The sequence below is a fragment of the Canis lupus genome, chromosome 6, assembly GCF_003254725.2.
Source record: "Canis lupus dingo isolate Sandy chromosome 6, ASM325472v2, whole genome shotgun sequence".
NCBI lineage: Eukaryota > Metazoa > Chordata > Mammalia > Carnivora > Canidae > Canis > Canis lupus.
Genome location: NC_064248.1, coordinates 52,631,840 through 52,776,018, shown reverse-complemented (window position 1 = coordinate 52,776,018; position 144,179 = coordinate 52,631,840). Strand labels below are relative to the sequence as shown.

Here is a 144,179-nt window from a genome sequence, read left to right as displayed (position 1 = left end):
AGAGATATTGCAAAGTCTCCTTTTGTTCCTGTACAAGATGAATCAAACATGGCACCCCATACCTTGCCTCTCATGATTGTTTAACAGCTCTCCTATGGGCAAGGCTATATATATGCTACATGGGGACTACCTTGTGTTCCCTCTTGCTTCCTCCTCAGTTCCCTGGGCCTAACACATAGCCAGGCCTATTGTAGGCTCTCCATAAATACTTCTTGTTTAAGTCAATAAAGGCATAGACTGGCTAGACAAATATAGCAGCTTCTTTGCTCTATTTTTCTTTCATCTAAAAGCAACAATGCTGGCAATCTAAATCTGGGCAATGGTCATCGTGACCCTCACCCTAAGAGTGATTAGCTCAGGAATGGGAATGTGACCCAGATGTGGCCAAATCACAACAAGTTTTGGATTTTTGCTGGAACCTCTAGAATAAGAGACATCTTCTTCTGTCCAGGTCATTAAACTAAGGAATTGTAAGCCTAGAGCTTCCAGGGGCCTCCCTATGAATAAAGCCAACATAGAGGGGAGTAGAGTTGACAAAGAGAAAGGCTGAGACTTCCTGAATCCAACTCTGCCTGCCCTTTTCTATCCCTGTACTTTTCAGTTTCTTTCTTTCTTTCTTTCTTTCTTTCTTTCTTTCTTTCTTTCTTTCTTTCTTTCTTTCTTTCTTTTCTTTCTTTTCTTCTTTCTTTCTTTCTTTTTTTTTTTTGTACTTTTCAGTTTCGTGAGCCAATGCATCCCCTTTCACTGTTAAGAGTTTGAGTTTTCTGTCACATGCAAACAAGGATCTTGCCTGAAGTAGCAAGTTTAAGGTTGATGGCCCATTTGGAAAACCACAGTAGTTATGAGCAAAATTTCTCATTGTGGAGGTAATTTTAAATATCTCTCAAATTTGCCTGTTGTTGTTAATCCTACAGTAGACATTGTTAGTGTCCTCTCCCACTGGGAATTAGCCAAGCATTTGAGTACAATCAACTTTACCTCCTGCTGTGGTAATCTAAGCCCTTGAAATTCCTGGCTCACAGCGAATAGTTTAAGTATAGGCATGTGGCCTTAGCTGATTCAATCAGACTGAAAACCAGAACTTTAATTCAATGGTGGTAGAAAGAAAATTTCCCTTCTGAACAGATGTGTGCAACCATGACCTGGGTTTGCTGCAGCCATTTTGCCACTATGAGGAAAACCGGCCTAAGGAAAGAGTCAACACATAGAGGAAGACAAAGCTGTGAAAATTAGAAGTAATGTCTAATCTTTAATCAATTTAGTCTATCTCTGGTCTTTTTAATTCATGAACCAGTATGTTCTATTTATTGTTGAAGCCAGTTGAATTTAGTTCTCTGCTATTTCAGTTTGAAAGCATTCTGTTAAAATGTCTTAATTAAACCACCAGTCAACTAACAAGAAAATTCACTGCAAAGTGCCTTATTTTGCTAAAATACCTCTTTTGAGGAGCCAAAAGTAAAACATGTGAAAGCACCTAGCAAAGATCGTGGCACATAGGAGTACAAGAAATGTTGATTGAATTGGTAAGTATTATTTTTTAATAATAGCAATCAATTTAGTTATACCATGCAATGCTAAGGATTTGACATGCACTTCTTCGTTTAATCCTCACATCAAATTAGAATAATTGTAATGATAGGTTCAGGGATGGACATATGACCCAAGCCATCTAGAGTGACTCTCAAAACTTTCGTAGGAGCTATAGAAAAAGAGACTGACTTTTCCCCAGTGGATATGAAGTTGGAAGAGTACAGGCCAGAATCATCTTCAAACACCTGATAAAGATCCTCTTTAAAATATATATATATATATATATATATATATATATATATATATATATTGATTTATTTGAGAGAGAGTGTGTGTACAAGAGAGGGAAGGAGCAGAGAAAGAAGGAGAAGCAGACTCCCCTCTGAGCTGGGAGCCTGAGGAGGGAGCCTGAGGCAGGGCTCCATTCCAGGACCCTAGGACCATAACCTGACCCAAACGCAGACACTTAACTGACTCAGACACCCAGGTACCCTAATGAATGTCCTCTCTAAGAATGGGACCGACATAGAAGAAACAGACCTAAGAGTTAAAGAAAAAGCTGGTCTTACTGTAATTGTTTAAAATTCTATGCTCAAAGTTTTCACATGTTCTGTATCACTTATCTGCTGCTATGTAAAACAAAACAAACTCCAAAACTCAGAGACTTAAAACAATAAGTATGTATATTTGTTCATGAGTCTATGTGTCAGCTGAGTAGTTATGTTAATCTGGTCAGGCTGGTTCATTTTGATTAGGCTTACTTATATGTATGTGGTCATCTGGGAACTGACTGGTATATGATGGCTTCATTTACATACCTGATGGTGAGTTGTCTGTAGGCTGGGGCTAAATAGAACTACAACTGATCTTTCATCATCTGACAGGCTAGTCCATGTTGGCTCACATGGAAATGACAGTCTTTCAAGAGAGGGAGCAGAATGTACAAGGACTGTTTACTCTTGTGTAAGAACTATCATTTCTGCAAGATGTCACTGGCCAAAATAAGTCATAAAAGAAGCCCAGATTCAAGTGGGAGGGAATTGACATCTTGATAGAAGTCCCATTAGAATGTGGATACAAGGAGGCACGAAGAGTTAGAGACAGTTTTTAAATCAATCTACCACATGAGCCTAATTGAGTTCTCCTTTTAGACGTCTCAGTTATATGAAGCAATAAATTCATTTTTAAATCAAGCTTATTTAAGTGTAATTTCCTATCTCTCGTGTCTATCAGAGTTTTAACTGATAACAATGATTATTTTCCCTTTGTAGCCATATTTTGGGCTCCTATAGGGTGAGAGTCATATATGTTTATGTCCCTCAAAGTTACTCTTATTAGGTGCTCAAAAATTTTACTATTTTAGGCTACTGTAGTGGAGGATGTATTATACCAGGACTGTCCAATAGTAGCCACTAGTTATATTTGGTTATTGAGCACTGAAATGTGGCTAATTTGTACAACAAACTGACTTTTTAAAAATATTTTTTAATTTATATTTAAATAGCTGCATGTGGCTAATGATTAGCCTAACAGCACAGGTGTAGATTGATAATCTCACCTATGCCCCCAGGCCAGCTGAATGACTATGGATCAGTCGTATAAGCCTTCTAGTCTTAGGTCCCTTACCTATTTGATGAAGTGATCCGACAAAATGTTTTCAAAAAACTTTTAACTTTAATATTCTATGATCTTAAGTAATTCGTAATTTTTGCCAGAAGGATAAAAAATTCTGTAGGGGGATCCCTGGGTGGTGCAGCGTTTTGGCGCCTGCCTTTGGCCCAGGGCGCGATCCTGGAGACCCAGGATCGAATCCCACATCAGGCTCCCGGTGCATGGAGCCTGCTTCTCCCTCTGCCTGTGTCTCTGCCCCTCTCTCTCTCTCTCTGTGTGACTATCATAAATAAATAAAAATTAAAAAAAAATTCTGTAGGAAGTTTGATATTTTGTGAGGTAGTATGAAATGAAATGGTATGAAAGATTTTTCTTTTTTTTTTAAATAGTATTTATAGCACTTTTCCCTGCATGAAGAGTAATATGTAAGTGCTAGGCAAACTGTCCATAAAGGAAAGAGGAGGGCAGCTCGGGTGGCTCAGCGGTTTAGCACCACCTTCAGCCCAGGGTGTGATCCTGGAGACCCGGGATTGAGTCCCATGTCGGGTTCCAGCATGGAACTTGCTTCTCTGCCTCTCTCTCTCTCTCTCTCTCCCTCTGCCTCTCATGAATAAATAAATAAAATCTTTAAAAAGAGGAAAATAAAAGTCGACCATAACTGGATAATTTACTGTCCAAACAGAGACACTTTTGAGAGAGAAAAAGACACTAATGACAATTACAGTGGGACAAGTGGAACCCAGAACTGTCCCAGACAAACTAGGCTATATGGCCACTCTATGTATAATTCACAATGTTCCTTAATATAAACTAACATAACATGAGGCTAACAATGTGTCCAGGTATATATGTTTTCTGATGTCTGTCATACTACAGGAATAGATTTTATGTATATAAAGAAAGAAATGGATGACAGGGACGCCTGGGTGGCTCAGTGGTTGAGTGTCTGCCTTTGGCCCAGGGCATGATCCCGGGGTCCCAGGATCAAGTCCTGCGTCGGGCTCTTTGCATGGAGCCTGCTTCTCCCTCTGCCTGTGTCTCTGCCCCTCTCTCTCTCTCTCTCTCTCTCTCTCTCTCTCTCTGTGTGTGTGTGTCTGTCATGGATAAATAGATAAAAATTAAAGAAAAAAAAGAAAGAAATGGATGACATGGCTTTCAGTCAATTCTTCAAAAATAATTATTTCCTCTGGCTAGAGCTTCAAAAAATACTGAACAACAATGAATTAAAGATCAGGATATTAGGAGAGAACCTCTATAAAATCTTGCAGACTAAAACCAGATCCATGTCTTTTAACAGCCAGTCAAACCCAGGGTAGAATTTGCCTCATCAATTACTTATAATTAATAGTTTCTTGAAGAATATACTTACTATTGCTTTAATTCTAGGAAAATAGAAAACAAATAATTTCTCAACCTAACTGTATCTTTACATTTAAAATGTTTCTGGAGGGCAGTATATATTTTTATGTCACCATATAGTTGGTTCAGTATTTTTATGACACCATATAGTTGGTTCTGCTTTTTATCCAGAAACTGATAATATCTGCCTTTTAGTTGAACTGTTTCGGCCATTAATATTTAATGTTAGTATTGATAAAATTGAGTTTAAATTTATGACCTTAGTTTTTTTTTTTTTTTTTTTTTATGACCTTAGTTTTGCTTCCTCTTTATTCTATCTGCTTTATTATTTCCTTTTTCTTTTTCTTGCCTTCTTTTTGGTTTTTGTTTCAAGTTTTTATGTAAATTCCAGTTAGTTAACATATGGTATAATATTCGTTTCACATGTGCAATATAGTGATTCAATACTTCCATACAACACCCAATGCTCATCACAAGTGTACTCCTTAACCTGCATCCCTAGTTCACCAGTCTTCCCCCCAACACAGAACTCTCCTCTGGTAACCATCAGTTTGTCCTTATAGTTAAGAGTCTGTTTCTTGGTTTGCCTCCCTCTTTCTCTTTTATTTACCCTTGCTTATTCATTTTGTTTCCCAAATTCCACATTTGAGTGAAATTGTATGGTATTTGTCTTTTTCTGACTGGCTTATTTCACTTAGCATAATATTCTCTAGCTCCCTCCACATAGTTGCAAATGGCAAGATTTCATTCTTTTTTATATGTATGTATATAAAAAGATTTCATTCTTTTTTATATGTATGTATATATATGTATGTATATGCATGTATCTCATATCTTCTTTATCCATTTATTTATATTCTTTATCCATTTATTGGTCCATGGGCACTTGGGCTATCTCCATATAATTTGGCTATTGTGGATAATGCTTCTATCAATATCAGGATGCATGTATCCCTTTAAATGAGTATTTTGTATTCTTTGGATAAATACCTAGTAGAGCAATTGCTGGATCATAGGGTCGTTCCATTTTTCTTTTTTAAGATTTTATTTACTTACGAGAGAGAGAGAGAGAGAGAATGAATGAGGCTGAGTAGAGGAACAGACAGAGGGAGAAGCAAACTCCTTGCTGAGCAGGGAGCCCAACACAGGGCTCAATCCCAAGACCCATAAGATCATGACCTGAGCCAAAGGTAGCCACTTAACCAACTGATCCACCCATATGCCCTAGGGTAGTTCTATTTTTAACTTTTTGAGGAACCTCCATACTATTTTCTGAAGTAGCTGCACCATTTTGCATTCCCACCACACTGCAAAGGGGTTTCCTTTCCTCCACACCCTTGCCAACATCTGTTGTTTCTTGTATTGGTGAATTTAGCCATTCTGATAGATGTGAGGTGATATCTTATTGTAGTTTTGATTTGTATTTCCCTGATGATGAGTGATGTTGAGCATCTTTTCATGTCTGCTGGCCATCTTTATGTCTTCTTTGGAAAAATGTCTATTCATGTCTTCGGCCCATTTTAAAAAATTGGATTACTTATTTTGGGGGATGTTGAGCTTTACAAGGTCTTTGTTCAATTTGGATAGTATATCTTTATCAGATATGTCATTTACAAATGTCTTCTTCCTTTCCATACGTTGTCTTTTAGTTTTCTTGCCTTCTGGATTGAGTATTTTTATGACACCATTTCATCTTTTCTATTGACCTTTTGGTTAAAATTCTTTGTTATATCTGTATAGTAGTGGCTGTAGGTTTTAAAATATGCATCTTTGATCAACAATGTCCCTTTAAATATCATACCACTTCATGCATAATATAAAAAGCTCACATTATTCTTCCATTCCTCCCCTTCCATTCCATATGTTATTGTTGTGATACATTTACTTCTACATATGATATTTTTTCATTACAACATTGAAAACAATTTTACTTTGAAAATAAAATACACAAAAAGACCAAATTTAATCATTTTATACAATATTTCAACCAATATTAATAACTTTCTTTTCTTTTAACTCACAGTAAGTTGCTATTAATTTCTGCTTTAAGTGGTTAATTATCTTTAGAAGAAATTCTAAAAATAGAAAAATTTAAACATACCCATGTATTTATCTTTTCCAAAAATATCTTTTATTCCTTTATTGAGACTCAATTTCCATCTAGTATAATTTCCTTTTATTTGAGAAACATTTATTCTTGTTGTGCAGATTGGCTGATAAATTTTTTCAACCTTGCCTAAAAAAGAGTTTCTTTTTCTTTAATTTTTGAAAGATGTTTTCTCTGGATGTTGAATTCTAGTTTGACAGCAATTTTTTTTCAACCCTTTAAAGATGTCATCGCATTTCTGAATTGCAATTTTTTTTCCCAGTGAGAAGTCTGCAGTCATTATTTCCCTGGCTGCTTTTAAGATTTTGTCTTTATCATTAATTTTTAGCAACTTGTTTATGATGTATCTTTATGTGGGTTTTTGTGTGTTTATCTTGCTTGTGTTTGTTGAGTTCTTAGACTTGTGTAGACTTGTGGTTTTACAGTTTCTATAAAATTTGGAAAAACTTTTAGTCATTAAGATTGCCATCTTCCAAAAAAAAAAAAAAGATTGCCATCTTCCTCTCCAAGTTGAAACTTCAATTACACATGATTCAAATCATTTATTATTGTACCATGAGTCCCTGAAGCTCTTCATTTTTTCAGTCTTTTCTTCCTTTTTGTGTATCAGTTTGGATAGTTTCTATTGATTTCTATGTCTTCAAGTTCATTGATCTTTTCTTCTGCAATCTCTAAAAACTTCATTAAGCCGATCTACCAGATTTTTTCATTTTATTTTTATTTTATTTTATTTTATTTTTTCATTTTAAATATTACCTTTTTCTGGGCTAAAAGTTCCATGTGATTTTTTTATTTCTTGGTTATATATGTTATATAATGATAATAATCTTATACATAATAATTTTTATACTTTTATTTCTGTCATTACATTTATATTTTTTCTTTAAACACTTGAATTTATTTATAATAGTTATAAAATATGTGCTAAAACTCCTCGTTGCTACAGTTTCTGGGCATATTCCTATTGATTGATCTCTCTTGATAGAACTCCCATTTTTCTGCTTGTTTAGCATGTTTTGTAAGTTTGTATTGAGTTCTAGACAGCAAATTTTATGTTGCTGTGTGCCTGTGTTCTGTTGTCTTTAAAGAGTGTTGAATTCAGTTTGGTAGGCATTTAAGTTATTTTTGGATCAATGTGAGAGACTCTTTCATGATTTTCTTTTTGTAACTTGGTCAGGGATGGTCAGGAGCATTCTTAACACCAGTGCTAATTAGCCTTACTGTTAAGGTATTACCTTTCTGGGGTTTCTGTTGCATGTCCAAGGAGTTCAACAGGGGCCCTGTACTATGGCTTATTAGAACCCAAATGTCTCCCACTCCTGTGTATCTCCTGGCCCTGTGTGAATAAAGGACATTGCTCAGCTTATAGCATCTCAGTCTTCTTTTTTTAAGATTTTATTTATTCATGAGAGACACAGAGAGAAAGAGAGAGAGAGATACAGAGACACAGGCAGAGGGAGAAGCAGGATCCATGCAAGGATCCCGGAGTGGGACTCCATCCTGGGACTCCAGGATCACATCCTGGGCCGAAGGCAGGCTCTAAACCACTGAGCCATCCAGGGATCCCTCCTCAATCATTTTTGACCAGCCTTATGGAATTTCACCCCATGCATATGTATTTACCAGTAGACTCATAAATGACTCTTGCAGTTTTTTGGAGCTCTTTCTCTGTTTTTTTTTTTCTTTCCTTTCCAGTTCTCATCAGTTCAAATTTCAAGTGTTTAGTCTTTCTTAAGTCTCACATCTGTCACCTCAACTAATTGAGAGTGTCATATTCTACTTTGCTTACCTCTCTCCTTACCATATTCCAGGAAGGGTCTTCAGGCACAAAGCTGAAGAGATCATAAGGTTCACCTCATTTATTTTCTTTTTCCTCAGTTATGCACTGCCTGTTGTCCAATGTATGACAACAGTTGTTTCTTTATTTTTTTTCAAGTTTTGTTCTTTTTATTTTTTATTTTTTTTTCAAGTTTTGTTCTTTTTAATGTAGGAGGGTAAATCAGGTCCCAGTTACTCTTTAATGGCTAAGGATGCAAATAGGCCTAGTCCATATTCTTATCTGTGGTTGACATGTCTTGACATGTCTTGTTTGGGAAGTTTCTTTTTTCCCCTGTATGCTGCCATATTAACTGAGAACCTTGATTTTAACATATAGAAATATGTTTGATTTGATTTACTCCTGAGAGCTGGAGTTTTAGAAAAAAAGAAAACAGAGTGGCCTACTCCCTGTGGCCATTATTTCTGCTGTTGCTTAAGGATCTTGTCCCCAGTGCAGCTAAGTCAGATGCCCAGACTGGTGAACTTTGTTGCTACCAAGGACTCACTCAAGATTTTGGCCATTATTTTTTAGCCCAGATGGTATTAATTTCATTAACATTCTCTAAACTGTTTATGAACATTTGTATACGGTATGTATGAAATATTTCACAATACAAATTAAGTATTTTGCTTATAGTACAGATAAAATTTTGGAATTATGAAGTTTATGTTTTGTATTTGAACCATTATGAGAGAAACTCATTCTTGTGAGCACAGTGCTACCATAAAACAAAAAGCAAGCAAAGAAACAAACCAAGAAATAATAACTTACTTGTCAATGGACCATGAACTCTAAAGATATCCAGAGACAACTTTAATTATCATGATGAATTTGATTAAATATATTTCATACTGCACTATGGTAGAAAGAATTGGTGGGTCAAGGTGAAAAAATAGTTTCTACCCTTAAGAACCTACAAGGAATGGTGTGGTGGTGTGGTGGTAGAGCTGGGGAGCCCCAAGCATAAGGAAATAATTGGAAAATCATAGATAAGAATGGGTGATGGAAAACCACAGAATATTATTATAGCACAAAAGGAAAGAGTTCATGTTGAAGTGACAAATTAAATGATGCTGATAAAAGAAGCAGATATTAATTATGGAAAAGGCATATGTAAGGTGTATGTGGTGTGATGTGGTGTGGTGTGGTATGGTAAGTTGGAAAGTTGGAAAGGTCATAAAGAGACATAAATAAGGGCACTGAGGCAAGAATGGCATGGTAGGTGCAGGATATTGGTATTCTATGTGTCTAGAGCATAAAGTGGAAGATTGACAATACCTAGAAATGAGACTCAACACTATGAAGAGTTTGTATACCATGTTAACAAGATTGGACTTCACCTACAGTGAAAAGAAGCCATTAGAAGATTTTAAGAAAGTTGGTTCCATATACAGATTTATTTTTGCATAGATGTCATGGAGTATAGCATTCATATGATAAGAACAGAGGTTAGAAAAGTCAAATGATTTTTACAGTACTTGAGTTAAAAAACATCTGCCCCCCCTAAAAAAATTAATGATAAAGAGGGGGAGTAATTGACAGATCAAAGACCCAGATGATATATCATCAAGGAACTTCATCCTCAAAAGCAGAAGAAAGAAATACATGTGAGGGGATGCCTGGGTGGCTCAGCAGTTGAGCATCTGCCTTCGGCTCAGGTCATGATCCCAGATCCTGGGATCAAGTCCCACTTCGGGCTCCCTACATGGAGCCTGCTTCTCCCTCTGCCTGTGTCTCTGCCTCTCTCTCTGTGTCTCTTATGAATAAATAAATAAAATCTTAAAAAACATTTAAAAAAAAGAAATACATGTGAGTGGTTTATGTAAATTATTTCATAGGTGAGAGATCAACAAATTCAGAGAGATTATGCATTATGACCTCAGTTTTGTCAATGAAAGTGGCCTGAAAGTGAGTGGAGAATGGATGAGATTTGTGCAGATTTGGCTTAGTAATTGAGGGAGAGGAAGATAAATACAGCTCAAAGGATTAGTAGGAGAAGCTGAAGATCCAGCTGCAGTGTGAAATTATGATTTTATGGAGGCAGGATCTATAAGACTGGGAGATTTTTCACCTAGTGGCACTCAACTGCTCAGGTGTAGGAAAGAGAAGATGATAGATTAAAGCTCTGATTCAGTTTCTGTTGCATTGAGTTGAGGGGGTAGGGTTTCAAGTTTTTCCGAGTAGCAATTTTAAGCTTTCTTTAGACAATCAAAACCTATCTTTTAAAACTTCTCTCTCGGGGCAGCCCGATGGCTCAGTGGTTTAGCAGTGCCTTCAGCCCAGGGCCTGATCCTGGAGACTCAGAATCGAGTCCCACGTCGGGCTCCATGCATGGAGCCTGCTTCTTCCTCTGCCGGTGTCTCTGCCTCTCTCTCTGTAAGTTTCTCATTAATAAATAAATAAAATCTTTTAAAAAATAAATAAAACTTCTCTCTCATCTCCTATGAGAAGGGAAGAAACTATATTCATCAGGGGTTCTCTTGGGAAGAACAAAGTATAGTATTGTTTGGAAGAATTATTTCTCAGAGTTGTAAGTGAGACCCCCAATTGCATATTGAAGCAATAAATGATGCTCACTAAAATAATATGCATGAGGGGGCAGCCCGAGTGGCTCATCGGTTTAGTGCCGCCTTCAGCCAGGGCGTTATCCTGGAGTCCCGGGATCGAGTGCCACATCAGACTCCCTACATGGAGCCTGCTTCTGTCTCTGCCTCTCTCTCTCTCTCTCTCATAAATAAATAAAATCTTTAAAAAAAATAAAAATTGAAAAATAAAATAAAATGATATGCATGAGAGAGGGAGAAAATTTTGGTTTGCTTCAACAGAGAGGAGAGAGAGTACAAAAATAAGAAGAAAGAAGGAAGGAAGAGAGAGAGGGGCTGCAGATATCTAACCCAGCACAATATAACTCCTATTGTCACCTCTAAATATTCAGGGACAATCTCACAAATAATTAGGAGAAACTAATTTATCATGCCAATTAGACAAGGGACTGAATTTCATGTACAGGTTAATACAAAATGTACAAATGCAGGAAACACAAATACAGGAACTAGAGGCAGAGTGGATCATGAGAATTCAAGCTCCCAAGAGTAGACATTAATGATCCATGACAAGTTTACCTTCTGTGTCAGGAAAGCCTCCACTACAGCTTCCAAAGGACAGGATTCAAACTGATCCCTCTGTATCTCCTGACTGCCTAGCATTGCCTTACACATAGGAAACATTCAATAGATAAACTCTATTCTGAGTCATCCTTCTCAAGGATGAATGCTACCTTTTACAAGAGGAACAGAAGGAAAAAGAGTGACTGGATCTCTGACCTTTCACTGCCTTCAAATAAACAACTCAAAGCACAGCTCAGCACTGTCATTTTTAAATAACAAGGGCACGACATTTTCAAACATTGGAATACTGTGATAGCACATGTAAATCTTCTAAGAAAGACTGTATAACCAGAAACGTATGTGCATTCAGTAACTCTTATAAATTCCTGTGGTTAGGCTACAAGTAAAGCCACACTTGTAAAAACCCTGTACCAAAAAGGCTGTAGGCATCTGTTCTTGAAGGTAAGTGCTAACTCTCAGTTCTCTGGTCCAGGTCATTGTCTTGAAAAAATTTGTCAGGTTGGTCAGAACAGTGGCTAGTCCTGGATTAACCAATTATCAGGTTAAGTTTGTGCTTAGGCCAGTAAAGCTAGGGCACCATATATTTTTTTTTCAATGAAAGGCTTCCATGTATAGTATAGGAACATTTATTAGGCAAGATTTAGTTTTTCTTTGTTTGTTTTTGCTTTTTAGGTTATACTGGAAGCTAGTGAGATGTGTAGAGGAGGAAAAATTTTCCTCAACCTTCCTAGGAGACTGGCTGGGTCTGAAAATTAAACTGGTAAAGCCAGATTTACAGAAGAAAAGCATACACATTTAATTGACTTTTTACATGGACATGGTAGCCTTCACAAGAGAATGAAAAACTGAAGAAATGACCAGAGTAAGAAACCGTTATTCCTTTTAAAAAAAGAAACAATAAATTTGTGAAGAATTGACAAAACAGAGGGGTTTGAATAAGGGGTAGCAAGTGGTTAAGAAGTAACTGAGAAGATAATGATGAGTTTAACAAAGTTTGTACACATCTCTCAACCCCAAATGCCCCATCTCTGGTGATAGGAATGTCATCCTTCTTTCTTGTACAGGGAGATATCTTTTCCATGGGAGTGTCATGATCTGTTTCAGGGAAGAGGGGTGGGAAGATGGTGGGAGGCCAAAGTCATCTTCCTGCTTCTGCCCTTTACTCAAAATCCTCCAGCTTAAGATATCCAATATGCCAAGTTCCCAAATTTTGGGGTAGCACGTTTTGAAAGCCATAAGATGGAAACCATACTTTCGTTAGTTTTGTTAATAATTATGTCTTCAACAATTACACTGTAGGTGGATATTTTCAGCAGACATAATGGTGTTGCATCCTAAAAGAAGAGGTACCAAACAAGTTGGGATAGTCACCGAGGAAAAAGAAAATATCCAAGTTCATTTGACAAAGATAAAGGACAAATATGTGACAGAATTTTGCCTTACTCATTCAGCTATCAAGTCTTGAGCAACTCAAGCTTACAGCTAACAATATGTGGACTAATAAAAATCCTCGAGGGACTGATTTAATGAAGAGATAAGAATTATTCACATATTAATTATAATTAGCATTTCAACTGTATGTAAATTAAGTACTTCTGAAGTATTTGAGGGTATTAAAGGTACTTAGAAACAGTTGATAGTCTGTTATCTTAAACATTCTGTTTACACTTTTATAATTAAATTTTACTGTTTGTAAGCAAGGAATTATTTTGACAAAGATGAACTTTATTCAAATTTAACTCAAGTTCAGAAGTTTTAAATTACACAAAATCTGAATATTGTGGGGTATTTTGAAAGGTTTTATTATAGCTTTTAAATTTTCTTCCCCCCCCCCCTTTTTAGTGATACCTGGAAGGAGTTTCAGAAGATGAGTAAAAGAATTTCCAAAGCTATATTTTGTAAATTATTAAAACCTTATCTTAAAATATACCCTAATTGGTCACATTACATTCCACACCATGTATAACATCTGAGTGGCCAGATTGTTATCTTCTTTTTAACTATATCCTTGCCTGATGGGATACAGAGAAAGAAAAAAAAAAAAGATCTCTTCTCTGCCTACCTGCAGTTCTCCAATTAGAACTCTGTAAATTAGACTGACAAAAGACAGATTAATAAGAGAAAAATAAAAGTTTACTATTATGTATATTTTACATACACATGAGAGAAACTCAGGGATTAGTAACTCAAAGGGGTGGCTAGACCTTGGGCTTTTATAGCATTGTAACAAAGGAAGAATAATTTTTTCGAGAAGTAGCAGAACAAAGGAAAAGTACCTCAAGATTCTAGGGCTCAAATCATGGGAAGGCAATTATCTGGGAAACTAATGGTAGATAAAGGCTTAGTAAAGTTTGTTATATAGGGCCTAAAGTTGTCTCCAGTAATTCACTTTTGTTGTTTGGAGTGGAGGGGAGGAAGGACATCTTTACAAATTTATGTCTTACTTTTAGACAAATAGGAGGAGAGCTGACTACTTTTTATATATTTGCTTCTTCCCAATTGCCTTCAGCTCAAAATCATCCTTATGCCACAGTGGTATATCTTGAGTGGCAAATTCTTCTATGCTTCAGTGACAAGCTTTTGCTTATTCCTTTTTTTTTTTTAAGATTTTATTTATTTATTCATGAGAAACACAGAGAGAGAGAGGCAGAGAGATAGGCAGAGGAAGAAGCAGGCTCCCTCCAGAGAGCCAGATGCCGTACTCTATCCAAGGACCCCGGGATCATGACTTGAGCCAAAGGCAGACACTCAACCACTGAATCATCCAATGCCCTCAGATTAATATCAAAAGAAAGTCCATTAGTCCAGTGCATTCACCAAGGTGAAATCAAGGCAATATTACCATATTATTAGCAAAAATACCAGTGGGAAAATATCCTATTGGTGTATTATAGAAGCTTCAAATTAAAGATAGTTTCCAGGCTATATTCAGTGTTCTTGAAAAAGCAACTAACATAAATATCTTGTTTAATATCCTTTATGTATTTCGATGTTGAGAAACTATAAACTATAAATTCATTGTATTGGCTTTTTTCCTTTCTGAGATATCAAAAGTGTTAAATAGGTAACACTCTTTTTTTTTAGATTTATTTATTTATTTATTTATTTATTTATTTATTTATTTGACAGAGAAAGTAAGAGAAAGAGAGAGAGAGAGAGTGCACAAGCAGGTAGAGTGGCAGGCAGAGGGAGAGGGAGAAGCAGGGAGCCCCAATCAGAACTCAGTTCCAGGACCCTGGGATCATGACTTGAACATAAAGCAAATGCTTAGCCAACTGAGCCACCCAGGCACCCGAATAGGTAATAAGCTTATGAAATAGCCTTATGACTTTAAAAAAGTTAAAATTAAAAAAAAAAGTTAAAATTTTAATGTCTACCCTAAATCTCTACCCAAATATTTTATAAAGACCTCATGTCCTTTCCTGCTCAAAACCTTCCAACAACTTCCTATTCCATTGTTTTTAAGGTAAGATTCAAACTCATCAGCATGGTATACACAGACATTTCAGGATCGGGTTTCCTCTTCAATTCTCCATTCCTTACACCAAAATTTTCAACACCATTAATACTTCTCTGTGTACAGTTTCTGGGTATTTGATACTCTGTCCTGACTTCCTGATTTGCAAACATGGTTTTGTGTATCAGAGATGCCTTCCCTCCCTCATCTACTGGCAACCTGACAGTTAAAATTTCAACCATCCAAAACCCTAATCATGTGTCCTCAAACTTCTTCAGCTTACATTCAAAAAATAATTGAGCGGGAGACCTCCTTTGTGCTTTTCCTGGTTGTGCTGGTGTGCTATACTGAATTTTTTTTTTTGCACTGAATTTTAATAATTGATTTTCTCATCTCTTCTCTCTCTACCAGAAGTCAAATTACTTGAGATTGAGGACAGTTGGGTTTTTTGTTTGTTTGTTTGTTGTTTTAAGTACCTTGCACAGACACTGAAATATGATATTTTTCAATAAATAAATATTAGATAACTTAATTTTCAAAAATTTTGAACAGCCACAGTCAATATATTTCTATATCTTTACAGCCTAGATTATCATACCTGCAGTCTCATTCTCTTTTCTTTATCTTCTTTCACGTCTCTGCTTAAATGTCACGTTATCGGGATGGCCTTTCCTAATCTCCCTATTGAAAACTATCACTCATTTCTCATCTATTACCCTCTTTCTACCTTGCCTTGCTATTTTTTGATATAGCAGTTATCCTCTCCTGACATACACACATACATAAATTTTTTTTGTCTCTCCCACTGGAATGTAAGTTTCTTGAAAGCAGTCTTTGTTTGGATCACTATATCTTTAGTCCCTAAAATAGTGTCAGAAACATAGAAAGTATAAATTCCATTCATTTGACAAATATTTATTGAGTGCCAGGTACTATTTTAAGTGTTTGGGGTACATTGGTGAACAAAGTAAGTTCTTTCCCTCAAGAGTAGCCAGGGGAAGGAAGTGGTAAGGGAGGGAAAAAAAAATAAAAATTAACATAATAAATAAGGAAAATATTTACTATATTGGAAGATGTTATGGAAAATGAATGTAAGTGAAGAGGATCAGGTGTGCTAAGGGGACAATTTGCACTGTTAAATAGGGTGGTCAAATAAATATTTATAAATAAATGTTTATTGAATAATGGATATTTGTTCAATGAATGAATGAATGAATGAATACCTTCTATTCCATACAGATATTTTATATATACTTAAATTTGGATTAGTTAAATAATTTCAGCTCACCAAAACCACAACATGAATGGAAATCTTTTGAATAGAAAATTATTTTGTTTGAATGGGATATTTCACCTAATGTAAGAAAAAATGTTAAATGATTCATCCTACTCAGTTTCGGCATCTAGAGTTTTGGCAAACTCTCATAAATTGCGAGTCCATGGTTCTATTCATTATATCAGACTGGTTCAAATCCAAGCTTTTGTTTCTGAGTTGACCTACTAGCCTTATAGAAATACAGCACATTTTATGTATATAGGTAAAGTCAACTTATTTTTCTGTATTTCAGTCTTCCAAGCTATGAAACAAGATAAGGAAGAAAAGACTTGCCATCTGGTATGCAGGCATATCACTAGAAATATAATGTTCCTAAATGAACTTTCTTCTAACTTCCCACTCTAGCTCATTTGTCTTATATATCTATGTAATTACTTATTCATATATTCAAACATTTTTATTGAGTGCCAATTCTGATCCAGGGACTGTGCTAAGCACTTAGGATGTAGAGATGATTACCACTTTATTTAACAAAGTCTATTCATTAATTCATTCCATAATTATTTATTGACTATTTACTTTGTGTCAGGCATTGTTCTAGGTGTTCAGAGGACAGCAAAGAACAACAACAACAAAAAAAATGCAAATTCACTGTTCTCATGTAGGTTGCATTTTGGCAGGCTGGAGACAAATAATAATCAACTAAACATATAGATACATAATGCAATGTTAGGCTGTTAATTCCTAAGAAGAGAAATAAAGTAAGGAAGGAAATAGAGTGATAGGATAGAGCTGCTATTTTAAATAGAACTCTCCAAGGAGGCCTGAGAGGGTCACTTCAGAGCAAGACTTGAATGAAGTAAAGGAGAAAACCCTATAAAGTACTGCCTGAGGCTGACTTTCTTTGACAGCGGGTCCCAGACACAAGGTAGCTTCTATCAGTGGTGTGCTAGAGCTGGCCTCTACATGCCCTCAAGAGCCAACTATGCTCACCTCTTCCCAAATACATGCTTATTCATATTTGTAGCTCGAAATCAACCATGGTGGAAGTATTTATGTCATGGAAATGAACAAACATAACAAATCAGAGTTTTTTCTCCCAGAGAGCCAGTTGGTAAACATTTGCTAGTGTGTCACCAACACTGTTCCCATGTACTTAGGGAGGGGAGAGTGGTAGAGGTGAAATAATTTACTTAGGGGCTACATCTGACTTCTATGAAACTAGTGCTTTTGGTGAAGGCCTAGCCTAAAAGCTCTGGTTGTTTTTTCATATATCACTTCTTGGACCCTAACCTTTGAGGTGGGGGAGTAAACTTAGTAGTTGCTGCTCCTAGTAATTGGTAAGTGGCATCAATGAAAAAGTCCTTCCTCCCCACCCTTGCATTTATATGCCACTCCCATTTTTAAAAAATGTTTATTCCATAACACCTGTTTTATCATGTTCTCAGTCCCACCACCAACTAAACCTGAAGAATAAAAAAGCTAAGCGGAGGACTAGAGCAGAACATACTACCACCCCTTGCTCCCAACAAAAGTGAGCAGGATATAAAAACAGTGTTTTTATCCATTTTATATAAATGATAGATCTAGTTTATTAACCTAGGTCCTATACAGATAAACAATACTTAAAAGCAAAATAAAGTGTTATTGATTGTAACTCTTTGGTTGCAAGTAATAGAAACAATTTGGCAGACTTATAGAAAAGAAAGAGCCAGTAAGTCAAAGAGTTAGACTCTCAAGGGAGAATACCATTGGATCTTAGAAACTGGAAACTAAGAACTAGGAACTAGAAAGCCTGATAGGTAGTATAGTCTCTGTTACTTAGTGTTGCTTTCTCTTTGTATCATCAGCTTCAATCCTTTATTCCTTCTGCACACCCGTTATCTCCACTCCTTAGCTTACATGGTAGAATGTGGTCCATTCGGAGTTGAGATGTTACCTATATAATCACTTAAGAACACCGATTTAGAGTTTTACCTCCTGTAACTAAGTTTCTAGGTGGCACAGTTCCATTGACATACTTTGCTAAGCTGCCCATTCTTGGTCTAATCAGCTATGGCCAAAGGACCTGAGCTCTCACATTACAAATATGGCTGCTTAAAGCCCATCATGGAAAGAGAGTCAAGGAATTGAGAGAATTCAGAGAAAGAACATGCATTTACGGGCTAAGCAAATATAACTACAAGTGCCCACAGCAAAATACTTCATACCAAATTAAAGAGCAGAAAGGGACTCAAAAAATCACCTATTTCAATCCACTGCCCTGTGCAGTGATCATTTCCATCCTGTCTCTGATGGATGCATTCAGCCTCTGCTCCAACATATAATAACAGAGAGCTGACTAAAGCATGAGGCCACTCATTCCAACAGGAGGCACTTTTATTGTTAGAAGGTTCATTCTTGCCTGAGCTGCAATTTGCCTCTCTATAACTTTAATCCATTCTACTTTGTGGAACAATAAACAACATGCTTAATTCCTCTTTTTACATGACCACCCTTTATTTATTTAAGGATGACTAATATGTTCTTCACTGGTTTTCCCCAGGGTAAAAATCTCCAGCTCCTTCAAACACTCTTTCTCTGATATGAATCCCTCATTCCTCACTATTTTAATGGCTAATTTGCTTTCAGTTGTCTAGAAAAGATATTCCTACCCCAAATGTATAAAGTGGTAAAGCAATCTCCCTGGCTCACATCACCAACAAGTCTACTGGAGTCAGTCTTCAGAAAGTAGGTGATCCAGCAGCTCAGATACTCATTCATCCTTCGGCAAATGCTTGGGGAGCATTTACTCTGTGCTAGGCATTTGTACTAGGTACTTGAGATACATCAAGGCCAAAGCAAACTGTTGATTCTAGAGCTTATATTGCAACAGAGGGAAACAGATGGTAAGCAACAAATGTAAAAAAAAAATAAACTAATTATATAGTACATTAGAATGTAGTGAGTGCCTTTAATAAAAAGAGTAGAGCAAGGAAAGGGAGACTTAGATGATAGGAGCAGGGTGGCAGGTGGCTGTATATAGTAGTGTTATCAAGGTGCATCTCATTCAGATTTGAATAAAGACTTACAGATGAGAGAGGGTTGGTGGCGGGGGTGGGGTGTGTGCATGTGAAATAGGCAAAAGCATGTGCAGGAAGAGCAGAGCAGAAAAACAGCTTAAGTGAAGGCCCTAAACTGAGACACTGGCATGTTCTAGGAACAGCAAAAAAGGCCAGTAGATGGTAAAGAATGAGTGAAGGGGAGTCATCAGGATTGAAGACAGAAATAGGGACCAGATCAGGTAGGGTTATAAGCTTTTTACTCAACATGAAATCATGTTCCATTTCAGGGTTCTGAGTACAGGAGTGACATTTTAAAAGAATCTCCCTGGCACCTATTCAAAATAGATTGTTGGGAGGTAAGAGTTTCTTTCTGTCTTTCTGTGGTCTTTACATTTAGGCAAGCTTCTCTTGTGATTATAGTGTGTGGTTGCCTGCAATGATCAGAGAGACATGCTTCCCCATTTGTGTCCATCAAGATGGAAATGATGATTATTACCATCATCAAATTTCATACTGATTGACCCACCCCTGACCCAATCCCTGGGTTCAAAGGAATGCCATATTCTGATTGGCCTTACTTCTGAATTACCTGAAACTATCACTATGGAAAGGGAATGATTACTTTGATTGGCTTATCTGAGAAGCTAGGAATGAAGGTTAAACTACTCCACAGTGGAAGATAGAATGAACATTGAGCTGCCAATATAACGCCCTCTATAGTTATCTTGGTCTAACATTTTCTTTCTTTTTTTTTTTTTTTAAAGATTTTATTTATTTATTCATGAGAGACACAGAGAAAGAGAGAGAGAGAGAGGCAGAGACATAGGCAGAGGGAAAATCAGGCTCCCTCCAGGGACCCTGAAATGGGACTCCATCCCGGGACTCTAGGATCACACCCTGGGCCAAAGGCAGATGTTTTAACCACTGAGCCACCCAGGCCTCCCAGGTCTAACATTTTCCTAACACTTACTCTAATTAAACATAGTCTGTGGGCAAAATTTGAGTACAATACTTTCATTTTTAACAAATCCTAGGATTGTAATTGTTTTGGTTCAATACTTTATGATTTCTTTGTAGGGTCTGTCATCAAACCATGTATCCCCTAATGTGTGTTTTGCAGCTCTTTATTTTAACCTAAATAGGAGACCTTACATCTATATTCCTGTTGCATTCTTTTCAATATCATCTTGAATGCTGATTCTATCTTCCTAATATAGGTTCTCTGTGATTTGCAAATTTGGTAAACAGGCTTAATTGTAAAAATTAAATAAGGACAAAATCATATTCTTCTTTTCTTAAAAAGATAATTTGTTTCCCTGATAGAAAATGGATGTAGGGGGTCGGGGAATCATAGAAGGAAGTGACAATGCTCCAAAAGAGACATCTATTGCAAAATAATTATGAGACTTAACCAAATCTGAACTATCTTCAGCTGTCACTTCTCAGTTTTTCATTGCCAGTGTTAAGAAACAAATTATTCAAACTACTTCAAAACTTCCAAAATCTTGAAAGATTTTGAAAAGGCTGATGGTTTCCATTTGTTATTTGGTTCCTTTCTTTGTGAAGTTATCAAAGAAGAATTCAGCTGGGAAGAGTTACTCATTCCAGGAATGAGCTTAAAACCTGTATTTTTATTTGTAAATCGTTTGTGAGTTATCATTTATGTGGCTATCTACATAAAGCGACATAAATTATAATGTGGATTTTATAATATATTTATAACATTTCATAATTTATAATATTTTAAAGCAAAATGATGTTGTTTCCTCTCCATGCAGGATTTTCTTTCATCTCTCACTTTTCTGTGTATTTTTCTTTACTTTTCTCATTCTCTCCCCTAGTTTAGTTCTTTATGCATGATCATTCCAAAAACTGCTGATCCACTCAAACTATTGTGTTCTCTTCCAAGAATAATCTCTATTATATGCACAGTATAGGAAGGACAGCCAGCTATGCTGAGCTTTTTTCAGTGAGCATGTAGATAAGCAGTCACTTTTGCTGAATACAAAAGAGGCAATGTTTATGCTAAGACAGTCCTTTGCTCGCCGCCATCTAATCCTTTCGTTTTTTAATGTAAAATGTATTTTTATCAAAGTAACACATGCACAAAGCTTAACAAGTAAATAGTTCTGGAAGATTTATCATGAAATAAACAAAGCCAAAACTATACTCTTCTGTCTCACCCTTTTCTTATCCCCAAGTACCATGCCCCAGAAGCAACCAGTTTGAACTCTTTTCCCTGATTCTTCTGGTATTTACCTCTATGCTTCTGAATGATATGTTCACTTGCTATTTTCTCACCTATCAATTCTAGACATATTCTATTGACTTCCTACTTTGGAATATGAGAATTTATATTCCTGCCACACACACACATGCATACATCCATACTTTTCTTCTATCCTCTTATGAGATTGTTTGATAATCTTAATTTTATTAATATTCAGTGCTTACATTATTATGAAAATGTAACTATTTTTACAATTGATCCATACAGTGCATTGTGATTTATTTCTTTACAACTTTTTATTTATCTTAGAGTTAACTTTATTTTTTCCTAAGCTTGCCAACAGCACTACAAAACTCTGCTCAATATAGTCAGACATTTTTGGTCTAGATAAGTTCCATGCTTTCTCTTGGAGACATCTCCTGGGGCCCTCCGGTCATATATTGTATTGGAACCCAAGGACTGCTGTACTGTTGTATAGCTGTTGGCTGAGGTCTTCTTTGATCAATATCTAATTTACTTCTACTCTCTTATATGTTGGATCTCTGACTTCCTGGATACCATATGTTCTTTACTGATGCATACCTTCATTGGGAAATACATCTTCCAGAAGATTTCAAAGAAGAAGTGTATAGGGAACAAACTTTTTGACACACAAATGTAGTGTATTTATTTATTTATTCAAATGTAGTGTATTTAGAAGTATGTTTTTTTCTATTTTCATACAAATCAATAGTCTGGGAAGGAATCCTTGTTCTCAGTTCTTAGGAAGCTTTGTGTTATGTCTGCTGAGGAGGGAGACAGGTGAGCATTAATAGGTGAAAAAGTGAATTTTAGTAGAATTTTCTCTTGAATTGCTCATATTATAAGTGAGGTTGAGCATTTTTGTTTTACTTTTTCTGTACTATTTATCCATATTCAATTTTTATGCTTTACTTATTTTTCTATTTGGTTGTTGACTTTTTATTTGCAGGAACTCCTTATATATTACAGAAATCAGCCTCTCTCTTTACGATAGGAATGTTAATGTTTTCTCACAAGGGCTCAAGGACCCAGAAGACAATTTGACAGCATTTTTAAAAATTAAAAATGTCTTCTACTTAGGAATTTAATTTGTGGTATTTTCCAGCAGAAATATTCACACATGTGGAAAATGACTTAGAAACAAGAATATTGATTGCAGAATGGTTTGTAAATAGTAAGATTGGAGGCAACCTAAATGTTCATCAACTAGATCCAGTGAAATAAATTATGATTTACTCATCTGGTGGAATATTATGCAGCTACATATAAAGAATGAGGCAGTTCTAAATGTATTGATAAGGAAAGATCTCTATATTTTTTAAGTAAAACGTAAGTTGCAGAAAAGTGTGTACTGTAGTTATTATTTTAAAATAAAAACTGAAACTATATGTTATCAATTTATGCATTAAAACGTTATGCAATGAACTGGTAAGATGGGTTGCTTCTGGAATATAGTAGCTGGGGAGCAGGAGTGGAAGGTATACGCTTTTTCTTTTTGTGCCTCCTTTATTGATATATAATGTACATACTGTGAAATTCACCAATATTAACTGTATAATTCAATGAATTTTAGTATATTTAGTACATTGTACAACTATCACTACAACCTAGTTTTAGAACATTTCCATCAGTCTAAAAAGAAACCTGTGTCCTAGTTTTCAATCAACATGCTTTTGTTATAGTTAGTCCTCATTTTCACTCCCAGCCCTAAGCAACCACTGATCTATTTTCTGCCTCTCTATATTTGCCCTTTCTGGGCAATTTATATATGCTTTTGTATCTTTTGAATTTACTTTTCCCATTTGAATTTATATTACCTATTCAAAAATACATACCCAAAAACCTGATCTAATTGATTCCTTCTTTTCATAAGATGAAACTGCTTTATGAAAAAGTTAAAAGAAGTCTTTGGTACTACAAGCAGATGAGAGGTGGAGATAGGAATAAAATCAGGACATTATGAACAAGATCCTATTTCCTACTTTTATTGCAGCCATATTAGACCTCATTTTGGCTTAGCATACACTGAATTTTAGATTTAATCATTGTTCACATAAGTGTAAATCTCTGTAAAAGGTCAAAACATTTACCACTCAGAAGGGAAAGAACAAATCATTATGCTGAAAAAAGATATGGGTATGAAAATAATACTGTACAGGCACTTCACTTTTTATTGCCTTATTTTGTTAGGAATCCATAAACACTAATATAATCTTGTCATATATTACAAAGGTTGGCCATCTGCTAATGTTGAGATTAATAATCTGCCCCATGGTTAACTCATAAAATCATACAAATTTAGGTTTGGATGAGGTTTCAGAAATTTATCTATGACATTTTCCCAGATTTATTCCACTAGATAGCAGCCAATCTAATTACTTCAGTGGCATGTTTAACCTTTGTGAAAATCTCTATATAGATTTATTTATACCAATATTGTTGGCCGTTAACAATCCAAGAGCTAAATTTGTTGCCAGATTTTTGTCAAGTGAATAATAGTTAATAACAAAAATAATAAGTATGATGATAGCACCCTTTATTGAATATTTACTTGTAACCCACCACTGAACTAGAGAGGTGCTTTACATCCATCAAGCCATTTAGACCTCACAACCATCTAGGATGAAGTCTCTATGTTTCTTAAAGATTTTATTTACTCATGCATGAGAGACATAGAGAGAGAGGCAGAGACACAGGCAGAGGGAGAAGCAGGCTCCATGCAGGGAGCCCAACATGGGACTTGATCCCTGGTCTCCAGGATCCCACCCCGGGCTGAAGGTGGCGCTAAACCGCTGAGCCACCCGGGCTGCCCGAAGGCCCTATTTTTAATCCCGCTCTTTTCAGTAATGGAAACTTTTTTCCTGGAGAGGTTAATGAACATGCCTAATGTCACACAGCTGCTAAATGAAAGAGCTCAAATTTGAACCTAGTTTTTAATCAACATGCTTTTGTGATATACATTGTTGCATTGGCCTCATTCCTGACTCCATATTATATTTTTGTCTTTTGTCATACTTATTCTCTCTTGTTTTTGCTATTTTATCTAGTATTTTACGTGTCTTGTAAAGAATCTTAAATCTTTTCTAGATGGTGGTGGGTTTACATAAGCAAGCGTATTGACTATTGTTTGTTCAGTCTTTTTTTTTTTTTTCTTTAAAGATTTTATTTATTTATTCATGAGAGACAGAGAGATAGAGAGGCAGAGACACGGTCAGAGGGAGAAGCAGGCTCCAGCTGGGAGCCTGACGTGGGACTCAATTCCGGGACTCCAGGATCACGCCCTAGGCCAAAGGCAGGCACTAAACTGCTGAGCCACCCAGGGATCCCTCTTTTTTGTTTAATTTAAAGATTTTATTTATCTATTCATGAGAGACACACACAGAGAGAGGCAGAGACATAGGCAGAGGAAGCCTGCTGTGAGGCTCCATCCCAGGACCCTGGGATCATGCCCTGAGCTAATGGCAGACGCTCAACCACTGAGCCAATTAGGCGCCCCTGTTCATAGTCTTATAGTTTGTTGGGAGAAAAAGTAGAAAAAACTGTGTTTTTGCGAATATTGTAATTTCTTTTGGCACCTAAGGACAAGCTTCCCCTCATAAGACGGTTTGCCTTTGCCAATCAATCAATATTGATTGAGTCAATGTGGAGAATACAGAAAATTATGCTATGGTTCCTGCCCTTTGGGAACTTACATATTAATTATGGAGGGACAATACATGTACAAGACCACAAACAAGTGAAAAGTGATTATTAATGGCACTGACAATGGGTCCTTTCTGTATTGTAAGTCAATGGTGAAGACACAGGGAAGGCGTCGTGGGAAATAGCTATTTTTAAGGACTGCCAACCCCTAAGGTAGGCCAAAAATGTCTAATATTTGTGTGCTTTGAAGCGTTCTATGGCAAAATATTTGGACAAGATGCTCTTTAAGATCTGCTCACCTTAAAAATAATGTTATGAATCATACATAAAGTTACCATTGAGTACAGCGAAATTCCATTTCGTAAAAGACGCGAGAGGATTGCAGGAAGGGTGTAGAGGAAGACCCGCACTAGACACCTGGGAGTAACTGGAGGGAAAATAGGGAATATTTTTCGTTTCCCAGGACTGCGAGCACATTTGTGTCTGTGTCGTGGTTGGGGGGGACAGATGGAGGAGAGGGTAAATTGGTGGCAAAAGCAAACTCCACAGAATGGACGCTTGTCCAAATTTCGTTGAACCTCTGAAAAACGTACTAAAGGCCCAATAGGGTATTCGAATTAAAACGGAGAGCCCTGAGATACATAGGGAAGGGAGTCGGTTTGTGCGGCCCATCGTAGCGGTCTCTAACCAGAACCAGCGGTAAGGACAGGACCGAGGTGTCACTGCACTCCCCCGTCTCCCCCTCCAGGCACCGAAGGGTGGACGATCCCCATCTGGTCTTCGCCACCGGGCTGGTCTTGCCTTCCTCTCCCTCCGGGCCCTGTGACCCTTTTTCCTACAGGGCCCCCAGTCATCAGCCGGGGGGGGGGGGGGGGGGCGTCGCACCCTCCGCGGGCTGGGCCGCACGTGCCGGCGTCCGCTCCCGCACGGTCCCGCGTAGCGGGGCGTAGCGGGGCAAGGGGGTTCCGGTGCGGAGGGTGGAGAGGGGCTGCGAGGAAAAGATGGCGTAAGAGGAAAGCCATAAAATAGTTGTGGGTTGCGGGTGTGTGTGTGTGTGTGTGTGTTGTTTTTTTTCTCCTCCGCCCCCCCTTGGAGCAAATAGGTGCGGGGCGGCCGCAGGGGACGAGGTTCGCGGCCCAGAGCGGAGGCGGCCTGGGGGCAGCCCCGCGTCCAGGGCCTCCCCGGGGCTGCAGCGCGCCGGGCGCCGAGGCTGCGCGGAGGAGCCGCCCCGGGGGTTCCGCGGGCTCCGCGGGGGCTCCGCGGGGGCGCGCGCAGGGGACGGCGGGCCGCGGCGCTCCACGGCCGCAGCGCGGGCCCCGAGGGCGGAGGGCCCCGGGGGCGGAGGCCCGGCGCGCGGCGGCGCGGAGGAAGCGACGGCGGCGGCGCCCACTCCCCCTCGGCCCCGCGCCCCGCCGCTCGCCTCCCGCCGCCGGGCGCCGGCGCGCTCGGCTCTTTCCGCCGCCGCCGCTGCCGCGCGCTGCCCCGTGCGCTCCGGCACCTTCGGCAATTTCCGTCGGGCCCCGGCCGCCATTTTCTCGCCGCTTGTGTGTCTCGCTGGCTGCGTGGCTCGGTTCCTGTGAGCGAAGCTTTGTCCGGTTCGGCAATGGACGGGTACGTAGTGCGGCCGGCGAGGAGGTGTGTGAGCGGGGCGCCGGGCCGTCCTGCCGCCCGGGCCGGGGTCGGCGGGGACCCCGCGGGCGGCCCCTCCCAGGGCCGGGCTGCCGTTACCCAACCCCCGCCCCATCGCACACACCCCTCCCTCCGCTTCCCCCGGCGGCTCCGCTCGGGAACCGGGGAAGAAAGCGGGCTCGGAGGCCGGGGCGGCGGCGGGGCTGCGGGGGGCGACGGCGCGAGCGGCGGCCCCGGCGGGGGTGGGGTGGGGGCCCCGCGGCGGCGGCCCGGCCCTGCCCCCTCCGGGAGCCATTTCCATCCGAGAGCCGGACCCGGGCCCCGGGCGGCCGCGCCGGCGGGAGCGAGGCCTGTGGGGGGGCGGCCGGGGGAGACGAGAGGGGAGGCAACGGCGTGACCCCCGGCCGCCCCCCACCCCCCCCCCCCCCGGTCCCTCCGGCCTCCCCGGGCCTCCGGCCTCCGCGGCCCCCCGGCCTCCCTCCCCCTCCCGGCCCCCCCGGCCCGCCCCGGTTCCCCGGCCTCCCGGCTCCCCCCGGCTCCCCCCGGCTCCCCCCGGCCTCCGCGGCCTGCCTCCCCCCTCCGGCCGCCCCGGCCCGCCCTGGCTGGGGGAGATGCCGGTGGCGGGAGCGGGGGGTGGGGGGGCGGGGAGGCCGAGCGGCGGCGGGAGGAAGGGGGAAGGCAGATGTCATACTCCTTTGTTTTCACTGGAGTCTGGTGGTGGGGGCGGGAGACCGAAAGAAAAGAAAAAAAGCCTTTTTGTGGGGGCCTGAGGACGTTCCAGGCTTGGCAGAAGGGCCCAGAAACGAAATCGTCTGAAAACCCGAGTGTTTGCGGTCGACCTCAGTCACACGGGCAGAGGCCAGCAGCCATGGCAGGAACGAGAGCCCCCGGTCCACCCACCCAGGGCCGTTTTTTTTTAAGTCACTTTGACCAGTTTCTGGACAAACAAAAAACAACTGCAAAAGACAAAAACAAAAAAACAAAAAACCAAACACCACCCGAGCCGGAACCGTGCGGCGACTCTGAAAGGCCGAGGAGGCGCAGTGCCGCTGAGCGAGGCGAGGCCGCGGCGCGGGGAGGCGGCCCGGCCCGGGTCTCCGGGGTCTCCGGGGTCTCCGGGGTCTCCGGCGCTCGGCGTCTGAGGGGCCCGCGGGGGCGGTGCTGGGCGACCGCGCCGCCGTCCGCAGCCCTGCCCGGGGCTTGAAGCGGGTCGTTCAGAAAGCCCCTGGAGTAGAATCCGTGGCAACATACGGAGAGCCAAGTAAAATACGAGTTTATTTTAAATGTTCGTGGAGTTTAGTGTTTTTTAAGACACATCGAGGGAAGGACATACCAAAGTTAGAGTAACAGACTTCACCCCAGAGGTTGTTTAGACATTGTTTTCCAGTGAAACGTAGATCTAGAGAAGTTCACTATTCCTCCAGAGAAACCTGGAAACTGGTGACTAGACTTGGCAGTGGAGTTCATGTTCCCTGAGTCTATCAAGATAGCTGAAGAGTTGGTTTAAGTCTTCCATTACTAGTCTTAAGTGTAAAGCTTGGCAGAAATGGCACCACAGTGTTTGGAGTTTTTGTTCTTTTTGGTAGATAAGGGTCGTGGGAACAATACCAAAAGTTCAGCGACTTTCATCTCAGGTTTGAAAGCAATTTTCCACAAGACCGAAGTGTCGTTGACCATCTCTCTATTTGTTTTCCATATGCATGGTGACTGGAGGATTTATTAATGATGAACTACTCTGAAAAAGTTTTAGAGCCCAACAGTGATCCTTAGAACAACGAGGCTGAAACTTTTTTTTCTTTCTTTACAGAATTGTCACTGAGGTTGCAGTTGGCGTGAAGGTACGAAAAAATTGTTTGAAACTAATGAAAACTGAATTACTCAATCTACTGTTATCATTAGTGGAAATTTTCAGCTAACTTTTGTAAGTTACAATTAACAAAAGTGAAGTGTTTAATTTCAAGAGTTGGATTATGTAGTTGATAATCTAAATGGACAAAAACTAAGTTTTTTTTAGAAAGGCAGTCTGTGAGAATAACATCTTAAAGTAGGTATGAGTGCTGTTCAGGGAATGAAAAATGCTTTCGGATATAGAACTTTGAGAATATATAAATAATAGCTCAGTTTTTTGAGGAGAGATTACGATTTTAAATAGATAAGTGATTTGACCAAAATCGTGTGATTTTATTAATCTAATATTTTTTTGTACTTTTAATTGTGAAGACTAAACTATGTATTTCAATAATGAGCCACATTAACAATCCGTTATCTTGATCCTTAAAAGAAATTTGTTTAGGCAATTAGCTTCAAATTAGAGTCAGAAGTTAAGAGCTGGTTTGTCTTTTCCATTAAAGGAAAATAGGCCTTGTGGTACAGATCATTTGGAATCTTTCCTCACTTTTTGGCCAGGAAAACTACTTATTTAGATCTTCCTTCTAATGCTTTGGCCTTTTCCTTGAATCCTTGCACATTTTAACAGTGTACTATGTCAAAATTTTTGTTTGCAAACCTGTCTGCTGTGTTGGGGCATGGTTCTTTGGTTTTTTAAAAATTTTCAGACCTGGCACATCTTTTAGGCCTAATACACAAATAACTTGTTGATGCAATGACGTTTCCCCCTTTCAAGTATGAATAGTCTTGGGAGGCTATGTTCTTAGCATAGTGGTAGTGACTGTTGACAATATTTTTTGGAATTCTTAAAATTTCATCTACAACAATGTGATATTCCTTAGAATATCCTAAGGAGATATTTTGTATTTTCTTTTTTCTGCCTTACTAAATATTTGTTCATACTTGATATTTAGTCTTATTTGTTGAGTTCATATTACATAGATCAGGGGAGAGAGAGTGAGCTTTTTCTGGGGAAGGCAATCTTACTTGGCAGTGATATTTTCTAAGTTGAAGTAGTTGCAGGGTTTGAAATTGGGAATAGTTCATGAGTGCAGAATATAGAATGTAAAATTACCATTAAAATAGATATCCTCTGTAATTTTGTATAAATGAATGAATGATGTAAGTATGGAGAGAACGAACTGATAAGAGCCACCAGGAGTAGGCTGACAGAAATGAGACAGAGAATCAGATGTCCAGTTATGGTTTATTGGTTTAACAGTTTTCTATATATTAGTAGAGGAGAAAAAAATTGGAAAACAATGTAAAAATAATTGCCAGCCGTTTTTTTTTAATCCATTTTTTAATATAAAAGTTTGAATAACTGAAGTTTTGTTTTGCGGACTTTTCTAAGATGGTGGTTAATAATTTTTGCTTTGGAGTCATGCCTGTGTATAAGTAATTAAGTTTTCATATGTATATATATTCTTTTAATGTGCCTGGTTAAAATTCATAGTGGTAAGTATTTCTCACTGAGTCCCAGTCCTGTTTCTCAGGTGAGGTAATTACGTTAAATTTTTTCTGGTGCATTTTTTTCCTGAAGTGTTTTTTAGGTTTGTATATTATCAAATATTAGCATCCTTGCTTATTTACACAAATGGGTTTTCCACAAATACCATGTGTACTGGCTCACTACTTGCCTTTTTTTAAAAAGATAGCTTTATTGAGAGAAAATTTGACATAAAATAAACTGCACTTATTATTGGACATATGAATACACCTATGAGATCATTACCATAATGAAGATCATGTCTATCACCCCCAGAAGTATCATTTTGCCCCTTGGTAATCCCTTCCTCCTGTCTGTCTTTCCCCAAACAACAATTGATCCTCTCTCTGTCACTGTAGGGTCAGTTTGCATTTTTTAGAATTTTAAGGGAGTCAGGATGTACCTCTTTGGTTTTATTTCACTTACTTTAATTATTTTGAGATTTACTCATGTTATCTATCAATAGTCTATTTTTTCTTGCTTAGTAGTATTACATTTTATGGATATACAGCAATTTGTTTATCCATTCAACTCTTGGGTTGTTTCCAGTTTTTGACTATTGTAAATAAAGCTACTGTGAACATCCTTGTAAAAGTCTTTGTGTGAACTTTTCATTTCTCTTGGGGAAATACCTTTGATTGGAATGACTGGATCGTTTGGTATGCATATGCTATTAACTTTTTTAAAGTTTTGAGAAACTCCAGACCATATTCCAAAATGGTTGTATTATTTTACATTGCTACCAAAAGGGTATGAGATGTCCAGTCCTTCCACATCCTCTCCAATCCTTGAGATTGCCTTTGGCTGTAGGCATTCTCGTAGGTGTGAAGTGGTAATCTCCTGTGGTTTTAATTTGCATTTCTTATGTCTGTGATGTTAATTATCTTTTCATGTTCTTTTTGCCAGCTGTATATCATCTTTGATGAAGTGTGTCTATATCTCTTGCCCACTTTTTAAATTGGATTACTGTTGAGTCTTAAGTCTTCATTCTGGCTATAAGTCTTTTATCAGTTATATGGTTAATATTTTCTACCATTTGTATTTTCATTGTCTCGATAGTGTCTTTTGAAGAACAGCAGTTTTTAATTCTGAAGAACTGAAGTTTACCAATTTTATGTTGTATGGCTCATTTCTAAGCCAAATTTGCCTAACAAAGATTTTTTTCTCTTTTGGTTTTTCTAATAGAAGTTTTACAGTTTTTGGGTTTGCATTTAAGTTTTTTTTTTAGTTCATTTTTTTTTTAAGACAGTGCAAACTATAAGTCAACATTTTTTGTTTTCGTATATGGATTTAAACTTCCAGGACCATTTGTTGAAAAGGCTATCCTTTGTCATTGAATTGGCTTTGCACCTTTGTCAAAAATCAACTATGTATATATGATTCTATTTCTGTACTGTATCCTTTTCCACTGACCCATTTTTATCCATCTAGATGCCAAAAACAAACTGTGTTAATTATGATGACTTTAGTCTTGAAATCAAGCAGTCATGGTCCTCTTTGTTCTTTTTCAAAGTTGTTTTGAAAAACAACTTAGTACTGTGTTTTTTTTTTTTTTTTTTTTTTTTTAATAAGAGTCAGTTTCTACAAAAAAGCTTGCTAGGATTTTATTGGAATTAACTTGAATATATAAAACAATTTGAGGCAAATTGACGTCCTAACAATCTTGAGTTTTTCCACTCACAAACAATTATATCTCTCCGTTTACCTAGATCTTAAAAGATTTCTTTTAGCAGTGTTTAATTTTCATTGTACAGTTTTTGTACATTTTTGTTAGATTTATCCCTTTTTTGTGTTTTTTGGTGCTATTGTAAATGATGTTGTTTTAAAAATCTCAAGTTTCCAGGGGGCACCAGGAACTCCACTGAGTTCAGGGTGACTCAGTGGTTGAATGTTTGCCCTTGGCTCAGGTCGTGATCCTGGGGTCCTGGGATCGAGTTCTGCAGCAGGCTCCCTATGGGGGGAGCCTGCTTCTCCCCCTGCCTGTGTCTCTGCCTCTCTTTGTGTCTCTCATGAATAAATAAATAAAACCTTTAAAAAAAAATGAAGTAAAAAAAAATGTTTCCGGTTATTAGTGTAAGGAACTACTACAGTTTTTTGCATGTTTTCTTGTGTTCTTCACTCTTGCCAAACTCACTTGTTAGATCTAGTAGCTTTTTGTAGATACCATCAGATTTTCTACATAGACTGCTTATTTTATTTCTTCATTTTTTATCTTAATACCATTTTTTTCCCCTGCCTGTGGCATCTAGTATAGTGCTGAGTAGAAGTGATGAGAGCAGGTATCTTTGTCCCTTATATGAGGGTGAACCCCTAAATGATATTCTTTATTTCTTAAATGTTTGGGGCAATTCACCAGTGAAGTTGTGTGGGCCTGATGTTTATTTTCTTTGTGAAGTTTTAAATGACACGTTTAATTTATTTAATAGATACAGGACTATTCAGGTTATTTTTTCTGTTTATTTTTTATTATTTTTTAAAATTTATTCATGAGAGACACACACACAGAGAGAGGCAGAGACATAGGCAGAGGGAGAGGAGAAGCAGGCTCTGTGCAGGCGGCCCGATGGGGGACTGGATCCAGGGATTCCAGGGTCTTGCCCTGAGCCAAAGGCAGATGCCCAACCACTGAACCACCTGGGCATCCCAGGTTATCTAGTTCTTAAGTGAACTTTGATAATTTGTACCTCCCATAGAGTTAGTCCATTTCTTCCATTTGCATAGAGTTGTTTGTGAGACTACCTTTTTATACTATTGATGTCTGTAGAATCTGTAGTGATGTCACTCCTCTCATTGCTGATACCTACGATTTGTCTTTTCTCTTTTTTCCTTGTCACTTTAGCTAGAGATTATTTTATTAATGTTCTCTAAATATCAGCTTTTGGTTTCTCTGAATGTTCTGTTTCTATCTGTTTTATTTTCTGCTTGCATTTAGTTCTTTTTTCAATTTATGTTGAAGCTTGAGGTCATTGACATACCTTTTCTAACATAGAGGCTTAATGCTAGGTGTTTCCCTTTTAAGTACAGCTTTCATAGCATTTCTTAAATTTTGACACGCACAAGTATGTTTTTTGTGTATAGCATCAAGTTGGAATTTGATTTTTACATCCAACTTACACCCCCTTCTTTTGACTAATAGCATTTTAAAACGATTTTGCTGTTTTTCTATTTATGCCTTGTGTTCTTCCCTTTTTCTGCTTTTTTTGCATAGGTACTTTTTTAATTCCATTATATGTCTTGTTAGTTGATTAGCTTGTGATTCTTTGTTATATTAATGGCTGTTTTTAGGAGTTGTAGCATAGATCTTTAACTTAACCGTAGTCTTCCCTCAAGGAGTATTTATGCCACTTCACATAAATTATGTGAGTATTAGAATACTTTATTTCTCCTCTCTTGGCATCTGTGCTATTGTTATACATCTTCCGTAGATGTTATAAATTCTATTGTTTGTTTATTGAAACAGCCAATTACCTTTTTTTAAAAAATATCTTATTTATTCATTCATGAGAGACACAGAGAGGCAGAGACATAGGCAGAGGGAGATGCGGGCTCCTCACTGGGAGCCTGATGCAGTATACGATTCCCGGACTAGGATCCATCTTCTGTATTACCCATAGTATAGTTATCTGTATACATTGAATATTCAGGGGGGATTCTTTTTTTTTTTTTTTTTAAAGATTTATTTATTTATTAATGAGAGACAGAGAGAGAGAGAAAGAGAGGCAGAGACACAGGCAGAGTGCAGGGAGCCCAACATGGGACTTGATCCCGGGACTCCAGGATCAGGCCCCAGGCCAAAGGCAGGCGCTAAACCACTGAGCCACCCAGGGATCCCTCGGCGGGGGGGAGGATTCTTTACAGATTCCCAGAGTTGTCTCTGTGCAACTCTCTTTGGTATTTTGCTGTAGAAACTACTTATTTTGGTCTCGTTGGACTCCTGTCCTCTTACTTAGGGAGTTTTGAAGTTTGGCCGTTTTCTCCACCCAAGCTGTGCCATGGCCAGAGCTGTGCCATGGCCCGGTCTTTCTCTCTTGAGACTAAGCTGGAGGCAGTCATGGACTCATTCATTTGTTTTTTGAATTTCAGGGATCAATGTCCATCATTGTCTGATGTTCACTGGTTTTGAAAACCATTGTTATGTACATCAGGTGTGATTTTTTTTTTTTTTAAGTTCTTTTAATAGGGTAAACTGGTGTGTGTTACATCACCTTGCCTGGAGGTAGAAGTCCATCTATTTTTTTCCTTTTTTAGAAAATTACATAATGTGGTCTGCAGTTTTACATCTGCTTCATTCTTTGTCATATGGACACACTGCAATATAGTTCCTACTTTGGTGGCGTTATGGTTTGATTCCAGTTTACAGTTACAGACTGGGAATATTTACAATGGAAGTAAAAATGCGGTGTCAAGTGAAATCACAATTACAAAGTTTATGAAAACCACATTGGCAAAAGGATTCTTCACTAATTTGTTTTCCACAACTGGATATGGGAGTGCCTGTTTCTCTACATCTTTACCCATTTCTGGGTTTTATAAAAATTTAGAATGTTAGCTAATTATAGGCTAAAAAGGTGCTTTATAGTTTATATTTTGAAATGGTTGAGATTTTAAGAATTTGAGAGTTTTAAATTTCTTGCCCTATGAACTACCTCTCTATACCTGACCTATTTTAATGATCATCTCTGTTAGATTTCTGTGTAAAAAGTGGTAGATTCATTGTAGGTACATTTTCTTACATTCTTTGAATTTGAGGTTTTTCACGTAGTTTTAGGTATATAGATTTATTTATATTAAGTATAATTTATTTTTTTAGTTTGAAACATTTTTAGCTTCAGTTTTATCTTTTAAATGGGATTATAATAGTTTTGAAGATTAAACGTGATTATACAGAAAAAGTATAGTTTCACAACTAGGTCTTAAGTTAATGTTGATTTATACTACATACAGAATATCCAAATTTTAGAGCTTTAGGATATGTTGAAATTTCATTTTTTTGTTATCTTTATAAATTTGCTGTAGTTACTCCATTGATTTTAGACTCCTTTCTTTTTGGTTAGCTTAGTGAGAGCATAAAAGGAAATTCGTGAATTTTTAATAAGAGGTTTGTTGCATCTCTTTAAAATGTTTTTTTACATTCTTTGTGATTTGTAATTAATTTCAGGGTTTCTTTCTATACCCTTAACCATTTTCCACTGCGAAATCTTTGCAAAATAATTGGCCTTAGGAAAACAAATGCATGAAGTGATTGCATAGTAATTCTAGATGATAACTCAGTATGTTGAAATATTAACTCTTTGGATAGATGTTTTAAATAGTGAAAATTGTAGTAGTTTTCTTGTAAACTAACTAAATGAAGCCTTTAAAACTGGATAATTAATAAAGGACATAGTTGTTACAATAAGTTGTTAGCATTTTCCAACTTGGATTTCATTAGTGTTTTTGAAAGCACTGGTTGTAAATTGCTGAACTTTACTGTTTAAATTTTGCTATAGGTATTGAATTTACCAACATTGGCTTTTTAGATAGTTGTAATGAAATAATGCTCTTACTTTTTTTGTAACGATTGAACATAACTGGTTGTTTATAATAGGTGTGTTATTAAAAATGCTTTGCTCAGGTTTTTAGATTCTTCTATTTCTTAAAATGCTATATATATATATATATATATATACACACACACGTGTATAGCATGCACATGCATCCTTAGGTATTTGTATCAGAATTTCAAGTTGAAGGCATTTTTAGTGTGTCTGTTAAGTGACAACATTGTTAACTTGTAATTCAAAGACTGAGAATATATGCTCCTTGAGTGTAGAGGTAGGGACCTTATTTGTTTTAGTGCTCCTCCACCATGGATTATACCTTACTCAGTAAATAATTTAATGACTCCTCAAGAGTCTCTGGCTTCAGTATGCTTATAATCTCAGCCATTTATCAGTAAAAAGATAAACACCAATTTTATTTCACAGCATTCTTCCTTTTTACTGGAGATACAAAAGAGCTGTATCTTTTAGAACTTCATATGAAGAGATAAGAACACAAGATTTAAGCATGTGCCATTTGGCCTCAATAGGAGAGATTAGTTTGGTAAGGATCAGAGTAGACTTCACAAAAGTAGTGACTTGTGACATATGTATGGTAAACAGTTTGGGAGGAGTGAGTAGTATATGTTGAGGGAATGATATGGCCAAAGTTGTGTTGATGGGTGGCACAAAATCACAACCAATGAATAGCTTTTGTGTTGGTAGGTTTATATATGGGTTTGTATATGGATATGAGAGAAAGAGAAGATGGCAGATAGGTTGTAGAAGGCCTTAAGTGCAGGTTATCAAATTTGTATTTCATCGTGTAGGCACTATTCTATATAACTGTAAGTCCCCATATATAAAAGTAGCCTACTGTTATGCTGTTTTTGGAATTTGGAGAATAAGTTCCAAAAGGATTGGCTGTGGTATTATATGGAGTGCTGTGAATTAGAATAATGAGTATCTGTAAATGTTATATCTTAATCTCTTATTTGTTCTGTGTTGCTGAAGTATCATAGCTTTCTTAATTTAGTTTTAGACATATTGCATTAAGGGCTAATGTGGGTAAGTAATATTTTTACTTTAGAAGTAATAAAGTGTCACAAAAGCTTACGAAATAAATGTTTTTGAGGAATGATTCCTTTTATAACTTGTGAATTTTGAACGTAGAAGAAGACAATAGTTACCATGAATAAATATAAATACCATGAATAGTTATCATTGGGCACTTAATCCTAACAATCATCAGTATACCATTGCTAAAATTTGTGATATCCACTCTACTTTTCTCCTGTATTGTTTTGGGAAAAGTTGCAAATACTGTTTTTTTTTTTTTTAATTTTTAAGTTTTATTATAATTAGAATTTATATATATATATATATATTTTTTTTTTTTTTTTTTTTGAGAGTATACCATCAGGTAGGGAGAGGGAGAAGGAGAATCTTAAGCAGGCTCCACACTGAGTCGGGGAATCTCACAACCCTGAAGTCATAACCTGAGCTGAATCAAGAGCCATATGCTTAACTGACTGAGCCACCAGGCACCCCTGTATTATTATTTTATTTGTAAATGTTTTGGTGTGTCTCTAAAAGATAAGGGTTCTGTCTCTTTTTTTTTCCTAGAAAAATAAACACAATAATATTAGGATGTCCAAAAAAATGAACAATTCCTTAATGTTACCAAATACCAAATTTGTGTTAAAATTTTAATTGTCATAAAATCATAGAATTTTTGCAGGTTTTTTTTTTTTTTTTTTTTTTTTGTGGAAGGGGGAGATCAGGATCAAATAAGATGAACACATTCAATAGAATGATATGCCTGTTTTAGTTCTTTTAATATGTTAAGTTCTTTCACTCCTGTGGGTTTCATTTTGTTTTACATTGTATTTTGTTTTTGAAGAAAACTTGTTGGTCCTATAGAGTTGTGTCCCCCCCCCCCCCCCCCCCCCCCGTCTCTGTCTATTCATTGTGTTCTGATGTTGTCATTTAAAATGTTCATGTGTCATTGATGTTGGATCTAGAGACTATCATATTCTTTTTTTGTTTGTTTTTGGTAATATTTTATAAGTGGTAGTATGTTTTTCCACTAGAAGACATTGCTGTTTGATTTGTGTGTGTGTGTGTGTGTGTGTGATGTTATTCTCAATGTTTCTTGTAATAACTTCTTTCACCTTGTTTGTGCTCAGCATAGCCTGCTTGTAAACATCTGTTCTTCAGTGTTCTTAAAGGATATATAAAAGAAGTGTATCTTAAAGTTCACTTAAAATTTGCATAATGGAAACACAGTATTAAAATTTAATGTAACTTGAAATTTTTGATGGTGGACAAGAATGGTTTTCGATGAATGTCTTGTCAAATTAAGAACATGTGATTCAGAATTTGCTAGCAGGCTAGGGTTTGACCTCTATAACATTGAAGGTAATTTCTGAGCTTTAGTTTTAACTAATTTTTATATTTTTAAATATTTTATTTATTTATTTGACAGAACAAGCAGGGGAAGCAGCAGAGGAAGAGGGAGAAGCTGGCTCCCTGCCGAGCAGGGAGCCCCATGCAGGGGGCTGGATCCCAGGACCTTGGGATCATGCCCTGAGCTGAAGGCAGATGCTTAACCAACTAGCCACTCAGCACCCTTAATTGAACAAATTTTAAAATGGACTTAATAGGATCTACTTCAAAAGTCATTTTAAAGATTACGTAGAGTAACTAGTTATATTTTGTGTAGAATGATATATAAGTGCTCAAATGATGATCATGCATGGTGTTACTATAGCTCTTTATACACCTGATTTGGAAGGAACACCTCAGTGGATGCCAAATAATATAGTTTTTTATGTAGGTATTAGAGACCATTTTTTTATTGTTTAAAAGTTAAATTTTTTTATTGAAGTGCATTTAACATACAGTATTACTAGTTTCAAGTGTACATAATTAAAAAAAAAGTTTTTGTTTTTTTTTTAAGTGATCTCTGTGTTTAAGTGTGGGGCTTAAAGTCAGGACCCTGAAATCAAGAGTTGCATGTTTTTCTAGCTGAGCCAGCAGAGCCCCCTCAAGTGTATATTAGTTTTTAAGAGAGCCTGGAGTCCATGTTAAAAATAGCTAGTCAGATAACACTAAAGATAGAATTAGTGAACTGAAAGATAAAAATTACTCTGTTTAACAGAGCAACAAAGAGATGAAAATAGTAGAAGGGGTAAAAGATGGAGGAAAGGAAAAGAAATTATAAGAAGTACCTAATTAGGGTGTCAGAAAGAGAAACTAAATATTGCAGAGAAGTAGAATATGAAAGTTTAAGAGTCATATTTTTCCAAAATTGATGAACCTCATGAATTCTTAGATTTAGGATGCACAGGAAAACTTAGGTACATGTACATCACAGTGAAAGAGCAGACGACCAGACACAGAGAGGTTCTATAAAGCAGCCATAGAAAAATCGTATTTCCTAAGAAAGAATAAGAACTAGAGAGACAATATGCTTCTTCAGCATAGGAGTCCAGAAGATAGTGGAATAGTATCTTCAAAGTGTTGAATGAAAATAACTACCTATTATTATATAGTCAGCTAAATTGTCACTTAAAGAGAAAAATAAAATAGTGACATTTTCAGAAACCCTTCTTCCCTTTCCTCTCCCCAAAAAAAGACAGTTGGGGAAATTTATCAACAGACCCATCGAAGAATTTCTAGAGGTTGTACTTTAGAAAGAATACTGGTAACTCCAGGAAGGAGGTTTGAGGTAGGAAAAACAAGGTTAACCAAGAAATTGATAGGTTTATGGGTAAGGTTAATTATTGATGTTATTAACTAAGAAAGTAATGGCAATGATTGTTTGATTTGGGGTTTAAAAAATAGAAATAAAAATATTAAATCATAATAACATGTAAGAGAGTAGTTGAGTAATTGATGTTTAAGGTCTGATGATTCTAGTATTCTTAAGCTGTGTTGTCCCTTATAGTATTGAGCACTTGACCTGTGACTAGTCTAAACTAATCTCCAATTGTAAAGTGCACATAAGGGATCCCTGGGTGGCACAGCGGTTGGGCGCCTGCCTTTGGCCCAGGGCGTGATCCTGGAGACCCGGGATCGAATCCCACTTCGGGCTCCCGGTGCATGGAGCCTGCTTCTCCCTCTGCCTGTGTCTCTGCCTCTTTCTCGTTCTCTCTCTGTGACTATCATAAATAAAAAATAAAATAAAATAAAGTGCACATAAATTTCCAAGACTTACTAGTATGATAAAAAAAGAATATAATTTTTATACCTATTACATGTTGATAATATTTTGGATTAAATAAAATATTTTTGTATCCTTTTCTTTTTAATTTCTAAAATATGGTTACTACAACATTTATAAGATTGTGTTGTACATCTTACATTTCTTTTGGACAGTACCAATCCGGAGGATAGAAATTTCAGGTCCAAAATGAATCAGATTAAGTTTACGTCTTAAATTGTAAGGTAAATTTTAAAATTGTACAGTAAAAATAGGGGTAGAGTGTATACCTTCTAAAATAATTGGAGGATGAGGGTGACTAAAATGAAAGGCACATAATCCAAAAGAAGTCCAGGAGAAAAGGTAAAAGAATAGGACACAAAGTGAATTCATTTTAATAGTGTTAGGAAAGGTTCTGTGGAGGATTCCTTTGAGTCTTTAAATGTAGAATTTTGGAGGGTTGGACTTGATTTAACCCTAATTATCTCCCGAAGTCTCCATTTCCAAATACCATGACATTGGGAGTTACAACTTCAGCATGTGAATTTTGTTGGTCATTAACATTCAGTTCATTGCATCCTCTGTATACTTTTCCTCCAGGCCCTCCCCAGGTAACCACTCTTGAATTTGGTGTTTGCCATTCCTGTCTATACTTTCACTGTGTTATTTATGTTTTTGTATGTTAAGCAATATATGGTTTTGTTTTACATGTTTAAACTATGTATATGTGCCATATGCTGTGTGTATTCTGTAACTTGTCTTTCCTGTTAAATATTATTTTTGTTATTTTAACTTTATATATGCCTCTAACTCATTCACTTTCATTGCCATACGGTATGTGACTATATAAGTGTACCATAACCCTATTGACAAATATTGAGGTGGTTTCCAGTTTTTTCCTGTTATAAATTGTGAGTATTATTTTGCATATATCAATAAAAGTCACTTTTCAAATGTCTCTGGAATTGGAATCACTGGATTTTAGTGTCTGTTTTCAAGTTGATTGGATATTGATGTTATATTTCTAAGTGGTTGTGCTAATTTATACTCTACTAGTAGTGTGTGAGAATTCCTGTTTCTGCCCATCTTCTCTGATAATTGGCATAGTTGGACTTTTTGTCAGTTTAAGGAACACGTGAATGGTATCTTGTTTTAGTTTGAATTCCCGGAGTATGAATGATACATTTTCTTAGTTCACTCATGTTTCTTCTCTGTTAAGTACCTGTTCATATAGTCTGTTCATTTTCTTTTTAATGTAGCTTTTAATCTTACTATGTCCTAGAGGTTTTTATATATTGTGGATACTAAAGCCATTTTACTTATAAGTACTATAGTTAACTCCTGTCTGTGGCTGTTTTGTTTTTGCATTGATGAACAGAAGTTGGAAATTTAACATCATTTTTATGTTTTGGCTTAAGAAATTGGTCTTTAACTCAGGGTGTTAAATACAGTAGATTTTATTTTGAAAGTTTTGATACAGTAGATTTTATTTGGAAAGTTTTGAAAGTTTGTTTTTCACATTTAAGGCCTCCTGGAATTTAAGTTTTGTGTAGTATATGAAAAGGTTTAATGATATTTTTCTCTTACAGATAACAAACTTTGTACCAACTTAATTGAATAGTTCGTGTTTTATTTTCCCACTAATCTGCAGTGTCTGTTATCAGGTTGCCATATATGCATGGAACTATTTCTGGGTTATCTGTTTTATTGTTTGTCTTTTCCACAGTGTCTTAATTTACTGTAGCGTCTTGGAGTCTTGTGGAATGATTTTTACAACTATGTTCTTCAAAATTGTCTTGACATTTTCTTTATCATGTGTATTTTAAGATCAATTGGCTGAGTTCCATGAAGACACTTTGGGTTTTGATTAAATTGACTAAGTTTATAAGATAATTGGGGGGAGTATTTACATTATCAATAAAATAAGATGGCAGTACTTGAACTCAGAGGGAGAGAACTATAACGTTTTTTTTTTGAAAAATTTACCTCTGTTTTTCTGTGTAATATTTTCTCTAATTATAGAGGTTATGCTTAATGCTTTAGGCAAAAAGGAAAATAGATGACCGGAGACTTTACCCAAGTTAATCAGCACCATACGTACTTCGCATCATTTCTGCTACATATCATAAGAATTTTAAGCAGCACATATATGTAAAGGGTGAAAAAAGAGGGATACTTTGAATAGTTCAATTTCCTTCAAAGTTACTGGTTTATTTAGTGTTTTCCTGAAAATCATGTTTTTATTGGGCTTCAGATTTCTCAGAATTGTATAACATTTTTTAATTCTCCTCTTCATATTCTGTTTATTTCTCTTGTCAGAGAGCTTATTTTATTAGTCTGTACAAAGACCAGCTTTTCCATAATTCTTTAATCTCTGTTTTTATCATTTTTTTTCTCACACTAGATTAATTTTGTCTTTTAGTACACTTTAGATCCTGAACTCATTGACTTTCTTGTTTAAAAAATGTGTTCAAGATTAAGGAAGATTAGGTGATACTTTTGAGAATAAGTTTTTTTTTTTTTTTTTTTCTTTAATGATAGTCACAGAGAGAGAGAGAGAGGGGCAGAGACACAGGCAGAGGGAGAAGCAGGCTCTATGCACCGGAAGCCTGACGTGGGATTTGATCCCGGGTCTCCAGGATCATGCCCTGGGCCAAAGGCAGGCGCTAAACCGCTGCGCCACCCAGGAATCCCTGAGAATAAGTTTTTAAAGTTCTTCTTTTTCTGTTTTTTATGTTGAGCTATAATTTACCTATAACTCTTGTTTCACTTGTACACATAATGATTTGATATATGTGTATGTTATGAAACAATTACCAAGATAAGTTTATTTAATATCTATCACAATATAACATTAAAATTTTTTCGTTATGAGAATTTTAAAGATTTTTATTAGCACTTTGAAATGTACAATATAGTATTTTTATTTACAGTAACTGCTATATGTTGCATCCTCAGGATTCATTTATCTTATAACTGCAAGTTTGTATGTTTTGACCACCTTCACCCTTTTTGTCCATCCTCTACTTCTGGCAGCTTTCCATCTGTTTTTTGTATCTATAAATTTAGGTTTTGTTTAAAATTAGATTTTACATATAAGTGAGATCATATGTGTAGTATTTGTCTTTCTGTATCGGATTCAGTATAATAACCCTCAAGGCCCATCCATGTCATAAATGATAGGGTTTCCGTTTTTTGTTTTTTTTTTTCCCTAATGGCTGAATAATATTCCACACCACATTGTCTTTATCCATTCATTCATTGATGGACATTTAGGTTAGTTTCCATGTCTTGGTTGTAAATTCTGCATTGAACATGGGGATGCAGGTATCTTTGAGATAGTGATATCCTTCAGATAAATTCCCAGAAGTGGGATTGCTGGATTATATAATTATACTTTTAAAAATTTGGGGGAGAACCTTTACTGTTTTCCATAGGGGCTGCACCAGTTTACATTCCTACCAGTAGTGAATAAGGGATCTCTTTTCCCTACATTCTTATAAAATACTTTTTATTTATTGTTTTTTTTTTTTGTAATAACCATTATAACAGGTGTGAGGTGATAGATACCCCATTGTGATTTTAATTTGCATTACTCTGATGATTCGTGATGTTGACCACTTTTTTACATGATGACCACTTTCTTACATACCAAGTGGCCATCAGCCTTTTTTCTTTGGAAAGATGTCTATTCAGATCATCTGCCCATTTTTAATTAGATTTTTTCAACCCTGAGTCATATGAATTCATTGTATATTTTGGATATACCATAGTATCCTCTTAGTGTCCCCCATGGGTACATTCCAACATCTGTAGTGGATGCTTAAAACTGAATAATATCTAATTCTATGTATATGCTGTTTTTTACTTGTATGTATACCTGTGGTAAAGTTTAATTTACAAATTAGGCACAGTAAGAGATTAATAACAATAGAATAGTACTTTTTATATAGCTAGGTGAATGTGATCTCTTTCAGACTAATTGCACTGTACTCATCTTTCTTGTGATATGAGATAAAATGGCTATGCGATGACATAAAGTGAGGTGAATGATGTAGACATTGTGATGTAGGATTAGGATGCTTTCGACCTTCTGACAATACTTCAGAAGAAGGATCATGTGGTTGACCATGGGTAACTAAAATTATAGCTAAGAGGAGACAATTGTATATGACTTGCAAATATTTTCTCCCATTCTGTAGGTCCTCAGGTTGCCTTTGCTTTTGGTGTCAAATCCAAAAAAATCATTGCCTAGACTAATGTTGAGGAGTTTATCCCTGTATTTTCTTCTAGGAGTTTTATGGTTTTAGATTTTATATTCAATTATTTAACTTCTTTTGAGTTGATTTTTGTGTGTGGTGTGAAGTAGTAGTCTAGTTTCATTCTTTTACATGTGGCTATTTTCTTAGCATCATTTACTGAAGAGATTGTTTTGTTTTACTGAAGAGATTGTTGTGTCTCCATTGTATGTTTTTAGCTGCTTTGTCATAAATTAATTGACCCTGTATGTGTGGATATTTTTCTCTTCCATTGATCTGTGTATCAAGTTTTTATGCCCGTGCCATCCTGTTTTGAGTACTGGTTTGAAATCAGGAAGTGTGAGGCCTCTAGCTTTGTTCTTTTTCAAGATTTCTTTGGCTATTTGGGATCCTTCACAGTTCCATACAAATAGGATTGTGTTCTATTTTGTGAAAAATGCCGTTGGAATTTTGATAGGGATTGCATTGAATCTGTAGATTGCTTTGTGTAGTATAAACACTTTAACAGTATTGATTTTCCCAATCCCTGAGCACAAAATGTCTTTCTATATATTTGTGTCAATTTTTTCATTTTTATTTTTTAAACTTCATTATTAAACTTTCAAGATACACAAAAATAGTATGAATGGTACAGTGATACGCAAATCCTTTCTTTTGGGGAATATTAAAGTAAATCTCAGAGGTCATTTCATACCATCCCTAAATATCTTATTGTGGGTCTCATATAATCTCCTAAGGATTATATTGGTACCATTATTAAACCTAAATAAAATTTAAAATAATTTCTTAATATTATCTAATTCCCAGAGTAGTCAAAATTTCCCAGTTCCTTCAAAGATGTCTTTTTTCCCCTTTTCAAATCAGGAATTAAGGACAGTCAATATTTAACATCTAGTTAATGTTTAGTTAATTTAATGTTTAGTTAATGACTTTTAAGTCTCTTTATAAATCAATTTACCCTCTTCTTCCCCTTTATCATTTTTTCTTTTACTGCTTATTAGAGAAACTGTGTCATCTATTCTGTATGATTTTCCACTTTGTTGATTTTGATGATTATACCTCTATGTCATTTTACACATTCCTCATATCCTCTTTCCTTTGATGAGGCTTGACCAGATTCAGGTTTAAATTTTAGCAGGGATATTTTGTGGATATTCTCTATGTAATTCCTATTGTATCACAACAGGAGGAATATATTTATTTCTTTGTAGTGATAACATTTATCAGTGGATTTGGGTTTTGTCATTGTGATGTATCCAGTATAGAGTGCTCCAAAATCCTTTTACCTTCGTTTTTTTTTTTTTTTTAAGATTTTATTTATTCAGAAAGAGAGAGAGAAACAGAGACATAGGCAGAGGGAGAAGCAGGCTCCATGCAGGAAGCCCGATATGGGGCTCAGTCCCAGGACTCTGGGATCATGCCCTGATGCTCAACTGCAGAGTCACCCAGGCATCCTCTACCTTCTGGTTTTTATAATGGTTTAAAACGATTTATTAATCATTTAAAATGATTAATAATGACTGCAGTTTCATTGAGCATTGCAAAAATGGTGATATTCTTTTTTACCCCTGCATATTTTAGTTAGATTTTTCTTTTTTTACATCAAATATTTGTCATACTGGAATACCCTTTTTTGTAAAAAACAGGGTAGATTTTGACTTTAAAAACGTTTCCTGATGAGTTGGTACTGTAGCAGCCTCCATTTTAGCCAGTGTGAAGTTTTTGTTGTTAAGAATCATTGTGATGGCAAGGACTTTTACATTAATTTTCCAGTCTTAGGATGATCATTCTTTAAAAAGTCTTTGTTTCATCTAGAGCCAGTGAGAGCTCATAACACAGGTAGCTTTGATACTTACTTGCTTGAAGTAGGATTTCTTGTTCCAGACCTTTTGTTGGCCACTTCTTTAAGAAAATTCTGGTTCCTTTGGGTGGGTAGTCCTTAGAGACCACAATGTGGGTGCCAACGTGCTAATTGTTGTAAGGTTGTTACTACTTCAAAGCTCTTTTAGTAGATTAAGCTAGCAGTGTTTTGAGGGCAGATACTTTGGGCTCATTTGTTATTTCCAGTTCGTACTTTACATTTTTATTCTTCTGATTTTATATTTGTATCTCTTGTACGTTGCATAATTTCGCTTTTAATATTAACAATATTACATATGTATACTAGTTTTTTGAAAAGGAGCATCAATATTATACTGATATTGTAATTACTGACGATAGGTAAAGGTTTCTTTGTGGTTATTTTTGTTCTTACAGTATAATTACAGAATTCCAAAGTTTATTGAGAGATTTCTCTTGTGGTTGTACTACCAAGTTGATAGGTTTAATGGTTTCATTTTGGTTTGGATTTTTAGGGATTCCACCCAAGTGAAAAGTAAAACTCCATTTATAATGATCGTTAAATTCTTATCCACTCTAATTTGCTTTTTCTATCCCATTATAGCTATTTTCATTAATATTTGGTTTATCCTTCTTTATCGAATATAAACATGTGAATTGCTTCCTGCATTCTTTCACCTGGGCAGTGAAAGAGAAAGAGGCAGTGTATTCAGAGTATTAATGCTAAGTGTATCCTGGAAATCACACCATAGCTATACATGGACATTTTTTTTTTTTTTTTGTATTGCTGTATAGAAAGTATATGAGTACCTCTGTTCCCAATAACCTGTCCAATAGAATATATTGTTCAGTGATTGGAGTTTTGCTAGTCTGATATATGAGATGGCACCTTTATTGTATTAATTTGAATGTTTTTATTGTGAGCAAGATAAAAACAGTTTTCAGTTTAATCTTCTGCCTATATATTTTTTTTTAATGGAGTAACTGGTCTTTCTAAATTTTCACAGTAGTCTGTATTTGAAGTTCATAAGTACTTTTTGATCAAAGTTATTTAGAAACTATTTGAAAATTTCATCTGATTAAACTAAAACAATTTAATTTTTTCTATTTTTTTCCCCTCATCAAAATGTCTTACTGTGTTTGAGCAAATATGGTTTGTACAATTCTTCTTTATGGAGTTTATTGAGTTACTCATTACAGAGAGTATGATCTGCTTTTGTGACTTTCCTAGATATTTAAATACAAGGATGAGTTGCACATAACTGAAACATATCAGTTGAAGAATTTAAAAAATCATAGTATACCAATATATTAGAATGCTATGTGAAGCTGTTGGTAAAATGAAGTACATTAGTAGTGTTGAGTTTTTTTCAGAATCTCTTAGCTGTTTTATTAAATGAAAGGAAAGCAGTGTGAAGCAGCATGTATGGTATGATTATGTTTTGTATGAATATTAGAAACATAATTTTTGGAAAAGAATTGTAAATTTAATGATAAATTTTGGACTGAGGAGAATTTTACATTTTCTCTTTTTGGACTTGAATTTTCTAAATATTTGGAATTAATAATGTTATCAATTCTGTTGAATATGCTTATGTATTCTTTTTAATCTCCCTTCTACTCTGCCATGAGTAGTGACTGCCAAGAATTATTTTATCCTTTTCATATGTGATTTTGTCACATGTATATGGCAAAAATGTATTGTTTTGTGTTTTCTTGAGTCTTACAAAATGGTATGCCCATTTTATGTTTTCCATGACTTGTGTTTTAACAATGGTTTTAATTATTAGCCATGTTTTTGTGTATAGTTATATAATACTCATTGTAGTATAATATTAATCTATCTGTTAAAATACCCTGATGTGTCTCTTTTCCTGTTGGAATTCACCTTGGTCATTTACTATTTTTGACTTAAGAACAATGCTGCTCTGAACTTTTTTTTTTTTACTACTTGGTACATGTGTGCAAAAGTTATTGCGAGTATATAAGAATAAAAATTGCTAGGATGTAGAGTATGTTGAACTTTGCAGGGTAGTATAGATTTTTTTCAATGTATAACAGTAGTATATAAGAATTCTTCGTGTTTTAGATTCTCATCAAGAATTGGTCAAGTTTTAAATTCCTTAATATTTGCTATTTTGGTATGTAATATTTTCTTTGGTCTTTTTTTATATTTTCTTAATTACTAATTTATTTTCCCCTAACATGTTTATGACCATTAGTGTTTCTTTTGTGAAATTTTATGAAATACCTATTTGTTTCTTTGCCTAATAAAAATTTGAATTTAACCAGTTACATAGTTTTTTATGTATCATTGTTGCTGATTCTCTATTGGTTATTGCTAATATTCTCTCATAGTTTGTAGCTTTACTTGGCACTTCTTAATGGTGTGTTTTGATGAACAGAACCTGCTAATTTTAATGTATAGAGTTTAATATGGCCACAAATTCCCTGTGCCATCATAATTAAAATTATTTGTGTTCTTTTTCTACCTGTTTGGATCTTTCCCTTGTTCTTATGGCAGTCTTAGCTGTTGATTGTTGGAAATCTTTTTTTTTTTTAATTTTTTTATTTATTTATGATAGTCACACAGAGAGAGAGAGGCAGAGACACAGGCAGAGGGAGAAGCAGGCTCCATGCACTGGGAGCCCGACGTGGGATTCGATCCCGGGTCTCCAGGATCGCGCCCTAGGCCAAAGGCAGGCGCTAAACTGCTGCACCACCCAGGGATCCCGATTGTTGGAAATCTTTAAAGCAATCTCTAATAATGGTTTTTAAGTTTTCATCTATTGTTGGGATAGTTTTTTTAATAGAGATTTTGTGTCCACTCTGTAGGAGAATTTATCAGTATTTTTCATGATTCATTTTCTTGTGTTCTAAACTTAAGAAGTCCTTGCATACTCAAATCATGAAGATTATTTCATACATTACAAAAATTTTTAAAGTTATGCATTTTATATTTGTCTCTAATCCATCAGAAAATTATTTTTTGTTTATTGAAGTAGATAGGGATCCAATTTCCTTTTTTTTTTTTTCTCCCTGTGTAGAGATAGCTAGTTAAAATTGCAGTGCATTTCTTCACATTATAGGTAAATATGTGTTAGGGTGAAGGCTAAGTTACTGTATTAAATGCAGAACATTGTGGTATAAATAGACAAGTTTATTTTTCATAAGGCAAAGTCCTCTTGGTTTAAGAAAATGGTATCAGTCTGCTCCATCAGGTTATTCACTGGGCCAACTTTCTTTCATCTTGTTGCTTCATTATTTTTTAAGCTTTTGTTTTGTTGTCTGTGTGGTCTGATAATAGATAATTGTACTATCTTGTTTTTTTTTCCTTTGATTATTCTCAACCTGAGGTTTGTCTGTTCTGTTGTTTTGTTTAAAACTCAGCTTTTGGGGATCCCTGGGTGGCGCAGCGGTTTAACGCCTGCCTTTGGCCCAGGGCGCGATCCTGGAGACCCGGGATCGAATCCCACGTCAGGCTCCCGGTGCATGGAGCCTGCTTCTCCCTCTGCCTGTGTCTCTACCTCTCTCTCTCTCTCTCTCTCTGTGTGACTATCATAAATAAATAAAAATTTACAAAAAAAAAAAAAAAAACTCAGCTTTTGTTTTTTATTAATTCTCTTTAGTGTATCATTGCAACCCATATTCTGTATTTTTATTGGTTGTATGAGTTAGTGCTTCTATCTAGAATTGCAAATAACTTGATATTCTGCTGACTTAGTTATGAAGGCTGTTAAATGTACTCTTCTGGCAGCATGTGTGAAATTATTTGAGGACGATAAGGCCACAAATAAAGCATTTTTTAAAACAATAGACAAGACTTGGCCATTCATGAACATAAATTGTAGGAAGGAGAGTGTCCTGCACACTTCATGTCAGAGTAACAGGCTTCTTTTATACTTCAGTAGATCTAAGATATCTCACTCCTCATCTCCAGAATTACATGAATCCACTGGAGAAGGATTTTTGACTCACACAAACATCTAAAATTAAACTGATAAGATGTATTTCAAAAGAAGTCAAGTATACTTTTGAAAAGTGTGGGAGTCTGTTTTTTGAGAACGATGACAATTGTTAATAAAACATTCATTCACTTATTTTGTCAACAATTGTTTGTGAACCCTGTGTTTCGTTGACACTTGGGGATATCGTAGTGAACACTGCTGATGTGAGCCCGGCATGCTGTCTGATAATCACTGTTGGTTTATTATAACACTTAATCCCAAGGATTTTGATGTAAATGTTCTCTCCATATATGAATGAGGAATATTCTAAAGCTTAGAATAGTTAAGAAATTTACTAGGTACTTGGCTGGCAGGTGGAAGCTAAACTATCGGAGCCCCTTTTCTTAATGCCATATTGCATACTTGTCATACAACACAATGAAAATTAGGTTGTTAATCTAATTGTAGTCACATCAACAGACTAAAAAAAGAAGTCACATGATAATAATAGCAGTAGGTGAAGAAAAAGCATTTGGCAGAATCCAACATCAGTTTGTGATAAAAACTAGAAATAGTTTCCAGTTTTAGGAGAACCTCCTCAACCTGGTGAAGAACGTCTACAAAGAAACTAAAACATACTTAATGGTGACAAAATCAGCACTTTCTAAGATTAGGTACAAGGCAAGGATGTTGCCTCTTATCAGTTCCTTTCAACATTCTATTGCAAGTTTTTGCTAATGTGGTAGGGCAAAAAAAAGGAAATAAAGGGATACAGATCAAAGAGAGAACAAAATTATTGTTCACAGATAACTTGATAGCCTCTGAAAGAAGTGACAAAAAAATCTGGAATTGATAAGCCAGTATTGTACAGTTGCTTTTCTGTATACCAGGAGTGAAGAAATGCAGTTTGAAATTAAAATCGCAATATTGTTGACAAAAACCCAGAAAATGAAATACCTAGGTATAAATCTAACAAACAAATAGAGAAGATCTGGAGGAGGAAAACTACAAAATTCTGATGAATGAAACCAAAACAACCAACCCAAAACAAATGGAGAGATATTCCATGTTTGTGGATAGGAAGACTCAATATTGTCAAGATGTCAGTTCTAACTTGATCTATAGATTTAATGCAATCCCAGTCAAAATTAGAGCAAGTTGTTTTATGGTTATCAACAAACAGATTCGAAAGTTTCTGAGGAGGGGCAGAAGACCCAGAGTAGCCAAGACAGTATTATTATTTTTTTTTAATAGCCAAGACAGTATTAAAGAAAAAGCTACAGGGGATCCCTGGGTGGCGCAGTGGTTTGGCGCCTGCCTTTGGCCTAGGGCGTGATCCTGGAGACCTGGGATCGAATCCCACATCAGGCTCCCGGTGCATGGAGCCTGCTTCTCCCTCTGCCTGTGTCTCTGCCTCTCTCTCTCTCTCTGTGACTATCATAAATAAATATTAAAAAAAAATTAATTAAAAAAAAAGCTACAGTAATCAAGATAGTGTAGTTTTGGTGAAGAACAAATAGGTCAGTGGAACAGAATAGAGGGCCTAGTATAGAGCCCCCTGTAAATATCAACTTACCTTTGACAAAGGAGCAAATACAATACCGCGGATCAGGTACATTCTCATTAACAAATGCTGCTGGAACAGTTGGACATCACTTACTTGCAAAAGGATGAATCAAGACACTGCTAACATCTTACAAAAAATTAACTCAAGATGTATTAGAAACCTAAATATAAAATGCGAAACTGTAGACCTCTTAGAAGATAATGTAGGAGAAAACCTAGATGACCTTTTTAGTTATAGGTATATTATACCTTTTTAGTTATAACCAAAGACTCAATCCATGAAAAAACAATTGATGTGCTGGACTTAATTAAAATTAAAAGACTCTTGCTCTTATAAAGACATTATCAAGAGAAATAGAAGATGAGCCACAGACTGGAGAAAATATTTGCAGAAGATGTGTCTGATAAAGGACAAAACAGATCAACTCTTAGAACTCAACAGTGAGAAAACCCAATTAAAAAATGGGTCTAAGACTTTAGTAGACACTTCACCCAAGAAGATGTACAGGTGACAAATAAGCACATGGAAAGATGTACCACATCATATGTCATCAAGGAAACGCAAATTAAAACAAGATACTACCACACATGTATCAGAATAGCCAAAATGTAGAACGCTGAAAACCATAAATGCTGACAAGGATGTGAAGCAACAGGAATAGTCATATGTTGTTGATGGGAATGCAGAATGGTATAGTCCCTTTGGAAAATAGATTGGCAGTTTTATAGAACTAGCTATACTTTTACCAATAATTGTGCACCTTGGTATTTACCTAAAGAAGTTGAAAATTTACACACAAAATCCTGGGCATAATTACGGCAGCCATATTCATAGTTGTCAAAACTTGGGGAGCAAGCAAAACTCTCTCAGTAGATTGAATGAATAACTAAACTGTGGTAAGTCTAGACAGTGGGATATTTTTCAAAAGTTTTTACTTTTGAAATGGGCTTTCAAACCATGAAAAGATTGAGGCACCTTAAGTCTATGTTACTAAGGGAAAGGAGCCATTCTGAGAAGGCTACATACTGTATGTATGGAACTATATGCCATCCTGGAAAAGGCAAAACTATAGAGACAGTACAAAGATCAGGTTGGGAGAAGGATGAATAAAGCAGAGAATAGAGTTTTTCAGGACAGTGGAAATATTGTATACAACATTCTAATGCTAGAAATATGTCATTATACATTTGTTCAAACCCATTGAATGTACAACATCAAGAGTGAACCCTCAGGTAAACTGGATTTTCAGTGACTATGATGTGTCAACGCAAGTTGATCCTTGGTAATAACTGTACGACTGTGCCAGGAGGTTTTGATAATGAGGGATACAATGTATGAGTGAGGGCGGGGAGTACATAGAAATCTCTGTTGCCACCTTCTCATTTTTATTATAAACCTAAAACTGCTCTTAAAATATTTAAAAAAATATTTTATTGTTGCTGGTGAACCAATGGTTAGGCTCACCTAACCTATTTCAAGGAAAGAAGGAAAAACTGTTGGCTTTGTGGAAAAGGGGAGAGATTGACAAAATGGAGTTAATTTTCTTTTTTAGGGTTAAAAATTTTAAACTATTCCTAATAGTGTAACACCTGACATTTGTTTTTCAGTGAATATTTGAAAAACAGATAAGTGACCTATTTATATTTTTAAAATTAAAAATGTCTGATGGTAATATGTTTTGTTTTTTACAGAGAGGATCTGACGAACTACTCTCAGGCAGTGTTCTCAGTAGTCCAAACTCTAATATGAGCAGCATGGTGGTTACAGGTAAGTGTTTCTCTGTTAACAATGCTTAATTATTTGCCATTAAAATGTCAAAACTAAAATTTAGTCTTTTATAGAAATTTAGCCTTTTATAATTTATGTTAAGTGTTTTAAGTGTTTCTGTTTAAACACTACAGAAATTTTACTAGAGTATATATGGGTCAAGTAAAAAACCTGAACTTGGTGACTTCTTTGGGCAACTACCTGAGTCTGATTGCCATTTTTTTATCACAAAAATATAACTCTTTCTTTTATATTCTAAGTCCCCTCATTCTTGTTCCTTTTGTACTTTTGTTTTTAGTTTTTGTGTTTATGTCTTAGTATATATTTTAACATAGTACTGCCTCCGAGTCTTGGAACATATCCAAGACTCGGAGTGGATGCCTGAAACTGCAGGTGGTACAAAAACCTAAATCTACTACACTTTTTCCTATATATACATACCTGTGATAAAGCTTGGTTTGTATATTAGGCACATGAAGAGATTAACCAACGACTAAAAATGAACGGTAATAACAATATACTGTAATTAAAGCGTACTCATCCTTTGTCATCTTGTGATGTGGGATGATAAAATGTCTGTGATAAGATGAAATGAGGTGAATGATGTAGACATTGTGATACAGTGTTAAGCTACAGTATTTTCGAAGGAGGATCATCTGCTTCTGGACTATGGTTGACAACTGGTAACTGAAACTATGGAAAGCAAAATTGCATATAAAGGGAATTACTATGTTTTTGTATTCTATATCCCACAAACCCTAAAGTCCAATTAAATAAAAATCAAAAGATTCAGCTGCACAGTTGTCTTTTTGTGTACTTTCAACCTTTTTTCTTTGCTGTGACAATATTTTAATTATTTGAATTGAGTTCCATAATGTTATCTCCATATTATCTTCATACTTAGGGTATTTTTCTTAAATTGTGTATGTCTGAAATAAGACAATAAATTGTCGGTTGTTTGTAATGTCCATCTAAACAAATACAAAACAAATTTTTAGGCCCTAGTTTTATGGGCACAATTTTGAATCTGATGATGATGAGGAGGAGGAGAAGACAACTGAATTAGTTTGGCTTATAATCTTGCATTTTACATTTTTTACCTAAAACCTTTTTGCTTTTTTCTAAACCCTTTCCTGACTGACTTGCTTGAGGTAGTAAAAGGATTGTAAAAGACTAGAACCACTTTGATTTGCTTCAGATAGCTATTGCTTATGTACATATACACCTTGGTGCACACGTACACATGCCTAGCAGTTCAGTTAAATAAAAACTATAATGAAGTATTTACCAAATATAGTCATAGTGATGTGAAATTGAATTTGCCTGCAGATAATTATTATTGATTTTTCATGATTACAAAGCAAAATCACTAGATCATGATTTTGATAGCCAAAGTATGGTGTACAAATAATTAAAGTGGTCAGATGTCTGTAACGCTGCTTTGCTAGTTTCATTTTTAAAAACAATATATATAGTATGAATAGTTGAAACATTTAAAAAATTAATACATATTGCTATGACAGAATAACTGATAGCAGCCTTTCCTTCCCCTGATATGTCCTCCAATATAAAAAAAATATGAAGCTGTATCAAATATATTGGATAGCTGTTGCCTGGGATTGATGAATAGGCAGTACTAGATAATGATCCCTGAGAAAAGGGAAATACACGAAGTGAATCCCATTTTCATTTTGGCTCTCTGCCTTGGAGTGCCCTATTAAAACACTGGGCAGTTAAAAAAAGTAGAATCTTTTAAAAAATATTTTATTTATTCATGAGAGACAGAGAGAGAGAGAGGCAGAGACATAGGCAGAGGGAGAAGCAGGCTCCCAATGCGGTACTCGATCCCGGGACTCCAGGAACATGCCCTGGGCCAAAGGGCTCAGACGCTCAACTGCTGAGCCACCCAGGAGTCCCGAAAAGTAGATATTAAACTAACATCAAAACACTAAACTAGTATGTAAATGTAAATTGGTAAAGAAAAATCCTTTGTACTAATCACTAGCTATGTGAGGTCATGAGCATTTGAAATGTGCTGTTCCTAACTGAGGTATATGTATGTGTGGAACATGTGTGTTTCAAAGACAGTATCAAAAGTAGAAAGAATGCAAGATACTTCATTTTTTAAAATACTGATTGTTGATGCAGTAATATTTTAGATACAGCAAACTGAAATATATTATTAAAATTTTAATTCTTTTTACTTTTTGATGTAGTTAATAGAATATTAAAATTATGTGACTTGCAGAACATTTCTTTTGGATATTACTAATCTAAGAATTAAGAGGCAAAGGTTGTCAGACTGGATTAAAAAGCAAGGCCTAACTGCACTACCTCTTGCCAGAGTCCATCTGAGGGAGAAGGATATAGACTGAAAACAAAAAGGACAGAAAGTAATAATCTATGCAGACGACAAGCACAAAAAAGTTAATCTGATTATTGTAGCTTCAGACAGAATTCAAGACAAGGATTGTTACTAATATTAAAACATTTCATAGTGTTAAAGGGTTAATCTATTGGAAAACATTTATATAACAGTAATAACAGAGCCTCAGAGTTCATTAAATATGTAAAACTAAAGAGAGAAACAAATCTATAATCATTATTGGATATTTTAACAGTAATTGATTTAACAGTAATTGATAGGACATTAGATCTTTAAATACACAGAGGATTTGAACAATGGTATTCTTCAGCTGGGCTTTAACTCATATTCAGGAAACTATACCTTGCCTGCAGAATAACTTTTCAAGTGTACATAGCATCACGGTAGACTGACTTTATATCAGGACATAAAATAACTCCCTGGATTTCAAATGGCTGAAAGCCCATATATCTAATTATAGTGGAATTTAAGTAGAAATCAAAAACAGTAAGAAATCTAGGAAATGACCAAATATTTAGAAATTGAACTGCATAATTCTGAACAATGTGTAAATTAAGGAAGATATAAGGGAATATTTTTCTGATTGAATAAAAGTGAAAATATATCAAAATTTGATGGCTGTAATGCAAGAAAATACATTAGGGGAAAATGTGTCTTCCTATATCCGTGTATTAGAAGATGCTTATATTAGAAAAAAAGTTTACTCCTATCAAGAAAAGAAAACTACAATGCCAGTATCAGGAATGAAAGTAGAGGAACCACTACAGATCGGAAAACTGTAATGCCAGTATCAGGAAGCAGAGGTACCACTATAGATCCTACAGAATGTTAATGGGGAAAATGAGACAATGTTACAAACAGCAAGCAGTAATGCCAATAGTTTCACCAACTTAGGTGAAATAGACAAAATCCTTCATAAACCTAATTAACCAAAACTGACCTAAACTATTACTCCATAAAATACAGATTATGTCTGTGTCCATTATAAAAATCAGATTTATAATTTTTTCCACAAAGATTACTCTAGGTATAGGTGATTTCACTCACAGGTGATTTTACTCCGGTATATGAAGCTTCAGAGTATGAAATAATAGCCATATTCAATATACTTTTTTAGAAATTAGAGAAGCAAGGAATACTCCAAATTCACGTTATGATCCTGCTATAATTGATACCAAAACCTAACAAAGATGTAAGAAATCAAGATTTCAAACTAATATTTTTCATTAACATAAATGCAGATATTCTTAACAAAATGTTAGCAGATCATCTAACAATATATGAATGATAATTCATGATTATTAATTGAAGCTTACCCAAGGATTATAAGGTATATTTAGAAATTGAACTGCATAATTCTGAACAACACATAAAGAAGATAAAAGGGTAACTTTCTGACTGAATGAAAGTGAAAAGGGTAACTTTCTGACTGAATGAAAGTGAAAAGGGTAACTTTCTGACTGAATGAAAGTGAAAATATATCAGTCTAATTTATAATAATAGAATGAAGGAGAAAAAAATCATTTTAATAGAAGGAAAAAAAGCATTTGATAAAATACAACATTCATACATGATAAAAATCTTCCAGAAGCTAGCAAGAATAAAGGAACTTTCACAACGTGAATAAGGTGCACCTTATCAAAGAGACTAAAACAATTCCATTCTTTTATGGTAAAATATTGAATATTTTCTCTTGAAAAACAGGAATGAAGTAAGGATATCTGTTTTCACAATTTTTCCAGCTTCTTGCTTGTATTAGGGCAAGTAGAATAAAATACAAAACTTAAAATGGAAGAAATAAAACTATCTTATTCACAACATGGTTTTCATTTTTTTGGAAATTGAATTATTTTATAGAATTACAAGTATAGATGTTTCTGGCAGTTCACAATATTTCATACGGTATTTGGTTGCTATACTTAAATATCTGACTTTGTACAAACCTGCTTTTCAGCTCTTTATTTGCTATGTAATTTTTTAAAATTTAAATTCAACTAATGTAAGTTAGTTAACTTACGGCGTAGTATTAGTTTCAGGAGAATTTAGTGATGGATTCATTACTTACATTTAACACCATCTCAGTAAGTGTCCTCTTTAATACCCATCACCCATTTGGCTCATCCCTCCACGCTCTTAACCCTCCCGCAACCCTCAGTTTGTTCTCTTATATAGTCTTCTGTGATTTGCCTTCCTCTCTGTTTTTATCTTATTTTTTTCCTTCCCTTTCCCTGTGTTCATCTACTTTGTTTCTTAAATTCCACATATGAATGACATCATAGGATATTTGTCTTTCTCTGACTTACTTCACTTAGCATAGTATACTCTAGTTCCACCCATGTTACGTCAACATGATTTTTAAAATAAACCGACAGAAATCTATAAAATGTTTTGTAAAACTAATCATTGAATGGTTACATGATACAAATTCAATATATAAAAATTGCTTCCTGATATTATTAGCAAATTATTGAAAAATGAAATTTAAAAAAGTCCATTTACAAAAATATGCGAGACAGAATATCAGAGAGTAAGTGTAACAAATAATGTGGGAGACATGTACACCAGTAACTATACAGGACACAAAGAAATATTAGAGACCTAAATGAGAAAGAAACCATGTTCATGAATTAAAAGGCTCAGTATGTTAAAATGTCATTTTCCCCTAAATTGGATGGAATTAAATCTGTGTCAGTGAAACTCAACAGGCTTTTTTTTTTTTTTTTTTTTTTTTTTTATTTATGATAGTCACAGAGAGAGAGAGAGAGGCAGAGACACAGGCAGAGGGAGAAGCAGGCTCCATGCACCGGGAGCCCGATGTGGGATTCGATCCCGGGTCTCCAGGATCGCGCCCTGGGCCAAAGGCAGGCGCCAAACCGCTGCGCCACCCAGGGATCCCTCAACAGGCTTTTAAAATGAAATTGACAAGTTGGTTCTAAAATTTAGAATTAGATGTGGAAATTAAAAAGGACCTAGATATAAGCTAAAATCATTTTCCAAAAGAAAAAAAAATCACAACTGATTTCAAGATTCACTGTAAACTTGTAGTAATCAAACAGTTTAACATTAGCAAGATTAGTTTTTATAGAATAGTGTACAGAAATAAACTACAGTTAAGGTCAGCTGATTACTTACAAAGGTGTCTTGGTCATTCAGTTGTGGAAATGGTGCCAGAAAACAGTTGAAAATAGATATGAGAAAAAGGAACTCAAACTACTTAATATTGTACAGAAATATTAGATGGATATATACCTAAACCTAAAAAATATATAACACTTTTTAAAAAATTACATTATATATCACAAACTTGAGGTAAATGATTTTTTTAGAGAAGACACAAACTACCCATAAAGGAATAGTTTATAAACTAGACATTTCACCTAAATTTTAAAAATTCTCATCAAAAGACGTTAAGACCATGAAAGCCAAATCACAAATTGGGAAAAGATGCTAATACTCACATATTAATACATATATCTAACAAAGGACTTGTATGCAGATTATATACAGAATTCTTTGAAAAAATTCTTTCACATCTATAATTACAAACAGCATAATTTTTTTGAAATAGGTGAAAGAACATATGAATAGCTGATAATAAGCACATGAAAATATGTATTAGTCATCAAGAAAACACGGGTTATAACTGCTGTGAGATATGTCACACCAACCAGAATTTAGGCTCACATTAAACAGATTGGCAACATAAGCGTTGATGAGGATGTAGAGAGACTGGAACAACTCACCATGGCTGGTAAAAATATAAAATAGTTTGAAAAACAACTTGGCAGTATCTTATAAAGTTAAGCAGCCTATGACCCAGTACTTCTACATCAAGGTTTTCTACCTAGTGAAAAAGACTTGTGCAGCCTATGACCCAGTACTTCTACATCAAGGTTTTCTACCTAGTGAAAAAGACTTGTGCAAATATGCATATAAAAAAATTTATTCATGATAATCCCAAACTTGAAATTATCCAAATGTCTGTCAGTAGAAAAATGGGTCAATGAATTCTAATCATGCAGTAGATTAGTAATTAGTGACAAAAGAATGACTATTATACAAAAACATGAGTGAATATTAAGACAATATATGAAGCAAAAGAAGCCATACCCAAGTGAATACTCAACTGATTCCGTTTTTTACAAAGTTAAAGAACAGATAATTTTTAGTAAAGAAACCAAAATAATGGTGGCCTGTGGGTGTTGGGATTAACAGCAAGTACAAGGTAATTCTCTGGGGTATTGGACATACCCCATATCAATTAACAAAGTTGTACAGTCTAAAAGTGGTTTGAAACTGGGAAAGGCTACCACCTCTGGGAACCATGAACTACCCCAGTTTTATTTTGCTGGAATGTGAAGTAAGAGAGGAGGGAATGACTAAAGTTGAACCCTGATAGGTTGGGGTTTGGATATAGGATTTGATTTGCTGAGGAGCTTGGACTTTACCAGATTTACATATTAGAAAGGATTTTCTATTTTGTGGGGGTCACAGCTATATATAGGACAGTTAAACACTTTCCAATAATATGCTCCAGAGATACTAAGGTGTTCTGAATTTTAGGTTCTTAGAATATGAAGGAAATGTTGTATCAAGAAATTAGGGGGTCCCTGGGTGGCGCAGCGGTTTGGCACCTGCCTTTGGCCCAGGGCGCGATCCTGGAGACCCGGGATAGAATCCCACGTCGGGCTCCCGGTGCATGGAGCCTGCTTCTCCCTCTGCCTATGTCTCTGCCTCTCTCTCTCTCTCTCTCTGACTATCATAAATAAATAAAAATTAAAAAAAAAAAAAGAAATTAGAACTTCTGAGTTACTTGGAAATAGATTAGTTTGGGAGAAGTATTAGTTTGGGCTTAGAATCACTGGGTTGATGGATGATAGTCCCATTAACAAAGGGAAAATAGTGGAAAAGGAGATTTATTTTCAGTGGAAAGAATTATCTGTTAAAAGTATGTTTAAGAATAATGTACTTTATGACTGAAGAATGAATTGAATCTTTTGGAAATGGAATAAAAATCCTTAAAGTGTTGTTTTCACATAAGAAATTTACATTTAACTTATTTTATCTTTATTCACAGTGGATACTCACTGAGTTTTAAGATTTTTTTTCCCCCTTAACATAGAGAGGTGAGATTCTGTGTATGTTTTCACAGACCCCAATATTAATATTGTTGCTTATAAGAGCAGATAGCATAAAATACCTTTAAAAACCAGTGATTATACTTGCCTGGAAAAATATGCCACTGTCATCCAGGTGTCTCAAAAAGGTACTTTTACAGACTGTATTACAAGGAAACTTTTATGGTTATCAGATACAGAACAAGATTTCATATATTCCAGCTATATCCAAAATGCTTCCTCAAATTCACTTTACTATAGAATTCGGTTTCTAAAAGCATCTATCTCAACAGCCTTTTCCCTTATCTGTCCAGACAGACTTTCTTTTAAAATATATACCTGTTTTTTTGTGTCAAAGAAAAAAATAATTTTAATAGTGAGAAAAGTTAATACTGTTAGAACCTTAGTCTCAGGTAAGTATCTACTAAGTCAGTGCATTAAGATTATTTTGTAATGCATTAGTTCCTTCAGAAATAAAAGTGAAACATTTCAAAACAACTAGCTCCAACTAGTATTGGGGTTGGATTATTTGAAAGGAGTTTTTAACTATTTGTCAGTGGGGAGGAACCTTGACAGCTGTAAAATTTTTGAGTCATTTCTTAATAGCTTTGGATATGGAATATTCCTCTAAGGTATATGTTTCTGCCAGTGTTGCTAATTGTTATTCTGTCATAGACTTATTATTGCTAAAAGTAATATTTTTACGTGAAAGAACTGAAATCATTCCAAGGATTCTGTTTGATATAGGTTAACCAGAACTCTTTGGGATTTTCATTTTAACTTTTATGTAAAGACATTTTTATATAATGTCATTTCATTTTGTTATAATGCTTTGAGAATTTTCCAGCACATGAGACTTCTAGTTTAGTCTAGGCTTCTATTTTCTCTAGCTCATCTGTAAGGTACTTTTGGCAAGTAGGCTGTACAGCTGCTTAAAAATGTAGTTACAGCATCCAGTTTTTACAATAAGCCTAAGATTTATTTATTTTGTTTTTATTTTTATTTTATTTTATTTTTTTGTGGTAGCTGTTGGTCTTGACTAAACAACTGTCAGAATAACAGAAATATCTTTCTGTATATACCTGCATTTCTGGTTAACCCTTCTTTGGAATTTCTATTTTCCCAGATAGGAAAGTAAGGTGTACAAACATGTATTTTTAAACTCCGATTCTTTTTATGTTTTAGTTGTCTACAGCCAGCAGCTTCTTTAACTTTATGCTTTGCCCTGAAATCTAACTTAAAACTGCTTGGAGTTGAAACCACTTTTCTACTCAGTTTCACATTTGATAAAGGAAGCTAGCATTACTTTCTATAAATGCTGGAATGTGAATGACTTAAGAGAATGACAGTGTACTAATATTTTTTTTAGTTTCCAGTATATAAATAAGTATAAAGTTCTGAAGTGTTGTACTTCAAGTTGATACACAGTTGGAAATAAAATTAGAGTATTGGTGAATGACTGTGACTAAAATAATAGATTTATGAGTTAAATGAGAAGGTAGTTTTTGAGACCTAAGTGTTGGGAGTTCATATGAGCAAGTAAAGATAGGACTTTGGGGCCAATTAGCTGTGGACCTCCCAACTATTATTGGGAATGAGTACATAAGCAGACAGTTCAAAGGAGCTGTAAAATGAATAAGGGAAGTAAAACTAGAAAGGAATTGTTAAGGGTATTGTGGGAACAGAGACATTTGGTAGGGATGAGAGGGCTCAGTTTTTTGACCATGGATGAATTTAACAAATTACCCAGCATCTTAGTGAAACTTAATATGAGAACTGCAGGTAAACACTAGTAAAGAGCAAAGGTCAGTCAAGGAAAAAGAGAGACTGACGAAAGGTGAAGATGTTCACTATAGAATTGAGGTTGAAAACTACTTTTGAGTTTGGAAGAGAAGTATTAAGTAGACATAGGTTTTACATTTTTTTTTACATACTATTTTTTCGAATTTGAGAGGAACATCTTAAGCAAAACTTTAAGAAGGCTAAATAATACATGGAAAATGATGTGATTACAGATTTCTGCAATTTATACAACCTGTATGCATAAATAAAAGCATTACGACGTTGTTGCCTTATTCTTAGAAATCATTTTAATTATGACTGGTTTTACATTCACAAACCAAAAGTTTCTGGGTTTACCTCAGGACTAGAAGGGAAAGATTATATAGAAAGAAGTCCAAAATTATGGTACTTTGTGTTCTGAAGAATCACAGATCTAACCTAGAGAGACCCAATCTTTACTTCTCTGATAGGATAATAAATGGCCTATGTGTTTGATAAGCTAAGGGCTATACATTTTCTTGTGTCCTTTTTCAGGGCTGGAGTTTTTTTATGTATGAAAGTATGCTTAGTCATATGATTTAAAAAGTCCTCATTTCCCAATTTCATGTTCTCATATTCTCATCTAAAGAGAAAACTTTCACTCAGCCGTTAGAAACAACAAATACCCACCATTTGCTTTGACACGGATGGAAGTGGAGGGTATTATGCTGAGTGAAAGAAGTCAGTCGGAGAAGGACAAACATTATATGGTCTCATTCATTTGGGGAATATAAAAAATAGTGAAAGGGAATAAAGGGGAAAGGAGAAAAAATGAGTGGGAAATATCAGAGAGGGAGACAGAACATGAGAGACTCCCAACTCTGGGAAACGAACTAGGGGTGGTGGAAGGGGAGGTGGGCGGGGGGTGGGGGTGACTGGGTGACGGGCACTGAGGGGTGCACTTGACAGGATGAGCACTGGGTGTTATTCTATATGTTGGCAAATTGAACACCAATGAAAAATAAATTTATTAAAAAAATAAAGAAAACTTTCATAATATTTAGCACTAAAATAAGAATATTTAGTACTAAAATAGGAATAATAGCCACCCTTTCTAAAACTATTAACTGACTGAGAGAGTATCAGTATGAGGAGTTTTGATGTTACATGGTCTTTGGGAGAAAAGGATACAGTTGTATATAATGTGATATTTTGGGGGGGTATCTTCCTATAGTGTAGTGTACTAGTTAGTTGACCTTTCCCCCATTTCCCCAGCATTGGGGATCTTACCGATCATTTTGTTCACTCCTGTACCCCTGGAGCCTCAAATAGTGCCAAACACATTCTTGATACTCAGTAACAACATCATCATCATCATCATTATTATTATTATTATTGAGAGAAAGAATGTGAGCATGTGAGTAGTGGTGAGGGGCTGAAAGAGTGACGGGAGAGAGGATCTTAAGCAGGTTCCATGCCTCGTGTGGAGTTTAACACAGGCCTGGATCTCACAATTCTGAAATCATGACCTGATATGAAAGAAATCAGGAGTGGGACACTTAACTAACTGAGCCACCCAGGTGCCCTGGTACTCGTAACTCTTACAGAATCAGTGTATGAATGAATTTTAAAGACACTTGGAGATCAAATTAATCTTAGAATTTTACAGATATTGTTGAATGTATACACACACACACACACACACACACACACACACCCCACACACATATAATGTTAATGGGTAGTGTTGATTTGGAGAATACCATGAAGTATCTAAAGTTACATAGTAGTGGTGTATACATGTATATTTTTCAACTTATCAAGTATCCTTCATTTTAGTTAGTTTCAGAAATATCCTTTAGTCTGTAGACAGTTAGGAACCACTGATACAGAATAAGGAATAGACTGTAAGTTCTTCAAACAGCTTTGCATAAAACATCACCTATTTTATTGTGTCTGTAGTAGGACCTTATTTTTGGTGAGGCTTTAAAATAAAGCCCGGTAACTACTTTGTTGATTAAAATATATCCGTTTACTTTAAAGGGCGTAGTAACAGAATAAGTTAATCAAGTCCATGAGTATTTTATAGTATATAGATGTTGAATGTTATTAGTGACAAAATATTTAGATAGATAATAAATTAGGAGAGTCTCATTGTAGGTAAGCCATAATGTGGATTTGATTGCATAATTATTTTTACAGCACTACCTTCTTTGCTCCCATTTTTTACTATGATACATTCCAAATTGTGAACCATTTATAATTTCCCAGGTAAAAATTACAATCTCCTAATTTTTGCTAAGTCAAAAGTAGAGTTTTTTTTTTTTTTTTTGTATTTCTGTTAGTTCATAATAAAATAAAATGATTAAATTGTAAGATAATTGTGTTCTTTAGGCATTGGACAATTTATTAAATTGCCTTTTAATATTTTTGCTTATCATTTGTTACTCTTTATGTATACAGTTCAGAAATATTTACCAAATAGTGATCTTAATTGATAATGTAATTTTATTAAATTTTATTTAATAATGGTGGATATTATTTTCTCTATTCTTTTTGCTTTTTGAATTTTTAGGAATTATTCAGGTCTACTCAGCTGTATATTTAAATTCTTTTTTAAATTTTGTGGTTTTTATGCAAATGAGGAAAATTAATAAGGACTTTCTAAAATGTTTTTCAGCCAATGGTAATGATAGCAAGAAATTTAAAGGAGAAGATAAAATGGATGGTGCTCCTTCTCGTGTACTTCATATTCGAAAATTACCTGGTGAAGTGACAGAAACAGAAGTTATTGCTTTAGGCTTACCTTTTGGTAAGGTGACCAACATCCTTATGCTGAAAGGAAAAAATCAGGTATGCTTCCTTTCAGGACCTATAAAATGTTAAGCCTGAAACTACCCAGTATGTGTGTATTAGCTAATTCTTAATAAAAGGATAGAATATAGTATGTCTTAACTTTTCTAAAAGAACATAACAGAAGTCTTATTCTGATTTTTCCTGGTAATGCTGATTGAGAAACTAATGCTGTGGAGCCAGAACGAGTGATTCACTGTAGTTTTCAAATTTTGCCCTTGAATTCATTTTTAGATGGTTATAATGAGATTGTGGAAAATACAAATGTATATAAATGCAGTTTTTTCTTTTATTGTGTCTCTACCGTTTGTAATATCAGAAAACGGGATACTAGTAGCTTTTTTTAAATATTTATTTATTTATTTATTCATTTATTATTTAGTTTAATTTAATTTAATTTAATAACAGAGCACAAGCCAGGGGGAGCAGCAGGGAGAGGGAGAAGCGGGATCCCTATTGAGCAGGGATCCCTATGTGTGGGGCTCCATCCATCCCAGGACCTTGGGATCATGCCCTGAGCTGAAGGCAGATGTTGAACCATTTGACCCACCCACACGCCCCACACTAGTAGCATCTTAACCTTTAAGCTTATCTCATGGAAATACTTATCTGGTAGCATTAGAAGAAAATAATTATTAATCCTAGATATTCTTCATTGAATAAATATCCCTGTGGCAAAAAAGCCCAGGCATATTAATAAGATTTTGTTTTAAAATTTCTAATACCATTTAGAAGAAGGTGTGAAATTTAACATCTATTAAATATAATTAATGTCACTAATAATTGGATTTTTAATTTTTTTCCTTGTCTCTTGACTTATACTGCTTTAAAAATGACTTTGAGATCTCTTATGTTCTCTAATAGGGGAATGGTAAAATTCTAATATTAGAAAATGTTTAGATTTTACTTTGTCAAAAAAAAAAGATTTTTGTCTAGTTTTTGTTAGACTACATTTGTGGTGTGTGGAAATAAGGATAAGTAGGATAACTTATTAGAGTGTCTAAATGTACCTGGAAAGGTTATACTCTAGATAGTAATTTTTTTCATTAGCTGAATAGATTACACAGATACTGAAGTTTACCTGAAATATAATTCCTAGTATTAAAATTTTTGCTATTTAAATTTTCAGGCATTTTTGGAACTAGCAACAGAGGAAGCAGCTATTACTATGGTTAATTACTATTCTGCTGTGACACCTCATCTCCGTAACCAACCAATTTATATCCAGTACTCCAATCACAAAGAACTAAAAACAGATAATACGTTAAACCAAGTGAGTATGTGTTGGTACATAAATAAAATGGCCTAAGACATATTAAGAATCTCAAATGTATGAATGGAAAGTAATCATTTAACCGTTTAACCATTCAGAAGATTAACTATGGCATTTTGTTATTTTCAACACATTTTCTTGTAGTACATCCCTAAATGTTAAATATTATGTTAGTTTACAAAATGTGCAGTCTATTATTTTCATGTTTTAAATTGGTACTTGATGAATTAGTTAAGTAATACTTTTTCAAAGCTTTAATGTTCTGGTCAAAATGTTCATTTCATGTTGTAAGTTCAGATTTTTGTATAGGAACTATGAGATTGAGCTTGCTATTCACATAAACTATATAGAACTCTGTTGCCTGGACTTTTAAAGTATGTTTATATTTGACTTTGTATAGGTCTTAGGTTTCATGGAAGAATTTTTACTGCAGATGTGTTCATGGTCTTCCTGGAGGAAGCAATATGTAAAAATTGAAAATATATGAATATTTTGATTTATTTTTTAAAATGTGATATAGAAGATATTAATTATTTAAAATTAATATATTTTTTTAAAAATGGTATAAGAACGGTTTAAGCCTAAATACATAGAGCATTGCAAGAATGGTCTAAAATTGTAAGCTCTTTTAATACAGTTTTTAGCTAATTATATCTTTTCTGTTTCAGTAATATCTAAACTATATTTGGCTCTTTGTCTTGAAAATGTAGTGGAATGTAATTCCTCATAGATTTTAACCATCATAAAAAGTGACTTTTCAAGATCATTTTTGATAGGTTATAAATAATCATTTAAAACTTACTGTCTAAAGGCTAAATTTTCTTTTTTTGTTGTTTAATTTGACAATAATTTTCATTACCTTTGAACCAGAAATTATGCTTCAAAAAATTTATCATTGGAAATATACCAAAAGAAAATCTTCTATACTCATTTTACTTATAATTTAAAATGGCATTTAGTATTTCAATTTTATTTTATATGTTAGTATTTTAATAAGGTAATTCATGAATGCATTCTCATTTTAAAAGCTTCCAGTGCAAAGATCATGAAAAAATAAAGATAAGGCATCTATAGACAAATGTATGTAAGGAAAGGGTATTTATAATTTTAAATAGGATAAACCGTGAAATCTCCATGAAGAAGTGACATTTGAGTAACACTAATCACTTCAAAGTGATTAGGAAGTAAATGCACTTCTTCTGACCTGGTTATTCCAGAAATAGGGAGCAATGCAAAGTTGCTTCTGTTGAAGAAAACCTGGTTTTGTAGCCATAATTTTGGTTTTCAGAAGCCCTTTAATCTTTTCTGATCATCTTTTTTAATATTACAATTGGTCATGTTTTATTATTTCACAGTTCTTTAAGGTACTAATTAACAATATTTTAAAAGATACTATATGTTAATTATCTTATTTTCTTCAGTGTTAGCTATTATGTTTGTCTTGTATATCCATCTGTCTATCCCTTCTCCCCCCAGTAGTCTGTTCATATTTCAGAATGGATAGTTAAGTTTTACTGTTTGGACTGGTAGGCTTTTATTACAGTAAAGTAATGAGTTTGGATATTAAGCTGGGATTCTCCAAATACCAAAAAAGGTCCTTATTCTGGGTCAGTAAAACTCCCTTTAGAATTCCTGTTTCTTTTAAAGGGAGCATTTTGTTGTTTTTGTTTTTTAATGGTTAAAGGGGAGAGAGAGATGATGGGGGTGGGGTGGGGAGGCAGCAGTTTACCTGTTGCTCATTAGGTAGACTTTCCATTAACCCTTTTATTTTCCCCCTCTGCCCTTTGTGACTGCCAGATTCTAATGTCACTCATGTAACTGTCAGTGCAGACCCTGTTTGCTATGTGTTCATTGTGTCTTCTCATTTGTTTCCATTCATTTTCTGTATACCAGTATTTTGATAAAAGTATTCTCAGCTGATGACAACACTCTTTCTATTCAATATTTGGGTTTATTCCATTTTATATTCATTAATGGGTGTTTTTAATTCAATTCCAGTATAGTTAATATATGGTATTATACTAGTTTCAGGTGTATAGTGAGTCAACAATTTTATACAATTTTATACTTAGTGCTCATCATAAGTGTACTCTTTAATCCCCATCACCTCATTTATAGGCATTTTCATGGGCTTTCATAACAGAGGCAAATAAATATGAGTCAACCACGAATTCTTCCATGATCCTTTGTCAAGTTACCAAGTCTTACCAATTTATTCTTCTTAGTATCTGCCTAGTTTTCATCATCGTTCTTGCTACTCGCATAGCTCAAACACACACTATCACCTCTTGGCTATATTACTATGATAGCTCTCATACTCATCTACTTCTTTACTTTCCTCTCTTGATTTCTTTCTCCCTAGTACCTCTCTCTTCACCCCACTGTCTCCCTTTTCCTTTTCTACCTCCCCCCATATGTCCTTGTAAAACAAATCTGACTTAGTTACTCCCCTGCAATAGATCCTTTTCATGCTCAAGATAAAGGCCCCCAGAAAAGATGGCTATTTCTATCTTATTGGCTATATATTTGCCTATGCGTCTACCCAAAAGTAATTGTAACTCTTCTAACCTGACATTCTTTCTCTTACTTCTAGTATTTTGGGACCACTGTGTTTCTGTGATGTTAATTTTTCCTGGAATATTATGACCTGCCTGCCCTTGTGCCATTTTTCCAACTCACATTTCACACAGCCATTTGCTAGACATCTTCAGGTCTCACTTTTAGTTTCCTCCAGAAAGCTGTCTTTTGATCCACAAAGACTGGATTAGGTTTGCATTAAGAAATCTTAACACAAATTAAAATCACAGTGAGATACTACCATGTACTAATAGATTGCTAAAATTAAGATGGATGATGCCAGGTGTTGGTAACAAGGAGAATCTGGAGCTTTCATATATACATTTGGGAATGTAAATTCTTAGAATTGTGTTTAAAAACTTGAAACATATAGTAAAGCTGAGCATATACATATTCTTTGACTTAGTGAATCTACTCCTAGTTATACAAATGTGCATCAAAAGATATGTATGAAGAAGTTCATGGAACACTAATACATAATAGTCCAAAGCTGGAAATGATCCACATGTTCAGCAGCAGTAGGGTATGCTGTGGCATATTCATTCATTAGAATTTGTTAGAATACAAAAAAAAAAAAAAAAAAAAAAAATTGACCAAGCTGCTGGTACCTGCAAAACATGTATGTACACCATAACAATAATATTTATTGAAAGAAGCCAAACCAAAAAATAAATAAATAAATAAGCCAGACGAAAGTAAAACATACTATATGACGCCATTTATTTAACTGATAGAAACCATGAATGTGGCTTTTAGAGTTTTGATAATGTTCTTTTTTTATCTAGGTAGTCATTTCACAGATATGTCCAATTTGTGATGTTTACACTTAGGATTTGTGTCCTTTCATATGTGTATATATGTGGTTTGCCAAATTAAAATCTAGGTTGGCAAGCCAACTCTGTTCCATCAATTAAAAAAATACAGAAAAGTTATTTGTTAATGATATTTGTTATTTGTTAATAATAGAAAGCTATTTGTTATTGATAATGGAGAACCTAATTATTAAGCCAAAAAGAAGATGGAGGAAAGTTCAATAGTATTGGGGAAGAAAGTTTGTATACATCCTTTTTATAGACTAGATACATATTTACTCATATGTGAAGATGGTATCTCTGGAAGGATACCCATGATAATATTGGTGAGGAATGTTTAGGGGAAAGCAGACAGGGTGATAGGGTTGCAGAGGAAACAACCATTTGTACCATTTGAATAGCATACCATGATCATGTGATTCCTGTTTCAGAAAGACAGTCATTCCATTATTTGAAAGAGGAGATGTTAGTGTTTTCCTAAATTGTGATATTTCTTTGTAGTAACAGATAACTATATTCAAGGACATGCTCCACTAATGAAGTAATTAATATTGCAGTACACTACTTAAAATACTTTGAGTCATTTTAGCCAATATATAAATTTGTAGGCCTAATTATTTCTTTAGCATTTAAATAATGAGGTTTAACCAGATGGGCATGTGGTCTCTGAATTCCAAACTGTGTGATTCCCCTGGTTATGTGTCATTTCAGTGAACTGTTTCTTTTTTATTTCTAGCTTTATTGAGATAAAATGGATATATTGTGTAATTTAAGGGATATAATGTATTGATTTGATACACTTATATATTGCAAAATGATTACCACCATAACAAATGTGTTGTCAAAGGGAGCACTGTTTGTTTTCATAAGTGTTGTCCTAATTCTATCATGGTGTTCAGTTGATATTCCTATTCATCTGCCAATACAGCTTTTTCAAACTATAAAGCAATGTAGCAGTATTTGTCATTGTTGTTTAATAATTATTTGCCATTATATAGGTTTTTTTTGACTCCAGATAGGTAGAAAAATTATTTCCTTATCAATCTGTCACAGTAGGAATAGTCTATTCTGTATGTATATTTTTTCACATTTTAAAATCTCAGAAATTAAGATGTGTTTCAACAGTAATTGATCTGTCCTGGTTTAATTAGCAGTATCTTAGAAGTTACGCTAGTCTGAAAAAAGACTTAATATTTATCCTGAATATTCCTCCCTTAAGATTATATTAGAAATAATAAGCCTTATGGTAATGTTTTTTTGGGTTATCTTGCTGAGATTTACTATGTGCCTTTTTTATGGAGTAGTGAATAATGTAAGACTGAAGTTTTATTGTTCTCTTTAGAGAAACTTTTAAGTTTCTTTTTAAAACATTTTCTGATTATGTGAATTTGCCAAACTATATTTTGTTCTTTTGAAAATAAACTACACTGCCTATCTTTGCTTGTTCAATAAAGGTTCCAAACCCTAGATAATTGTTTTGAATTAAAGATTAGTAGACTACTTGAATTATAAACAGATAATACCTGGTTCATGGCAGGTGCTCAAAGTATTTATTGACCATTATATTTTGTTTAATCTGTATGTGTTGTAGAAAAGAAATGAGCTAAAAGTATAAGTGAAAATTCAGTATGTTTCTGAAGTGTTTATCTTTCAATTTTCAGCGTGCTCAAGCAGTTCTTCAAGCTGTGACAGCTGTCCAGACAGCAAATACTCCTCTTAGTGGCACCACAGTTAGTGAGAGTGCAGTGACTCCAGCCCAGAGTCCAGTGCTTAGAATAATTATTGACAATATGTACTACCCTGTAACACTTGATGTTCTTCACCAAGTAAGTTTAACTAATTTTCATCTTTACCTATAAACTGGAGAAATAATGATACAGTAGATAAATAATACTTTGATTTTAATGTTTTAACAGATATTTTCTAAGTTTGGTGCTGTATTGAAGATAATCACATTTACAAAAAATAACCAGTTTCAAGCTCTTCTCCAGTATGGTGATCCAGTAAATGCTCAACAAGCAAAACTAGTAAGTCTGGAGCCCTATTTTTTTTTTTTTTTTTTTTTTTTTTTTTACTATAGCCATATTTTTCAAAGGCAGATAGATATACACGCTATATATCACGAATGTCATTAATACTGACATACCATGTAGCTTTATGGATGGCACAAATTGGTGTCATTTAGATATTATTAGGAAAGCTTAATATTTGTGATAGTGTTTCTTTTTAAGGATAGTTACATGTGTAGTTTTCTGTAATACAGGTTTCTGTTATTTTGCACTTTGATTTGATTTAGGTCTGAAATTTTAAGCTCTTGAGGCTATAGCAGGATTAAATTGTGCATGTACACTAGTAAAGATTTTAAGTGTTTTCCAGTAATTAATTTAGCTATCAAGACCGTTTGGCTAAAGTATATCATCACACATATGGCTCAGACGTTATGATAGGTTCTCAGTTTATTTAAGACTATGGTATATTTAATATTCTTTTTAAGGTTTTTTTTTTTTTTTAAAGAACACTGTTCTGAATGGTTCTTAGTCTACTTTTTATTTACAACATACATATTTTTTATTATGTATGGAGGGTGAGAAACTATTAAAAGAAGTAAACTTATGTTCCCACATCATGACCACCTTTCAAAACTTCGTACCGTATCTTTGCTTCTAAATGCCTTAATCTTCTGTTTCTGTATCATATTTAATTCTACCTTTGCCCTAGCTGTTTAACTTCTTGTGTCATATTATTTCATTGTGATTATTCCATTGTTAAACCATTAAATATTCATTGTTAAACCATTACATCAACTGTCTTTACTTATCATCTTTTGCCCTTTATCTTACCTCTTTTTCTCCCTCTTACTCTTATTTTCAGACTAATTATGTTCTGTAATACTTCAGTGCTTCCTCTAGATTAAGATAGATTGTATGGAACCCAGACCATCTTTGATTGTTTCATTGTGTTTCCATCCTCAGAATCTCATTTGGGGAGCAAAAAATAGCACAAAGTCTGTACCGTTAATATTGACATAATTGAAATGGTTTAGCAAGTGCTGTTATGTCAATTTTTTCCTGATATTTTATGTTGTAAACAGAACAAGAATTTATCCTTTGTTACAAAGGGAAGCTAATATTTAAAGAGGTTAAATTACTAATCGTAATACACACTATGTGTAAGGGAGACATATTTTCAGCCTGTTGCTACTCACTGGTTCTTAAGTTACATGATCTAATCTTATTATATTTTCCTTTTCAGGCATACATTAACACTTGGAATTCTTTTTTCCAAAAATAATGATTTCTCTTTACATGCCCCAGTCCTCCAACTTTGGAGAATATTTTATGTATTTAAAGAGTAACCAAAATACATGCGGTATGAACTTTGATCAGTAGCAGACAGTCTAAAAGTCATGATCTTTATGGCATTTTTTGCAACTTCACAACATATTTAAAATATAGTGTATGTTTGTCTTAATGTGGAATATTTTCTGTCATCCTTTCTGATGCGGAGGGAAGAGTATTTGGTAAAGGATCAATGAAATGGAATTACACTGTGTTTGGGCTGTAATTCAGTGGGGAAAGTAGTTTATATGTGTGTTTTGTCTGAAGTAATCTACAGTAATCATGACAAAAGGTTGTACTTTAATGTTATCAGGTGTTTGAAGTTTTCATTTACTCCGTCTTCTATGTACAGATAATAAACATCAGGTATTGTGAACATTAATACACTCAGGGCTTTTCTGTAAAAATGTACCATTGTAATTCCAAGAGAATAGGTAATTGTTTGATATTAATTAATTAGCTATTCTGGTATCTGAACTCAACTTTATTTCACTTACTAGAGAAGGAAAAAAAGTTTATTTCCCAAACTTGCTTGCTCCATTATCTTGTAACCCTGACACTTTGTTGAAACAGACTTTTGATGACTGTAGTAATTTTTCTTCATGCCCATATATGGACTGTTGAGTATACCTAGAGAATGTCATATAATCTAGCAGTTGGTACCAGTTGAAATTCATCAGCATCAACCACAACTAGACTTGGCCCTCTACTGTACTTGAAAAATCTTACCACATTTCACCAGTCCTCATGCTGTCCCAATTTTCACAATGACTATATCAGAAAATTCTCATTCCACCAAATCTTTTCTTACTCCCCTTATGACCTTGTGTACTGCTTCTCAGGAAAAATAGAAACTATCAGATGGAAACTCCCATTAGCTTTTCTCACAAAATCTAATTATATCACACCTATCTTTCTCTTCTAATAAAAGGCATAGATATTTCTAAGACCAGTAAATACCAGATCCTGTTCTCTTCTGCCCTCCAAAAGACTTTGCACTATCATCCCTTCTTTCTCTTATATTTTTCTCTTTGTTGGCTATTTCTCACCAGTGTTTTAAGTATCCTTATATCTCCTTCACTGTAATTGAATTTACCCTGAGTTCTACATCTTTCTCCATCTATCACCCTTTCTTCTCTCTTTTCATTTATAGCCAGATTTACTAAATAAGCTCTCTTTGTTTGCTGTTTATACTTCTTTTTATTTCTCTACCTACTATAATTTGGTTTCAACCCCCTTTTCCCAAATTGTTCTTTTCCAGTGTCATCAGTGATCACTACAGTAGGAAAATCTAAAAAGCATTATTCAGTTTAATGAATTCAGTTCTTATCATCCCTAACCTCTAGGTAACTTTTGACACTGTAAGCCATTCTCTTTCTTAAAATTGTCTCTTCTCCAGGTCTTTAACACTTATCAACTGGATATATTCCACCTCTCTATGTCTTATCATATCCCTCCCTTCTGCCTGGGGGACTTCATCTATTCCCGCAGCTGAGTCACACCTTTGTGACTCTGACAGTGCCTTTGACATGATTCTCTAGTGTTATATCCTAAGAGACTCAGACTAGGAACTTAGTGAACCATTAGGCACCTTCAAACTTCGTGTGTTCAACTCCTGTCACTTACCCTCCCTGGCCTCCCCGCCCCACCACCCCAAAACAAATCCTGCCTCACCTGTGGTGTTCCCAGGGTACCAAATTCTATGTCAGTAACAAGCCAGAAAACATGACTTTTTATTCCTCTTTCTTTCAGCCTATCACCAAATTTTACTGATTCTTATCATCAATTTCTTTTGAATCTATTCTTTCGTCTCTCAGCTCTTGCCACCACTCTAGTCTAAGCCAGGTGTTCTTCAAAGTGCTAGTCTCTGATGTTACCAGGAGCTTTTGCCAAAATACAAGTCTGCATGCTTCTAGCTATGATGTGTTTAGTGTGATATTGATATATATGCTGACATAGACTCCTTATCTTCATGCGGATAGGTTTGGGCTGCTAGTTCATGAATCAGCTTGAGTAAAGCCCTAATACAAGCCATCATCTTTTAAATCCTTATTTCAATGGTCTTCTGACTTCGCTCACAACTTTTACTTCTTAGCCCACACCTGTTTTTTCCACAGAATACTAAGAATGATCTCAACTTAAAGTTCTGTAACTTCATTCTCAGTGCCCTTCAGTGACTTTTTCCTTAGTATAAAGTCCTTACTCCTTAACAAGGCTTGCAAAACTCTTCATCTATCCTCAGCTTGTCTCACCTTTTACTATATTGGACTTTTTAAAATAGATTGCATGTGCTGTTTTTTCTCTAATTTCTCAGACTTACAGCCTCATGTTCCATTTGCTTCTGCTTTCTCTTTGGTTTTTTATCTCCAACTTTTGTCTTTGAGGTTTACACATCTCAGAGAGGTCTTCGTAAACTTCTAACTACATCATAGCCCTTCCTTTCTTAGTTCTCGCTACCACACATTAAATTTATTTATAATTACTTGTCTGTATTTTTTGTTTTACTCTAAGTTATGTAAGAGTGAGTACCTTGTCTGCTTTGTTCTTTGCTCTGCTGTATTCCTAGAACATAGTGCAGTGTATAGCACTTAGAACTTTCATCCCGTGTCACAACTCTTCCAGCATCTGCTCTGCTACAGATGTCTTCTCGTTTTGCAGTCATCCTTGTGGATCTCAGTATATAATGAAATGGGTTGGTTCTAAACTTTGTAGTTCAGTTGCTACATTTTTATGCTTGTTAAAATGGTGGAGGTTATATAAAATTATAGGCAAAGTATACAAGTTTAGAAAGAGAATCTCAAGCCTACCTCTACTTTTCTAGTGGCAATTGTTCCAAATGAATGGAAGATGAAAAATAAGCACTGGGAATTCAGTTAGCCGACAAAATGTACCTTTACATTTTGGTAAAGAGAATTTATAGTGTCCTTCAGAGTATGATCCAGAGCTCACCTAGGTTCTTGTCCTATAGATTGCATCTATATATAGATATGCATATATACATATGCATCTAATGGGACTCTTAAGATATCCTGAACTAAGAAATCATAATCTTTGGGGGTGGGACCCCAGTACTCTGTTTTTGAAAGTGCTATGTAAAGGCAGCTTGAGGGATAGAACCAACCAAACTCTTATTATATATTACAGTTTTTGGCAATTAATTTTAGTTAATTGGAAGATATTTCCCCCTAGCATTTTGCTTTATAAGAGAATAACAACTCAGGAAAAGATTAACAATGGAAGTATTAGGGTTGGAGGGAAATATTCAACAATCTCTTGAATTTGTCCTAAGATTCGTATTCTGTATTTTAGTCCAATTTCTAAAAAGGTCTTGCAAAAGAATGTTGATCTACTATTAAAATAATATTGTTCTAGATTTATATACCTAATGGATCTTGGTCTATGTAAACATCAAGCTTAATCTCTTGATATTTAATCAGAAGAACTGTTGCTTCATTTTCAACGTGGGTTATAGAGCTAAACATATTCTTCATTTCTGAATTGTCTTATACAGTAAATGTTTATTCTAATGAAAAATTAACAATATATTCCCTTGTTCTTTAGTTTGTTCTAGTCTTATATCCAGCCAGAGTAGAAATGGTGATTATATAGGAGCAGGAAAAAACCCCATAATAATAACAGTAGAATATGTCTTATAACTCACATTGTACTTTTGCATATGTCATCTTTTATTTAATCCTCAAGGTAACTCTGTGGGGATTATGGCAGCCATTATTACCTCTGTTTTCTAGATTAAGATAGATCCTGAGATTCAGAGAGGTTAAGTAACTTGTTCAAGATGACCTAATTGACTATAGGCTTTCAGCTCTAGAGTTTGCACTCTTCTATTCCTAAGCTTTTCTGGGATGATGTTACATTTTCTAATTCAACAAGTTTTGATTAGGTGGACATCTCAATGAAATAATAGTTTCTGCCCCATTTCATGGGAATTGCTCTTATGCATTATAGTGATATATTTGGCTTGAAGCACTTCATAAAATGTGGCATCAAACAAAAGTTACCATATAAAATTATACCAATTTTTCTAAGTACTGCCATCCAGCAAAAAATATGTATGTATAATAAAGTATTATGCAGACCATTATGGTACAACTCTTGTAGGACTGACTGTATTTGTTATCCTTATTTATTAAATCAAATTATTTGCAGATTTTTTTTAATTAAAAGCTTTAGTAGGGATCCCTGGGTGGCGCAGCGGTTTGGTGCCTGCCTTTGGCCCAGGGCGTGATCCTGGAGACCCGGGATCGAATCCCACATCGGGCTCCCGGTGCATGGAGCCTGCTTCTCCCTCTGCCTGTGTCTCTGCCTCTCTCTCTCTCTCTCTCTCTCTCTCTGTGACTATCATAAATAAATAAAAATTAAAAAAATTAAAAAAAAAAAAAAATAAATAAAAGCTTTAGTATATGTGCTTAACTGGTTGTATTTTAAAGTAGCATTTCTATTTAAAGAAGATAGTATTTGTGGAAACAGATACATGTACAGCTGGGATAATAATGATACATGCTATTTGATCCCTTTCCTGGTGTTTTTTATGTGCAGGTCTTCATTGTTGGGTTTTATTGTCAAAGTCCTGTTTCTTGATAATTTTCATTCCTTAAGACTGCTGATATACTTTATTCACTTTTACAGGCCCTAGATGGTCAGAATATTTATAATGCTTGCTGTACCCTAAGGATTGATTTTTCCAAACTTGTGAATTTGAATGTAAAATACAACAATGATAAAAGTAGGGATTATACTCGACCTGATCTTCCATCTGGGGATGGACAACCTGCATTGGACCCAGCTATTGCTGCAGCATTTGCCAAGGAGACCTCCCTCTTAGGTATGATTTTTATTGTCTATACCACTTTTCTCCCATTTTGCCAAATGGGAAAGTGCCTGTTAAACTCCAGTAAGTATAATGAATCCCTCACTTTGTAATTTAGCAAATTGTTGGGTTTTATTTATTTTTTTAGATAAGAGGCATATGAATGCTGTTGGGAGAAAAACCTAAAATGTTATGAAAATTCTGTCAGCTGTATTCCTTTCACTGTCCTCATTTTTTTCTCCCAAAATGAAAGAAGAAAAGTTCTAGAGAAGAAATACTGTTGAGTTTATTTCACGTTGAACTTGATGTCAGACTGTCTAGGTCTGAGCCTAGGTCTAGACTCTGTGCATATTCTTTAAGGATAATCTGATTGTTTTAATTTAGCAGTGCATAGAAGCAATGAAAAGTGAATAGACCAAACGTAACAGGAGTAGTCATAGGGTTTTTTTCAACACATATTATAGCCTATCTCTTAAAAAGCAATTTAAACTAGGAAGAATTTTCTATAAAATTTATTTTGGTTTTCTCTTTTTTTGTCTTAACCATTTATATTTCACTTTGTTCTCCAGTGGATTTGACTCACCACACACACACAGACACACACACACGAAAAACAATGCAAAAATTTTTAACTACTGGTTGATCGAGTCGAGATGAAGAAAGAATAAGAGAAAATGTTATTTTTTGCAAGTTATATGAGTAAAGTGATTTATAACAAGATGAAATTTTACAGTTTTATTTGCTGTGTTTGGGAAATTCTTGATTTCTGACATGTGTAAGATTATGTTTAAATCAGTTTCTGTCCATATGGAACCCAAGATTGATGAATTACAAACTAGTTCTTACAGTTCAGTTTATATACCTCAGTCAGATAAAGAAAAACCATCTTATAATGAAGTAATTCTTGGAAGTAGATATATATTTACTGTAGATATGTAACAGTTCTGCTATCTGTTGTAAATATGTAGTAATGTAAGTGATACATCCATGAACAAAGACACCTGATGCACAAGAGAAGCAATTGATACTCAGAATTAATTCTGGTAACTTGAGAAAAAACTGGCTCTTTTCTAATTTTCTGATATATCTAGCACAAGCCATAATTGTTTATCATGATTTTAACAGATTCTTTAGCATTCTTTTCTGACAGAATTTCTATACTGTGTGGGCTTAGTTTAAGCCTTTATTCCCTCAACTTGGCTTGTTAAGTTGACTATTTCATAGTGTACCATTTTTAAAGGTAAAGTCAAGAGTGAGACAATGAGTGATAACAAGATCTTTGTAATTCTTACTTGCTTGTAGATTCTTAAGTTATTTACAAATAGAAATTATTTTACAGAAGAGAAAAAAATCAACATTTATTGAATAACTCTTAGATCTAGGCATTCTACTAGGCGCAGTAGTTCTGCTGGAGAGATAAATTATTTAATCCTTAATGTAGATGACATCAAGATTTTATGTCTAGTTTCTGAGAAGTTTAAAAATGCACATCCAACTCCTTAAACAACTTAAGTATAAAATGTCAAGAAATTCAGCTAGCATCAAGCACAGGATCATAATAATCACTTTTTGGACTCTACAGAGTTTTGTGCCCATTTACGTATAGTTAGATAAGCTGCGTGTGTTTGGATTCTGGGTAGAGTCCTGGTTAGAAGTCAGCTGGATTCTTCTAGGGAATTCATCACTGTTTTCCTTGCAATTTCATGGCCCTGGTGAGATTTTTATTTTTTTTTTAAGTAATAATGAAATAAATGTCTTTTTCATAAAAGATTATGAAGCCCTGGCATAATTAACTTGTATCTTCTCTATACTTTTATCATTCATTTTTCAGGTGTTCTGCATGTTTTGCACTAAAAGCATGAGTTAAGTTGTTCACTACTTAATAAATTTGTCTTCATCTTCTAGCTCTATTTTGAATATTTTAATATATCTTGTTTCTGCACTCTGATTAAAGAGAAAACGTTGTGTGGTGAAGATATGTGAATTCACCTTCCTTTACTAAATGACTTCATCATTTACCTGTTTTAATGGTTTTGCATCTTGTGATAACCAGGTTTTTATACTAAGTATCCCCAGATATCTTTTGAATGATAGGTGAGTTGTAAGTTTCAAAAATCAAATAATGGTATGGACTCTGGTAGTTTTGATAATTTAAAAGAGGTAACCATTTTTTCCTCTTATTTTCTATGCAAATACGTATTTTTGTACAAATTAAAAATCACTCTGTAAGCGTAGTTCTGTGTTTTATTGTAATTGTTATTTTAGTAAGAATTTTTTTGAAAAATAATTTTAATAGCTATCTAGCATGCTGGTGGATCTGTAATACTTTTGAAAGTACTTTTACTTCCAGACGTTTTATTAATATATGTGGCATTGTGACAAATACCCTGTACATAACTTTTTTGTTATTGGGTCAAAGAAAATGTTAAAGGCTCCTGATTCTTACTGTAAATTTCTTTCTGGAAAGATGATATTAAACTAGTATGGTATTTGAGGCTGGCCATTCTACTTTTTTGCCTACCAGCATTGATTTTTTTTTTTTCAAATATTTGTCATTTTTAAAAATTTTTTTTTCTTTTTTTTTTTATGATAGTCACACACAGAGAGAGAGAGAGAGAGAGAGAGAGGCAGAGACATAGGCAGAGGGAGAAGCAGGCTCCATGCACTGGAAGCCCGACGTGGGATTCGATCCCGGGTCTCCAGGATCGCGCCCTGGGCCAAAGGCAGGCACCAAACTGCTGCGCCACCCAGGGATCCCCTATTTTTTTTGATTTGCTTAGAATATTAATTTGATAGGAATAGGAATGTGTCAAGTTTTATTATTTAACTTTTATGAGCTAACTTATTAGACATTTTTAAATTTTTAAATTCTTATTAGACATTTACACGTCTCTGAATTGGTTGTCTAGGTTTTTGGGATATACAATATATGTAAAATGTGTATTAAGGATATACATATTTCATATGAGCTGAGTCTTCAACTTGATTCACAGTATTTTAGACGCCAGCTTATAGATGAGTTATTTTGAAATAATTTATCTCAATCCAAAAATACCCATTTATAGGACTTGAAGTTAACTTTTTTCCCCCACACATTTGTGGATATTGTGATCTTTATTAGGAACCACTTATATTTTGCCTTTTTTAAAAGTTGTTTTCAAACACCGTTTATAAAGACCTCCAATATTACTTTTAATAGCCTTCTGGAGTGGTAACTAAATTTTTCCTATGTTTATTTTCCTCCAATGATATTTAATAAGTCCGGTGACTTTGACATACAACCAACTAGTATCATTGGATCCATTTCCTGCTGAGTCTTCTTCAAACAGTACTTGTTCAAAATAAAATAATTGATAGCTAGCTATCTCTCTTTATTTCAAAGATTCTTAAGAACACAAGTACTAGATGGTCCTCCTTTTCTGCAAATATTTGGGGGAATTTCCTTTACCTTCTTTAATTTTTATATCTGAGAACTTGACTGAATTTGGAATCAATATAGTACATTTTAATTGATTTGTTTTACACAGTAATTTCTTAAGACTAGCCTTTATACCTGGCTCCTCTTCTTTTTCTTTTATTACTAGGGATTACCGTGTTTCAGAAAATGTAACTTTTTCAAGAAGGAAGACTGAGTGCTTTGTTATTAATTAGAAATCTGACATCTAAATACATAATCACAAACCCGGCCAACTATTAGTTATTCACGTATTCTACTTCATAGAACAAAGTGATAAAAATCCTTGAGATTTATAAATTGAGACATCATTACTATGATCATTTTATCATGTTTAAGAAGTATAGCTTATTAAGGGGTGGATCGATTTTAGAGAAGTGCTAGAAGTAATTTTTCATGCTCATGTTGTCTACATTTTAAAAATTAAGAAAGATAATGTGTACAAAGAATACTTAATGTTAGAACTTTCTATGCATTTTGAGTTGAATAAAGTAAGAGCAAGGTATCTCATCATATGACCTTAACAGAAAGGCAGACCAAATTTTTCATGAGAAATCTGTTGATCTTAAATAATAATTGAGAACAGATATTACAAACATTTGTTCATTAAGGTAAATCTGTAATTCTATAGAAACAGTGTCTCAGGTTTTTCTGTACATCACCAGGCTGAGAATCATGTGGAGTGAGTCCTAGCAGTCCATAGTTTCTTAAGATCTCAAGATGCTTTTACTGTGTAATGGGAGCTGATAATTACTGCTATAGAGAAAAGTTCGTAATTTTTAGATGGTAAATTTTAGCTTTTTAGCAAAGTTAATGGTGTTCTCAAAAAAACACTCTTCATAGCGATTAAATAGTATGTTAATACTGTTAATTCATGCCAAATATATCTTGGTATAATTGTTCTAATGGAATATTGTTTAGCTTTAAATTGATTTGTTTTTTCTCTATGTGTTATAAGATTAACACGTAAACTTAAATATTTTTTTAAAAATTATTTTTAAGTGGTTTCTGAAATCTTTGGTTTTCTTTGTTACTTTTGAATGGATTATTTGCGTAGTAATTTTAAACTTTTTACTATGAAAGATTTCAGTCATATACTAATGTAGTGAATCCTACATTCATCTCAATTTAGTAGTTTTTACACTTGTTTTATCTTTTATCTGCTCATTTTTTCTATTGTATTTTGAGGCAAATCCTCGACATCATGTCATGTCATCTCAAACATTATCATAATATCTTTAAAATAATGACATTTTCTTTTTTTTAATAATGACATTTTCTTATCAAACCATAATATGATTATCACACTCATCAAATTTGACAGTGATTTCTTAATGTCACTGAATACCCAATCCATCTTCAAATTTCCCCAATTGTCTCAACATATTTTAAGACTTGATTTGTTCAGAATAGGATCTTCTCAAGGGCCATAGATTCCTTGTGGTTGTTACTTTTCCTAAGACTCTAAATCTGTGGTAGTCATCTCCCTTCATCCCCACCCTCTCCATTCCATTGACTTAATGAAGAAACCTAGAAATTTGGGGAAAGTCCTACAAACTTGATTGGTGTGGCTGTTTCTTTGTAGTGTCATCTTAACTTGTTCCTCCATCCACTGCATATTTTATGTAGACCAGAAGTTCGCTTCAAAAGCTTGATTAGATTTATGTCCTGTTACATTTTTTTCAAGCAGGAATACTTTATAGTAGGTGTTCTTGTGTTTCATGTTGTATCTTAATTGGAAACATAAAACATCTGGTTATCCCACATTGAGTGTTGCTTTAAGACAGATTGTGGTTCAGGTGGTGACATTCTGATCTTTCCATTATATTTTTCTACTAATGGTTTGAGTTTCCACCAGTGATTGGTGCCTTAATTATTTCATTTGGTGTTTGCAAATGTTGCCTTTCCCCCCTAATTGACATATTTCTCTACATTAATTAGTTGAAAATCTTTATAGAGTTTTCCTTCATCAACTAGGACTGTTTACCTTGTAATGCAATTTGTGCAGGACAGTTGAATTCTTGCAATTATTTGTTAGTTTTGGTGGAAGAAATTGACGCCCAGCTTTTGTTTTTTTCATTTATTATGTAAACCTTTTCATGAATGGGTACAACCTAGATTCTTTCCAACTACAGTTTAAACTTCAGAAAGTAAGTAAGTAAGTTGCCTCTAGTGCTGGTAGCCTCAAATGTGGTTTGAGATAGTGACCTTAGTCCAGATGTGAGCTGTCTGGCTTATCAATGTAATAATGTTTTTTTATTTTAGTCTTAGCCAGTGGCCCAAAAGAGGGAAGCAGGGTGGTGAATAAGAGACTAAACAGAGTTAATTAAAACTCAGATATGTTTCTCTCAAAAAAGAATTCATCCCCCTAAAATAAAGAACCAGGAATGCACCAGGAAGCGTTAGTATTTCCTTACTAAATACCAACAGAATATAAATCACTTTTCTCTTACAGCTATTTGTGAGGGAAAAAATGATCCACAAATAATGAGAATGAGTTGTTTTCTCAAAGGATTAAAGTCCCTTAGGTGATGTTTCCCTTGAATCCTTGTGTATATGCAATCTGTCTGTTTATACTTTTTAACTGTGATTCTATAGGTTATGCAGTAAAAACATCTTTTGTGAAACATTGCTATCTTACATGTCTTATTTCAGTAGAGTGATGATGGGGAAAACTACAAAGCTAAACTAATTGGAAATTAATTAGTATGTTAGCAGTGAGCTAATCGAGCAGTACTCATATTATTTCCTTATATTTAAGTGATGCCTGTGTTTTGCCATGTGTGTATTTTTAGGAAATAAGATGCTCATTGTTGTGTTTTAGGTATTATTTAGTAAATTTAGGCTGTTTCAGTAGCCTCCAAGGTGAATGCCATTTGGAAATTCTTGTTTTTCTACTGAACCATTCAATAGCTTAGGAAGAACAAAATTATCAGTTGGTAATTTCATGAATTTGTAGGGCTACTTTCAGTTAATTATTACGATGTAGGCCATTAAGGAGACTTTTCTAAAAAGATATGCTTGCTGAAATCCTTAAAGTCTTAAGGATACTTACACCAGGGGTCTTTTTATGTGATTGGTATTGATAGAAGATATTAGCTGTTTTTTCCTACCACTATTTGCTTTCCCTATAGGAATTGGGCTCCACTATAAAAATGCCTACATATTTTGGGGGTAGTTCCTGTGATAGGAATAAATATTTACAAAGTTATTAGTTTAAAAGTAATTACTTAAGATTCCACCTTAATTGCTACAGTTCTCCATATATTTTGTAGCAAAAACACATGAAATACTATGGCTTAAAATGAAATTGTCTCAATGCCGGGAACCCAAAAGGTTGTCTGATGCATATGGATACTAATCACTAACCATTTCGTGAATATGTATGAAGTGCCAGGCATCATTCTTAGCCTTTGTGAGTTAATCCTCACATTATCCCTAAATGTAGTTATTCTTATTGTCCCTCACTTCATAGGTTTAGAAACTGGGACACACAAAGATTAGCAGTTTGCTCCGATTCCCATAATTAGTGAGTGGTTGAGATAGGCATTCTGGCAGTCCGGCTTCAAAGTTCATACTCCTAACAAACAAATTTGAATTTGAATAAAATATACTATAGATTAGGCCTGTTAGCCTGCCTTCTTTTTCCCTATGGAGTTAATAATAATGTCATATATGTAGTAAATACATACGTCCTATAATTTTAATTTCCCTTTTTTAATTTCCTCTCCCCATATACTTAAATGTTTTCTGTTACCAAGATGTTGTTACCAAGTCCATTTAGTGTTTAACCTGGTTATTATATGATTACAAAGCCAGAAGTACTGTTTATATGTCCATTTAAAATTGAATAGAAAATAGGAAATACATATATAATATGCAAACCAAAATATAGTAAACTGAATTTATATTTATATGTTTTCACGAAGTGTACACTAAAACTTAAATGCCAGAATCTTAATTTTAGCAAAGCTTTAATCTATAAGACTACATTATAGCAAAGAAAATTTTGGTTGTAAAATCAAACTTACTAATCTACTGCAGACACATTTGCAAATCATCCTCCAACAAAAACTAAAATGATTACAAATATACAAACATTCTAGAAATACTTTTAAAAATATTAAACTCCATGGATTTTTAGAGTGTATCACTGAATGCCATAACATTTGCAATTTTTTAAAAAGCCATAAATTAGAAAAGCAGTATTTTGTCATGTTCAATAAAATCAAATTTTTCGTCATAACTCACACGAAAATCTTGTACTAACTCACTGTCCCATAACTTTGGCTTTCTCATTTCTGTTTTAATGTGTAAGAAGTAGGAAACTATAGAAGTTAGGTTGAAACTTCTCTACATGTGCATTCTTAGAAAATAATACTGAGTTAATTTGGATTATTAAACTAACCAATTTTGCTGTGGCTGAGTTTTTAAAGTATTAATTTCTCAGTCTTTAAAATACTTCTTTCAGAAAAGAAGTAATCTGAGATAAAATTGTTCATTTGAAAATAACTGTCAGTAGATAAAAGTTTTTAACCTCTAAATCATGAATTAACTTGAAGCAATAATCTTTAGAGAGTTAACTCTTTGAGCCCTTTTAAAATAATATTTGAATGAATATATGTTAAATCTGGAACGTGTTTTCTTAGCAAAGGAAATCTGTTAATGGTAGTTGCCTACTTTGGAAATATAATAGGTCACAGATGTGATATGAATGTTAGAGAAATAATGTTACCATGTCCATGCACATTTACTTATTTGCCAGCATTTTCAAATAGGATAAGTTTATTCCTGTAGGGCTATAAGATGTTGTTCATAGACTGCCATTTAACTGTCCAAGGTAATATTTTCATATAAAGTTCTTAATGGATAATCCCATAACCTTTGCTTGAACTATGTTAGGTTCACTCATCATATTGTTCTCAGCTGTAGTTTTAAGAAATTCTATTTACCTTCATTTCCAAGACAGTCTGTCAGATAGTTGAATTTATTTATTCTAGTGTTACTGTTCATATTTCTCGGGCTACACAGCCTTAATTCAGTAGTAATCAGTGCTAGCCTTGGAATATAAAAGGTAAGTTTAAATTAAATCAGACTGTAAATTTTACTTTCAAAAAGTGTTTTTTTTTTAAGAGTTGACAGTTATGTATATTGAAAACAAAAGCTTTTCTAAAGTGTATTACTGCTGCTTTTATAATTGACAGAAGAAAAACTGACTGCAGTATAAAATGTGCCTCTATCTAAAGTAAGTAAAAATTAGGCAGAAAATTTTCACTAGTTGCTCTAAAGATAGAGCAAGAAAACAAAAGATGCATATAGGAAATCTCATTTTAATTCTTCTCTTGATCTTTTTTTTCCCTGAGCTCTTCCTAATTTCATATTTACTTCCCTTTTAGCTTTTGTGATTTTTTTGTGGGGTTTTTTTTTTTTGTGCCTGTTGATCTTGATTTCAATTTAAAGGTGTTACTCTCTGAGTACCTTTCCTATATGCCCTGCTTTCTAGATATTCCCATAACTTTGTTAAGTATTTGGCATGAGCATTTCATAGCCCTGAATGGATTCTGCCTCATGTCAGTGACATCCTGGTTAATTCATTCATTGACTTATCCAGCAGTCATTTTAGCACTGTGCTAGGCACTGCAGAGATTCAGAATTACAAGGTTCTATAACTTGATTTACAATCTGGTGGAAGCAGCAAACATCTGAGTAGCTCTAATTTGAGGCAAAGTGAAATCTGTAACAGAGTTGGTGTGGTATTAGAGCATAATGAGATACACAGTGAGATTCATCTGAAGGAGATATTGGGAATGTTTTATGGCCATTTGATTTGGATACAAATAAAAAGGGATGCCTGGGTGGCTCAGTGATTGTCTGCCTTCAGCTCAGGTCATCAAGTTCTGCATCAAGCTGCCCCACAGGGAACTTGCTTCACCCTCTGCCTATGTCTCTGCCTCTCTCTGTGCCTCTCATGAATGAATAAATATATTCTTAAAAAGAATAAAAATTAGTGTGAGCAGATGTGAGAAAGTATATATCACATTTAGGGAGGACAACATTGAGTTATGATTAAGCCATAGGGTAATTGGTAAACTGTGAAAGGCAGTGGTACCAGAAAGAACTTGAGACAAAATCTTAGAACTGTTGTTAGCCAAGGGAGTATAGTGGAGACTATTAGTCTAAATAAAATACAGTTGGGAATCTAAACTGGGGACATGAGAATAAAAGAGACAAATACATGGAAAAAAAACATAAAGGTAATAGTACTTGGCATCTTATTGATACAAGTACTTAGAAAGAATTAAACTGGGGATCCCTGGGTGGCTCAGCGGTTTAGCGCCTGCCTTTGGCCCAGGGTGCGATCCTGGAGTCCCAGGATCGAGTCCCACGTCAGGCTCCCGGCATGGAGCCTGCTTCTCCCTCCTCCTGTCTCTGCCCCCCTCTCTCTCCCTATGTCTATCATAAATAAATAAATCAATCTGAAAGAAAGAAAAAGAAAGAGAAAGAAAGAAAGAAAGAAAGAAAGAAAGAAAGAAAGAAAGAAAGAGAAAGAAAGAAAGGAAGGAAAGAAAGAAAAAAGGAAAAGAAAAGAAAAGAGAAAGAAAGAAAGAAAGAAAGAAAGAAAGAAAGAAAGAAAGAAAGAAAGAAAGAAAAAAGGAAGGAAGGAAGGAAGGAAGAAAGAATTAAACTTGTGGAGAAGTCCACTGGGTAGTAGGAAATTCTGTGAGCTTGTGAATTGGAAAAACAGGTGTGATATTTTAAAAGCTTGGCTTAAGATTCTTTAGGTGTAAGAGGGCAAGAGGATCAATGGCTTGAAATTACAATTGAAACTTAAGCAGTGCACAATTATATTGTGGGAAAAATTAAACTTAGGGATGAGATAAATAGCATTAAAATTAAAAGTTCCTACTCAGTTCAGTAGTTCCCATAAGGTTATTCATGAAGGTGGGTATAAATCAAATTATGATGGATTAAAGGGTATAAATATGATAAGAAAGCATTTATTACTCTTTGAAGAAGTGTACTATAAAAAAAAGGAAAGAGAAATGGAATGTAGTTGAGAAATGGTTGTATTGAGGGACTGTGTATAATTGTATGGGCTCCAGATCCAGGTGTCATGAGTTCAGAATTCATCTTAGCTTCACTGTCTTAGCCTCCCCATGTGTAGTGGTTATAATGACAGTGTTACAAGGGTATTATGAGTATTAAATGTGTTAATAAGTATAGTTTGTATAGTGCTTGGCATATAATGAATGCTCATTTCATATTAACTAGTATTTGTTTTTTGTGGGATTTTGGGGGAGACTTAGAGCACAAGTGGGAAGGGGAGAGGGAGAGAGAATCTCAAGCAAACTGCTCACTGAGCATGGAGCCCAACACAGGGCTCAATCTCACACCCTTGAGTTCATCTCCTGATCCAAAACCAAGAATTGGATGCTTAACCAGCTGTGCCACCCAGTCACCCCTAGTATTTATTTTTAAGGCTAGCTTCAGTCCTAGAATTGAATGTATAGTGAAAATGCCAAGGCCTAGAAAATAGAAAGGTACTTGTTGAGGATCATAATGAAGAACTGGAAAGGATTAGCAAGCTCTTATAGAAATGTAGGGGAAGGAAAATGTAGGGGCAGAGCTGAGCCAGAACTGAAGTCATCAGTTATGTAGCCCATATTCTTTTCTTCTCACCATTCTGTGTTTTTATGAAGAAAGGAAAAGGGGGGAACAGATGAAAGAAAGGACTTTTGAAGTTGGTAGAAAATTTTGAGGGAATTCTGATGCCATTCTCAGACTTTATGAATATAACAAGATTGAGAGTAGGATGTGGGACATAAATCTCGTAAATTTGTAGGGAACCCTTGGAAGTAGACTCCAAAATCGGCTAACGTTAGATTTAAATAGCAAAATGTTTATGGAATCAGTTTTGGGGTGTGTATGTGTTTTCACTCTAGTGCTCACTTCGGCAGCACATGTACTAAAATTGGAATATTTTTACTTTAATACTTACCTAGATGAAAGCTTAGCAAAAATACAAGATTGGATTTATCCAAGCCTGGCGCTGAAGAACATCAAAAAAACACTTAGGCTACATTGTAAATAAAGTCAAGCCAAGAAAAAACAGAATTAGCATAAAGCCCAAAAGTGGGTTCAGTAATTGCATGGAATAGGAGAATTAAGAAAGATGGGAAAATGTTGGGAAAGCAGAAATGAATGGCAAAACACAAAAAGAGAAAGAAAACTCAAAGATGTAGCAAGAGAAGTTGCTAAAATGGATTGATGTAAAAATTGTCAAAGTAGAAGTTTTAAAGAAATTTTGAGCCAAGAGTGTTTGACATATCATAGGTTGATGACAGGGTCTGGGAGAGAAGGAAGAAATAAAGCCAGGTGCTGTATGTAGTCTTTCTGTAATGAGAGAAATGTCCCAGTAATCCGATGGTTCTTTTGATGATGAGAAATGATTGGATGAAGAATCTGTCTTAATTGATGGTGGTGGGACTGCAGTCTGAAAGTAACATTGGGTGGTAGGGTAGAATGATGAATAATATATCCTTTTTCTTTCCTTTGGGGAAGGGTTTATGAAGATAAAAAATGACTATTTGAGAGGGTTATAGGAAAAGTTTCATTAGGATAAAGCAAGCCTTTAATTAAAAAGTTTCTCTAAGGAACAGATTGAATAAAAATGCTATTTGTTAATGATAGAAAAGAGAATGGATTCCAGCAGGCAAAATAAAGAAAGGAAGGTGGTACAAGAGGAGGAATGGATTGTTTCAGGAAAGAATAATAGTGTTTGTCATTATTGTCAAAAGTGAAACTTAGTTTCAAGTCAGGAAATAAAATGTAAAAACCGTTCTCCCCACCCAAGCCCCTGTACTTTTATGAGTTAGAAAGAGCCTCAAAGTCCCACCACCTATCCTCTAATCAGAAGTATGTGAGACAACTACCACATGTCTTGAGCAGGGTAAAGAAGTAAGACCAAAAGAAATTCAATCAACTTTGGATACAAGTTTTAGAATGTGAAATGAAGTTACAAAACCAATTCTGCATCTTTAAAAATCATGGATAAAAAGGTCATAGTCAGGAGGAGCCTAAAGAGACATGACTAAATGTACTATGGGATCCTGGAACAAAAAAAGGACAGATAAACACCAAAGAAATCTGACAAAGTGTGGACTTTAGTTAATAATTATATGTCAGTATTGGCTGATTAATTGTAACAGTAACACCATACTAATACAATGTTAATAATAGAGGGAAAAGGAAAGGACCCAGGTTATATAGGAACTCTGTAGAATCTTCATTTTTTCTGTAAATCTAAAATATAAACTTTATTAAAAATCATAGATAGGGACACCTATCAGCAGTTGAGTGCCTGCCTTCAGCCCAGAGCATGATCCTGGAGTCCTGGGATCGATCAAATCCCACTTCGGGCTCTCTGCACGGAGCCTGCTTCTCTCTCTGCCTGTGTATCTGCCTTCTCTCTCCCTTCCTCTCTCTCTCTCTCTCTCTCTCATGTGAATAAATTTTTAAAAAATCATAGATAAATTTGTAAAACATCTTTCAGATCTATCACACCAAAAAAGACTCCAGACTTTTCATTTTCAGCTACCATTTTAAATTAATTTCATTTCTCTTAATTCTCAGTGATCATTTTTCCATGATGTCTTGATGTTTTGAATAATATTGTGCCAAGTTACCCCCGTTTTAAACTCAGATTTCAAGAAGAAAAGTATTTCAAAAACCATTGCCTTTAATATTTAAAGTTTCTTTGAACAAATTTTCTATCACCTTTGGATACGGTGAAGTTTTTCATGAGGTGGTTGAATTATATATTGACATTGTAGAGATGTATTTCAGAAGACGCTTTCTTGCAAAAATGAAGTATTAAACTTAGACTGTCGTTTAATCTATCAAATTTAGGTAAATTGGTATTTTATATTTCATGAATTAATAATTTTTCTTGAAATGTCAACAGGGAAAGATGAGTATAACAAGGACTTAGAACTTAATTCTGAAAGTGTCAGTAGTGTGTAATCTTGATAATGTCTCACGTTAAAAAAAATATACCCATTTATATTACAGCATTTTCTTTGGAATGAATAATTTTTTTTTAATTCCTTAGTATTTCTTGAGAAACATACATACATCATACCGAATATACATGGCAGTGGTTCACAAAGTATCTGGAGATCTCTCCGGCTCTAACAAAGTCAAAACTGTATTCATGACAATATTAAAATGTTATTTGTCTTTCGACTTTTACTTTCACTACCATATGTTAGTCTGAAGGCTAATAGATAATAGACTATGTGATCATATGTTCTTTTTTTTTTAAATAAAAGTTCTTGATTTTTTGTTTCTGGTGTGTTAAATATCAGTTGATATACCCCAAATAAACAAAAGCTCTTTGTGGTCCTCAGTAATTTTCTAAGAGTGTAAAGGGGTGAGACCAAAAAGATTAAAAGCTTTTTCAGTATGGGGATACGAAGTTCAGGATTTTCAAGTATTTTAATAAACAGAAGATGGTGATAAGAGTTGAGATGTACAGAGAAAATGCTAGGAATTAGGAAATTTTTTAGATGAATTTTGGTAACTAATAACAATTAATTGTTCAGTTAATTTTTGGGGGGTTAGTCTACCCTGAAAATCGTTTGGTAAGTTGAAAATGAAACCAGAAATTAAACTGACTTAATTTTTTATTGTGGAAAAGAGATGCTCAAATGTCTTCTTAGATTTAAAAAAAAAATCTTTTATTCTTAAAAGAGAATTTGAGGATTGATACTGAACTTTTTTCTTCTGCATGCCCTGTATTGTCATTGGTGTTTGGGGCCATGGACTGGATCCCATTAAGACCAAGCAACTTAACAAAATTTTTAAGTTACTTTTTCTGTTGAAGAGTAGTGAAACAAGGGAATGATTTGACAGTGTAATGCCTAATCTGGAGTTTCTGCCACGATTGAATAATTGTGTTTATTTACAATAACAGCACAATAACAGCTTTAGTTGATTGCTATGTACATTGAGCCACAACTATCTGAAAATACTGAAGGAATGATATTTAAAGAAAGGACGAGGAGGGGTCATTTTCTAAGAGTATGAAGAAACAATACTGTGAGTGCATGTCTAAGAACGGGAAATATGTCTGTATACTTGTCATTGGCAGCAAATTAAGATATCTTTTAAATGTTAAATGGAAGTAACCTATAAAGTATAATGAGAGCTATGGTATTTACTGGAAGTTTGTAATGCTGTAGAATAATTGGTTAAAAAGATCCACACTGGTGGATCCAAAAAGGCATCAAAGACTACTAAAGACATGAGAAGTTTTCCTTTAATATTAGATCCTTGTTTCTTGGATTTACTTTTAAAATAAAATTGTTGAAAAAATAAATAATAATTAAAATGAATGAAAATTGGCCACCACTACCATGAGTTAATAATTGTTAAACCAGCGTGATGGTTTGTTATTCTAGTGTCTCTTTTTTTATGTTGACTATTTTCCGTAACAAAGAGTAAAATCTAAAAAAGAAAATGGAGAAAGAAGAAAAAAAGGAATCTCGAAAAGTGGGTAGAAAGTACTAAAGTAAGCTCATCCACAGAAAGATTGCAACAAATATAATTCCACTGTTGAACTGCTCATAGAGAAGAGATAAGAAATTGGAGGGGGAAAATTTGTAAGTTAGAAACTGAAGAGATTAAGATTTGTGAATCTTAACCCTTCAGACTATCAATGAAAGATCATCATAGTTTCTATAAAGTAAAAAGATTAAAAAAAAAAAAAACTTGGCTAAAATATTAAGATACCTGAAACCAAAGGCAACAAGCACATCCTTTTGACATACACAAGAAGGCTGGTGGAAAGAGAAAAGAAGAAATAAAACATGAACTTACGGGACAACAGTCCTAAGGGCCATTTCTATACAGGTATGTCATGAATTAACTTCATGTAGGTTGGTTGTTTCTTTTTAATGGGAAGGAGAAAAATACAATTCATTTCATTAGTGAACTAACATTTATTGAAATATAAGCTGGTATGTAAGAATTGAAGGGATGGAAGGATTTTGAGTTTATTCTTAATTAGAATGTGAATAAAAGATGGTGAGACAAAAGAATTCTCTCTAGAGAGCAAATGATTAGCATATTTTAAACAACAGACTGGAAAACAACAATAGAAATAAAGAAATGTTAAAACTGGTAGGGGAAAGGAAAAGACTGAAAGAGAAAGCATGCATGATACAGTGACGTTTTCTCAATCTTCCTACTGGGGAAATTTGAGAAATTTGTTGTGTGTGTGTTACAACTACATGAGTGTGAAATTAAGGCAAACAAACTTTGGTAAGGTTTTCTTCAGGTCATTTGAATGAATTAAATAATTCAGGGTGATGTGTCTCCAAGAGCTGAAGAACTTACGATATGTGTTTCAGAAGCTGTAATTGTCTGATTTCAAGTGAGTTTATGAAGAAGATAGCACTTGTCTAAAAAAGTGTTGAGTTACTGTTGAAGATGATATTTATTTTGGATGTGATTTCTTGCTGTAAACCATGGAAGTGAATTTTTCAAGTTTCTGACTTAGAAATATCATTCTTTATGCTTTGCTTTTCCATAGGAAATGGAATATTGTATATTTAATTTTTTAACATACTACAGGTATGTACCTTAGCCCTAATATTTAATGATTTCATTGATAACCAGTTAATTTTCTCTAATTGCTATATTATCAGCAAACCGTTTTTCTAAACGTTATAAAAATTAATTTTCAGGAACCATTTGGAATGGTCAGCCCTAAGCCATGCAGCCATCGTGCTTAAATTGGTTTTTGTAAACGACTTGTGTGTGTTTCGTAAAATATGCTTTATTTTAAAATTAGGGCTTCCTGTTGCAGCTGTTCCAGGAGCTCTGAGTCCTTTGGCTATTCCAAATGCTGCTGCAGCAGCTGCTGCAGCTGCTGCTGGCCGAGTGGGTATGCCTGGAGTCTCAGCTGGTGGCAATACAGTCCTGTTGGTTAGCAATTTAAATGAAGAGGTTAGTAAAATAATTTTCTAATGTTTATTCTTTAACTCCATTTCATTTGTGAAAGTTTCTCATGTTTATTTCATTTTGCACTTGCCTTTCTTTTTATGTACATTCATTAGTCAAAGTATTTTCTGTATGTTTCTACTTCTGAATAAAATCTATGTACTTGTTTAGGTAATATTTCCTTAGTCATATCTCTTTTTATATATATAATTATTATTATAATTATTATTATTATTATTTTTAATGTAACTACCTATTTTTCCTAAGAAAAATATGGTGAAGTACTATAGTATGGCTTTTTCTTTTTGTTGTTCTCAAAGGCAAATGTGATCTAATTTGCAGATTTTAACTGTAAAACAATTTTGTTCTTTGCCTTTTCTAATTATTTGCTTGTTCATTTCATGCTTATGTGTCATTGCATTTTTTTAAATCTTATTTTATGTGAACTACTCTAATACATTTTTCTTTGAAGGTTCTTCCAAAGATCTTGACGAGGCACTCTTCCAGTCTTTCTTAGTAATTTTTTCTTTGCAGTTATTAGTCATTGTCTTCTAAAAATATTTTTCAACTTTATCCCCTCCCCCCTTGTTAAATAAAATTTATTGCTGAGTTATTTTCTTTAGTTGTACATTTTATGTCTGGTATATTTTATTTTGATTGCTATGAAAGCTGGTATGAAATGTGGGAAGCTCAGTGTATCAGTTTACAATGTCTAATTTGAATATTTGTTTCATTTTTAATTGGCCTCTGTTAATACGAACATTAAGCTTATTTTATCATTTAATACTATTGTCATTCACAGTTCTGCATGCTAAAATGTTTGAATCAGAGTGCCTTTGTTTTTCTTTTAAGAATTTTGCCTGCATTTCATAACCAGCCATGCTTATGCAGTTAAAGTTCAAAGTTTAAAATTCCTGTGCATGCTTTTCCTTCCCTATGTTGAGATGAAATGCTGTAATTTACTCTTTGATATAGATGTACTTTACCCATATTTGTCTTGGATGACTACATTTTACTCAGTTTTTCTTGTACAGTACATAAACCAACCATTTTCTGACCAAATTCCTGCATTTCCTATGTACTGACCTATATTTTATTTTTTTTTTGTTCCCCAATTCCTTATTTTTTTCTTCTGCATTGCTGTTTCCCTTCCCCATTTCATCCTTTTCCCCTGTGTGTTCACCTTCCCTTTCCTTGTCTTTTCCCAAATGCCCATTCCCTTCCCTGTCTTATCCTTTATTTTCCTTGTCCTTGTCTTCATTCCCTGTCTCCATTCCCTATGTTCATGCTTCTGTGCTTGAACAAATGTTCCTCGGACCAACTTGCCCCAATTAACCGCCTTGAACCATGATCCATGACCACCTCACCATTCTGCGGGAACCACCCTTCGTTATGGATGATCTGTTCATCTCCGCTCTTCCTCGACTCTTCTCTCTTCTTGTCTTACGCTGCTTGCTCTTCTCTCCTTCTAAAGATGGTTACGCCCCAAAGTCTGTTTACCCTCTTCGGTATGTTATTGTTAGCACTATACTTTTATTATTGATTTGATTTTTGTTTCACCTTAATTCTTATTTGTAGCTAGCACTTTGGCTTAAAGTTGAATAGTAAATCTTTTGCTATTTTTCTTTGCTATTTAAAACTCTCCATAGACACAAAATTTGTTTTAATGCATGCTGATTTATTTTGCATGGTCTTTAATTTAATATCATTCACATAGCTTTGAGGGTTTATCAAAAGTTATTCTTTTCAAAATTCACTGTTCAAAATCTTGATCTTCTTTATTCATTTGTGAGAATGATGAGTTTGAATGCGTGATCATGTTGATGTCTGAATGTTTCATTAATATGTCAGAAAGATAATCTTGAGCTGACTTGCATGTAAAATTAATTCCATTTTTGGATTACCTCTCTGTGGCTCCAAAAAAGGTGTTTATGGAGATGTGCAGCGTGTGAAGATTTTGTACAATAAGAAAGACAGTGCTCTGATACAGATGGCTGATGGAAACCAATCACAACTTGGTAAGATTAAACTATGTGTTATCTATTACATCTTTAAATCTGTTAATAAAAACAAACCCTATTATGGCAGTAAGTGATTCTTTTTTTTTTTTTTTTTTGATAGCCGGGTTCAAAATGTCATGTTAATTTTCATATTTTAACATATTTATACACGATGACCATGTTTGTATTTTCTCCTGTCCTCTTAACAATCCTCAAGTACAATCTAATGGAAGATTTGGCCTCCAAAATTGTAGTAATCGTTTCACATAAGAAGGGTAGCGTTTATATTAAAGATCCTTAGTATCTTTCTTTCCTGCTTACTCCCTGTAATAGAAGGTAACTGTTCATATATAGTCCATGGAATCCTGATTAATGTGAAATTTTAATTCAAAATATTTGTCTAAACCTAGTATTGGAAAATGGAAAATGAGTCACATGGAAAATGTATTTTAGAGATACCAGATTTTTTACAGAATGAAGAACTTGTGCTAGACAGGCTGTTGTGTTAATCCCTTTTGGAATTTTAAAATGTACTTAAGTCCATTATACTTCCATTAAATATTTACGTTAATAAGAATGTATCATTTGATTCTATACACGAAGTCAGATCGCATAAATATGGTATACAGCTATGTATTCACAATGTGATACGACTGTAAATATTATGTTCTTAGCTTATAATTCTGTTCATTGAGATTTGGGCATGATGATGGCTCAAATTGGTTGCTTTCACTTTTTTTTTGAAATTTGTCACTTTTGATGTAAGGACTGTATTTTTGCTATTACACCCAATGAAATTCACAGACTTGAACGGTATGATATATTTGGTCTTTGGAAAGTTTGAATTTTCTTGTTTCTTACCAACTGTCATGGTAGCTCAGACAACACATAAAACTATACATCTGGCTCTTCACTTTTTAAAATGGAGATACCCATCTTTAATGAAAGATATATAAATAAAGAGTGCTAATCAGGTCCTAGATGCCTAGTAAATCTTTTCTTCTTTTGCTGTGTGTGCTCTGGTAGAGGTAGTCATGGCCATTGTTTTTATATACGTTGTAAGAAGCATTTAACAAAGCTTTCTCAACTGTTTCATTTTTTTTTCTCATCAGTATGGGAGCTGTGGGGGTATTACCCTCATATAAAGGATATATAGTGGTTATGGTTGGGAAGTACCTGAGGTAGAATTTAACCAAGCTTTTCTGGATATTTTTTATGTAAGGACTATTTAAGGACTTCTGTCCTTCTGTCTTCTTATAAGGACACTAGTCTAATTAGATGAGGGCCTCATCCTTATGACCTCATTTAACTTTCATTATCTCCCTTAAAGTCCCTGTCTTCAGATGGTCATTTTGCAGGATTAGAGCTTCAGTATAGGACTTTTGGGAGAACACAGTTCAATGCATAATAGTACTTATAAAAAGCAGGGGTAAAAGATTTGCAAACTTAAGATCTTTGAAATAAAGCTTTGACATGATTTACAGTGTTTAAACTATTTTACAGTAAATTATTTCTCATGGCTAGATTTTGCTTTTTTGAAATCCTTATGATTCTAAAAATACGCACTCATACCATTGATGCCTTTAATATTGAAAAAATTAGTGAGACATTTGAAAATGTAATATGCTTTATTTTTGGGCCCTATTTTCCTTTTGGTTTTCATAGGACTCTATTTGGAAATAACTCATTTCATGATATAGGCAGGTTTTTTTGTTTTTTGTTTTTTAATGCCTAGGACATAGTATGGGGGAAATAAGGAGAATTAAAAGATACTATGGGTTTAAATGTGAATGAGATTGTTGCAAACCTTGGAGGCCATGTTAAATTGGATGTTTTAAGAATAATTTGTGTATTATTTTAAAATGACCTTTAACAGAATTCTGATAAAATCCCAAGGAGTAGTAGTTTTTTCATGTTAAACTGGTTTTTATTTAATGTATAGCTGCTTTCTCAAAAGTAAAGTTACTTAGTTCTTCATAATAGTCCTTGATCTACTAAGTTATCTCTCTCACAAAAAGATTTCAAGAGATCTTCCTTCCCAAGAGGAATTAGCAAGGAGGGAAATAGCAAATGTTATGGAATATAATGGGGAAACTATTTACTTACTTACTTACTTACTTACTTACTTACTTACTTACTTACTTATTTATTTATTTATTTATTTATTTATTTATTTATTTATGATTTTATTTATTCATGAGACACACAGAGAGAGAGAGAGAGAGATAGAGAGGCAGAGACACAGGCAAAGAGAGAAGCAGGCTCCACTCAGGGAGCCTGATGCAGGACTTGATCCCAGGACTCCAGGATCACCTAGGGATCCCCAGGAAATAATAAATTTAAAATTTATGATAGAATCTAAGTCCCTATGCACCAGTAATAATAGCAACAACAATGTAAAGGAGTAAGTGCATCAGTCAAAAGATAGGTTGTCAGATCTGATTTTTTTTTTTTAACTGGTTGCGAGAAACTTAAAAAGCACAAGGATGTGGAAAGGTTGAAAGAAAAGGGATATATATATAAAAGATAAATTTAGATCACCAGGAAGATAAAAAGAGTTTTTGGTGTGTGTATGTTTGGGGGGATGCCCCTAATGAAATAGCCTCAAAATATATCAATCATAAATGAATAGATAGAACTAGAGGGACTCTTGAGGAAATCTTCTTTTATAGGGAGAGATCCCAACACACCTTTCTGAATTAAGTCAGGCAGACATAATACAACAAAGATACAGTTACCTTAAAATTACACATGTATAGAACTACACACTTAACACTGTTTTTTAAGTACATTGGGGAACATTTACTAAAGCAGGCTTCAGTAAAGCAGAGAGTAAGTAACATATATTCTATTCTCTGTTGCACAATTTGAGTTAATAACAAAAAGATACATTTAGAATTTCCTAATATCTCATGGATCGAGGAAGTTACTTTAATGAGAATTTAGAATACTTAAAACTAAAATGATAATGAAAGTACTTACAAATTAGATATGTGTAGTACAGTGAAAGTGGTGTTTTGACAGGAGGTTAACTTTAAGAATGATGGTATAAACCCAAGGAAAGGATAATAATAAAGATAAGACTAGCAATCACTGGTATAGAAGACACTTAAGAGAAAAAACAGAGCTAGAAGGTGGGTCTTTGAATAAATTAATAAAATAGACAAGTGAGTATTGAACTTGATTTTTTAAAAAGTGAGAGACAACACAAATAATACTCGGAATTATAAACTTCTCCTGTATATACTGTTATTCATTCATATCTTTTTTTGGTAAACATTTCTTTATTTTCTTTATTTTTTTTTATTTATTTTTCTGAAAGATAAATAAAGCAGGGGGAGCAGCAGAGGGAGGGGGTGAAGCAGGAAGCCCTGACATGGGGCTCTACCCCAGAACCCTTAACCCACTGAGCCCCACCCAGACGCCCCCATTAATACCTTCTTCAGAGATAAAGGGAAAAGTAAACAATTACATTCAAACAAAAGTGCCATTTCCATTGTGCAACATTGGCCTTTTCCTCTTTTATCATTGATGGCTTTGTCCATTTACACCGTATTTCTTGTAACCAGTTTCAGGATATCAGAGTCCTGTTATTTAAACTTGGTTCATCTTAAATTAGTAGTTCAAATAATCTACTGTTTCTTGTTTAATCATTATGTCTGCTTCAGTTTTTGACAAGCTTTTTTTAAAAAAAGTGTTTAGAAATTGTCACACTCAACCCCTCTTCTTCAGCCCTCATCCATTTGAGATTCCAATTGTTTTGTCAAGTCCGATGACTAGAATACTTCTCATTACCTATTTCCAGAGGTAGCTCTCTGGTTATTTTGCTTTATTTTAATCCCATTTCTCTATCATCCATCTCCTCTTGGTACAGGTACTGTCCCTAGGACTTTTTATTGTTATTTTCACCCTTCAGTGTATCACAGCTCAGCTGATTGTGCAATCTTTTCATAACTTTACAAAGCTGAACTAAGCATTCTTTATAACAGTGTGCTTCCTTATACCACTTTATTCCCTAAATTCATTCCTTATAATGCATTTGTATGAGCTAAGAGTACTTTATCATAAGTAATAGAATGATAGAACTTTAAAAATGTTTTGTAATTCAAGTAAGTTTTATAATAGCTTATATACCATGTCTATGAGTAATTGAATTGAATTTTGTAAGTGAAAATTTAGAAGTATGTGTGAAACGCAGTAGAACTAGTGAGAAAGAATTCAGGCCTGAGAGATGATTTTTTTCTGTTCGCCTCGGTTGAAAAAAAAAAAAACTAAGAAAAAAGCATTACAAATATATAACACTACAGTAAAAACAGTCAGGAAGAGTAAGCTTGTTTTTACAAATTAGAGAAGCTACAAGTGAAAAAAGAAAATACTGTTGGTTCTTTTCTGAATTGTACCTTATACTTTCATAGCATTTTCCTTTTCAGACCTGTTTTATATTTAACTGATTTATGTTCTATACAGGTAAGTATGATAAGATGCATGGGTTTAATAAATTCTGTGTATCTCTGGTATCAGACTATGTGCTGCAGTATACTAATCAAAAAACATTTTGAGAGTAGGGGTTTTATTCTCATTTCCCTGCTCTTCCATATTGCCTTTATCTCTCTACTGTTAATACTCTAATACTTTGAGTAGTCAAATCAGACGTCCAGTTTAAAGTATATGGCTTACGAAATGGTCTTCAGTTGTTCTGACTAGTGAGTAAAATGTGAAACGTAGAGAACTGTTCTGTAATCTCAGGCCAGTTCATTTAGCTTAAAAATAACCCAACTGTTACTTCAAGAATTAGGTATGTAATGTTCTGTGTTTAGGCACTGTGCTGTGTGCTGGGATAGAGACCGTGGTTCCTGCCTTCATATACTTTGCAGTGGGAAGGAGGATTTAGATAATTAAATTGTGATAAATTTTAAAAAGAAGTAAAGGGTGAAGGGAAGGCCTTTCCAGAGAATGATGAGAAAGGCTAGGAGGGATAATGAACAAGATGGGAAACTGGTATAGATCAGCATGCATACAGGGCTAAAGGTAAGAAAAACTAGCACTTTAAGGAGATAGGTTTTATGTAGTTCTAACTTAAAGTGCAAAGAAGTATAGTACTAAAATCTATAAGTTCCATGAGGGGGTAGGATGGTTCTTACTACTTGATTATCAGCACTACTAACAAAGTAGTTGGTATTGTTGTACATCCTCAAGAAGTATGTTCAAAGAGGCTGGGGAGATTTTATTCTTTAACATGGTTTTTGCCTTTCCTAGTCTGATCTGACCTTAACGATTTTAAGCAGGTAATGACATCAGATTTGCAATTTATAGGGCTCATCCAGCTGCTATGTGTAATAGAATGGATTGGAGAAAAGTAGAGCAAAGTCCAACAGTTTTGCAGGTCAAAACATTGTGACAGTGTAAAGCAGAGAATGGAGAGCTGTATTGAGGGATAATTAGGAGTAAGAAGAGTATCGTAGGACTTGGGAATTAGGTTATGGGGCAGAAGGGAGAAAAAGTTTTATAGATAAGTACTAAGTTTATTCAGCAACTAAGTTTATGATTTATCAGGATTGGCAAGGAAGAGAGAGATTCATAATCAGGATTTACATTTTATGAAAGAAACGAACTTTTTTGTCAAAATACTTGTTTAGTGCAAATAAATTTAAATCATCTTGTCAGTGGCTGTTATAAACTTGCCATTTATTTAAAAATCATAGAATTCAGTTATTTTAACTATTCTAAAAATTATTTTGCTTTGAACTGTGTTAATATTTTTTTAATAGGCATTTTTTTCTTTTTACAGCCATGAACCATCTTAATGGACAGAAAATGTATGGTAAAATTATTCGTGTTACTCTGTCTAAACATCAGACGGTACAACTACCTCGAGAGGGACTTGATGATCAAGGGCTAACAAAGGATTTTGGTAATTCCCCATTGCATCGTTTTAAGAAACCTGGATCCAAAAATTTTCAGAACATTTTTCCTCCTTCTGCAACCCTTCACCTATCCAATATCCCGTAAGTACTAAGCTAGAGTTTTCTAAGGGTATACATTATAGAAATAAAACATAAAATTTATTATTAATCTTCTTTTTTTTCCATCCAATTTTCCTAGTCCTTCGGTAGCAGAAGAGGATCTACGAACACTGTTTGCTAACACTGGGGGCACTGTGAAAGCATTTAAGTTTTTTCAGTAAGCAAGCTTTCTTGTCTCTAAATTAGTGACTTTGACAAAAAGTTTTCTTCAAGTAGTTTTTATCTTTTTTGTTTATGAAATTAATTCTGGAATAGGTGAAATTCAAGTATTTAAGCACTTCCTAATTTTTATGAAGTATCTAATTTCATAATTTTGTTTCAGAAGAGATCACAAAATGGCTCTTCTTCAGATGGCAACAGTGGAAGAAGCTATCCAGGCCTTGATTGATCTTCATAATTACAACCTTGGTGAAAACCATCATCTGAGAGTGTCTTTCTCCAAGTCAACAATTTAAAAAGGGGGAGGTGAAGATTGAGGGTGTATCACATTGTTTGGTGTCATCACCTATTGACTGTTCAGAAAAGTGGGGACCAGAGTTTGATTTTTTTGTTGTTGTTGTTGTTTCCTTTTTTTTTCCATGCTGTTATCATTCCTTGGTTATAAAATGAAATGGCATACATAAAGGCAGAGTTGTTAACTGCTGTATTTCATCTGTTCTATAGGTAGGCCATTTTTATTGTCTGTTTATAATTTTAGTTTAATTATACTTTCCTTTTTCAACTTAGTTGACATACGTGCCTTAAAAAGGAAAACTAGTGTTGCTATTGTGCATTTACTAGGTAAAAGGAATTGGTTGTCTAGGGCACATTGTTATATGGGAATTACAATATGTTTAGGCAGGGGTGTGTAAAAAGGTTAAGTTTTTGTTTCTCCTGCTTGGAACTTATTTTGAATTATTGGCTTGTCACATTTCTTTCTATTTAATCAAATAAGATACATGATACTGAAAGAATTAAAGCAGCATTTTTTAGTTTTTACTACCTTAGGCTTTATTGCTTTAAAAAAACATTGGCCTTTTGTATCTCACAATTCTGGTCTAGATTCAGTTATGAATGTAGGCATTAGTTAAAATTAACAAGATGCAGAGTATTAATTTCTTAAGACAACAAAGTGATTTCTGTAAGTTTGAGCCCTACGTGGAAAGCATTGTGGAATCTTAACCTTTTTGTACACACTCTTGTGGGACGTATCATATAAATGTCAGCACTAAGTAATGTCTTGTTTGTGGCTGAATATTTTTCGTAGATGTTTTTGAAGTTGACATGACTTACGTGCATTTAAATATATATTGCCATCCTTAGTTTGTAATTAAGATTTGGAATATGGTTGTGGATTTCTGAGCATGTGCAGACTGGTCTAGCTAGTTCAGGAACTGGTGCATGTATTTTTCAAAGATAAAGAAAGTGTACTGCGAAAATTTGCAGGAAGATTAATTTTGTGGCAGTTTTCTAAAACTGACAACCAGGTGGGACCAAAGTTTATGTGCCTTTAGTCTTAATTTACCTTGCATTGTAATATTCAGTTTTAATAAATCTTCAAAATATTTTGTATTTAGGAATAGATCTGACTTTAATAAAAACATGGCTCAGAATCTACAGGTCAAATTAATTTGAACAGTTCTTGTCAATCTGAATTGTTGATTCTGTTTAAATGACCAATACTTTTTGAAATTGATGTACTTAGTTTCAAGATTCATAGATTCTGTTATCTATGTAGACAGAATGGTCATGTATATTTTCTATTAGTTGAGTTTTTACATCTTTAGAAATGTAAAATTCAGTATAGTTTGAAAGCGGCACAATTAAAAATTAATTTTCTAACAAAGTTGGGAGGTTTGATGGTTGTTTAATTTCCTTTTGTGTGTACTCTGCTTACCTCTGTAGCATGCTCAATAAACACTTCTGTAGCTCTGTATTCACCTTTTCTGTCTTTCTCTGCTGCCTTTTCTCTTTCCTCTTCTTTGTTTTTCACTCCACTGTGCTTCTGAATTCATGTTTATTCTCTGCCAGGGTGGGAAAGGAGTAATAATATTATAATTCTATGGCTTTATACCATAAATAAATCTAGATGCTGTGAAAATATACCAGCTGGTTTTTTTTTAATTTAAAAGATAGTAACTGCTTTTCAGGAGGACACATATTAAACATTTCCCACCCTGTTATAATCTACTGCTTTAAAGACATAACTTTTATTGTATCTTGTTAATTCTATCTCTTTTGTTGTTGTTGTTTTTTTTCCAGTAGATTTATGCACTAATAGATCTTTTGGATTTGCCATGCTCTCTTGCTGCAGTTTCATCTTTCATCTTTTGTGTCTGCTAAAGATTTCTTACTAATCTTAGATTACCTTGCGATTTTTAACAAAGGGTATTAGGTGTTATTGGGAAGAAACTTTGTCTTGGGTGGGCAGAAGATACATTCAGGTAATTTGTGATGTTATAACTTCCACTTTTTTTTTTTTTTTAAAGGAGTTCAGTTAGGGGGCTATTTGTGTTATTCATATTTTTGGTTACTTTTAAAAAATAGATATATATATATATTGGTGTCAGGTAACTTCAGACTTTAATACATGTTCCATTGGTTTGTTTTGTTATGAAATAACTGAGAATTATGCAAAACTCGTACATGGCGAATAAACAAATGAAGGAATAGGAAATAACTTTAAATGTGCCATATTAATACAACAATTCAGTTATCTCAAAAAAATATAGTAAGCGAAACAATTGTTTACATTTGAGTCAAGAACATTGGGGTTATTTGGAAGCTAGACGATCTTATATTTTTTCTTCTTAAAGTAGGATTGTACTACAGAAGCACTCAAAGCAACAGCAGATGTGCCTCTAAAGTATGTAAAATCCAATACCATGGCTAATGAATAGTAATTGAGCAAAGTTTCTCCTGAGTGAACCTTTTTTCTCAGTATTGGGTGGTGGTTGAAATATCTGAAATATAGGTGTTTAGCTACCTTTCAAGTATTCTTTGTGGCTGGCTTTGGGTTGGAAGAAGTCCTGAAATGTGTGTAGGAACTGGGTTGCTCCAGTTGCTGAGCTGGGGAGAGTTCACAGTACCTCTGATGGGGGATGACCAGACACCAAAGTTCTTCCTGCCCGGGAGGTAGAGATTCTTCAGTCTCTTAGAGTGCACTGTGGTAACAAACAGCCTTCCTTCCAAAGCACTAAGTCAGTGAAGTGGTAATTTTGACATTGTAGAATATTTAAAACTTGGTACATTAAATTAATTGAGTCCTTGTCCTGTGTATAAATTGCTGAAGTGCTAGGTGAAAATAATGTCAGCATCATCATCATTACCATTATATGCCTCAGTCTTTTACAGTGAACTAGCTAACAGTGAAGTGTTCTTAAGACTTAGTTGCTTCGTAATAGAGGCCTTACCTTGAATATGTAGAAAGGTAGTTTTTTGTTTTTTTTTTTTCTGACTAAGCTAGAAAAACTTGTGGTTTTTTTTGTTTCGTTTTGTTTTTTTGACATTAGGATTTGGAAATGGGTTTCAAAGCACCTACTTAAAGAATGGGTTCATATATATTTAATTTTATATTTAACGCTAGAAATGTAATGTAGCATTTGAAAGCCACTAAGAATATCTTGGCTTAACCAGGAAGGGTAACATATCATTCTCTTTATTATGTTAGGAATATACTAACTCACATTTTGAGGCATTTTAAGATAAGGTTAGTCTAATCAAATTACAGTAAATTTACTTTGTTCCTTAGTTCTGTTTGGATTACCATATAGTTTCTAGGCAAAGGACAAGTCACTTTCTAAGCCTCAATATCTTTCATCTATAAAATGGATGCAATAAATTCTGCTCTACCCACCTCACAGAATTTTTGTGAAGCTCAAACAGGATAAACACAGAAAATCTGTGTAAATGGTAATCTGCTATGTAGGAGGAAGTGTAACAACGCCACCGTTTTAGGACTACATGCCAGATTAGCATGTAGTACGCTTACCCACAGTAAATCATATCCTATTCCCTTTTTTGCTACACGGAAGTTTTTTAATGGTCTAATTTTATTTTAAGTGTCAGTCTGGTTAAAGAAAAAAGATGGAGAATGCAAGTATATATTGCATCCCAAAGCCAAATGAAAGGAGAAGGGTTTATTAGTCTTATATTTTCAATTTGAACTATTTGATAGCCCAGTAATTGAACATAGATACATATTTAATTATAGGTTCCACTTAAAAATGAGATTTTTTTTAAAGTATACAACTTTAAAGATTGCTGTGAACCTTGGCAGTAATTCTAACACTTAAAAGACTTTGAAGGCTGTGAAAGGATCTTCTCTTGACTAGAACAAGAATTCAGAGTTTCCTCACTGACTTAATATTATAAAATGGAACATAAATCTAAAAACATTTGTTCATTCAGGAAAAGGGTACAACACTCTTTAGTGAAACTGAGCATACATAGGTTTATTGTGGCTAAATAGGTTTCTAGAAAATACTAATTTTAAGCCACAGTATTAGAATTTATTATCAAAAATCTTAATTTTATAGTTGTTTACTCTTCTAAATATACTCCCTTTAAGGTTCTTTTTTTATTTTAGATTTTGCAAGTGTACATGTGATTATTCAAATTAAGAACATAAGCGTTCAGATATGCAGAATACCGAGAAAACCTAATGAACACCTATGAATTTAGCACTGATTCTTTCACACGTAATACTATCCATACTTTATAATTTTAATATATGAAATAAAACCTTACAGATTGAACTGACATCCCTGTGTATTTGATCTAGTCCCTACATCATCCCTTCCCCAGAGGTAATCATTACTTTGGTGTTTGTTTTTATTCAGTAGTTACTTTTCAAAGGGAATTTGTTCTGTAATTGTGTGTATTCTGTAGCCCAAACTTTGTTTTTCTATCTAAATACTGCGCATATACTCTAATACTCATGATGTTTGGATGGTATATTTTGTCATCCAACACACAAATTACAATTTTTAAAGATTGAGATATTTGGACATCCATATTCTCCTTATGAAATGTCATGACATAACCAATTTTAGGAAGGTTTTTAAGTCCATTCCTTTTTTTTTTTTTTAATAAATATTGAATAAGTTGTTGGATCTTAAGTTTCTCCTAATGTAAAGAAGGATGTGAAAAGTAAACGAACTATTGCTATTATCTTAAAAGCTGAGATTAGGTGTAATATACTTAAATACAAATACATCCTTTCTAGCTTCCTATTATAACCCCCCTTCTTGCAACTTTAAGAGTACTTGGCATTTTTGTTTTCATCCCCTTAATTGGTGTTAATGTTGTATAGGATTTTTTAGAGAAGGAATGTTACTTTTTATTATGAAACATTTCAAATACACAAACAATAGAAGACTTTAACCCTCATCAGTCAGCTTCATTTACCAACACTTTGTTCCTCTACCCACTTCTCACTTCCTATAGTAAACAAATCCCAAGTATATTTCATCATCAGACTTCCTACTTTCCTTGCATTGTATTAGTCACTATTCTGTAATGTCTAAGCTAGTCTCACTTGTCAGCAATATAATTTCTTAAGATCTTAGAACCTTGCTACTAAAAATGCAAGTCCCAGACCAGCAGCAATTAGTATCACCTGGGAGCTTATTAGAAACTCAATCTCTGGCCCTGTCTCTGACCTGCTGAATACATTTTGATAAGATTGGCAGGTGAGATCCATTTGGACATTGAAGTTTGAGAGGCACTCTCTAACAGAATACACTTTTTTCAGTTTCATGAAAGCTTAAAATGTGTTTTTTTTTCCCTGAGTGTGAAAATTTTATTAGTAATTTTAAGTTACTCAGACACAAAAACTGTTAATAACATTAAGGGATAACTGTAGAACTGAAAAGGTCCCTATATGGTAGTTTCTAACCTCATTTTAAGTATAAACTTCTAGAAAAGTCGAAGAGTTGAGCAACATTTTTCTTTAACTTACCTGTAATTAGAATACAGGTCCCAATCCAGTCCTCCAGTGTGTTCTACCAAGTAAAGAAAATATAGGCCCGCTGCTATTCCTAAATTTAATTTATTGTACAAGTTAATAGATAAATAGCTAATAATAGAAATCAATATTTTTAATTTAGTACTCTGTTAAATTTAGCTTGACAGGGAAAGAAATTCCATGTGAATTGATTTTAAGTGATTAGAAATTAACTTTTTAAAGAGCTGACTCTATTATAGTATAATAAAACGATGCCCTTGGGTCATGTTAGTAAATAGGCAACTTTTCTACTCACTGAAATGCTTCTTAAATCCATTTCCCTGACTCTAATTGGATAGTAGATTCATAGTTGAAATACCTAAGCTTCACCGAGTGATACTTGCTGAAACTCTCATAGTTAAAGCTGTGGTATAAATACAGATTGAGCTTTGCCATAGCATGCCTTCAGGGACCCTTACATACCTTTAGTGTAGTTTGTAATGTTCTGGGGCCTAGCAGTTTCCTCCAGTGTCCTGTCTTGCTGAGTATTTCCTGCTTACCACTACTATTGCTGTCCCTAAATCTTGTTGCTGCTTTAGCTGTCATTTACACTTTATTTCATTTCTCACCCATCCTCTTTTCTTCTTTGCAATTAAGTTTCTTGCTCCTGTGACTTTTCGTTTTTATAACCATAACCAACCGATCACACTATTCCTTTTTACTGCTGGTTAATGAACGGACGAATGATAGTGCATTGTATGTAATATTCAGATGTTTTCCTATTTTTTGTCTGGTTCAGCTTAAAATCCTTCTGCCATTATTTTGCTTTTTAAATTTTGGGACTCTAACAATTCCAGATGGTTAAAAACATGAGAAGTCTTCCAGGAACCTGAAGCTTTCACGTATTTATCACTATGTGGAGGACAAATTGTCAAATAATTGTGGTTAAAGAGCTCGTTTAAGGAGGGGCACCTGGGTGGCTCAGTCCATTAAGCTTCTGCCTTTGATTCAGTTTATGATCCTGGAGTCCCAGGATCAATCCACATGTTGGGCTCCCTGCTCAGTGGGGAGTCTGCTTCTCTCTCTCCCTCTGCCCCTCCTCCCATTTGTGTTCTGGCTCTCAAATACATAAAACCTTTTTAAAAAGAGCTCCTTTAATAAAGGAGACTTAGAAACTTCTAAAAGGTGATTACAGTTCATTTAATCATGATTCCAAGAAAGTAAAGCCTATATGTTCAAAGGAATAATTAATATTTTCTAAAGTAATGTAAGTTTCTGAAAGAGCTCCAGGGGAAAAAAAAAACATTACAATAGTTCGCTCTTTCATAAGTTTGTAATTTTGTGAGACATTAAGTAAGTTCTATTTTTTAATTCTGGAAAAACATAGGCATTGATGTTACACTAAACTGTATTCAAGTCTTATTCTGCTACCTAGTAGCTGTGAGTCCTTTATAAAAGCCCTAACTTTCCCATCTGTAAAATGGAGGTAATATCTACCTTGTATGTGCACTGTGGGGGATTTATGTGAAATTCAGTTCCATCCCATTTATAGTTTTTCTTTTCCCTTGCTTGGGGAAGATTTTTGGCATTCCATTTATGGAGGTTGGTTTTTTTTCCCCATAAATATTAAACCTCTTTCATTCAAAATGCATTTATTGTTGGACACTTTTGCTACATGAATTATAGGGAATTCAAGGATAAATAGAACCACAATACCGTTTCATAATACTTGGAAAAGGCAAACTTGTTCCAATATGTTTGATAAATATTAGAGAATAAGCATTACATGAGTTTCACATTTATGTGCAATTCATCATGGGAAACCTGATAAAAGCAAAAACCAGCACCCAGCTAAACCAGCTGTGTAGAAATGTACCCAAGATGTGCTTGAGAATACCCCTCAGACATCTGTTGGCTACTGCAGTTCTCTACATGTTTAGGTGCCACGCTTAATCCACATTTGGTGTTCACTTTTGGTCCAGTTTTAGTTAACCAACGCTTTACAATAATAACTTGCAAACTCCAACATCACTTCCCATACCCACTTCCACATAAGCAGCTTAAGATCTTTTTTTAAGAAGTCCTATTTGTAGCACTATTTATATATTTTTAACCACCTAATATATGTAAAACTGTGCTGCCATTTTTTTACTGTTCTTACTTTTATGTTCCTGATAGTTTTTGAGTGTTGTGCCCCAACCCCGCTATTTCCCCATTAAGACCTGTGGTCTTAATTCTGTGATTTTTGCATAATATAGAAGCTTATGGAAGTGTTTGTGCTATGTTCTAATAGAACTATTTTCAAGGAGCTTCTGATTTAATTCACATTATGACAAGACAGTATATGGCAAAATATTGGACATCAGAAAACAAGATTTGATGTTGGGCATCATCATTTACTGATCATAGTAGCTTGAGCAAGGCCAGTTATTTGAGCCCCTTTTCTCATCTATATCCTTTATGTCTTATTTTAGTTTTAACTAAGATAATTAATGCAAGCACTATATAAAATATCATCAACACTGTAGAAGTGTAGCTTTGGTAATGTCTAGTGGTACAAAAATTACCTTTTGGGCCAATTTTAAGGTAAGGTGATTGTAAAAATTGTTCTGAAATGAAAGAGATTTTTTAACCTCAAAGCCTATGCTCTTTTTACACCAGTGAATGACAACAATGTACATAAGTTAGTTATGGTTGATTTATTCCCTTACGACTTTTGGGTTTTAAATAGTTGAATTATTTTTCCTCAAAACTAACTACAGGAGAGCACCTTGAACAAGTAGGTTCCAGTTTGAAAGATTGTCAGTATAAAACATCCAAGTATCATGCTTTCAAATGAAATACTAGTCCCCTGATTTCTACCAACTAGAAATATAAATCAATTTTAAGAGTATTTTCTACTTCGTCTGTTGACATCTTTTAACCTCTTGAGAATTCATTCATTCATTGAACAAATACTACATGCTAACCATGTGCCACCTTAGATGCTGTGAAACAAAACATAAAACACAGTTCCTTCTTATCATGGGGCTTTCAGTCTGGTGTGAGATAAGTAAACAAGCACTTATAAATAGTTTGGTAAGTTTTATATAGAAACTTTTGGGTGCTATTATATCGTATTCAAACTTTATCCGGTAAGGATTCTTGGAGACAGTTAAGAGCTGGGTTGAAAGAAGGGAAGTGTTGAAGACAAAAATAGTGTGTTTAAAAGAAAACCTGAATCAAAATTATGGCACACTAGAGAATCTAAAAGTTTAACATGGCTAGGTTGTGGATTATGTGACAGAAGCAGTAGAGAAAATGTGTTTTGATAGAAAGAGGTCATGGGCCTTGCTAAAGAATTTGGACTCTTAAGATCAGGGTTTTTAAACAATTACTGGTAAAATGGATTTAAGAGAACAAACAGGGGTGATATGACAATACTGGTAAATTTACTCTGCTTATTAAAAACTATCCCTTTTAAATTTGAAGTTTTTTTCTAATTCTAAAAATCACATAAAATTTAAATTTATTAAACCTATCCATCTAAAAATCTCAAAATTTGATATTATTTTAAAGAATACAAAGTTAAGACCTCCAAAAATATATTTTGTCAAATGCCATTAAAAGGAAGACGCTTACTCTAATGTAATTATCCTGATAATCTAAACTGCATAACCATGCTTCTCTATGTAAGGATTAGATAAGACAATGGAATGCTGCATGCTTTTGAGTTGTCTTTTTTTTTTTTAATGATCATTAAAACTAATTTCCCATTCAAACATACATTCATTGGAAGAATGCAAAATATAAAACCTGTAGGTTACAACATAAGGTTTAAAATGAAATTTCAAAGCCAAAAAGAGCCATTTTAGGTTGTGCATCACGATAACCCGGAAATATTGGTTCACTCTCCTGTGCTGTTGAAGCTGCTGTTTGGCTTGAGAATTCTGAGAATCCCTACTCTTAATAAGTAAAAGTGAAGTTTTAACTCTGAAGTGCCAATTTCATTGAGTAAAAAGAGTTGGTGTAGATGAACAAATATCCCTTTATGAAAACAACCATAAAGAAGGATGTCTCAGCAAGTTTAAATATTATTTGTTAATAAGAGAAAAGATAGCGGTATATTAACCATAATTTATCTTTTAGCTAAAGTAGAATTATACTTGCAATATATTCTTGGATTTATAATCACACTCAAAACGAGTTTAATGATTGAAAATTCAACACACTTTTACCACCTGTGTCTCTAAATTTGCCATCTACTTTGGTTTATCATTTTGTATACAAAAGCCATATGTAATTGAGTTTAGTGAAAATTACTTGAAATCAAGAAAACAAATTTAAAAAAATGCAAGATATCTATGGGAATATTGAACTTCATAACAGATAAATAGAATGTCCAAAAATACTTGTGTTAGCATTTGCTTTCTTTCTGGTCACTGAATCACCATACTTAATTAACCTAGAACTCTATAGGGGTTCTTTACCAATATATTCTCTCTCCTTCAAGTATATTCTCAGTGTTTCAAATGTTTTTATTAACCACTCTTAACTGAGATGGCATATAGAGTTGATATGCAGGCCAAATTCTAGTTAAAAACTTCAAAAGACGGTCACATTTTTGACACATATTTTAAATAAGTTGTTCTTGAACAGATGTAATTTAATTATAAATAGTTTAATAGTGTTCCACCTAAGAACTCTCATTCATTGTTTAGTTAATATATTTACTGCATACATTTCAGACCATCTTGGTCTAATGTGGCCTAGTAAATGCAAAATAACTGGCAAAATTCATCCAATTTTTGTTTTCATTTACTATCTCACTTTTTGTTAATTTTTTTTCTTTTAAAGATTTTATTTAATTATTCATGAGAGACACACAGAGAGAGGCAGAGACACAGGCAGAGGGAGAAGCAGGCTGCATGCAGGGAGCCCTGATGTGAGACTTGATCCTGGAACTCCAGGATCACACCCTGAGCCAAAGGCAGATGCTTAACCACTGAGCCACCCAGGTGTCCCTCACTTTTTGTTAAATTCTAAATCTGAGCATGATATATACAAGACTATATAGCCAACAAGAATTTTTAGGTTTTTTTCCAAGAGTAGAATGTGGTCTTCTGCTGAAGTATATATTTCCTTATTGATTTGTTGAAGTAAATGATAGGAAATCATTTAGCTTACAAAGACACAAGCAGCAAAGTCTTATAATTTGTAACAATTTCTGAAAGCACACAAACATGGTTAAGTGTGTCCTTTCCCTTTATACTCTACAATCAACACTTCATGCATGGAGATCTGAAATCAGGGTGAATCCTTTCTTTGCCTTTTTTTCCTCAGGGAGAAGGGGGAAGTATTATATATTCCTTAAGATCCTACTTTGCTGTGATAAAGACATGATCAGAGTCAACCATGGACCTAATTTACCTTTGTTAGATCGCAGTGCCAAAAGAAGACAAATTCCTTTAATTTGTCTATACAACCATAACTAAAAGCAAATTATCTGAATGGTAGCTCTTCAGTCAAGGAGAGATGAAAAGATCTTTATTGAATCTATCCATCTTGGTCACTTATCTGTATAACTCATTCCTGATACAGTTTTACATAACACTTTTCTCTTTGAATATAAATCTTGTACATTTTTATAGTAAGATCTAGATGGATTTTTTTGCACTAGAGAGCCAGAACTTTCTCTCAGCTGTCCTCCATCTTCTCTCTCACAGGATGAGAACATCTGCTTTTCCTTTTTAGATAATGGGGAATTTTAGGGAATAACACACACGTTGGAGCAGTGGTGACAGCATAAATGTAACGTCCAGTAGATCTGATTTTAGTTCTGGTCCTGTAGTAAATAATAGCTATAATTTATAAAATATTTTCTAGTAATATTTATGCTGTACTTTAAATGCATTTGTACATCTGGTTCCTGTGGTAACAGTGTGAAGCAATTATTATTTATATATTAGAGAAAATGAGGATCAGCAGATGTTACTACCAAAGTTACATAGTAAATGGCAAAGCCAGAGCCTATGTTTTAAACACGAATCCACTATCATATCAGCCCATAGACCATTACTGATCACACTTTATCATATGCCTTCATAAATATAAACGGCTTTTTTCAACACATTTACTTTTAAGCCTGTCTTATTACCCTGCCTACCTCAGGCTCTAAGGTTCAGATCCATGTGATGGGGCAAATAAACATGAAACTGGGCTCACTTTTCAGTGGGAGTATTTTAATCAGGGTCCAGGTGATGGTATTCTTTGCCATTGAGTCTTTAACTTGACTATTTCTATTTTTATTGGTATCAATGTCCTGAGGCCTCAAATCCTGAGTTTCTCAAGACACTGGCCTACATTTCCATCAGGGACCTAATCTAGTAATGGCTTCAATGTCTATTGATCAGACCTTTGTTTTCTAGGGCCTCAAACTATAGAATTTTATGACAGGCCTGTGACTGGCTTCATTAGCTTCCAACAACTTCCTTGGGCCTCAGCACATTAATAATACCTAATAATTAAGAATTGCCCTGTGCAAGCTCTACACAAAGCATTTTATATAATTTCCAAAGTCATGGAGTCATTATATATAAGTGGTAAAGCTGAAACCTAACTTAGGAAGTCTATCTCTAGAAACTGGATTCAACTTGTACCTATTTGAAACATTTTTGAAAATTTGAGTCTGCTAGGTCCATCCCTTGAACACTGCCCAAAGTGTAAGGTCTGCTGTATATTCATCCTCATACTTTTCTGTGCTTTCTATTTTCACTGGGCAGTGGAAACCTCACTCCTCATTCCATGGTCAACAAAGCCCTTAGAGAGTTCATATAATACCGTTTCCACTTCCTTAATTAAAAACTGATTCTCATTTTATATGTATCCCTGGGTCAGAAGGTAGGGCATGCTCTTTTCTCTCAACTACTGCTTCTATCTTCTACTATCTCACTTTTTTGTTAAACATTACTACTCCAATGAAACTTTTGCATCTAGTTTGCCTTCTGCCTTTTCCATCTCTATGATGTAGCAACCTCCTGTTCACTCCCTCACATTCATTGAAGATTATTTTTGCATCTGGCTTTTTTTTTTTCCTATCACCCAAGTGCTGACAATGTCCGGATTTATTTCCTGTCCATTGTTTATAATTTATGGAATATAGTCTCAGAGTTTCTTGCTCTCCTAATCTAGAGACCCAGGCCACAACACTTCAGCCATCTCTTCCCATGGGACATCTTTCTGATCTTTGAATCTTCCAGAGCTACTTTACCTCTGAAAATTTGAACTTTGATAAATATCTTGGGGACTTTTGTCTTTTTAAAAATATGCTGTATCCCATGCTTAAAACAGTATTTGGTACACAGTAAGTGCTTAATAAATACCTATTGGATCCACAAATCACCACTTTTATTTATTTTTTAAAATATTTTATTTATTTGAGAGAGAACATGAATGGAGGGAGGGACAGGGAGAGAGAGAGAGACTCTCAAGCAGACACTGTGTTGAGTGCAGAGCCCAATGTGGGGCTCAAAACCATGGCCCTGAGATCATGACCTGAGCTGAAATAAAGAATCAGATGCTTAACCGAGTCACCAAGGTGCCCCTCAAATTACAACTTTTAATGTCTTAATCCCCATATATGTGATTTCTGAAAACAGCCTATGTCCCTTAATTGTTCCCAGTTTTTCTACCTCATCTGGAATCAAGAACTGTCATCTGAACCACTCTCACTAGAATCTTCATTTCCTTTATATTTATCTACTTTCTTTGCCTAGACTTGTCTTTATTTATTTATTTTTAAATAATCTCTATGCCTTACATGGGGCTCAAACAATCCTGAGATCAAGAATCACATAGTCTCTGACTGAGCTAGCTGGGTGCCTTGACTTGTATTTATTCGTTTTTTTTTTTTTTTTTTAAGATTTTATTTATTTATTCATGAAAGACACAGAGAGAGAGGCGGAGACACAGGCAGAGGGAGAAGCAGGCTCCATGCAAGGAGCCTGATGTGGGATTCAATCCCGGGACTCCAGGATCACAGTCTGGGCCAAAGGCAGGTGCTAAACCACTGAGCCACCCAGGGATTCCCGACTTGTATTTATTCTTAAAACTGAATTGTGTTACTGAGAATTCTTACCTGATTTCTCAACCTAGACTTGGTAATTTGTCTCTCCAAACCATGTGTTCGTATCATGGCACATGCTAAATTTATTCTAATAAAGCAAAAATTGCAAAAATGACACACAGTCTAATAAAGAAAAAACTCACACTGCCATGATTAAATAGAGATGTATATATATATTTGTGCTATAAGGACACATGGGAAGGATAAATTAATGCCACAAAGGATGTGACATTTGACTAGAGAACTGAAGGGTAAGTATTTGCCAGGAGAAATGGCTAAAGAAGGTATCCTAGGTATGGTGAAGGATTTAGGCAGAGGCACAGAGTAATAGATTATTTTTAGCTCATATGAATAGTACAGTATTGATGAAATATACTATGGGAGATAGGGAGTGGTGAGAGAGAAGTCTAGAAAAGTTGCTAAGTGCCCTCTTTTAAGCTGAGGATTTTAGTCTTCCTTAGAGATAGGAATTATGAATATTTAAATTAGGACTCTGTGACCTCAGGAACCCCTGTCTTAGACCTGCTTCAGCTTCAGCTATCCTGATAAGGCCTCCTCTGTATAGAGATGCACAGGAGTACCCAGCTCACACCCAAGTCAGCTTCAGCTATCCTGCCAGTACATCTGCATGGAGAATGCAGGGACAATCCCAACCTGTGCCCACTTCAGCTCCAGCCATTCCACCAGGGAGACACCAGCACAGAGTGCCCTAGGATCTCCAACCTACACAGCTACATCTCCAGCTAGCCAGCCAAAGTCACCAAGCACACACGGTCTACTCAAGGGATGGCCACATGTAAATCATTCCTTCAAGTTTAGGAGAGGTAGCTGTTTCACCTAATCCATAGAAACAAATACAAAGTCAAGCAAAATGGGGAGACAGAGAACTATGCTCCAAATGAAAGAAAGATAAGAACTCAAAAAAAGGACCGGATAAAACTATGATAAGCAATCTCTCTGATAAAGAGTTCAAAGTAATGGTCATAAAGATGCTCATCAGATTGGAGAGCAAAGTGGATAAACTCAGTGAGAACTTAAAGAGATAGAAAATCAAAAACAAAACCAAAAACTATCAAAGTTGAAGAATACAATAACCAGAATGAAAAATACACTAGTGGGAATTTATAATAGTTTGGGGAGTGTGGAACAATGGATCAATGATCTGGAAAAACATGGTAATGGAAAGCACCCAATATGAACAGCAAAAGGAAAATAGAATTTTTTAAATGAAGACAAGATAAGGAATCTCTTGGACAGCATCAAGCAAACATTTGTGTTATAGGAATCCCAGAAGGAGAAAAGAGAAAGGGGCAGAAAACTTACTGGAAGAAGTAACTGAAAACTTCCTAATTTGTGGAAGGAAACATATATCCAGGTTCAGGAATCACAGAGAGCTCTAAAGATGAACCTAAGAAGGTTCATATGCCACATAATCATTAAAATGTCAATGATTAAAGAGTTTTTAAAGCAGCAAGAGAGAAGCAACTGGGTTACATACAAGGGAAATCCCATTAGGCTATTGGCTGATCTTTCAGCAAAAACTGCAACCTAGCATCCCCAAAATGCTGCAAGGAAAAAAAAAATTCTGCTTGGGAAAGTTACTCAGAATTAAAGGAGTTTATCATCACTAAACCAGCATTGCAGGAAATATTAAAGAGACTTCTTAAAGTGGAAAAGAAAAGGCCATAATTACCAGTAAGAAAATTAGAAAAGGAAAAAAATGTCATGTGTAAAAGCAAACACACAGGAAAGGTAGTGTAGCAATCACTTATAAAGCTAGTATGAATCTTAAAAAAAGAAGTAAAATCAATTGTATCTAAAAAATTAGTTAAGAGGACTCACAAAATAAAAAGATGTAAAATAACACATTCCTAAAATGTAGAGGGGAAAATAGAAATGAAATTGTTTTAGAATGTGTTTGAAATTCTGACTAATAATATAGATGGCTATATACTTAGGATGTTATATATGAACCTAATGGTAACCACAACTCAAATACCTGTAATACATACACAATAAAGAGAAAGGAATCCAGGAATAATACTTTAAAAAGCCATTAAATGACAAGAGAAGAGCATGAGAGAAGAAAAGATTAGAGATAAAAACAAGCAGAAAACAATGACAAAAATGATAATAAGTACATACCTATCTAATTACTTAAATGTAAATGGTCTAAATGTTCCAGAGGGTAGGGGATTCCTGGGTGGCTCAGCGGTTGGGTACCTGCCTTCAGCCCAGGGCATGATCCTGGAGACCTGGGATTGAGTCCCACATCAGGCTCCCTGCATGGAGCCTGCTTCTCTCTCGGCCTATGTCGGCCTCTCTCTCTCTCTCTCTCTCTCTCTCTGCCTTTCATGAATAAATAAATACAATCTTTAAAAAAATACAGAGGGTGACAGACTGGATAAAAATAAGACTCATTTATATGCTTCCTATAAGAAACTCACTTCAGACCTAAAGACACATACAGACTGAAATTGAAGGCAGGGAAAAGAAATTTTGTGTAAATGGAAGAAAAAAAAAAAAAAAAAGGCCAGAGTTGCAATACTTATATCAGACAAAATAGACTTTAAGACAAAGACTGTGGGGCATCTGGTTGAGTGTCTGCCTTTGGCTCAGGTCATGATCCCGGGGTCCTGGGACCAAGTCCCACATCAAGCTCCCTGCAGCGAGACTGCTTCTCCTTCTGCCTATGTCTCTGCCTCTCTCTGTCTCTCATGAATAAATAAATAAAATATTTTTCAATAATCATTAAAAAATAACAAAGACTAGTGTAACAGACAAAGAATGGCATTACAAAATAATCAAGGGATCACTTCAACAAATAAAATAATTGTTATATGTATAACATTCAACATTGGAGCACCTAAATTCATAAAGCAAATTTAACAGATGTAAGTGGAGAAATGGAGAGTAATGGTAGAAGACTTTAACACCCCACTTACATCAATGCATAATCATCTGAGCAAAAAATAAGGAAACAGTGTCTTTGAATGATGCACTGGACAAGTGGATCTAACAGATATATACAGAACATTCCATCTAAAAACAACAGAATATATGTTATTATCAAGTACAAATGGAACATTCTCCAGGATAGATCACATGTTAGGTGACAATGACAGCGTCAATAAATTTAAGAAGATAAAAAACATTTCAAATATCTTTCTGACCACAATGGTATAAACCTAGAAATCAATTATAAGAAAAAAAAACTGGAAAAAACACAAGTAACATGCTAAACAACATGCTGCGAAACAACCGATGGATCAACCAATAAGTCCAAGAGAAAAATTTTAAAAATTATATGGAGACAAATGGAAATGAAAGCACAATAGTACAAAATCTTGGGACATAGCAAAATTAGTTCTAAGGTGGAAATTAATAGCAATACAATCCTACCTCAAGAAATAAGAAAAATCTAAAGCAACTAGAAAGCAAACTAGAAAAACCAACTAAAGCAACTAGAAAAAGAAAAAGAAAACGCAAAGTTAATAAATGGAAGGAAATAGTGAATATCAGAGCAGAAATAAATGACATAGAGAATAAAAAAATAGGAAAGATGAATGAAACCAAGATCTGGTTCTCTGAAAAAAAGATTGATAAAACTTGAGCCAGACATATCAAGTAAAAAAGAAAAAAAGAATCTAAATCAAAATCAGAAAGGAAAGAGAAGTAAAAACAACACAAACACAAAGGATAAAAGACACTACTGTGAAAAATTGTATGCCAAATAATTGGACAACCTAGAAGAAATGGATAAATTTCTAGGAACATACAATTCTCTAAAACTGAATTAGGAAGAAATAGAAAATCTGAGTAGAACAATTACTAGTAACAAAATTAAATAGGTAATAAAATAATCCCCAACAAATAAAATTCTAGAACCAGATGGCTTCACAAGTGATTTCTACCAAGCATTTAAAGAAGAGTTAATACTTATTTTCATCAAACTATTCAAAAAAATTAAGAGGAGGGAAAATTTCCATGTATATTCTTTAAGGACAGAATTACCCTGATAGCAAATCCAGACAAAGATAGTCCAAAAAAGAAAATCACAGGCCAATAATCCTGATAAACATAGATGCAGGGATCTGCAAATATAAGCAAACCATGTAGAACAATACATTAAAAGGATCATTCACTACAATCAAGTGGGATTTATTCTGAGGATGCAAGCATAGGTCGATAACTGCAGATCAATCAACATAACGCATTAAACAAAATGAAGGATAAAAGTGATATGATCATCTCAATAGATGCAGAAAAAGCATGTCACAAAATTCAACATTCATTCATAAAAAAAATCTCAACAAGGTGCGTTTAGAGGAAATGCACCTCAACATAATAAAGTCCACATACGATGAACCCACAGCTTATATCATCTTCAAAGGAGAAAAGCAGAGTTTTTCTTCTAAGGTCAGGAAAAAAACAAGGATGTCCACTCTCACCACTTTTGTTCTGCATAGCGCTTGAAGTCCTAGTCACAGCAGTCAGACAAGAAAAATAAATATTGTCAATTTGACAAGGAAAAAATAAAAATGCCACATTGCAGATGAAGTGATAACATACACAGAAAGCCCTAAGGACTCCACCAAAAAACCTGATAGAAGTAATAAATAAATTCACTACAGTTGCCAGATACAAAATTAACATTCAGAAATATGTTGTTTTTCTATACACTAATAACAAGGTAGCACAAAGAAAAATCCAGAAGACAATTCCATTTACAACTGCACCAAAAGAATAAAATATCTAGGAATAAATTAACCAAGAAGGTGAAAGACCTGTACTCTGAAAACTATAAAACATTGATGAAAGAAATAAAAAACAACACTAACAAATGGAAAGATGTACTATGCTCTTGGATTGGAAGTATTCACATTTTTAAAATGTACACATCACCCAAAACAATCTACAGATTCAATGCAATCCCTTTCAAAATACCAATAGCATTTTTTTTTTTTTAAGAGAGAGAGAATCCCAAGCAAAGCAGGCTCTACACCCACTGCAGAGCCCAATGCAGGACTTGATCCCATAGCCTTGAGATCATGAGTTGGCCATCCAACTGACTAGGCCATCCAGGCACCCCCCAATAGCATTTTTCATGAAACCAGAAAAAGTAACCCTGAAATTTGTATGGAACTGCAAAAGACCTCAAAAAGCCAAAGCAATCTTGAACAAAGCTGAGGTCACAATCTCAGAATACAAGATATACTACAAAGCTATAAGTAATCAAAACAGTATGAAACTGACACAAAAACAGACACATAGATCAAAAGAACAGAATAGCCCCAAAACTGATACATATATTGTCAATTGCAACAAATGAGGCAAGAATATACAATGGGGAGGGACACCTGGATGGCTCACTGGTTGAGAGTCGGCCTTCGGCTCAGGGCGTGATCCCCGGGTTCTGGGATGGAGTTCTGCACTGGGATCCCTGCAGGGAGCCTGTTTTCCCCTCTGCCCACGTCTCTGCCTCTCTTTGTATTTCTAATGAATAAATAAATAAAATCTTAAAAATAAGAATATACAATGGGGAAAAGATAGTCTTTTGAACAAATGGTGCTGGGAAAACTGGACAGCAACATGTAAAAGAATGAAACTAGACCACTTACACCATACACAAAATTAAATTCAAAATGGATTAAAGACTAAATGTGAAATCTGAAACCATAAACTCCTAAGGGAAAACATAGGTAGTGATCTCTCTGACATCAGCCTTAGCAACATTTTTCTAGACAATGTCTCCTTAAGCAAGGGAAATAAAAGCAAAAATAAGCTATTAGGACTATATATATATATAAAAAAAACCTTTGGCTTAGCAAAGGAAACTATTAGCAAAACCAAAAGGCCATCTGCTGAATGCAGAAGATATTTGCAAATGGTATATGTGAAAATGGATTAATATCCAAAATGTATAAAGGACTCATACAACTCAACCCAAAAAATGCCAAATAATTCAACTCAAAAAAGGGCAGAGACCTGAGTAGTTATTTTTCTTCAGAAGACATACAGCTGGCCAATAGACACATGAAAAAGATGTCAACATCACTAATCATCAGGGAAATTAAAACAAAATCATAATGAGATATGGCTGTCAGAATGGCTAGTATAAAGAAAAGAATCCTCATGCATTACTGGTGGGAATGCAAACTGGTGCAGGCATTGTGGAAAACAGTACACACGTGTCCCCCCAAAATAAACATAGAAATATATGATCCAGTAATTCTACTACTGGATATTTGTTTGTTTGTTTATAGGTTTTATTTATTTATTCATGAGAGACACAGAGAAAGAGAGGCAGAGACATAGGCAGAGGGGGAAGCAGACTCCCTGCAAGGAGCCCAATGTGGGACCTGATCCCAGACCTTGGGATCACGTCCTGAGCTGAAGGCACACCTGAACTGCTGAGCCACACAGGCATCCGCACTGCTGGATATTTAATCAAAGGAAATGCAAACACTATTTTGAAAAGATATGTGCACCCCTGTGTTTATTGCAGCATTATTTATAATACCGAAGATACGGAAGCAACACAATATCCACAGACAGAAGAATGAATAAAGAAGATGTTATATAAACGCGCGCGCACGCACACACACACACACACACACACACACTGAAATATTTCTCAGACACAAAAAAATGAATGAGATCTTGCCATTTGTGCCCACACGGATGGACTGAAAGAGTATTATGCAAAGTGAAATAAACCATACTAAGAAAGACAAAAATACCATATGATTTTACTTTTATGTGGAATCTAAAAAACAAAAACAAAACAAAGAAATAAACAAAAAATGCAGAAACAGACACATATACAGAAACTGATAGTGCCAGAGGAGAAGGGATTGGGCAAAATAGGTGACAGGAATGAAAAATACTAGGTTCCAGTTATGGAATGAGTAAGTCATGGGGATATAAGATACAGCATAGGGACTATAGTAGATGGTATTATAATAGTGTTGTATGGTAACAAATGGTACCTACACTTGTAGTGAGAATATCATAACATATAGAGCAGTACAACTGAAACTAATATAACATTATGTGTCGGTTGTAATTCAATAAATTATTTTTTAAATTAAAAATAATTTTTTAAAAGATTTTTATTTATTTATCAATGGCAGAAACACAGAGGGAGAAGCAGGCTCCATGCAGGGAGCCCGACATGGGACTCGATCCCGGGACTCCAGGATCTCACCCCAGGCCAAAGGCAGGCACCAAACCGCTGAGCCACCCAGGGATCCCTTAAAAATAATTTTTAAAGGGGCTCTATGGGATTAGATTTGTATCAGATAATGGTTGGCATGATGAGGACAGATTGTAGTGAAGAGAGTCTGGAATAATTGAGATCAGTTGGGAAAACTCTTGGAACAGTGTAAGCCAAAGATCATGCTGTGAACTCAGCGGAAGTGGAAAGAATTTGAAGTTATTTTCAGAGATGGATTGGGAAACCAATTAAATGAAAGGATGTGAAGGAAAAGGAAGAACTGACACAGTGTAATGCTATTATTTGTATTAACAAAATAGGAAAAGAATTAGCTCTTGTAGTATGGTTTTACACCATCAGTTGAAAGAACTGTTGAAATACTTAGGTTGTAAAAGGATATATAAAGCACAGACGAGGTGGGAGTAGAGATATCCTGGAACTCTTTGGCCATACACTCTACTTAACAGTTGAGGCGGTAGGAGTGGGTAAGATCATCTATAAAGAGTTGGAAGAGACCTTTATTTTTTCTGTTGGTCCTCTTTGCCCAAGTAAATCATGTGCCCATTGAGGGCTGGGATTGAGTTAAATTTCACATGCTTCTAAGAGCTGAGCAGAAAAAAAATAGCATGAGTATTCACTCAAGAACTTTCCCCCTCTCTTTGCTCTCTTACCCTTGAAGCACTTGTCTTTCTTTGCTTATGCACTCTCTGTTCAATTCAACACAGAGAATAATTTGGAAAGTAATTTCTGGCAAGGTGTATAATATAATGAAATTCCACCACAGGGAAAAGTTTGAATGCTCCGTGGAACTTAGTATATAATGCCAGACACAGTTTCACCTTCGAGGCTTTTCAAGAACATAGAAAAGTTACTATTTTTTTTGAAAGAAATGTTAATGATGTATTGTTACTTCTATTATCCTGCTTTGAAACTTAACTATACCCAAATAAGAGAGGCTACAAAATACAAACAGGCCTATGTAATATGTGGTTTGTACTGAGTGTATGAAAAAGGGCTTAGACTGTCAGTGGTTACTCTGTAATGATAACAGTTACTTATAGATATACTATCATAGAGAAAATACACAGTTCTACATTTACACCTACATTCTAGGTAGATAGGCCTAATCTATATTTGCTGATACTTAAAATTTAATTTCTTTACATTTGGCATTTTTTTCTTAATATTTTCTTCTTATTTAGTTTAGTGGGGTTTTTTCCTTCTCTAATTTTCCCCCCATACTCTCTTTGTTCCATTAGAATCTCAAGTTAAATAAGCAATTTTCTAAGATGTCCTTGTCAGGAGACATTATGGAAATTATTTGAATATCATTGCTAAGCCAGGTGAGCCATTTAAAAATGTAAATAATTTGCAATACCATGAATCTAGCTGATGAAGAGCAACCTTAATGCTGATTGATTTATTAGAATCTTTTCCTGATTAGTAATTGCTTCAAAATGTCTTTTCTATGGTTCAGTTTATCATTTTTGTGCCAGTTCTTAATACCTATCTGTATAACTGTCAAGTTTGTAATAAGCATTTCACATCATTAGTTACTCCATACTTTTTAAACCTATAAAGAGAGCCAGTAACTGTGCATTTCTTATAGTTGTTGACATTTACAGCACTTAGTTGATATTATTAGTGATCTGATTTATAAAATGTTTGGAAACTTTGCAGTTATCCTATTCAGCATTCTGTTTTTCCTAGGGTATTGTATTTTAAAATATATATTATGGCATCAAAACAACATTCAGATTACAGACTTTCAGGTTTTCATCCAATCTTTAAAACTACTTTAGAGGAAAAGATATAATCATAACCTTGAGGCATTTTCAACAAGAGCTTTGTTTGAAATTCACAAACATGATTTTAATTTCAAGAAGCACTGTCTTAAAGTTGTCTTATTGCTATAATGAAGCTGCTAGAAAGTTCATTTATTCTCAAGTTAAATCTCAGGAAACCTATTTTATCATAGGAAATCACTCAGTGCTAAAATCCTGTTTTAACTCTGGGGTTCAAATTTATTCATATAACTCTTGGGGAATGCCTATCAGTCAATCACAGAGGTTTTATTGCCTATTATATTTATTTTTTAATATAAACTTTAATTTAACATTCTCTGAGGGTAGATACTCTGTGTATTGCTACTTTTATCATATGTGTATCTTCATTTATTTAATTGTCGATACATCGGGATTTACCATATCACACATTTTAGTTGTGTAGTGATAATGAAAATATTTGAATACAATACATATTAACTCAAAAATCTGTGATTATGGATGACTTTCAGCCTTAACAGTGTTAAGAGATAATATTATGTGCAGTATAAAAATGTTTTCTGGTTTGGAATTAACTTGACTATGAAGTTATTTTGGCAGTTGTGATTATTATAAGCATGATTTATGGATGCCAAGTCTAATACTTGATATATCCATGAAAATATTAGGACAAATTGCTTACTAAAATAAGAACAAATGCATATATCTTTTAAAACTGTTCACTGGTAGTTCAAAATCTTCTTCTCAAATGGAAACTACTTTAAAAAGAAGAACATGATTAAATAATTTGTGTGCTGATATCTATTAAAGTACTTTTCTTAGAGGAATCTAATATGTTTCAAAAATCAGAAGGTATACACCAAAATATTGAAAATAAAATAGGATTTCTATTTGTTCATCTAAATGTTGTATTTATACCTAGAGTTATGTGCAAGTTCTTTTGTCAATTTCTAAACTGACAATTACTAAACTATACTTCCTTATGAAGTATAGTTTAGTTCCATTACATTTATATTTGATGTAGCAAAAATTTGTGAGGCCTAAAAAAACTACTTGCTTGAAATAACAGAATTTAAAACTAACATATAATTTCTAAGATCAATGGGGGAAAAAGGACAAACTGGGAGGATTTTACCTAGTGTAAACATGCAAGGCATTTTCCCCTTGTAGATAATTGTAGTAAACTAAAGTCTCTTTTTTCTCTCAATTGATTAAATAAGATATAGTTCAAAAATGATTAATTGAACTTAAAAGTAAATGAATACTTCCTAACTAAAAATTTATTTATTTAGACTTTTAATTTTATACTGAAGTCTGTTTATACAAAATGAAGACTTTGTGGCCTCTGATTTACTATACTTATTTGGTTCAATTATATTTTTTCCATCTAGAGAATGTTTATTCTATCATGAAAAATTCTTAGTTTTAAAAAAATTTTATTTATTTGAGAGAGTGAGAGAGAGGGGCAGAAGGAGAGGGAGAAGCAGACTCCCCACTGATTAGGGAGCCCCATGTGGGGCTCAGTCTCAGGAACTCCAGATCATTACCTGAGCTGAAGTCAGATGCTTAACTACTGAGCCACCTGGGTGCCCCAAAATACTCTTTGATCTAAAACCTAATGTATAAAAACACGCATTTAAAAATCCTAGAGAATGAGCCAGTATTACCACTAATTTATGTCTGACCTTAAATAAATCATTTCACCATTTATGAGATAAAATTTCTTATGAATAGAATTACTATAATTGATTAATGCAATTGCCAAGAAACTAAAATATCATTCTATCTTGGAAACACAGAAAATGCTGCATAGTTTTAAAAACATTCTGACAAGAAATAATGCTTGTAATTATTTGAAGATTTGATCTCTAGGAAGAAAAACACTAAAAAAAATTCAGTAAGTAGAAGAAAACAAGTACAGTACTATGGGAGAAACACTGATCTAGATTGGAAAAATTGAGTTCCTAAAATAGGCTTTACACTTAACTAGCTTAAGGACTGATACTTTTATCTTGAAGATCATGATCAACCTGAAAAATCTCTACAGGACTTTTAAGACTTAACATCTATGACTATCATCAGAGGTGTAGAATATGTTACATACAAAATGGAGATGGTGAGCTCCTTAAAAGACTGCTACAGTTGCTTTAGAGAGATGGAATTATTTAAAGAGTACTTTAGACAGAATCCAAATGGCAAGTCTCTCTAAAACTTATTGTAAATACCAGTTGTTTAGTACTATGTATTTCCCTACACTGTTAATGAAGTCTTATAATCAGATTTCTTTATTCACATGGCTGGGCCTAGCATCTAAAGATGAAGACAGGCTCACAACTATTAAATTGAGGCCTTCATAAATTTGGGCTTTCTAGACTAACTTGGTCCTCAATGCTTCCTATCAGTCATTTTAATTGATCTTGATGAACTCTGACTCCTCTTGTCCTCAACACGTTACTCAAGTCCCCTACTAAATAAACGTATGTATACACAGCCCTAATACATACATACATGTGCTAATTCACTAGATAAGTGATCCTATGATATCCTAACCATTTTGTACCCCAATTTTATAATCAAAATAGAAATTATGTACTGAAAAATCTCAATTCCTCCTTATATAATCATCACATATGTATGTCCTTCTTTACAGCCTGAAAAAAGTCCATGCTATTCAAAGATAATTCCTCTCCATGCTCTTTTTCCTGCCCTTTTAGAAACTTCTCTGTGAAGTATCTTTTCTTTTCTATTTCTTAATTTTCCATTTTAGGAGGCCAGCATTACCTGATACCAAACACTATAAGAAAAAAAAAATTATAGGCCAATATCCCTGATGAATATACATGCAAAAATCTTCAAAAAATACTAATAAATTATATTCAACAATACATTAAAAGAATCATATACCATGATCAAATGGGATTTATTCCATGGATAGAAGAATGGTTTAACATTTACAAATCAATCAATATGACACACCACATTAACAAAATGAAGGATAAAAATTATATCATTTCAATAGATGCAAGAAAATCATTTGACGAAATTCAGTATCTAAACATAATATATACTCTCAACAAATTGGGTATAGAGGGAACATACTTCCATATAAAAAGGCCATATATGACAAACACGCAGCTAATACTCAATGGTGAAAAGCTGAAAGCTTTTCTTCTAAGATTAGGAACCAGACAAGGATGCCCACTCTTAGCAGTTTTATTCAACATTATATTGGAAGTTCTAGCCAAAGCAATTAGGCAAGAAAAAGAAACAGAAGGCATTCAAATTGAAAAGGAAGAAGTAAAACTTCCTCAATTTGCAGATGGCATGATATTATATATAGAAAACCCAAAGACTCCCCACAAGTTTTAACAGTTCTAAAACTGTTAGAAATAATAAATTCAGTAAAAGATAGAAAGTCAATATACAAAAATTAGTTATATTTCTATACAGTAACAATGAACTATGAGAAAGAGAAATTAGACAATCCCATTTACAATTGCATCAAAAAGAATGAAGTATATGGGATACCTGGCTGGCTCAGTTGGTAGAGCATGAGACTCTTGATCCTGGGGTTGTAAATTCAACCCCCACATTGAGTTAGAGATTATTTAAAAATAAAACCTTTAAAAAGAAAAGAAAATAAAGTACCTGGGAATAAATTTAGCCAAAGAGTTAAAAAATTTGTACACTGAAAAGTATAAGACATCAATGAAAGAAATTGAAAATAACACAAATGGAAAGAGCTATCATGCTTGTGGATTTAAAAAATTAGTATTGGAAAAAAAAAAAAAGAAAAATTAGTATTGGGATCCCTGGGTGGCTCAGCGGTTTGGTGCCTGCCTTTAGCCCAGGGCGTGATCCTGGAGTCCTGGGATCAAGTCCTGCATCAGGCTTCCTGCATGAAGCCTGCTTCTTCCTCTGCCTGTGTCTCTGCCTCTCTCTCTCTCTCTCTCTCTCATGTATGTCTCTCATGAATAAATAAATAAAATCTTTTAAAAATTAGTATAATTAAAATATTCATACTATCCAGGGCAATCTATAAATCCAAAGCAATCCCTATCAAAATTCCTATGGCATTTTCTTTTTTTACAGAAACAGAAAAAACAATTATGAAATTTGTGTGGTACCACAAAGGAACCTGAATGGCCAAAGCAATCTTGAGAAAGAATAAAGGTGGAATAATCACATGTCCTAATTTCAAACTATATTACAAAGCTATAGTATTCAAAACAGTATGGTATTGGCATAAAAATTAGACACATACATCAATAGATCAGAATAAAAAGCCTAGAAATAAACTCATATATATAATTAATTAATTGATGACAAAGGATCCAAGAATATACCATGGGGAAAGATAGTTTCTTCAGTAAATGGTGCTGGGAAAACTCAACAATCACAGGCCAAAGAATGAAACCAGCTCCCTATATTATACCATACACATAATCAATTAAAGACTTAAATTTAAGATCTGAAAACAATTTACTGAATTTTATTCCAGCAAAGACAATAAAAGCAAAAATCAACAAGTACAACTACATCAAAATTAAAAGTTTATGAACAGCAAAGGAAATCAACAACAAAATGAAAAGGCAACCTACAAAAGGGGAGAAAATATTTGCCAATCATATTTCTGGTAAAGGGTTAATATCCAAAATGTATAAATAACTATAATTTAAGAGCAAAACCCCCAAACAATCCAATTAAAAACTGGGCAGAACTGAATAGGTATTTTTCTAAAGAAGGCATACCAATGACCAATAGGTATGTGAAAATGTGCTAAACATCACTAATCACTAGGGAAATACAAATAAAAACCATACTGAAAAACCACCTCAGCTTTTTGAGCTACCATCAAAAAGATAAGAGATAATAAGTGTTGATGAGAATGTGCAGAAAAGGGAAACTAGTGCACTGTGGATAGAAATGTATATTGGTGCAACCACTATGGAAAATAGTATGGAGGTTCCTCAAATTATTAAAAATAGAAATTCTATATGATCTAGCAATCTTACTTCTGGGTATATATCCAAAGAAAAGAAAAATAGGATATTTAAGAGAGATCTGCATGCACCCTCATGTTCAAAATTATTCACAATAGACAAGATACAAAAATAGTCGAAGTATCTGTCATTCTTCTTAGGCATACATATATGTGTATGTACAGTAAAATGATACAAAATTTCAGCTGTAAGATGAATAAGGTCTGAGGATCTAATGTAAAATATGGTTAGTTGATAACATTGTATTGTATAATTGAAATTCACAAAGGGAATAGAACTTTAATGTTCTCACAAGAAGGAGGAGGAGGAAGAGGAGGAAGGAAAAAGAAAAAGAAATGTGAGGTGACGGATGTATTAACTAGAAGGGGACAATCTTGACATAATGTGTAAATATATCAAATCACCATAAGGTACACTTTAAATACCTTACAATGTTTTCAATTATACTTCAATAAAGCTTAAAGAATAATTTTTAATAAAAATGCTTATTGAATTAGAGGGAAAAATATTATCCTGTGATAACCCACCTCCTTCACAACATAATTTTATAATCAAAATACAAGTTGTCAAGTGAAAACACTCAACCTCTCACTGACAACATAACAATCCATATTCCCTTCTCTTCTGTCTCAGAATGAATCCATCCTACTCAAGAATAATTCCTTTCAATGTTCTTCTTCCTACCCTTTTAGAAACTCCTCTATGAATTACTTTTTTCTCTATCTCTAAATTGTGCCTCTGGATTGTGTCTCAGCCTATAAACACATGCAAATTATATAAAATAATCACTAATACACATGTATACACTTGCATCATCCTATGTAACCAAAATCTTTATAAAAATTAAAATATCAACTGTATTCATTTTCTATTGTACACAAAATTTCCACAAGCAAGGAGGAAAGAATATGGCAGAGAGGAGGATACTGAGCTCACCTTGTCCTACAGACACAGAAATAACAGCGGTATCTATACAACTAACTGTGAAAATAACCTGAAGACTGGCAGAACAGATCTTTCACAGTTAATCATAGAGAGAAGCCCACAAAAAAAAAAAAAGAAGTATGAAGGCAGAGATCTGGCTGGGAGCTAAACTCTTGGCAGGAATAACCACAAAAGGGAGGGACACTTCAAGTGTGAGGAATGAGAGCATCAGACCCCAAATCAGATACCCCAGCACAGAGGACCTACACAGATAGATAGAGCCAGCATAATAATTCAGCCCAAGACACAGCCACAGAAGCAGCAATTTGAAAAGCACCTGAGGTATAAGTAAAGATTTATTGACTAATCTCAGAATCTGTGCTGGAGGGGTAGAAATCTTTAGGATATTTCTCTAGAAACAAAAGTGATGGTGGACGCCATTATCTCTTCCACTCCCTCAGCCTAGATAGCCAGATGCTTGGGGGAACCAGCACTAACACTCTTATCTAGCTTGCTACTATCATGTGTCCCACCTCAGAGTCTCCCTAAGGACCATACAACCTGCCTGCTGCAGAAGGTGTTCCTCCAAAGCAACTCCTGCCCTGTTACACCCCACAGGCAGCTTCTGAAGAGACTAGCACCACTCCAAGGGACCAGTACCACTCCAGTCTCTAGGGTAGGTGGGAACATAACCAGACACCACTGAACTGCAGTTCCAGTGGCCCCACATTTTAGCTGGCTATGCAGGGAGCAATACTTGCCTTTTGGTGTGCCTAAAGTTGTGTCAGAGAGGCTAATTTCAGATACCAGAGCTGACTACTGACCATGTCCACAAACAAACCCACTGTGGCCTCAGACAGGCCTCTCAACAGCATGAGGACAAAACCATATCCACTACACCCATGGCAGGTAAAGCAGGTCCTTGCAGCCAGCCACATAGTAGGGTACTTCAGCAAACACAGGAGATTCCCCCTGGAGATCGTGATCCTACAGGCCAGAGAGGATTGTGCTACAAGACATCACAGGACCTCTTCTACACAAAACCACTATTTATAAAACCAGGAGACATGGTGGACCTACCTGATATATAGATACAAACCCAGACAGCTAGACAAAATAAAGATACAGAGAAATGTGTCCCAAATAAAATAACAGCACAAAATCACAGTAAAAGAGTTAAATGAAATGAAGATAAAGTACTTGATGAAGAATTCAAAGTAATAGTCATAAAAATATTCATTGGACTTGAGAGAAGAGTGGATGATCTCAGTGAGATCTCTAACAAAGAGAGAGAAAATATTAAAGAGTACTAGTCACAGCTGAATAATTCAGTAACAAATGAAAAATATACTATAGTAATCAACAGCAGATTAGAGAATACAGAATAATGGATCAGCGATCTGGATTACAGGCAATGAAAAGCAACCAAGCTGAAAGGAAAAAATAAAAGAATAAAATATTAGAATATGTTATGGGAAAAAAAAGAATATGTTATGGAATTTCTGTGATATTCTCAAGTGTAATATATTCACATTATATGGGTCCCAGAAGAAGAGAGAGAGAGAAGAGGGCAGAAAATTTATTTGAAGAAATAATAGCCAAAAAATTATCATACTAGGGAAAGAAACTGACATCTCAACAGGAAGCACAGAGAGCCTGTAATAAGATGATTGAAAGGAGGTCCACACCAGGACACATGATAATTAATGTGATAAAAATAATGAGAGAATTTTTAAAGCAGCAGGAGAAAAGAACACAGCTACGTACAAGGGAAATCTCATAAGGCTATCAAATAATTTTTCAGCACAAACGTTGCAGGTCAGAAGGGAGTGCCATGATATATTCAAAGTTCTGAAAGAAAAAAACCAAAGCACAGTCTTTCTTCCCAGAAAGACTGCCATTGAGAATAGAAGGAGAGAGAAAATTTCTCAAACAAAAGTTAAAGGATTTCATTACCACTAAACCATCCTGCAGGAAAAATAAAGGGAATTATTTAAATGAAAAGAGAAGACCATAGGTAGAAGTAAGAAAATTATGAAAAAAATCAGTTAATAGAAGATATATAGTAAAAGTAGTAGATTAATCACTTGGAAAGCCAGTATGGGGAGTTAAAACCCCAAAGAATATAACTTATAAATATTAGTCAAAGAACACACAAAATAAAAAGGTATAAAATATGATATCATATGCATAAAATGTGTAAGAGGGAGTAAAAATTTACTGCCTTTAGAATGTCTTTGAATGTAACTGACCATCAACTTAATATAGACTGCTATACACATGTTATATATTAACCCCATGGTAGCCCTATATCAAAAACCTTTAATAGTTATACAAAAACTAAAGAGAAAAGAATATAAGCAACAACACTAAAAACAGCCATCAAATGACAAGAAAATGAGAGAATAGAGAAGTACTACAAAAACAAGCAGAAAACAACTAGCAAAGTGGCAATAAGTACATACCTATCAATATTTACTTTAAATGCAAATGAACTAAATGCTCCAATTAAAAGAATATGGTGATTGAATGGATAAAAAAGCAAGACTCATCTATATGCCACTTGCAAGAGACTTTAGACCTAAAGGTACATATAGACTTAAAGCGAAGGGATGGAAAAACATACACCATGCAAATGGAAGCAAGCAAGCAGGCAAGAAAAAGTCAGGGTAGCAATATTTTTATTGGACAAAATAGGCTTTAAAATAAAGATTATGATGATAAACAAGGAAGGGCATTACACAATGATAAGGGGATCAACCCAGTAAGAGGTTATAACAATTGTAAATACCTATACCCCCAACATAAGACCATCTGAATATATAAAATATATATTATCAGTCATAAAGAAGAAAATGGACAATAATGTAATAATAGTAGGGGACTTTAACACCCCATTTAAATCAGTGGCTACATCATCCAGACAGAAAATCAAAAAAGAAACAGTGGCTTTGAATGACATACTAGACCAGATCCATCTAATAGATATATACAGAACATTCCATCCAAAAAAAGCAGAATACATGTTCAAGTGCATATGGAATATTCTCCTGGATAGATCACATGCTGGACACAAAACAAGTGTTAATACATTTAAGAAGACTGAAATTATCTTAAGCTTTTTTTTCTCACTGCAATAGTGTAAAGTTAGAAATTAATTACAAGGAAAAAGCTGGAAAGAACACAAGCACATGTAGATTAAACAGCATGCTACTAGACTACCAAGGGGTCAATCAAGAAATCAAGAGGAAGAAAACAACAACAACAACAACACATGGAGACAAATGAAAATAAAAACACAATGGTCCAAATCTTTAGGATGCAGCAAAAGCAGTTGTAAGAGGGACGTTTCTGGAAATAGTCTTATCTCAAAAAACAAGAAAAATCTTAAATAAACAACCTAACCTAAAACATATAAGTGCTAAAAACAAAACAAAACAAAAGAAACAAGAAACAAACAATGCCCAAAGCTAGAAGAAAATAAATAACAAAAATTAGATCATAAATAAATAAAATGGGACTAAAACACAATAGAAAAGATCAATGAAAACATGAGCTACTTATTTTAAAAGATAAACAAAATTTATAAGCCTTTAGTCAGACTCATCAAGAAAATAAGGACTCAACTAAAATCAAAAATGACAAAGGAGAATAATAACTGACACCACAGAAATATAAAGGATTTTAAGAGAATATTTTGAAAAATCATATGCCAACAAACTGGACAGCAGAGAAGTAGATAAATTCCTAGAAATATAAAATCTCCCAAAACTGAATCAGGAATAAACAGAATTTTGGAACAGACCTATTACTAATAATGAAACTGAATCAAAATTTTTAAAAAAACAAACAAACCTTTCAGCAGCATCTGCGTGGCTCAGTTGGTTAAGAGTCTGACTCTTGATTTCAATTCAGGTCATGATCTCAGGGTCCTGGGATTGAGCCCTGTATTGAACTCTGTGCTCAGCACAAAATATGCTTGCCCCTCTCCCTCTGCTCCTCTTCCTCCTGCTCACTTTCTCTCTCAAATAAGTAAAATCTTCTTAAAAAAATTTTTTAGAAGTTAAAAAAAGAAGCTTCCAACAAACAAAAGTCCAGGACTAGATGGCTTCACAGGTACATCCTAACAAATATTTAGAGTTAATACCTATTCTCTGAAAATTATTGCAAAAAATAGAATGGAAGGAAAACTTCCAAATACCTTCTATGAGCATTACTCTAACACCAAAACCACAAGAATACATCATAATAAAGGAAAACTACAGGTCAATATCTCTAATGAACATGGATATAAAAATCTTCAGCAAAATATTAGCAAACCAATACATTTAAAAAATAATTCACTGAGGACTTCCAGGGAAGAGAGCAGACTAGGAGGGTCCTAGACTTACCTCATCCTTTGAATACACCTAGATAACATCCATATCAGTGTAAATAACCCAGAAAATGACCCAAAGATTGGCAGAACAGACTCACCACTTAAATATAGGAAAGAGGCCATATCCAAGAGGATGGAAAGAACAGAGATGAGGTTGGGAACTAAATAGACCCATGGGACTGTCCACAGGAGGAAAGGATGCCACAGGTACAGAGAAAGGAGAGAAACAGAACTTAAACTAAGCACCCAGGCATGGGGAACTCACATGGGGAAGACAAATACCCAATAACATGTGGGTTTGAAAACCAGAGGGGCCTAATCAGAGGAGTTCTTACAATCAGTGGGGCTTAACACCTGGAACTTTTAAAATCAGCAGTTCTCAGCTCTGGGAGAGCTGGAGAGTGAGAGGAAACTGAGTCCCTATCCTTAAAGAAACACCACAATAAATGGTGCCACAGAGATACAGAATAGAAACAGCAGTTTGAAAAATGCCTGGGGTATGGCAGAAGGAGATTTATTTACTAATCTCAGAGCATGTGCTAGATGGGTAGAAGTCCTTTGGAGATTTCTTCAGCAAGAATGGAGCCAGCAGGCACCACTTCCCTCCCTTGCTTCCCAGTCTACACACACTGACACTGCAAAAACCAGCCCAGTGCCAAACTCTTCACCTAACTTGCTAACAGTGTACCCTGCCCTCACATCCTCTTGTGGACATGCCCCATCCAGTCAGGCCTTAGCTCCAGGTGTCCTCCCACAGCACACCCTTGCAAACTTTGCTAACATGTACCCTCACCCTCACACTCTTCTGTGGATCCACTCTCTCTAGCCTTGCTGCAGTTTTCTAAAGCAGCTCCAGGTCTCTTCCCACACCAGATCTGCAAAACCTTGCTAACACACATGTCCTATCTCAACATTCTTTTGCAGACCTCCCTCTCCAATATGCCCTGGCCAGAACCCAAGTGGAGCCACAAGTCTGTCAGTGTGCAAGCAGCCCTGAGAGGGCCTATACCACTTCTGGGTGGAGGGGTAGATAATAATGCATACCAGTCCAACCATGGTCCCAGCAGTGGGCTGGGAGCAGACATCTGGTCTGACTGCAAGTCTTGTCTGCCAATGAAAGCTACTCAGGAGACAACACAGGGAAATTAGTTCAGTGTTACGCCATCTCTGACAAACATTTGGTCTGACTTAACTCACACCCAATGTGGCCTCAGATTGGCCCCCTGACCACACAGGCAAAATCCTGCCCACAATAAGCAAAGAGAGCCATTGCAGATGACTGGACTAAAAGCAAACACAGCTCAACTACAATAGTACGGTGAACACAATACACAGAAAAGACATCCCTGAAATACCATGAAATGCATAGAAAAAGAAAGTTATGCAAAATGAGGAGACAGAGGAACATGTCCCAAAGAAAAGATTAGGACAAAATTATGGCAAGAGAGCTAAACAAAACAGAAGTAAGTAATATGACTGATAGAATATTTAAAGTAATGGTTATAAAGATACTCACTGGACTTGAGACAAGAGTGTAGGACATCTGTGAGTCCCTCAACAAAGAGAAAACATAAAAAATAACCAACCAGGGATTAAGAGCTCAATAACTAAATTAAAACTACATGAGAGGGAATAAATGGGAGACTAGAGGAAGCAGAAGGATCAACAATCTGGAGAACAGAATAATGGAAAACAATCAAGCTGACCAGGAGAGGGGAAAAATAAGGAAGAAGAGTGAAAATAGACTTAGGGTGAACTCAGCACCATCAAGTGTAATGACATTCGCATTATAGGGAATCCTTGAAGAAGAAGACAGAGAAAAGGGGTAGAAAATGTATTTAAAGAAATAATAGCTGAAAACTTCCTGAATCTGGGAAAGGAAACAGAAATCCAGATCCAGGAGACACAGCGCTCCCCAAGAAAATCAACTCAAGATACATAGTAATTAAAAGGGCAAAGAGTAGTGATAAAGGGAAAATTTTAAAAACAGCAAAAAAGGAAGCAGCTACAAGGGCAGTACTATAAGGGTATCAGCTGATTTTTCAGCAGAAACATTGTAGCCCAAAGGAGGATGGTATGATATTTGGAAAGTGCTAAAAGAAAAAACCTGTGACCAAGCATACTCTATCAAGCAAGATTATTGTGGAGAATAGGAGAGATAAAGAGTTTCCCAGGCAAAAAAAAGCTAAAGGAATTAATGACCACTAAACCAGCCTTACAAGAAATGTTAACAGGGACTTTTTAAAGTAGGTTCTATGCCCAGTGTGGAGCCCAGTGTGTGGATTGAACTGATGACCCTGAGATCAAGCTCTGAGCCAAGATCAAGAGTCAGACACTTAACCGACTCAGCCACTCAAGTGCTCCTAAAGGGAACTTTTTGAGTGGAAATGAAAGAAGTAGGGAGAAAAGTAGGAAACATAGAAGCAGTAAAATTATGTATATCTAGAAACATTAGTTAAGAGATTCACAAAATAAAATGATGTAAAATCTGATACCTTACACCTAAAACATGAGGGGAGGGGAGTAAAGAATGGGTTCAAATTAAAACGACAATCAACTTCTTATAGACTTCTCTATGTATTAGATGATGTATATAAACCTAGTGGTAACCACAAATAAAAAACTAGTAACAAAATGCAAAAAATAAAGAGAAAGAAATCCAAGTATACCTCTAAAGCAAGCCAGCAAACCATGAGAAAAGAGAGCAAGAGAAGAAAAAAATAGAGAACTACAAAAGCAAGTGAAAAACAAGTAACAAAATGGCAATAAATACATACCTATCAATAAATACTTTGAAATAACTGCTCCAATTGAAAGACATACAGTGACAGAATAGATAAAAAAGCAAACCCACCTATAAGCTACTTACAAGAGACTCCCTGCAGACCTAAGGACACATGCAGATTGAAAGTGAAGGGATGGAAAAGCATTTTTCATGCAAATGGAAGTGAAAAGAAAGCCAGGGTAGCAATTCTTATATTGGACAAAATAAACTTTATAACAAAGCCAGTAACAAGAGACAAAGAAGGATACTTTGCATAAATATATACCCAACAAGGGAACACCTAAGTATACAAAGCAGTTAATAACAAATGTAAGAAAAGTAATCAATAAAAGAAGTTATCAATAGTAATACAACAAAGGTAGGGGACTTTAGCATACCACTTACATCAATGGATAGATCATCCAAACAAAAAATCAACAAGGAAACGGTGGCTTTGAATGACACATTGGACCAGTTGAATCTAAAAGATACATTCAGAACCTCCATCCAAAAAAAGCAGACTACACATTCATTTCAAGTGCACATGGAACATTCCTCAGAATAGATCACATTCGAGGCCACAAAAAAGTGTCTACAAATTCAAACCACAAGAACAAATATATGGAAGTAAAATAACATGCTTGGAGACAAAAATGAAGCACAAGGTCCAAAATATTCAGGAGGCAGGAAACACTGTTCTAAAAGGGAAGTTACAGTGATACAGGCCTATGTCAAGAAGCAGGAAAAATCTCAAACAACCTAACCACCCTACAATTAAAGCCTGAAGGAGGTTAAAAAAAAGAGGCAGGGGCAGAACAAACCAAACCCCAAACCAGTGGAAGGAGAGAGATAATAAAGATCAGAAGATTAGTGAAAAAATAAAAGAAACCGAAACTAAAAAAAATACCATAGAACAGATTAATGAAACCAGGAGCTGGTTCTTTCAAAAGATGAACAAACTGTATAAACTTTTAGCCAGATGAATCGAGACAGAGAGAGGATTCAAATAAAATCAGAAATGAAAAAGAAGAAATAACAATCGACACCACAGAAATACAAAGGAGTATGAGAATATTATAAAAATGTATATGCCAGGGGGCTTGGGTGGCTCAGTTGGTTAAATGTCTGACTCTTGGTTTTTGACTCAGGTTATGATCTCAGGGTCATGGGACCAAGCCCTGAGTTGGGTTGTACACTCAGTGTGGAGTCTGCTTGAGATTCTCTCCCTCTACTACCCCCTTTGCCTCTCCCCTGCTTGCTTGCTTTCTCTCTCTTTCTAAAATAAATAAATAAAATCTTTAAAAAAGCCTAGATGAAGACACTACAAAAAAAGAGAACTATAGTCCAATATCCCTGATGAACATAAATGCAAAAATTCTCAAGAAAATACAAATGAACTGAATCCAACAATACATTTAAGAAATAATTCACCATGATCAAGTGAAATTTATTCCCATGATGCAAGGATATTTCAATATTCTCAGATCAGTCAACATGATACATTACATCAAAAAGAGAAATAATAAAAATCATATGATAATTGTATAGGTGCAGAAAAATCATTTGATAAAATACAACATCTGTGGATGATCACTAAATAATGTATAGAATTGTTGAATCACTATATTGCATACCTGAAACTAATGTAACACTATGTTAACTATACTGAAATTAAAATTTTAAAAAATCATTCACCACAGTTGAGTGGGATTTACTCCAAGGATGTTTGGATTCTTCAATAATTGTGAACTAATTAGTAGACAAAATATAACATCATCCATTTATGATAATGGTTCTCAACAAAGTGGATTCAAAAGGAACATACCTCAAATAAGACCATATATGGAAAACCTACAGCTAACATCATGTTAAATGGTGAACAACTAAGAGCTTTACCTCTAAGATCAGGAGCAAGACAGGATTTCCACTCTTGAGACTTTTATTCAATATAGTATGGGAAATCCTAGCTCTAGCAATCAGACAAGAAAAAAAAAGGCAACCAAATTGGTAAGGAAAAAGTAAGACCGTCACTGTTTGCATATGACCTGATACTGTATATAGAAAACCCTAAAAACTATCAAAAAAACTGGTATAAATGATAAAGGAATTCAGCAAAGTTGGAGGCTACAAAATTAACACGCAAAAATCTGTTGCATTCTATACATTAATAACAAAGTAGCAGAAAGAGAAATTAAGAAAACAAACCCATTTACAATTGCACCAAAAAGATAATATGAGTAAGAACAAACTTAAACAAGGAGATGAATGATCTATACTCTGTTATGATCAAAGTTGCTTTTGATCTCATCATCCTTCTGAAATCCATCTCCTTTATCATGTCTTTTGAAAGTTCCCTTTTACACATCTCTCTTCTCAGTGTCCCCCACTTTCAAAGTAGGTTTTGTCATTTCATTTGGGAAAATATTACCCACTTTAATATTTTTCTTTTTTTTTAAATCTCAGATCACGACCCATTTGTGTGTCTCTCTCCTATTATGAAATACTTTTATGCAATGGGCATAGATGAAGAAAGCACCCTGGAAATCATCAGACACTACAGAAACGCAAGGCAGGCTCTTTACCCCCAAACAGGGAACTCAGTCATTTTTAGAGGAGAAACTACTATGACCATTTCCAAAACCACTCTCTGTGATATGTAACATAAAGCTCATGTGGTATCTTCAGCCACATGTACATTATATCTTTGACCATACCTATTTGAGAACCATGGAAAGACTGCATTTGCTACAGTTCAATTCATAATCCTTTTTTTTCTTAAGGCTAAACCACCCTCTGCTGATTTTGTTGAACTGTTAATTTGTCACAATCCAGTTGCCAATCACTAGAAAATGAGTTGAGAGTTTGGATGAGATCATTTTTGAGCTCTTACCTGCCTCCTTTCTCTGATTCCATCCCCCATAAAGAGTCAAATTTCTCTTCTGGTCTAAAGCTCACACCTAAATGCTTTCTTTAGTTTGAATGGCAGGAAACCTTTTTGTTGGCCCCAACCAGGCTGAGGTAGTGAGAGAAAGGCCTGCCACATCGTGGCTCACTTTCATCCCATGGGAAGCAGAGTCCCTAGGGGACATCCAGTGCTGTTGCATCGCATCCCCCCAGCTATCCCATTCATGGACTGCCTCAGTTCTCTTTCCGTTTCCTTCTACTCTTCTCCCCATGCATCATGTTATGATAAAATGCCCATGATATTTTGAAACATTAGCTGATATTTCCTCCTAGGATATCCCATTATTATGTTTTTACACTCTTCCAGTTGGAGAAATATCACCTCTTTTCCTCAGGAAGAATAGATAGATAAGAGAGTCAAAAACTTGACATTTCTTAAAGCTGAGGCACAAAGATAAAATAATGGATTTGGAAGAAACAGTCAGTAATCAAAGCCAGTTTTTTCTTTTTTAAAGATTTTATTTATGTATTTGACAGGGAAAGTGCACAAGCAGGGGGAATGGCAGCCAGAGGGAGAGGGAGAAGCAGACTCTCCGTGGAGCAGTGAGCCTGATACAGGGCTCAATCTAAGGGCCCTGGGATCATGACCTGAGCTGAAGGCAGATATTTAACTGACTGAGCCACCTACGTGCCCCTAAGCCAGCTTTTTCTTGTCCCCAAGACTTGGGACAAATAAATGTTTAAAGGAAAAATAGAGTTTAGAGTGTTGGAAGGGCTCAGTAGGAGTTATATATTCTGCCCCTAAAAGTGGATTGAGATTTAGGGACAGGACATCAAATCTCTAGAGAAGGTCTGTATTTTACTCCCTAGCAAAGCAAAAGGCAGACTCCTCAGACTGACTGTCCTATAAGCCAGCTGCTTGTTTTTATAAGTATATGCTCATTTATATATTATCTATTTTTGCTTTTATGTTAAAATGGCAGAGTTGAATAGTTGCAACGGAGATCTTATAGTTTACATATAGCTTGCAGAACCTAAAATAATTACTGCTTAGCCCTTCACAGAAAACTTTTGCCAACCCTTGGCCTAGGGCATTGTCAATTTCGTTTCCCAAATAGTGTGTAAAGTAGTTCATGGGAATAGAATAACTGGTTAGCACACTTAGGTAAAGGGGCTTAAGTCAGCCAGCATGGTACATAAGAGTCAAAAGATTTACCACTCACTCAAAGTGGTAAAACGATAGAGAAAAGGCCAAGATAATCCTAGTGAATATTTTGCAGCTTGTGTGTAGCATGTAAGTGCAGAATGATGACTGTATAGAAATAACCAGGAATTCCATTAGGGTTTTAAGGAGCCAGCATAGACAAGAACAAAAGAATGAGCCTTCGGGATCCAATGGCTAAGGACTCAAAGGGATGACTAATGTCATAACAGATGCCAGTCTGGACTAAGAAGTTGTACCATAGCCCAGGTGCTACTGCATAAAACTCCCTTCTATAAATTGCAGGGACTAGAGGGTGGAGACCTTTATTCATTCCTTTGTTTGTTCACTCATTCAACAAATTCTTACAGAGCTCCTACTATCTTCCTATAAACACAGAATTAAACAAAACAAAATTGATTTCCCCCCAAAATATCACCAGACAATCTGTTAATAAAGCAGAGGTAAATTTATTAGAACTGGCTCCAGTAAGAGAGAATACTACTTTGTCTCAGAAAGGAAAAGCCAAAACTAAAATGATATAACACTTTGCGGTCTGAGTCAACTAGTTTTAGGTAGGTCTTTCAAAGTGGTGAATGGCATGGAATTTAACAGAGATTGTGATATAAACTTTCAGGATTGGCCATCACAGGGAAGTCCAGTCTTAAAGCAAGTCTTGCTAAGTAAACCATCATTAATGAGCAAATTGTTTGTCCGCATGAGAGGTCATTGTGTTTGATAAATTGTTCTGAGGGAATTTTCTGAAGTAAATCATAAAATTATTCATTGGCTTATAGCCTTGTCTTGGTAACAAACAACTAAGTTATGCATAGATGGTCTATAGTTATCTAAGTTAGATTACCACAGGTGTTCTTGATTCTCAACAAAGTCCTCATGGGGCTTCCATTCTAGTGGGGGAAGATAAATAATAAACAAATTATACAGAGATATACCAAGTAATACTAGTGCACTCTAGAAAAATTAAAGCAGAACAGGGTAGAAGGAGATTGGAATAGGGCTGAGGCTGATATTTTATATAGTGTGATTAGGAAAGGCTTCATTAATAAGGAAGCATTTGAGAAGTTCCTGCAGGGTGTATGTGACAAAGCTACAAAGACTGAAACACGAACCTCTTGAGGGTATCTCTACCAATCTAGAAATAGTTCAGTAAGAGAAAACTACAGTTGCATTTCTTTCTTTCTCACTGGAGT

At 34.8% G+C, this 144,179-nt stretch overlaps 1 protein-coding gene across 4 annotated transcripts; it reads left to right on the top strand.

The window, feature by feature from the left end:
• The first annotated feature begins 26,681 nt into the window (after window positions 1–26,681).
• Window positions 26,682–104,676, top strand: PTBP2 (polypyrimidine tract binding protein 2). 4 transcript variants are annotated; one of them, XM_025417541.3, is made up of 14 exons: window positions 26,682–26,835; window positions 28,661–28,691; window positions 53,259–53,334; window positions 65,279–65,451; window positions 66,581–66,724; window positions 71,775–71,939; window positions 72,030–72,140; window positions 78,099–78,294; window positions 94,590–94,744; window positions 96,213–96,246; window positions 96,664–96,756; window positions 102,527–102,743; window positions 102,841–102,918; window positions 103,084–104,676. In XM_025417541.3, exons 1-14 carry the CDS (start codon window positions 26,828–26,830, stop codon window positions 103,214–103,216), a joined length of 1,614 nt encoding a protein of 537 aa, XP_025273326.1. In that variant the 5' UTR covers window positions 26,682–26,827; the 3' UTR covers window positions 103,217–104,676. The 4 variants fall into 4 exon arrangements, with proteins under 4 accessions (XP_025273326.1, XP_025273329.1, XP_025273328.1 ...); XM_025417544.3 differs by having other exon boundaries at window positions 26,683–26,835; window positions 94,605–94,744; window positions 103,087–104,676; XM_025417543.3 differs by having other exon boundaries at window positions 26,683–26,835; window positions 94,605–94,744.
• The last annotated feature ends 39,503 nt before the right edge of the window (window positions 104,677–144,179 follow it).

Bases quoted from the DNA above. Each gene is read 5' to 3' on its own strand.
- PTBP2 (XM_025417541.3), top strand. The intron at 66,725-71,774 runs GTGAGTATGTGT...TTCAATTTTCAG, and splicing joins CAGATAATACGTTAAACCAA to CGTGCTCAAGCAGTTCTTCA. The intron at 71,940-72,029 runs GTAAGTTTAACT...ATGTTTTAACAG, and splicing joins CACTTGATGTTCTTCACCAA to ATATTTTCTAAGTTTGGTGC.